This window comes from Sorex fumeus, unplaced genomic scaffold (genome assembly GCF_029834395.1).
Source record: "Sorex fumeus unplaced genomic scaffold, SorFum_2.1 ptg000041l, whole genome shotgun sequence".
Taxonomy (NCBI): Eukaryota; Metazoa; Chordata; class Mammalia; order Eulipotyphla; family Soricidae; genus Sorex; species Sorex fumeus.
Genome location: NW_026606098.1, coordinates 4,674,230 through 4,812,506, shown reverse-complemented (window position 1 = coordinate 4,812,506; position 138,277 = coordinate 4,674,230). Strand labels below are relative to the sequence as shown.

Genomic DNA, 138,277 nt, shown 5'->3' with positions numbered 1-138,277 from the left:
GCAGGTCTGCAGCCTGGCTCCCCCACACGCTGACCCGTGAAAGGGCTGTCCACACATGCCCAGACAGGAAGCCGCTTGCTGTGGGAGCCGGCCGCCCCCAACCATGGCGAGCCGGAGCCCACCTACCGTGGCATGGCCAGGCCCCCTACCATGGCGTGTAGCAGCCTCGCATGGCTGCGGAGCTGAGGGTCCACCTGCTGCAGCTCGGCGAAGCTCATCTTCACCAGGAAGGTCACGTTGTACCAGGATGTGCCCGGGGCCTCCTGCATAGCTGCCCAAAGCATGGCCACTGAGGGAGGGGGCAGGAGCCGTGGGGGGCCTCCAGCCCGGCTCTCAGTCCTCAGATAATGTCCAGCCCCTCACTCTGAGGGAGGCTCTGGACCCCACCCTCCTCTGCACACTAGGTCCGACACCCCTGCATCTAGTGGGCTCCCAGGACATACTCCCTACCTGGAGGCTTGGGGGCCACACAGCCTGGGCCACCAGGCAAGGGGCAGCACTTCCAAAGCCCAGGACAGTCCATGTCCAGGCTGCAGGACAGGGCGGCCTCACCGCGCCCCACCATGGGACAGACCCCGGGTCTCGAGGCGAACTCCAGGGAGCGGTTCAGAGCTGGAGCAGAGAGGGGGCCGAGGGGGCCGAGGGGGCCAGGGAGGGGTGGGAAGGGGGCAGTGAGGGCCGAGGAGGGAGTCAGGAGGGGGTGGGGAGGGGTGAGGAAGTGTGGGAGTGGGGAGGGGAAATGCGGGAGGGGTAGAACAGGCAGGGGTGGGGAGGGGCGGCCGTCACTGGTTTTGAAAGCAGAACTGCATGTGTGCTGGCTCCCTCAGCCGGGGACCCCTTTCTGACCTGGGGGTGCTGATGGGTCCACAGTTTAACAGCCACTCCCAGCCGGACATCAAGAGGCCAGTTGCCTTCACCATCACGTGGCCTGACCACTATGGGCCCAACCCCCTGGCTGAGGACAGTCCTACTGGACCCAGAGTGTCCCCTTCCCTGGGCCTGTGGAGCCCAGGCGGGCACACCCCTCACTGTCCTGAGCACTGTTGGGCCTGGGGCGTGGGAGAGCAGCGTGTGCATGGCCGGGTGCGTGGGTAGATCATGCTGTGGCCACAGGCCTGAGTGGACACAGGGGTCCCTGGAGTGTCCGCAGGACAGCGCATCCCAGAGGAGGCTGAGCTCGGGCCCCAGGCATGGCGGGGGAGGGACTGCCAAGGAGAAGCTTCCAGGAGGTTCCAGGGCATCTGGTCTGGCATTCCCAGCCCCTGGTGAGCCATGGGAGTGTGGGAGAGGTGGGCAGGGGCACCCTCGTCCCGGGACAGGGAGGCCTCAGGACAACAGCTGGGCAGGACAGTGACCTGTGACCCCAGAAAGGCTTTCTGGGAGCCGGGATGCTTGGGGGTGGGAGGCAAGAACAGAGCAGGTTTCTAGAATTGCAAGGTGGGGGTCTCTAAGGTCACAGGGTGGGGTCTCTAGGGTCACGGGGTGGGGAGTTCTCATGACACTTCCAGGCCCCGGAGTCCCCCCAAAGGCAGGCCGGGGCACCCTCAGATCTGCCCTAGGCCCCAGGAACAGTCTCAGTGGAGAGCTGCCACTGCAGAAAGATCTGGAAGCTCAGGTAGGAGAGGGTCCAGCATGCCGCTCCAGGGACCATGGGGTACCTGCCCACCCCCTGTCCGCTCACGCAGGACACAGGGCAGCCGGGAGCCGAGGGGGTGCCCAGCCCCCCCCGCCCACTCACGCAGGACGCAGTACAGGCCGAGCTGCTCGAAGCCCTCGCAGCAGCCGGTCACGTGCCTGGCCTCGGGGATGCCCACAGCCCGGTACTGGGTGCTGTAGACAGTCTTGGGGCAGCGCCTCCAGGGGATCCAGCCGCCGCAGGGGGTGAGGGTCAGGCGGGGTGTCCGCACAGCCTCCACCTGCGGCACGCGCCGGGTCTGGCTATAGTTGCAGAGTTGGAAGCCCAGCAGGGACAGGCCTGTCTCTGGCGGGGGAGAGTGGGCGAGAGCTGGAGGTCGCACGCCCGTGATGCACGTGTGTCCACATGCACACACGCGTGGCTCCTACACGTGTCCACACACAGAGGCATGAACATGCATGTTCATCTGTGTATGCTCCATGCTCACTAGGGCACACATGCCCGTACACATGTCTTTACACGTGTGCACATGCATGTGCGTGTTCCTACACACGTCTCAGGGCACAAGAGGAAGGAGCAGCGTCTGACCCCCCCACCCAAGACTCACGGATGGACACAGATGTTGGTCCCAGATGTCCCTGGGGGGCTGCCTGGAGGATGGACCTCGGAATCACCCCCCCACTGACCCCCTGGGCCCCTGGGGTCCACTCCATCATGTCCCCCCGCCCCAGCAGGCACCCAGTCTCCAGACTCCCGGGCCTCACGGTGGCGGGATTGGAAGTGAGGCCACAACACAGGGACCCGAAGAGATGAGGTCAGCTGGGGGTGGGGGGCAGTCCCAGAGGCCTGAGGCCTGATGGAGGAGAAACGGACTCAGATGCGCCCGCGGGGGCATACCAGTGGCCCCAGGGTGGCCACAGAGAGGGTGAAAGAGGATCGGGGTCCTCTGGACCCAGCCCTGACACCACTCCCCCTCCCGGCCTTCGGGCAGAGCCGCTTGCCCACAGGTCTGTGGGGGGAGCAGCACCAGTGGGTTTGGGAGTGACCCGCCCTGGCACGGCTCTGGCACCATCAGATGGTCACCTGGGCCCAGCTGCCGCAGAATGGGTGCCCAGGGTCTTTTCCCAGGCCCTCCTCTCCCAGGGCAGAGGGACGCCTAGGGCAGCCTCAGTGAGAGCATGCTGAGGGTCCCGCCCAGTGAGGCATAGGACAGCCAGGGCGCCCCACAGCTCTGCCCCTACAGCTGCCTCGGCCTCGCCCCCGGTCAGTCTCGAGAGATGCTAGGGGGGAAGGGGTCCCACCACCACCTGAGAGCCCGCATCCGAAGGCAGCACCCAGACCTGCGCCAGCAGCAGCATCCAGGGCCCCACCACAGCCCTGCGGGCCGGAACCCGCCTCGGAGCCCAGGGACCCCTCACCTGTGAAGCCACTGGCCCGGCTTGAGCCCAGGGCACAGAGCAGCAGGAGGAGCCCACAAGCCCCGAGCATGGTGGGTGCAGGCAGAGATGCGAAGTGGCCGGGAGCTGGCCTTGGGTCCCTTATAGGACCGGCCAGGGCGTCCCCTCCCCGGCGGACTCTCTCGGGGTGCCCCCTCGCTGCCCCTTCTCTCTCTGGCAGGAGGACCGGTGTCTTTGAGGGCACAGGGGTCCCCAGCGGCCCCTTCCCTAGCCCCATCTCAGGTGACATGCTCTCGGCTTCAGACCCCAATCTCATGCCCCACTGGGCAGCAGATCCTGTTCCCTTATCTCTGGGCACTTTCAGGTAGAGAGACCGACAAAGTGGCCCCCGGCCCCGTGGGGACAGGCCCATGAAAGGCCAGGCTGTGTCCGGGCCCGCCGCACTGGGACTGTCTCAGGACCTGCATGGGGGAAGCAGTGAGGGAGCCTTGGGGGGGGGCAGGGGGACCCCAGGACAGGCTCCCGGCCCTCCCTCCCCCAGCACTGCAGGGAGCTCCTAGCCCGGCCAGCCCTGCGGGTCCCCGGCTCATGTTTGGCCGTTGCACCTTTGGAAACCTAGTGTGGCCCTTTTTTGTTTGGCCGTTTTGGGGTGGGGGCTCCCCAGGGCCCAGGAGGCCCGGCGCACCCACCTCCCCCCCCAGTGACTTTCAGCTAGCCAGCAACCGCAGCTCAAAGCAACAGAGGATCAGATGCTGCAGGGTCCCCCGTAGGGCTGGGGTCGGGGCCGGGGCGGGGGGGGCACCCTAATCCCTCTGCCCTCTCCCGCCCCCCCCCCAGCACATTGATCCCCGTGGCCCCACATGAGGCGGCAGCAGCAGTCTAGGAAACTGGGGTTTAGGGTGGGGTCTCTGTCTCGGCCTGGCCAGGGCACGGGGCGGGGGGGAGGGGGAATGGAAGGGAGCCAGAGGCTGGGGGGTGGACAGGGGAGAGCAGGTGGATTTGATGTCCACTTTTCTGCGGCCGCGGGAAGGTGACCGTCCATCGCAGAACCAAGGCTTGGCTGCAGTGGCCTTGCTCGGCCGCACACCCTTGCGGGAGGCTCCTGGTTGTCCCCTGGTGGCACCTTCACACCAGGAAAACCATCTCAGCTGAGAACCCCCAAGGCGCCTGCTGGAGGCTGGCTGTTGTATCATGAATGGTCACTGCTAGGAGGCAGTGAGGCGTGAGCCAGGACCGTGATCCATTTAACCCTTCACAGGCCCTCAGCTTCGCTCCCCCTCTTCCCACCAGCCTGGGAAGCAGCTCTCTCGCTCTCAGTGTAGAGTCAGAAGGTCTTGGGCCCAGGGCTAGCACGGAGACACAGCACTACCCTTCTCTCTGCCCACCTGCTCAGGCTCCGACCTGAGTGCACCAGGCCCAGAGTCCCACAGTCAGGGCAGGACCTGGAGACAGGGCAGTCCCGGGAGAGTCGGACACTGGCCTGATACCTGCTCTCCTCTGCCACTCACCACGCGGGCTGTGGGACCAGGGTCAGGCCTCCTGCCCTGTGCCTCCCTCTCCCCCGCATTAAAGCAAGACGAGCAGTGCGGGAAGCCGAGGTCAGTGAGATCTTTAGTCAGACTCAGATTCACACACTCACACTCACTCACACTGACACACACTCACACACTCACCCTCACACATACTCACCCTCACTCACACATTCATCCTCACTCACATTCACACACTTACCCTCACTCACACTCACACTCACACACTCACACTCATACAACTCACCCTCACGTACTCACCCTCACTCACACTCACACATTCACTCCACACTTACACTTACTCACCCTCACACATGCACACTCACCCTCACACTCACAATCTCACAACTCACCCTCACTCACTCACACTCACACACTCACACTCACACATTCACACTCACCCTCACATACTCACCCTCACTCACACTCACATACTCACACACTCACCCTCACACTCACACACTCACTCCACACTTATACTTACTCACCCTCACACATACACACACTCACACTCTCACACACTCACCCTCACTTACATTCACATTCACACACACACCCATATACTCATACTCACATACATATTCACATACAATGTTCACACACTCACTGATTCACAGTGAGATCTTCACTCTCATACACAATCACACATTCAGTGACATCTTCACATACACATTGAGATCTACACACACACTCATACACACTGACACTCAGTGAGATCTATACTCACACACACCCTGACACACTCACAATGAGATCTATACTCACACTCACACACTCGTACTCACGCACTCAGTGAGATCTACACTCACACTCGTGGTCAGTGAGACATTCTCCAGTGTGTGCTCACGTGTGTTGTGTGTGCAAACACATCAGCTATTTCAGCTATTGCTCCCCTCTGCATACCTGCAAGCGCATTCTTTTGTGTGCACATGCATGTGCCCGCCATGGACATTCACAGACACACGAGTGTGCAGGGGCAGTACCCAGGGCTCCGTGGGCACACACCCATGTCCCAGCCTCCAGGGTCAGGCTCTGCTGTGAGCATGTCCAGGGGTGCAGGGCAGCCGGAGGGGTGGGGTCCTGTTCCCCGCTTCCCCCAGCATGGCTCGCCCTGGTCTCTCACACCCCTGCCTTCCAAGGGGAATTCTCCTCAGAGCTCCGTCCTGGGCCCCCTGGAGAGTGCCGGGTGCAGCCTGGCGGGCCCAGGACGGTGGCTGCGGGCGCCTAGGTACAGCCAGGAGCTCAGAGGGGTTCCTGGGTCTCTGTCTGCACCATGGGGCTCCCTAGGAGGAGGGAGCCCACCCTTTGCCCGGGGGTGGGGTTTAGGGGGGCCCAGGACTCAGGCTGCAGCAGCTCCTTCCCCAGAAGGCACCTGATGGGCCGGGAGAAGCCATCCCTAGGGAGACAGGGAGCAGAATTGTCTGTGCTGAAACAATCCTGATTTTAAGCCTTTAAATTGATCTCCTGCACCGACAACCCCCCAGGCTGTGACAGGGCACACTGGGCTGGGCTGCACCCCCTCAGGGTGATGAGTCAGAGGTCTCCTGGGGGCTGGAACGGGCTGCTCACAGTGGTGCCTGCTCTGGGGATGGCCCTGAGATGCTCCCACTTGAGTCCCCTCCCTGCTGAGTGACGCCTCTGCTCCTCCCACAGGCTGGACATGTGGGTCACATGCTGGAAGAGATGGTAGGAAAAAACGAGCATCGCAGGAAACCTTCAGGTGCCTCTGCTGCTCTGGGGTGGCCCCCAGCCCCAGCGTCTGCGGGGACGCTCACCTGGTGGTCTGGACCAACACAGGCCGCTCAGAGTCAGAGGCCTCTTTTGGGGGCGGGGCGGGCGTCCTATTTCTAGTCTGTTTCTAGTTTTTTGTTTGTTTGTTTTTGAAGACTAAGATACATCAGTGGCTGGGTAGTGCAGTGGTAAGGCACTGGAGCCAGCCTGGGTTGGAGCCGGGCGAGGAGTGAAACAGAATGCTTCTGGGCCGGGCCCCAAAACCAAACTGCAGGGATACATCACTGGAATTTATGAAGCAGAAACGCCTATCCTGTGACTCGCCTTCATCCTCCCCGCGTGTGGACTCTGACCGTTCCAGGGAGACATTCCCCATGCAGCCGTGATGCTAGAGAACCAGCCTCAGAAAGGTTCCCCCAAACTCAGCCTGACGGACACTCTGTGGGATGGTTTGGGGGCCACAATGGGCGGTGCTTGGGCTACTCTCAGCTCTGTGCTCCTGGGTGATCCCTGGCAGTGCTTGGGGGACCTCAGGGGGCTGGGGGGACTCCAGTCCTCCTGCACAGCCCACTGAGCCCCGTCTCTGCCCTCCCACCCCAAGGACAGACGTCACACCTGGACACAGCAGCTCCAGCCGGTCACTGGGCAGGTGGCACGGACATCACAGCCCCGTGTCCAGGGGGCCCGGGAAGACGTGCCCCCTCGCCCACGCCATGGTCAGCCCAGTTCCAGCAGAGCCTGAGTCTGTCAGCGATCACAGAGTCAAGGGGATGGCGGGGACCTGCGCAGAGAGCAGGACAGTGGACCCTGGCCCATGTCCACGCGCACTCCCTGCCCAGGCTCCAGAGAAGGGAGAGTGGAGGAGCCAGCAGGGTCCCAGCCTGGCCCGGGCAGCGCAGGAGGGCACGGAAGGGTAGGGATGCCCCCTGCCACCTGCTCTGACCCGAAGCCAGCTGGGCTCTGCCCATTCTCTGCCCTGGTTAGAGGCTCCAGGTCGGCCGCGGCTATGGGGTACTCCGAGGAACAGCAGCCTGGCGCCCGGCATTCTCCGTTCCAGACCCGGGATGCAGGAGAGACCAGCTGGGCAGGCCCAGCCGGAGTGACGTGCACAGCTGGGAAACGGGGCGGGGGAAGTCGGGTGTGGGCACCACCCTGGGGACTCCTGCTTCTAGAAAACCGGCCTCTGCCGGTCTACCCACCGCCGCTGGGCCCCACTGCCCTATGGCACAGTTGAGCTTGTGGTGTTGTGCAGTGACTCGATCGCATCTGAAATGTTGGTAGAGTGTCGGTGTTGGAACGGTTGGGGAAGCCAGTTCCAGGGGCGCCTGGTCATCAGCCACTGGACCGATGAACGTGTGAACTCCGACCCAGAGCACGGTGCCCTGTTCCCTGCTGGGGGTCCCCAGGGTGGTCCCTACATGTGTCCCCCTCCAGGCCACAGGGAGTGGCCAGCTCTCGAAAGAGCCGGGGCAGGGCAGAGAGGGGCTGTCCACTCCATGCAGTGCAGGATGCAGTGTGGACGCGGGACGTGACCGCCACGCCCGATCATCCCAGGAGGAGTCTGGGTGAGCCTCGTGGCCCAGACTGAGGGTCCCAGAGCAGTGCCAAGTCCCATCCCAGCACCAAGCAGGGACTCCAGGGCAGCTCTAGGCGGGGGCACCCCACCTGAGCCGGAGGGGTGGGATCAGCCTTAGAAGATGCTCAGGGGGGCTGCAAGGGGTAGCCAGGCCTGTGTTCATGCCACAGAGCAGCACCTCTGTTGGGGAAGGGCCTGCCCAGGACAGCTGGAGCCTCGGGTCGGGGGTGGGGGCGCCCAAATCTCAGGACAGGGTGCACCTCAGGCCTGAGGATAGGGGTGAGGCGGCCCTGCCAGGCAGCCCCCGACTTCATCCAGGTGGCTCAGCCCAGATCCAGGCTGGCCGGGCTTGGGTAAGAGTCACCCCTGGCCGGAATTGGGAAAGCCGGCAGCTGGCTGGGTGCGGGGGAGCCGGGGACAACAGGCCCAGGCCTGCCTTTGTGGGCCGGCAGCCTGCCCAGGGCCAGCGCATGCCGTGTCCCATCCCCCACCATGGCTGAGGCTCAGGGTCAGGCCCTGGGGCCTCGCGTGCATGAGACCCTAGACCCAACCCAGGGCCAGCACAGCCCCCACACACCTGTCCACTGCACCCCACCTGGCTGCCACCCAGAACTGTGCCCTGGGCTGGCCCTTTGCTTTCCCAGCATCGTCTCCACAACCCACAGCAGACAAGGGGCGCAGGAGCCCACCCTGTCTACGGCTGAGCTCGCTGTGTGAGGTTTCACCCAACCCTGTGCTCCTAAGTTCCCACGCAGCCTTGGCCAGCCTCTTCTAGACCGACTGTTATTCAGGCAACACTGACTTATTGCATTATCACAGGGTCAGAGCTAAGGCAAACGCCGGGGTTCCTATCAGCTGGCCTCAAGACAGAAAAACATTGTCCTCGTGGCAGAACAGTCTGAGGGGAAACACCCCACACAACAACTTCACAGAGCTGAGATGGCCACGAGACACTAGGCTGTGGCCAGTGCAGCAAAGTGGCTTCTGGAGCGTCAGCAACCACGGGGACATCCACATTCCAGGAAATAGGGAGAAAGCAGCAGAGGGAGGTGAGGTGAAGGTGTGACTGTGAGGACGACCTCCCAGGATTGCTTCCGCGTGCCATGCCAGTGGAGGACCCCGACAGCAGGGGTATGAGGGCGGCTCAGAGTAAGGTCACCTTGGCCAGCCCAGTATCGGATATGAGCAACTGACACAGGCACAGTCTGCGAGCACATGTGTGTTTATAGACATGTGCAGATACACATCTTTAAGATCAGTCTTCCTAGGCATGAGCAACAGGACAGCAGAAACTTGCATCACACACAGCCAACCAGGTCAGAGTCCCCAATTCCTGCCAGGAGTCAGCCCTGAGCACAGAGTCAGGAGTCATCCCTGAGCACAGAGCTGAGAGTGAGCCCCGAGCACAGAGCCAGGAGCCAGCCCTGAACACAGAGTCGGGAGTCAACCCTGAGTACCATCGGGGTTTCCCAAGGCTGGAAATGGGGCCCAGTGGCCGGCACAAGTCCCTCAGGCCAAGTCCCTGGGTGTGAGCTCAGGTGCCACAAACAACAAGGAGCTGGCAGAAGGTGGGAGGGGGACTCTAAGTGGACAAACTCTGGGCACATGAATATACCCAGGGTGTGAATGGATGTGGCTCACTGCCTGCAGTTTCTATCTTCGTTGTCTATGCACCAACATCTCATTATAATGAAAGAGAAATCGAGAAGTTCTACATGGAGCTAGAGAAGTTCTATAAAGAAGACCACACCTTCTACAAGATCATTGTGGTTGATTTTAATGCCAAGATAGGACCGAGAAGATCAGCTGAAGAACTTCACATCGGGACCCATGGCCTAGAATGGAACGAACAGGGTGAGAGACTGTCTGAGTTCATCATGTCGACCAAGACCATTCATGGTAACTCACAGTTCCAGAAGGCAGAATCTAAACGATGGACATGGGAGTCTTCCGGTGGACGATTCCACAACAAAATAGACCACATCATATTAAATCGACGGTTTTGCCTGACTGATGTCGCTGTTGTCCCAAAATTTCGAACGGGATCGGACCACCGTCTCCTTCGTGCAAAATTCTACTTCACAGAGCGGGGAGAAAGGGCTGCAAAGTTCAAAAAGAGAACTCCCAGAATGACCACCAACTGGGAACTCTTTGGTACTATTGCGGCAACATGGGAAGATGCCATTGTTGACAACATTGACGAGGAATACGATCGACTGGTTCAGCACCTCCATGAATGTGCGAGGAACGCCAAGAGAGAGATAGCCACAAAAAATCGCCTATCTTCGAAAACTCTTGAGCTAATTCGCCAGCGTGGTTTGGCGCATGCCTCAGGCAACCGCAAGCTAACGTCCGAGCTTGCAAAGCAGTGCAGAGATGCGATCAAGGAAGACCTCAAAGAGAGAAGAGCAGAAGTACTGGTAGATGCGGCAGAAGCCGGGAAAAGTATTCGTAACACCCGCCTGTCCTTTGCCAACTACAAGACCAAGATGACTGCCCTCCGACGTCCTGATGGATCCATCACATCCTCCAGAATGGCAATGGAGAAGATTATCCATGACTTCTACTCAAATCTCTTCGATAGCCATGTCCACTTGCCGACATACCAAATTCCACAGGATGGATATGTCGTTCCCAATGTCCTCCCTTCCGAAATCCGACACGCCATTTTGTTGGTAAAGAAACAAACAGCACCCGGCCCAGACAAGGTCAGACCTGAACACCTGAAGAACCTGCCGTCAGTACTCATCAATACACTGGCTTGGCTCTTCACTCGCTACCTGTCTGAATGCAAGGTTCTGTTCCAATGGAAAACCAGCAGGACCGTACTACTGTTCAAGAAGGGAGACATCCATGACATTGGCAACTATCGCCCAATCTGCCTATTGTCTGTCATCTACAAGTTGTTCACTTGAGTCATCCTAAATAGGATTGGCAGAACACTAGATGAAGGACAACCATGCGAGCAAGCCGGGTTCCGCAAAGGATTCAGCACCATTGACCATATCCACACGATAACCAAGCTCAGTGAGGTTTCTAGGGAGTTCAAGATGCCGCTCTGTTTAATGTTCATTGATTTAAAGAAGGCCTTTGATTCTGTTGAGACGGAAGCAGTCATTGAAGCCCTAGCCAATCAGGGCATTCAAGCCCGATACATCAGGATCCTCCGTAGCTGTATTGCGGATTCATTACCAGGATCTCACCATTCTACAAAGAAATGGGAAGGAATGGGAGTGAAGATAGATGGTCGGCAACTACACCACCTCCGCTTTGCTGATGACATTGTTTTAATAACACCAAACATCAGCCAAGCGACACAAATGCTGAACGACTTTGACCGTGAGTGTGGAAAGGTAGGACTACAGCTGAATCTTACAAAGACAATGTTTATGAGAAACAGCTTCGTTCCTGACGCCCCATTCGCTCTCAACGGAACGACCATCTCTGAATGCAACAGCTATGTGTACCTAGGTCGAGAAGTCAACATGACAAATGACCTGGCACCCGAGCTGCGCAGGAGGAAGAGAGCGGCTTGGAACGCTTTCAAGAATGTCAAAGAAATAGCTAAGAGGACGAAGAACCTCCGGCTCCAGGCACATCTCTTTGATTCCACTGTTCTTGCTGCATTAACATATGCCTCAGAGACCTGGGCCCTACGCAAACAAGATGAGAACGCTATTCAGGTCTCCCAAAGAAGAATAGAAAGAGCTATGCTTGGAATATCACGTTTCACTCAAATGAGAGAAAGAATCCGGAGTTCTGACATCCGTCGACGATCAAGAATCAGGGACGCTGTCTCATTTGCCAAGGTGTCGAAAATCAGATGGGCTGGTCACGTAATGAGATTTAAAGATGACTGCTGGACTAGAGCTGTTACCGACTGGATTCCACGGGATGTCAAAAGACCGCGTGGTCGCCCACCTACCAGATGGTCAGACTTCTTCATCAAGATGATGAACGATCGGTTTGAGGCCCTTCATGTTCCCGGAGCGAACATATGCCATTGGGCTACACTAGCACGCGACAGGGACAAATGGAGACGTTACTGGCGCCCACTAGAGCAAATCGACGACTAATGGGAAGTTAAGTGATTAAGTGAATGGATACATGTATGTGTGTGCACATACGTGTACACAGCTAAGTGTAGGCATAAATGCACAAGCAAGTCTGCATGTGGTACATGAATGTTCCCACATGCGTGTGTGCATGTGTATATGTATGCATGCGTGTGTACACACACATGAACGCACTATGTCCCAGCAGAGAGACTCCTTCCATGATCTGCCGGTAACTGTCACTGACTGTTGCACTGTGTGGGCATGGGCCCTCTCTCCCTAGCCCCCTACGCCCAGCACGCTGCACGCCAGCTTCCCAGGCCATGTCCTGGCCCCATGGACCCACTCCCGTCTTGCCGTCACCAACCCTTCTTGGGGTCACAGGCTCACCTCTCCAGCTGCAGCTTCTGTCCATGGCAACCTCGGGCACCCCAGCCTCTTCTCCACATTGAGGGCATCTCGGCCTCCCCTGCTTCTCCCCCAACAGTAAGGACTGATCCTGCCACAGTGTCCAGCTAGTAGCCACCACAGAGCAGAGAAGACCCTGAGGCCTTCCCCTACCACAGGCCTCCAGGCTGCTCATGGTGCCAGCTCAGTTCCACATGACCAGGAGGTGCCAGGGTGGCACCGGTGCCTGCGTCTTCAGCGGGTGCTCGGACAGGCCTTCACACCCAAGATCCACCCCTGGGGCAGCAGCATGGGGGTCCTCAGCAGCCTCCCCACTCACCTGAACCTCTGGAGGAGCCCCCAGGCAGGGTGGCAGGACCCCCTTCATCTGAAAAGAGGTCCCCACATGTTTGTGGGGGAGTAGTCTGGTGCCCCATCTCCAAAAAAAGAATCCCCAGAGCAGCACCTCCTGACCTGACCCAGCAGCACTCTGGGAATAGGGAATTGCAGGAGGAGGAGAACGGGGCGGCGGGAGAAGGGGAGCGTGAAGGGGATCCGGAGGACCCTGGTCTGCAGAACCAGCACGGCAGCCCTGGGGCACAGGTGCTGGCTGGGACAAGGCCACTCCTGTCCCTGGCTGCCCTGGAAACACCACCCAGGGCCAGACACGTGGTTGCTGGATATGAGCCTGTGGGTCCTCCCCAGCACCCTGTGCACAGAGAGTGGACAGATCCTGTGCCTTGTGTCCCGCCCAGCCTGCGTGCAGGGGCTTCCTGCACACTCTGGTTCCCAGTGCAGGCCGGGGTGGACGAGGCCCGGGAATGGCTTGTGCATGAGCACTGGTGCCAGGGCCAAGACCCACAGGGGGGTGGGTCAGCTTGGCACCCTACGACACACAGGCACCCTGGGTCCACTGCCGGGTCACCCATACCCTCCCTACACCAGCTCCGGTACATGGAGAAAGGTCAAGCAGGGCTCTGGGCAGCGCCTCCTGACCTGACCCAGTACAGACTGCTCTGGCCCTAGGAAAGATCAGAAGGTGGGAGGACCAGGAGGACAGGTGCGTGGCCAGTACCGCCCACAGCCAGGCATCTTGCACTCCCAGAGCTGGACCTGGTGCTCCTTGGGTCAGTCATGCTCTCTGGTCAGCCATGCCCTCTGGTCAGACGTGCCCTAACCTCTCAGCCGTGTACTCTGGTCATCTGTGCCCTCTGGTCATCTGTGGCCTGACCCCTCAGCCGTGCCCTCTGTCCAGCCATGCCCTGACCTCTTAGCTATGCCCCCTGGTCAACTATGCCCTCTGGTTAGCTGTGCCCTGACTTCTCAGCTGTGCCCTCTGGTCAGCAGGGCCCTCTGGTCAGCTGTGCCTTGACCTCTCAGCTGTGCCCTCTGGTCTGCCAAGCCCTCTGGTCAGCTGTGCCCTGACCCCTCAACTGTGCTCTCTGGTCAGATGTGCCCTCTGGTCATCTGTGCCCTGACCCCTCAGCCATGCCATCTGGCCAGCCATGCCCTGACCTCTCAGCTGTGCCCCCTGGTCAGCCATGCCCTCTGGCCAGCCATGCCCTGACCTCTCAGCTGTGCCCTCTGGTCAGCTGAGCCCTCTGGCCAGCTGTGCGCTGATCTCTCAGCTGTGCAGTTATTCCCCTGGCGCAGACGAGGGAGCAGGTCCAGGTGGACAGAAGCAAACCCCCGGCATGCCCCAGGCCGCCCACCAGCTGCAGTGCCACACCCTCTCCCTGCTGCTGGCTGCCCACAGCAGGCCCATAGCACCCACTTTCCTCACTTGTCAGACGTGTCCCTCACAGATAGCCTTCCAAGGAACGGCTCCTTCCAAGGTGGACCTGCAGCGTCGACCAGAGGTCTCACTCTTCACTCTCTACATAGCCCCACGATCACACCGGGTCCTCCAGGACTGTTCCTGCCTCTGGAAAGATCCCCGACAGAGTGAGCCTCTCCACAGAGCCAGCACACGACTCCCTAAGAGCTGCTCTCAGGAAAATGGGCATCCACGCTTGGTCCCTGTAGTCCTACCTATCCGGCCCTCAGCAGCTGTTGGCAGTGCAGGGGCCCATCCCTGCCATCTGAGTAGCTGCCTGCCGGCACGTCTCCAGTGATGCCACAGGACACCCTGAGAGTTCTCCAGCGGTGACACACCAGCACCACATACTGCCAACAGGCTCCCACTCACTGTGTCCTCAGCCAGGGGACTTAGCTCCAGAGGCAAGGTCCTGAGACCGCCACCTCTCCGCTCCCAGGGCCGCTCTCCTGGCCATCTCTCAGGAATGGCCTGTTTTTTATCGAGCACAGAGTGGGAAGGAGTTCTCTGGCCTCTCCTGTTCTTGCTCCGCGCCTGCACGGAGCATACTCCCTGTCAGCCACACACTGCTCTGGGATGCTGCGGGCACAGCTGAGTGGACAACGTGCAGATGGCAGAGGCTGATTCTTGGACCCCAGGTCACTCCATCAAGAAGGTGAAGCCCTGGGGCTGGAGAGATAGCACAGTGGGTAGGGTGTTTACCTTACACGCGGCCGACCCTTTTTCCATTCCCAGCATCCCATATGGTCCCCTGAGCACCACCAGAAGTAACTTCTGAGTGCAGAACCAGGAGTAACCCCTGTGCATCTGTGCATTGCTGGGTGTGACCCAAAAAGCCAAAAAAAAAAAAAAGGTGAAGCCCACAGCCCTGGGACTGCAGGTCCCCACCCACCCCAGTCACTCAGCATGGTGGTGAGGGACCCCGCCTCCCCAATCTGCCTGTGTGTAACTGCATCTGGGGGGCTCTGAGCCTGCCCTCCATGCCAGGTGCACTTAGGGAAAGTGATGGCCAGATCAGAACAGTTTCTCTGGTGGCTGTGGGGGACACACTTACTTACTCGGGCTTGGAGGGGCGGGCGTGGATTCTCAGGACAGAAACCTGCGTTTCAGCGGGCAGTTTGCATACAGCCATATGGAGGCATCTGTGCTCTCGAAGCATGTGTGGGGCTGAGCAAGGGACCAAGTGTGCTTCCGGCCCCTTCCGTTGCGGTGGTGCTGGGCCCAGGGGGCTGCTGTAAAAGACGGGGATCCCCTTCTCTTTGTGCGGAACTCAACTCAGAGAGAAGGAGCATGGCAGGCGCAGTGTTGAAAAGCAAGGCCACGGTATGCAAGGCCAGAGTCATGGTGCCCCCCACGGGTCCTCTGGGATGAGATGAGTGCATGGCAGGCAGCACTCAGGAGGACTCCTGTTTCCCACTCCCCTTCCTGCAGCCCGGGCCAGATACTCAGGTTCTGTCTGGTCCATCCTGTCGTTCCCCTGACAGCTCCTGGGGATATTCTCCACAGGCCCAACTGGGATCTTCAAGATGCATGTGCCCCCACAGGGAAGCCCTCTGCCCCCCCCCCCAGGCCTCAGAGGGAGCTGCTGGGTGCTGTGCCATGCCCACCCCTCTTCCATTTCTAAGTGTGAGGCCCTGGCAACACGTGCCAGGCTGGGAAGCAAGCACAGAGGAATGGGGCCTCTATTTTTAGCAGCAGACACTCCGTGAATGTCACGGAACCAGACAGCGCACCGAATCGATTGAGTCACATTCGGGGGGGGGGAGCGGAGGGGTGGGGGTTCCGAGCGGAAAGAACAGATGAAGTCATCTGACCCAGTTCTGGCGAGCGCGCAGACTCCGCGCTCCCCACAGTGATGCCCCTCCTGCTCTCCAGCCTTCTGCTCAGTGGGAGACACCCAGGGGGGGCATCTCAGCGGGAGGGCAGAGACACGCCACAGAGGACAGCGGCAAGCACACCCCTAGACGGGACGGGAATGTGTGGCTCTGACTGCTGGTTTCAGTCGGTGACTCACGTCCTGGACCAGTGTCAGCTTCTCCCTCACGAGACGAACAAGCATGCAGGGAAGGCTCCGGGAAGCAAAGAGGGAAGGGGAGGGGTGAGGCCAACGCGAGGAACTCTTCTGGCCCTGTCCTGGGTCAGGCCGGCTCAGCTCAGAGAGCTTCAGACAGACCCACCTGATGAGGACCAGGCAAAGCAGCTGGGGTCCCGCAGCGGCCGCAGAGCTGGGCTGAGAACAAGCGTGGGGGTAGCGTGTACAGGATTGGCACACAGCCCACCCAGCTTCACTCCCCGGCATCCCAGACAGTGCCCTGAGCACCACCAGGAGTGATTCCTGAGTGCGGCAGAGCCGGGGATGGCCCTGAGAACTGCCAAGTGTCAGAAACAAAAACCACTCTGGGGTGACCTCCCCACATTCTGGGGCCACATGTAAAGCCACAGTGCCATGAGAGAGCACCTGAACCCCAGCTGCCGAGGCCCGAGACCATTTCAGAGCCAGCACCGCCCCCTCTCCCCACCCCCTCACCCTCCGCCCCATGTCTGGTTCACGGAGCTGCTGAGCTCAGCCCACAAGTCCTGACTCGCCCAGCTGTGCGCCTGGCCCAACTGGGAACCAGAGCCAGGGTGCAGGGATCTTGATTTCTCCCCGCAGTGCCCCATGCTGAGCTGTGCCGCTAACCAGTACTGTGATGCTGATGGGACATGGGTCAAGAGAGGGGGTCAGTGGGGGTATGGGAGTCAGAGGGGTGAGAGAGAAGGGCTCAGAAGGGGTAAGTGGGGTCAGAGGGGGCGAGAAGGAGATCAGGTGGCATGTGGAGGTCAGAGGGGGTGAGAGGGTAATGTCTGGGGTAGGGATCACCCCTTGTCTCACACCTCTGACCCCCTCACTCATCAGGCACAGGAGACACCCAGAAGCTCTACTTCTGCCCCTCTCCACTCCCCAAACTGGGACCAGAAGCACTGCACACTGTATTTTTGGGGTCGGGGGCTCCCTATCACCAGGGCTATACCTGGTGCCGGGCCTGAACCCCCAGGCAGAGGCGTATGTGGCCGACCCATGAGGCTGGTAACAGGTGTCTACAGAGCGAAGGCTGGGTCTAGGATGCGGGATGCCCCAGGGTGTGGGCAGCTGAGTACCAACAGGCTAAGCCTGACATCTGGGCACTGGTAGCCCATCCACAGGTGGGAGGGGCCCCACAGACCTTCACCCTGAGAGGGGGGGTGGGGACTGACAAGTGTCAGCAGAATCAAATGGGGGGCATGACCCAGGGGATCCCCGGGCAGGACCCCACGTGTCTGTGGGCGGACGGGAGCTCCACAGATGCTGGCATGTGGCATATGAGCACATAGAACCTTAGCGCTCCTGGGCCCCCAGAGCCAAGGAGAGCCTGACACCTTCTGCTTCATGTTTGTCTTTATATTCAGCGGGGGAAGAAATCATTTCATTTATGACGCCTTGTGTGGGACCAGAGAGAGAGGACAGGGGTTAAGGTGTTGGCCTTGCATGCATCTGACCCGTGTTCCATCCCTGGTACCACACAGTGTGCCCTGAGCACAGAGTCAGGCATGATCTCTGAGCATGGCTGGGTGTGGCCAGACCTCTCCCCGCGCCCCCACCACGCACACAATTATCAGGCGAAAGGGATCATTATTGGAAAAAGCTTAAGAAGCCCCACTATAGACAGAGGGTGTCATTGCTGGTTCCAGCATGATAAAAGTCAAGGTTCGGAAGGATGACTTGACTACCTTTCGTGTCTTAAAAATGTTACTTAGACCAGTGGTTTTCAGCCTTTCTACACCTGTGGGCCAGCACCTGTCTAGCACATGGTCCACAACCATAACCAAGGCGGGAGATGTATAGTTTCAGTTTCAGTCTTTCTACAGCTGTGGGCCAGCACCTGTCCCTGGAGCAGGGGTGATACTGCATAGACCAAGCACAGGTGGGCAGGAAGGGGCCAGCCTGGAGGCGCAGGTGGAAGCAGCAGCCAGGCAAGTGGTGCATTAACAGCAGGCAAAGGCAGCCTGACTTTGGTCAGGGCAGGGGTGCCCATTTCTGGTTCAGACCACTGGGAGGGGTGGGTCACGAGAGGCTGAGGTGCCCATGGTGGATCCAAGGAAGAAGGCGCTGAGAGAGGCCAGATCAAGAGAGTAAGGTGGCACAGCCAAGTAGGTGTGAAGATGCTGAGGGGGTGGAACTGGAATGGAAAGTTCCTGCTGACCTGAGCAGACAGGGCCATGCAAATGGAAATGACCCCTGTTCCCACACACATCCCAAGGGAGCTTCACCCAGACAAACAGGAGCTGGAAGAAGAGGTCAGATTGTGGGGGTGGGGGGTGCTTTCTCACTTGTGAATGGGGGTAAGTATGAGCTGCCTCGCTCAGCCTTTTCACAGGTCACCCCTCAATGGCTTGGCCATAGCTGCCTTCTTCAAAGCAGGCAGCTCTGCTCTGCTCCATTCAGTTCAAAATAGAAAGATGCTTTTCAAAGGCTTTATATCGCTGCCCTTAACTCGGGGCACTCGTGTCCACATTTTTTTAACGGTCAGCGGACACATCCATTTCACATTGAGTCCTCTCAAATTAGGACTTTCTCGAAACAAAGAAAAGGATGATAAGAGCTGTTAATTTTGGAGTAAGGCTTGTTGTCTTTAACAAGCCCTAGTGGAGGCAAGACGATCTCCTACACACACACCTCCAACAGGCAGTGCGCTTTGCCTTTGAAAACCCACCTTGGGGCCGCAGGGATAGTACAGTAAGCCGGACGCTTGACTTGCACGCCGTGGGCGCAGGTTCGATCCCCGCAGTCCTTCCAGGAGTGATCTCTGCGGCAGAGCCAGTAGCAAGCCCTGTGCGCCGCGGGCCGTGCCCCTGCGCCCATCCTCTCCTCACAGAAAGAACGTCTGGAGCCTGGGCGTCTGGAGCCTCCGCGCTAAGCGCTCCCTGGCCCAGGCTTCGGGTTCTCTGGTTCCAGCGGAGCCTCCCGCCGCGGTAACGGGCATTTCCCACACGCCAATCCCCTGAGGTGACGGAGCGCCAGGCGGCTTTCCCGCTCGGTGGAAAGGCGACATTCGTGCAAGAAACCTACGCCAGGGTCTCAGGGAGGGACGCGCGGGGCTGCCGGGGCTCCCAGGAACAGCCGAGGGCTGGGGGATGCCAGCGTCGGGGTACGGGGTCACTAGGGCGCGGGGGCCGGCGGGGACAAGCAGGGGCTTGGGACCCGCGAGCGGTGCACGCGGGGCTGACGGGGCGGGCGCGGGGCGACGGCTGACAGGACGCGAGACTGACGAGGCGCGGGGCTGACGGGTCGCGGGGCAGGTGCGAGGCTGACGAGACGCTCGGGGAGGGCGCGGGGCGGGCGCGGGGCTGACGAGACGCTCGGGAGGGCGCGGGGCGGGCGCGGGGCTGACGAGACGCGGGGCGGGCGCGGGGCTGACAGGACGCGGACTGACGGGACGCGAGGCTGACCGGGCGCGGGGCGGGAGCGAGGCTGACGGGGTGCGGGGCTGACAGAACGTGGACTGACGGGACGCGGGGCGGGCCGGGGACCGACTGGGCGGCAGCAGGCGGCTCACAGCCGGTGCGGACGCGAGGCGGAAGCGCCCGCCTGGCCCCGCCCCGGCCCCGCCCCCAGCGGCGCGCGCCGCCCTCGGCCCGCCCCCCGGCTCCCGGCGGCCAATCCCCGCGCGGCGCACGTGACGAGCGCTGCCTGCGATGACCTCATCCCTGGTGTGGGATGACGTCAAATTCAAGATGGATGGAATCACAGCGGCAGCGGCGGCTGCGGCGCGCGCGAGCCGAGTGTGAGCCGAGCGGGGCCCGGCGTCCGCTTCGGGGCTGAAGGCCGGTGAGTAACTGTCACGCCCCTCGCCCTCGGGGATCCGTGGGGCCCCGGGCTGGGCCGCGGCCGCCCCGCCAAACGCGGCCTTTCCTGACGTAACTCTGAGGTGATTTCTCGCCGCTTTTTTCTCGCCACCCGCGGGGCTGCGGGCGCCGGGCGCGTCTGCGCGTGCGCGGGGACCCGGCACGCGCCGCGCATGCCCCGCGCGCCCACGTCGCCGATTGTGCCTTCACACTGCGCATGCTCCGTGCCCGCACTGGGCCTCGCCTCGCGCACGGCGCATGCGCGCTGCCCTCACTGGGCTTCCCTGGCCGCGGCCGGGTCCCCCACGGGGGGCTACCCCGGCCGGCAGCGCCCGGGGAGCGGCTGCGCGGGCCCCCGACGCCCGGACCCCGAGCACGCCATGACCCTCTCCCCGCCCCCCGAGAGCCGGGACGGGCGGGGGGGCCCCGCCGCGGGAAGCCCCCGGCCCCAGCCTGCGGCCCGGGAGCCCCCTCGGGCCGGACCCCCCCTTGCCACGTCGGGTTCGGGCCCCGCCCCCGGGGGCTCCCGCCAGGGGTCCCGCTCCCGCCCGGCCCGCCCCCCTGCAGGCCCGGGATTGCAGCGTAGTCCCGTGATTGTCCAGGGTGGCCCTGAGTCACCGCGCAGACCCCCGCAGGACGCCGAGGGGCCGGCCGGGAGATAGACCGCCCGTGGGCCAGTGCTGGCGCCCCCGCCCCCGCCCAGAGAGTTGCCAGTGCGTGCCCAGAGCCCCAAGATAGCGCTGTTCAAAGCAGGGAAGTGGAAATGGGGCCGGGGATTCCGAGGAGTCACCTTACGTTTAATTCGGTTTTTTTGGCCTCCAGCACAATTTGTCATGTGGATGGTTTATTCATGAGGAAATGAGAGTGGGGATGGCCAGAACCCCGTCCCTGGGGTGTTTGGGCCTGGAGACCCAGGGCCGGGTTGGGAGGCTGTTGGAGCTGCCCTAGAGGGGAGTCTGGGGGGCGGGGATCCATAGCAATTTCAAAGCTGGGTTTGACGAGACGGTGGGAGGGGAGGTGTCTGCTTTGGGGTAGGGGACAGGGCGCGGCTGGCCTCCTGAGGGAAGTGGTCAGGGGGTACCACAAAGACCCAAGTCACCAGCACAGGGCTCAGCAGGCAGACGTTGGCATCTGCTGTAATCACCAGAGCCACGGAAGCCTCCAAAAGGAAAGCTGCCCGCGCTGGGCTGCGCCCCCCGTCCGGGCTTCAGCGACTCCAGCCCTGGGTGAGGGTGTGTGGAGCGCCAGGGAGACATGCACGACGGCGGGTTCCTAGCAGTGCCCATCCAAGCTGCAGGCGAGTGACGTTTACACAGAAGCCTTCACCAGTCGCCAGTCCAAAGGAGGAGGGGAGAGAGCACAGATGGTGGAGTCAGAACGGGGCCGACTCCCGTGTCCGCAGAGTGTGGACCTAGCCAGGAAGTGGCAGGCACACCAGAAACCCCGTGGAAGCGGGCAGCAGAGGGCCAGCTTTGTGCAGGGAACCCAGTCACAGCGCCTAATCTCCACTCTGTCAGGAACCGGGTGGTAGGCTGCAGAGAAGTCAGCGTGGGTACCGCAGGAGTTCTGCCTGCCAGGGACCCCGTGCATCCCTGTGCTCACTGCTTGGTGGAGAACAGGGCCCTCCCTGTTTGCGCCTACATTGTCAGGCATAGATGTGCAACAGCCACGCTCGGGGACTCCTCATGGTTCTGGAACCTAGAGTCTAGGCAGAGACTTCCCAGCTGGTGTGCCGATGGGCCCTGCTCCCGTGTCCTCCGCAGCCACACTGCTGGTGTCTACCCCGGCCTCCCCACAAGGGCACAGGGTCAGCTTAGGTCAGGAGCCACCTCAAAACCTTGCGTCACTTTCATTATTTCTTCAGGGGCCTCATCTCCAAACCGTTTCTCTTCTCGGGTGCTGGGGCCCTGGGCAGTGTGGGGTTTCGGGGGCAGGGGTCCTGTCTAGCCCTTGATGGGCTCAGCAGAGGAGTTAGAACTGGAGGCCGTGATGGTTCGGCTTGGGCTGTGTTGGGGGCAGGGGGCCTGGGTCCTTGCAGATCAGGTCTAGGAAAATCAAAGGGTGCAATGGGGTCCCTGAGAAAAGGCGCCTGGGGCTGCCAAGAGGAGGGCAGATCTGCTGAGCTGAGAGTCCCTTGGAGCCGACAGCCATTGCTTTTATAGTTTTATCTCATCTTCCCGTCAGGCTGGGGTTTCATCTCGGCTTTCCCACCCTGTGTCCCTGCCCTGCTCTCGGCCCGAGCAACCCACCTGCCACCATGCCCTGTGGTTCCTGTCGCACAGTCCCGCTTCTCAGCTGTCCATGTCTTTGTTTTTCACCTGCTGGAGCTCACTGCATCATGGAGGCCTTGTTGGGCCTGTGTCAGCCACCCCTTGGTTGCAGTTCTTGGGGACCTGCAGTGGAAGCTGTGCATCCATGATGTGCTTCACGCGTGTTTAGCGAGCTGCCTGTGTGTACCGCCCTGTGTGTGCTGCTCTGTGTATGCTTCCTTGCATATACCGCCCTGAGTGTGCCACCCTGTGTGTGCTGCTCTGCATGTACCGCCCTGCATGTCCTGCCCTGCGTGTGCCACCCTTTGTTGCTGCTCTGCGTGTGCCACCTTGTGTGTGCAACTCTGCGTGTGCCACCTTGTGTGTGCAACTCTGCGTGTGCCACCCTGTGTGTGCCACTCTGCGTGTACTGCTCAGTACATTCTGCCCTGTGTGTTCCCCCCTGAGTGTGCTGTTTGGTACATCTTGCCCTGCGCATGCTTCCTGGCCTGTGCTCTGGGCATGCTTACGTTGCTCTAGGCCCTTCAGCTGTAGGCACAGCCCTGCTGGCTCTCTGGAACTGGAAAGGGAAGGTCTTGTAAAGCTCGAGTCGCATTGAGGCCTAAGGTGCTGCTGGGGCGCGGGCACTCGGGGAACAGGACCACAGTGAGGCCTGAGGTCAACAGTGGCCCTGCACGTCTAGCCTCCGTGCTCTTCCCGGACATGCCCCGCACTCTGTGTTTGCCCCACCCTCATCGGGGCCATGCTGCTCCCTGGACTGCCGGCAGCTGAAGGGAGCCTGGGGCCCTGGGCACTGTCCCTGCAGCAGCTCTGGCCTGTGCAGATGGAGCCCTTATTGAGGGAGCGGGCGAGCTTTGAAATCTGAGCGGTGATGGCTGCTGGATACCGCATTGTCACCCCGGGCTCTGTGATAAGGTCGTGCCCAGCTTCCTGTCACCATATCACAGATCAGGAGAGGGGACTGGCTCAGGGGCAGGCCTGCTCCCCCCTTCGCTGCCCTGTGCTGCCTTCTCTGCCCAGTGGCATGGTTTGGACTGGCCCAGTTGACCATGGAGGCCCAGAGGCTTGCACGGCCTGAGGTTGATCTCTGGGTGTTCTGCCGTGATGAGGCAGTTGCCTGTGGTCCTAAGGGCCCTAGCCCAGGATGATCCAAGCCTCTGGTGCCCGCCTGCCTTTGAGACTTGATTGCTTCCTCCTTACCTGCTTCCTCAGCCCTTGCCCGGCTCCTGGGTGTCCTCAGCTGCCCTGTGCCCTGCACCTTCTGCTTCCATCCCCCTGAATGCCGGGGTTCCGGTGCTGCTGCTGCCCCATCTGCATGCCCTAAAAAGTCTGAAGTCCCTGCAGCAGTGATCTGATGTTGCCACAGGAATACTTTGAGGCTGGGGGCGGGGGGCACCTCCAAGTGTTGGGGTGCAGGCTCTGCTTCCCGGGGGCCCTGAGCACCACCAAAAGCAGTTCCTGGGCAACAGGCAAGCTCTGGGTGTGGCCCAAACACCAAAAAAGGAAAAGAAGACAGCATTGAATCAGTTTCTTCTGAGACATGGCTTCCCCACCCCTCTGAGCATTTATGGTCTGAGATAATTTTCTGGAGTCTGGCTGCAGAGGGCTTTGTGGTAGAGCAGAGGATGGGCCGGGGCAGGCCTCCTGCAGCGCTCGGCCCTGGGACCTGCGGGCGGGCGCTTCTGAAAAGCACCCAGTGGGAGGGCAGAGTGGAGCCTGAGGGTGCTGTGAGGGCCACATGAGCGCCGATGGCCCACATCCCACTCACCTCCCTCCCACGTGGTGGGTGTCTGTCTCCCTGGGCGTGCGTGTGTGTGTGTGCGCGCGCGCGCGCACACGTGCTCCTGGAGAAGCAGCCGCCAGCCAGCCACCGGGCCTACGGGAGCCTGTGGGACAGGAAGAGAGGAAGGAAGTAGGGTCTGCCTCACCATGCAGGAGGCGTCCTGTGCACCAGGAGCTCCTGCTCGTGGCGGCTCTTATGCCATGTGAGCATCCTCTGTGTGTGTGTGTAAGGGGGCCAGTCCTCATGATAACGGTGGAGAATCCCCCACAGAGGCCGAGTGCGCTTCACAGAGTCACAACCCAGCAGCGGCCTGGCCAGAGCTCGGGAGGGATGTAGGGGCGGAAGCCTTTGCCTGCAGCTGCAGTGTGAATCTCACACCGTCTCTCTTGACCTTTCAGAAAACAAAATGAACTAGAAGCGCCGAGGCAGGATCTGCGAGAGCCGTATGCGAGGACCCACGTGGTGAGCCGCCGCCCCGCTTCAGAGTCTGGGTGTCCTGGGGTTGCCTCCAGCTTATCCTGTCAGCCCTCCCGGGCCGGGCTCCCGCGGCACACCCACGGAGACCAGGGGTGGCCGGGGCTGGGCACGGCAGGGGGCAGCAAGTGGGACGACGCATGCTTGTCTAGTGTGCTCTTCCCTGCTCCACCTCCCGCTGCCAGAGGTTCCGAGGCATCAGAGCGAACTGAGGCATGAGAAGTTGGCACGCCCGGTGGGCAGCTGCCCCCTTCCCCCTCCCGCTTGCCTGATCTCGTGCCAGACAGCCCTGGCGATGTTGGCCTTTACCTGTGCTCGTGACATGACAGTTGATCTGGTCACTCAGGCAGCTGGGCTCAAACTCCGCGTTTGGAAAGAGGGTCGTGGGCAGCTGGTCCTGAGAAGGGGCCGTTTGCAAACACTGGTAACTGGGTTGGTTGGAGGGGTAGGAGTGAGACCCTCCCCCACACACGGGTGAGGAGCGTGGCTGTAGTTGTGTCTCTGGCTGCCAGGGGGAGGGCGGCATGTACGCCCCTTAGGGGCCAGAGCGTCCTTGTCCGCTCCCCTCATGTGCCAACCCAGCATGGCGCCTGCTTGTCTCTGTGCTGGGACACGCGGCTTCTGGCCTGGGAAGTGCCCTTCGCCCCTCCTCCTGCCTCCTGCCCCCAGAAGCCCTCCAGCCTTCCCTGACCTTCCTCCCTGCTGGCTCCGGGCCTCACCTGGTGCTGAGCCCACTGGAGCGTGCTTGCAGTGTCTGCTGACAGTCCCACGCACGGGCCCGTGCTGGGCAGAGGACACCGGGCGCCTGTAGCAATGCTGGAGTGAGCCACGGTGACCCAGACCCTGGCGCTGCACAGAGCTCACCTGAGATTACCCGGCTCCGGTCTGTACCACAGGGGCTGGCGGGTCTGGAGTGGGCGGTCTCAGCTCTGCTCTTTCCTGTCTGCAGTCTTGAGCGAGCACGCAGCTCCTGCCTCGGTTTCCTCTGTGCATGAGGGTGCTGCAGTTGCCAGCCAGTGGCCACCAAGGCTCACAGCAGACTTGGGGCTTCTGCCGTGGGGGTCAGGCTTGTGGGTACTCAGTGGAGGGTCAGCGTCGTCACCAGCTGAAATCCCAGCGGGGTCTCAGCACAGAGTGCCAGGGTCGCTGGCCAGGCCACATGTACAGACTCTTGCCCCGAACGTGAGAGCTGAGGTTCCCGGACTCACAGCGACTTAGAGCAGAAGGAGACATTGGCAGCTTGGGGCCAGCGGTTGCTCCTGTGGGCGCAGGGCACGACCCAGTGCTCCAGGGCCAAAGGCCTCGCTGGCTTGTCCCCACTGGGCCCTCGGCCCATGTCTGTGGTTTCTTCCCTCGTGTCCGTCCTAGTTTGGGTTCCCCAAGAGCCAGCCCTGAAACAGGATCAGGTACAGACATGTACTTGGGAAATGTCCCAGGAAGTATGAGAAATGGTGGGAGAAGTGGGAGGTGTGGTGGGGGTGCACACAGTGTCACTAATGTGTGGTGCCTGCCCGCAGGGGGCGTCCGAGCCGAGGCCCCAAAACACTTCCCCATTCTACTTCGTCTTCTGAGAGGACGCCGGGAGGTGGGGGCATCCTCTGCTCCCGCTGTCCCTGCCGCCACGGTGATGCTGCTGAACATGCGGCGCTGGGTGACTGCTCGTGGCTTTACACAGGGCCATGACCCCGTGAACCCTTAGGACGGTGTGTAGGACTGTTCACTCGGGGTTGGGAAGTTTTAAGTTTTGCTTTGAAATGAATGTATGCTTTCCTGTCGGTTGACACTCGATTTATACCCAGTTCACAGGCATATGTGCCCTGGTCCCACAGGATATTCTCCATGGGAAGGGGCCCACGTGGGGAAGCCTGAACCCCTGCTCTCGGGGGTTCTGTCCAGTTCCCTGTTCCTCATCCACGGCCACCCCCCCACCCGTCTCCGGCACCCCAGCAGTGACCTGGGAATGACCTGGCCACGCCCAGCTTCCCCCCTCCTCCTCCCTTCCCGACTCTTGTCCATGGTCCCTTCTAGCTGCCAAGCCAGGCAATGAGTGTCTGACGGTGACGCCGGCCACTGCCTTGACTTGATCTGGGGACTCCCCACCCCCCCGTCCCTCGTGCTCGGACTGTGACGGGGAACTCTCCTGGGCTCCCCATACCGTCCTGCATGGCCCCTTCCTCCTCCAGCCTGCTCTGCATGGGAAGTGCCTGGTTCCGTTTGTCCCTGCAGAGTGGTCTTGTGTTCCACCGGGAAGGCTGAGCAGCTGGCCCTCATGCTGTCCGTGCTGCCCCTGGGACGGCTGCCCCACTCCCTCCTCTCCCCATCCGAAGAGACCGTGATTCCCATAGACGGCATAGTAGGGCCAAGGCAGTATGGACATCGCCCAGCAAGAAGGAAAAGGGCCTTGATCAAGCCGTCCAGCGGGGTGCTGGGAGAGCGGCAGGACAGGGCACAGCGGCTGAGTCACTCGCTCCCTCTTCGGAAGAACCTGGACACTGGCTGGCCAGGTGGAAAAGAAACTGGGCAGGGCACCAGCCGCCAGCCCTCAGAAGGGGCCCCACACTCCAACGGCCTTTATGAACTGGCTGTGGGGCATAGCCCTGCAGGTGCTTGCTCCCTGCCTGGCCTGCTCGCTGCCCCCAGCCTGGGCTCTAGATCCTGGACACGTCACCCTCAGTCGCCGGCTGTCCTCTGACTTGGGCTGACTCTGGAGAGTGTGTGCCTGTGTGTCCGTGGCCTGAGCGAGGGCAGCATCCGGCCAGCAGAGGGCAGGGGCACCACCCAGTCCCACCTGCTCTTGGCCACCAGGTCTTATCTGCCCTCTGACCAGATGGAAACTGGGAGCCATTGCATTTGGGCCACCTTCACACAGACCCAGGAGTGGTGGCGTTTGGTCTAGGCCTCTGTGGCAACGTGCTTGGAGGAGGAAACTCTCCGAGAGCTGGCAGTGTGTCCACGGGAGCAAGAGAGCCTTGCTCCAGCCTGGGGAGCACGATTGGCCACGCGAGGGCTGAGCTGCTCCAGCGGCCTTTCTTTTCCCGCTTCTCCCAGTTCCCACGGCTACAGGGGCCTGTGGGGGGGGGGGGTGTCTTTCCCGGAGTCAGTCCGTTTCCCTTCAGAATAGACTGGGGGGCTCCGAGTAGCCTCTCAGTGAATGAGGGTTCTGTCCAAGTGACCTGGCTCATGGCCATGTGGAGTGGACAAGGGACCCGCTGCACAAGTGTGGTGGTATGGCGTGGACAAGGGTTCCACGGTGCAGTGTGGGGTATGGCATGGACAGAGGGTCGGGGGCATAGTGTGGTGGTGTGGCATGGACAGGGGGTCTGGCACTGTGGGGGGTGGTGTGGACAAGGGGTCCATGGCACAGTGTGGGGGGTGGCGTGGGCAAGGGGTCTGGCACAATGTGGTGGTATGACCTGGATGAGGGACCCGTGGCACGAACCTTTGCATTTAGCACTGCTCCCAGTGCACCTGCTTCCTGGAGGGAGGGGATGGTGCCGGGTCTGTGGTCTTTGGTTCCTCAAATTCCTCCCTCTTGGGCAGAGGTGACCCCCAGCCCGGGAGACTTGCTGGTTATGTGTGATGGGCGGGGGTGGCCTGCCGGGAGGGGCTTCCCCTCGCTCGCCCACCCCGCCTCAGCCCTGCCTCTTGTCTTCCAGCGCCCGCCATGGAGGGCCTGCTGCACTACATCAACCCCGCGCACGCCATCTCGCTGCTGAGCGCACTCAACGAGGAGCGCCTCAAGGGCCAGCTGTGCGACGTGCTGCTCATCGTGGGCGACCAGAAGTTCCGCGCGCACAAGAACGTGCTGGCCGCCAGCAGCGAGTACTTCCAGAGCCTCTTCGCCAGCAAGGAGAGCGCGGCCCAGAGCGTGTTCCAGCTGGACTTCTGCGAGCCCGACACCTTCGACCACGTACTCAACTACATGTACTCGTCGTCGCTGTTCGTGGAGCGGGGCGGGCTGGCGGCCGTGCAGGAGCTGGGCTACAGCCTGGGCATCTCCTTCCTCACCAACATCGTCTCCCGGACCCCACAGGCGCCCTTCCCGCTTTGCCCCGGCAGGAGGGCGGCGGCACTGGCGGACGATGAGGACAGTGGTGCCCAGAAGAGAAGCGTCATTGTGTGTCAGGGCAGGAGCGAAGCCCCCAGCCACGCGGCTAGTCCGAGCGCGTCTGAGCTGGGCCCCGGCCACCGGCCCTCCCCTAGCGCGGCGGCCAAGCTCAGCAGCGGGCCACCCCAGGGCCCGGCACCCGGGGACCCGTCGCGCGCCGTGGTCTCACCCGAGCGCCCCTCCGCGGCCTACCCCAAGGCCCTGGAGCACATGGGCACTGCGGAGGAGTCCGGTAGGGGCAGCCCCCTGAGACGGGCCCCGGCCGGGCCCGACAGAGAGGGGGCCGGGCCTGAGAAGCCGGGGGCCGTCGGGCCTCTCCCCAAAGGCCGAGCCCTGGAGCTGGCCCTGAGGAGGCCGCGCCCACCCGTGCCACCCCTGCGGAGCGCGTCCGAGACGCCCTACCTGCTGACGGAGACGGGCCGGGGCGGTGGCTCGGCCGAGGACCGGAACCTGCTGTACTACTCTAAGCTGGGGCTGGTGATCCCGTCCCCGGGCGCTGCCACCCCCGGAAGCCAGAGCATCGACCGGAGCGGCCCGCTGGTCAAGAGCTTGCTCCGGCGCTCCCTGTCCATGGACAGCCAGGTGCCCGTCTACTCGCCCGCCATCGACCTGAAGCCTTCCTCGGGTGTGCCTGCTGCCCTGGGGGACACGGCGGCCACCATGCGGTGCGGCCCGGTGCACAAGGCCGCCTTCCCGGAGTGCGCCGAGATCACGGGTGTGAACGCACGGGCCCCGACCCCCCAACCGCACCGCCTCCGCTCCTTCAGTGCCTCCCAGTCCACCGAGAGGGAGGCCCCGCCGGCCTCTGAGGTGCCCATCAAGACGGAGCCCCGCAGCCCGCTCTCGGACCCTTCCGACATCATCCGGGTCACCGTGGGTGATGTGGCGGCAGCCGGCTCCAGAGACCTCGCCCTGAAGACAGAGGACGACCCCAAGGCCATGAGCAGGCTGCCCGCCAAGAGGAGGTTCCAGGCTGACCGCCGGCTGCCGCTGAAGAAGCTGCGGGCAGACGGCCACGGCTCCCCCGCGTCCGCGGAGCCCGCGGAGGGGGCCGCCAGCCCGCCTCTCCTCGACGCCAACTTTGCAGAGCCCCATTCGCCTCGAGATGCCTTTGGTGAGTTGGCGGGAGCGAGGCCCAGCAGAAAGTTTAAGTGCAAACACTGCCTTAAGATCTTTAGATCCACCGCCGGCCTTCACCGGCACACTAACATGTACCATAATCCGGAGAAGCCGTACGCCTGTGACATCTGTCACAAGCGCTTCCACACCAACTTCAAAGTGTGGACCCACTGTCAGACCCAACACGGCATAGTGAAGAACCCGTCTCCGGCCGCTAGCTCACATGCCGTCCTGGACGAGCGGTTCCAGAGAAAGCTGATTGACATAGTGAGAGAGCGAGAGATTAAGAAGGCCCTGGTCCTCAAGCTGAGGCGCGCCCGGCCGGGGCCCCAGGGCCAGAGCAGCTCCCCCACGCCCGCCATCAAGAGGCCCCTGCGGCCGCGGGCCAGAGGAGCATACGTGTGCCCGCACTGTGGAAAAGCCTACCGCTTCCTCTCGCAGTTCAAACAGCACATAAAAATGCACCCGGGCGAGAAGCCCCCCGGCGCCGGGCGCGGGGTCCCGGCCCGGGAGGAGGCGGCGCGGCCCGGCGCGGTAGGCGGCGAGCAGGTTTACGCGTGCCGCCTCTGTAATGCTGCGCTCTCTTCTCTCCTAGAGCAAGGCCCCCACGAGCGCCTGTGCCGGAACGCCGCCGTGTGCCCCTACTGCAGCCTTAGGTTCTTCTCGCCCGAGCTCAGGCGCGAGCACGAGGGCCAGTGCGAGCACAGGAAGCTGACGTGCCTGGAGTGCATGCGAACCTTCAAGTCGGCCTTCAGCATCTGGCGGCACCAGGTAGAGGTGCACAACCAGAACTCCATGGCGCCGCCCGACAGCCTGGACCACAACGGCGAGGCCGCCGCTCCCGCCACCGCCACCACCGCCGCCGCCGCCACCACCACCACCACCACCATGGCGGCGGCGGGTCCCCCGCGGCCACCCGGCCCACCCAACCATGCCACTGCCGCCGCTGCCAAGGATGACCCGGTTTTCAGCGACTCCTCGGAGCACGTCAACTTCGACTCGGAGGACTCCTGCCTGCCCGAGGACCTCAGCCTCTCCAGGCCACTCAGGGTCCAGGTGAAGGAGGAGCCGGCCGAGGAGGTGGAGGACGAGGCGGTGCCCGCGCCACCCACGGCGGCCCCCGAGGCCCCCAAGGACTCGGGCGCAGGCAGCAGGGAGCCGGGCCTGTGGCCCTGTGAGAAGTGTGGCAAGACCTTCCCGGCGCCCAAGCAGCTGGAGCGGCACCAGGAGCTGCTGTGCTCAGTGAAGCCCTTCATCTGCCACGTGTGCAGCAAGGCCTTCCGCACCAACTTCCGCCTCTGGAGCCATTTCCAGTCGCACATGGCTCAGGCCGCCGACGACCCCGCCGCACCCAAGGACCCCGACACCTGCCCCGGGCCCACCAGCTCACCCTCACCCCCACCTCTGCCCCCGCCCCCGCCGCTCCCCAAGATCCAGCCCCTGGAGCCTGACAGCCCCACAGGCTTGCCCGATACCCCGGCCCCTGCCCCCGGCGCCACCGCCGCCGAGAAACTGTTTGTGCCCCAGGAGTCCGACACACTCTTCTACCACGCCCCGCCACTGTCCGCCATCACCTTCAAGAGACAGTTCATGTGCAAGTTGTGCCACCGCACCTTCAAGACGGCCTTCAGCCTCTGGAGCCACGAGCAGACCCACAACTGAGGCCGCCCGCTGCTTCCTGGGGTGGGGGACGGGGCACCGTGGACACTCCTGTCTGTGGTTCAGGGAATAACTGGGCAAGTATTTCTTCTTGGGTTCTCTCAGATACTGACCGGTAAGATCTCAGCCATGTTCTCAAGTCCAGAATGCATCAGGAGTAAGCGGGGTCATTGCAGGACTGAGTTAGATCTTAGAATCTCTAGCAATAAGAAAAAAAAAAAAAAGAAACCTCAACTTGAAAATGTTATCCTGACACTTGATAAAAAAAAAAATCAAATATTGGGTATTTTGTGGTCACGTAGAACTTTTTTTGTTATACGAGAATTGTGAGGAATTTAAATCAGCAATAGGTTTTTATAAAATAACAGAGACTTGCTCTTGGGTCGTTTACTGTAATTACTGGAGAAAATTTGGGAAATGTAAATCCCCTGATTTCCAGAGGCCCTCAGGGGAGATGGGGGGGCTTGCCATGTTCAGTGGGTGCTGCCGCAGGTCTCGCCCTGGGCACCAAGGGTCTCTGCCCACCTGGGGGTGTCCTCCCAGCAGGGCCTGCACTTATAATTCCCGCACTCCACGCCCGACTCCAGCCGCCCTGAGCCATGACTCTAGCCCCGTGGCCCCCTCCCCACGCTTTCTAGAAGAACAGGCCAGGTGCAGGCATCCAGCCGTCTGGAGACCTGTGTTCTGTTCTGTCTCGGGGAGGGTTGGCCCTGGGAGAAACCCCCCAGGTTCTGCTCGCTGTTCCCTGTTCTGTTTGGGCCTGGGGGTCTGTGCGCTGGGACTGTTTCATACCAGTTGTGACCAAAGCCTCTGGGCAGTAGCAATCTGAAGCTCCTGGGGGTTTCAGAGGGAGACTGTCGGTGGGGCAGCATGAGATGTGTCAGGGTGGGAATATCCTTTCTAGGAGCCATGCCATAGGACAGCGGGGAGGGGCTTGCGGTGTACACGACTGACCCGGGTGCCGTCGCCAGCACCCCACATTGTCACCCCGAGCCCCGCCAGGAGTGACCCCTGAGTACGGCCAGGTGTGAGGGCCCCCACCCGCCACTAACCCTCCCTAGGTCCTGATAGGATGGAAGGCTCTGAGGTGAGGGTCCACAGGGCCTGGCCACTGACGGTGACTACTGGCCTTGGTGTCCTCTGGCACCGGAAGTCTTCCGGGGGGAGGGGGTGAATTTAATGGAGAAAGGGAAAGCAACACAGTTGCCAGTCACTGCTGGTGTCTATTTCCAGGAAGAAATCTATGCATCTGAGCGACAGACAGGCCTGTGCAGTTGTGCACAGTGTGTGCAGTTGGCATTGGTGCCACCTTTACTCCCCTGGCCCCGGGCCCGCCCCGGCTCCACGCCTGTCCCCCGTAGGGCCTCAGGAGTTCCGGGAAATTCAGCATCCCAAGACTTGAAACTTTAGGCTACATTTCTGAGGATTTTTTCTAATAATGTACATCCGTAAAAACTATTTTTGATCTAAATAGAAGCTCTGCTTACCTGTTAGATTTTTAAAAAAAACTTCCAGTTGTTTTTTGTCCTTCGTTCACTTTTTCGTGTAGGCAAGGAACAGAAGATTTCAAATAAAACTTTTGAACCAAAAACATTTATAACACAGTTGTTTTTTCTATTACTTTTTTATACTGTACCTTAAAAGCATTAGACTGAAAGTTTATTTTGGTGGTCAGACAATTAAAATATGCTTCCACTCGTGTAACTATTTTAAACGTAAGAGGTAAAATAATGGAAGACGTCAATGGCTTTACTCGGTAAACTTTTTTAAGGAGAGTTGATCTCGGCCAGCAGACGCCTGGTGTAAATTGGAGCTGGCCTTTCATTGTTGCAGCCCCAGTTACTAAAGATATTCTTGTAAATGTTTTTTCTGATTGTAATTAATTTTTGGAGATGTAGAAAGCTTATTCCCGTGTAAGTATTCAGGATGCCTGCTTTTTTTATGCATTTGTGGAAAGAATGTAAGATGTTTTAATATATTCTTTGTTCATCTGAGCTTGTTATTGAATCGTGTCCTTTCTGGGTGCCTGTGGGAGTGTCAGCCCCATAAGTCCCTGGGGTTTTAATCAAAAGAAGCAGTCGATGGAGATACAAAATATTGTTTGATGTGGTAATAACATTTTGAGATAATCCACGGTTCACTTTGAAAACACGTGGTTTCCGTTCCTGCTCACGTGCTCCCTGAGCACTGCAGGAGGTGGCCCCAAGCCCCAAGAATAAATAGGGTTATACATCGGCATTTTATCAGCAGTTACAAATAGGAGTTCTGGCCCACTGGGGTCCGTGGTCAGTGGGGTGGGGTTGGGGTGGGGGGGGTTGTCCTTGGTGTCAGGAGGGAGAGGCCGGAGGGAGCTTGAGCTTTCCTCAGGTCCTGTCCTGCTGCCATTCACTCAGGAGCAGCCCTCCCTGCCCTGGGGCCGGAGGTCAGGAGAATGGGCGTGGTGGGGGAGGCCCCTTTCCCAGGACACACCCGCCCCGCACCCAGCCCCGCATCCCACAGTCCTGCCCTAGCCGGGCGCACCCCAACCAGAGGTGTGACCCCAGGAAGCTGTGTCCTGTCCACTAGCAGCGCCCATGGGGGCCATGTACAAACAGGAGCCTCTGGGCCAGGGGCACCCTCGGCGGACCCCCAGCTCCTGGCTTTGTGGAGGGGGACTTGACACCTGGCTGTCTGCAGCTAGGGCTGTGAGCCTGGAGCTCGGCAGTGAGGGGGTGTCCCTGGACCTCCGAGAATGGGACCCCTCCAAGCATCTCCTGCCCAAGCTGGCCCCCTGCCCGCCCATTCCTGCTCCCACTCGTTATTTTTTTCTCCTTTTAAGTTTTTCAGAAGCAGCTGCCAACATCCCTGTAGCAACTCTGCCCTTTGAAGAGGGAGCCCAGAACCTGGGGCCAGCCAGGGTGTGTGTGTGGTGGGGGGGGGGGGGGGTGGAGCTGGGGAGGGGCCGGATAAGGACCCCACGATTCCCCAGGGTGAGCTCAGTCTCTGAGTAACAAGCAGCAGAAGGTGTGCTCTCCAGCATCTGAGGATCCCCACATGCACGGGTCTAGGGGTTCCAAGGGGCAATTTCAGACCATGTCGAATGTCTTTAAAATGTTGGAGGCTTAGGGCTTGAGTGATAGCACAGCGGGTAGGGCGTTTGCCTTGCATGCAGCCAACCCAGGTTCCATTCCCAGCATCCCATAGGGTCCCCTGAGCACCGCCAAGAGTATTTCCTGAGTGCAGAGCCAGGAATGACCCCTGTGCATAGCCAGGAATGACCAAAACAAACAAACAAACAATTTTAATATTACTAAAAGTCATAGAGGGTGTCAATATTTAGCATCTGCAATGTTACTCTAGAACTCAAACACTCCCAGACTTAGGGGGTAGTTAGGGGTCCCACGCAACCCCTCCCCGAAGTCTCCTGGGATAAAGAGATGTCCCGTCTGTGACCCTGGCCCATGGGCACATGAGGGGCGCTGAGCATCGGGGCTGGGGTGGGGAGAAGCTTCTAGGCAACTCCCCTCAGTGTCACAGCTGTCATCCAAGCACTATTCATCCTTTTTCTCCCCATGTGAGATGTGCCAAGACGGCAGGCTCAGAAGATGGGACAGATTTCTTGGGGCCAGTCACTCCAGTCAAGAGTGAGGCCAAGGGGGTGGGAAGCAGACCTGCATCCCAGGGGCCAGGCTTGCCATGAGATAGAGATTCTACTCTGCTGGGACTTCTGAGGAGTTTAATCCTAAATGAAATCCAACAATGACTCGATTCTGCCGCCGAGGCCTGTGACAGAATCCGCTCTGTTCCTAAACCGCATTGCCCCTGCCTAACAAGTAAGCATTATCCCGTGCTCCCTTTGAAGCAGTCTCGGATTAGTCTGGAATGATGGCCTTCTGAAAATCAGTGGTGACCACATGTGACCTGGTGGAAAGTCTGCGTGGAACCGAAGGTGACCCCAGAGCCTGGAGTTCAGCCATCTGAAGACAGTGAAATGCTTTGGTTCCCAAGTGGGCCGAAGGGGAGGGGCAGTGCTGGGCCGTGACCCTTCTTTCGACTGCCCCTTGTCCCTGGGAGCCGGGAGACAGAGGGACTGAAAGAAAGGCCCGGCACCACCTTCTAGAGCTGAATCCACGAGAAGAGCCGAGGGCAGAGCAGACCAGTACTTTCCAGGCTCTGTCGGTGTCATCTGGAAGGAGCCTGGCGGGGGTACGGATGGCAGAGTCATTTGTGCAAAGGAAACGCCGGGATCTCAGATGATGGCTGGGTGTGCACACATGCGCACATGTGTGAACATGCGTGTGGAGACATGCACACACGCACGCACACACATGCACACTCCAGCCTCCCTCCTGACAGTCCCCTTGCCCAGCAGATGTGGACAGTGCAAAGGCCCCCCCCCCACCCACGCGCCTGCCCCTCCAGCCCACTCCCCACTCGGCAGCACCCCCTTACCTTCCCTCCTCCCCAGTCCCTCAGCTGAGATGGGCAGTACCAGCCCCTGCGCCCCCACCATGTTCAGGGGGCCAGGAGGGGCACCCCCATTTCTCCGGCTGAAGAGCAGGGTTCACACGGCTGAGAGCTGTGGGGAACAGCAAGACAGGTCCGTGGCACTGCTGTACCCCGCATCCCTCCTGGAAATGGCTCTTCCTCTGTCCCGTCTCCTCCAAGCCTGGCAGGACCAGGGGCTGCCCCCCAAGCCCCTGCTTGCCTGGGCATGATTTCTGGGTCATCCAGAAGCTCGAGGACTGGCAGCTTTGCCCATCCCAGTGCCTTGATAACATGCATGAACGAACAATGAAATCATTTCAGTACAGACATAATGCAGATCTCCAGCCTCCCTTGCAGCCCCACCAGCAGGGTGCCGCAGAGATGCCCAAGGCCAAGCCCCTCCTGCAGCTGCCCCTGAGGTGAGCCAAGTCCCTCCCAGATCAGGCACCTCGGAGGGTCCCAACTTGCTTTCCAAGGGGCCAACAGCACGGCCAGAATGGGGAGGCACAGGCCCCACTCCATCTGCCCCACCCCATCTCCTGGCTTTCAGACTGGGGGAAGGGGCCACTCCTGGCTCCTGCTTGCGGGGGGGGGGGGGGGGCTCTATGTTCTGGGCGTCAGACCTGCAGACACTTGTCCACCCTTCTTCCTCTCATGGGCTGACTCCTCCACCCGGAGTCGGGGGCACTCTGGCCTCTCCTCGTGTGGCCGGGCTGAGGCTCCCATTCCTCTGGGGCCCCAGAACTTTGTGGCGTCCCCCCTCGGGCATCTCCCGTGGCCTTGCAGAAGGAATGGCTCGCGGGGTGCCCCCCACTGAGGGGGACCCCGGGCAGGTTCTGACCAGGTGCCCCCATCCCCCACAGAGCCCAGCTGACTCTCCACCCATCCACTGGGGAGGGACTCCGGGAGCACTGGGAAGCCGGTGGGTCCCAAGCCCTCGCGGACAGGTGTGGGCTGCTCCGAGCCAGGACACTCGGGAGAGTTTACCGTGCCAGAGCTTCCCCATTGCCCTGGCACGGGGTCTCAGTCCCAGGGGGCATCCATGGAGGCAAAATGCTGCCCCCACCCAGCATCTGGGACCAGAGCTGGCAGGCAGGGGCCAGGCAGGTGTCTCAGGACAGGGCCTGAGATGGAGGCGCGTGGGACAGAGGAATGTGTGAATGAGTTAGTGAGTGAATGAACTGACACACACGTGGGTGAGAGTCCATGAATGAGTGAGAACGTCTGTGAGAGATACGGGGATGCATGTGAATAGGTGAGGGGGGGAGGGATGAGCATGGGCTAGTGAATGAGGGAATACTGCAGACATCTTCCTGCCGGTTCTGGCCACAAGAGCCAAGCCAGGGGCTCTGCTGGGTCTGACTCAGTTGCCCCCTCCCCACGGACCACCACCTTTAGGTCTAGTTCCCTCCAGGCTTCCCTCCTCTTCTGTGTCCTGTACTGGCCTGGGAGGGTCACAGCCCCTCAGCAGGTGTGGGGACTCAGTGGTCACTCCGTCAGGACGGGCAAGCAGGGGAGAGCTGGGGCGGACAGTGCTGGCCCTGGGCGGTGGTGCATTCTGGCTTCAGGCCCACAGCGCCATGTGCCGTCGGCCTCTCCCTGCTGCTGGCCCCCGCACCGTCCTCCAGAGTCCCTGCCCTGAGCCTCGTGTGTGTCAGGCTCTGTGCCCTTTGGTGGCCAGGAACCGTGGCACTGGACAGCGTCTGCTCTGTCCCTCAGGCTCTTGAGGGCATTTGAGTCCCTCCCCTCGACTCCTCACTGTCCACGGGTCCCAGCGTGCTGTGGGAGAGTGGGCCCCGTCCCACCCATTCGCCCCTGCCCTCTCTGGGTGTGGACACGGCCAGGGGCTCAGCCATGTCCAAGCAGCCCCACCCTCGGGCTGGGAGCCTCCTGTGAGTCTCACTGGCCTCGGCGTGGAAGCCCGGGTGGAAATGTCCCCAGGGGTCCTTCTTGATGTCGCGGCCACACACCTGGACGGAACACATGGTGTGGCCGACCCTCCCGCCAGCTGGACTTGCGCCTAGCCAGACTCACAGTGCCCAACCTCCAGGCTGTCCCGAAGGTGACGGAGCGGGAAAGAGGCTAGACACCCAACACTGTCGGGGTGACGTGGCAGGAAGAGCCAATGGGGGAGCGAGAAACCTCAAGTCAGTGGCCTGAGAAGAGCAGCCACAGGCCTCCGTCGAGGGTGGGCGCCTGGGAGGCCAGTCTCCCCTCAAGGCTGGACTCTTCCTGCGGAGACCACAGGGACCCTGGCTCCGAAGACCCCGCTATCACCGTGGAGTCAGTCGATGCTCGTGCTCGGGCCTCGGCCTGTTCTGATGGCCGTGAGCCCCTCCTGCCGCGAGGAGCCATCTCTGATCCACGCGGATTTGGCAGGAAATGCCCTCGTGGTGGCTGCGGCGGGCGTGGGGCTCGGGCTCTGCCTTGCAGACATTTCCTATGTGATGGTTCGGGAATGCTGCATCGTGGAAGGCCACCGAGGGCAACGTTTGCTTTGGATGCTTCTGGGACGGGAGTGGGGGGTGCATCTTCTCTGTCCAGTGTCCCTCCCAGTGACCCTTGCCGCAGCTACCCACACCTGGGCATTGGTGGTGGAGGAGGGGACTGGGAGGTATGCCGGGCAGAAGCCCCGCCCCCCGGCACACACGCATGCGCACGCACACACATGCGCACGGACACGTGCACGCACACGCACTGGACACCCCGCTGGCAGCTGGACACTCGGGCACCGCCCCATGTTCTCTCGGACTCCACACAGATTCCTCCATCCATACTGGAGTTCCCAGTGGGCGGGGCCACTCCAGCGGACACCCAGCTCCCCCGCCCCCTGCCTGCAGCCATACTGTGTTGGGGTCAGACTTGGCACCTTGCAAAGTCTCCAAAGCCCCATTTAGGTCTATCTGGGTCAAACCCTCCGGCCAGGAGTCTGTCCATCCCATCGGCGCTCTGGCGCTGTTCCTGGCTGTGCTCAGGAGCGCTCCCTGGTGGTGATCAGGGGTCAGGCACGGTATAGGGATGAAGCCTGGCTTGACTGCATGCAGGCCAGTGCCTCCATCCGCCCTGGCCCTCCAGCCCTACACAAGGCTCTCCCAGACAGCAGCTCGGCCTAGGGGGTGGGAGGGCACCTGCCTAACGTGTGCCCCGCATGGGTTCAATCCCGGCACTCCACCTGGCCCTCTGACCCTGCCAGGAGTGATCCTCGAGCATTCCCAGGTGTGGCCCCAAAACAAAACCAAACAAGACTGAAGCTCGACCTGCTCTGAGACCCTGGCCGCATGCCCAGCCGTGCGGGGGTGGCACCACCTCAGAGCACCCTCCCCACCTCCTGGTCACAGAGGTAGCACCCCAAAACATTCCATATGTGGGTGATCAGGAACGCATTCACCCACACACTCTCATACACACTGACTCACATTCAGTCACACACACACACACATACACACACTCATACACCCACACACTCTCACATACACTAGGCACACACTCACACACACTCTCATACAGATACACTCACACATACCAGTTGCACACAAACACACACACCAAGCACACACATGCACATACACTCATGCACATACACCCACACACTCACATACACTAGGCACACACTCTCACACACACACTCATACACATACATTCACCCATACCAGTTACACACATACACTCATACCAAGCACACACACTCATGCACATACTCTCACACACATACACCCACACACTCATATACTCTAGGCACACACACACTCTCATACACATACGCTCATACATACCAGTTATACACATACACTCACACACACCAAGCACACTCACACACATACACTCACACACTCACATACACGAGGCACACACTTTCACACACACACTCATGCACATACACCCACACACTCTCACATACTCTAGGCACACACACTCTCATATACACTCACAAACTCTCACATACACTAGGCACACACTCTCACACACACACACTCATGCACATACACTCACACATATACACCCACACACTCTCACATACTCTAGGCGCACACACACACAACTCTCATACACATAGGCTCACACATACCAGTTACACACATATGCTCACACACACCAAGCACACACACATACACTCACACACACACATACACACACACTTTCACACTTACACATAAACTCACATATATACACTCATACTATACGTGCACTCTCTCAGACTCACACCCACACATGCACCACTTACACTGACACACACACATATACATACACTCATTCACATACACTTTTATATATACACTCACACATACACTCACAAATATATACTCACACACATTCACACAGACACTCATACACACACATACACACACACGCAGACACTCGCTTACACTCACACAAACACACACACCTCGGGCCCTTCTCTCTGGGAACTGTCATCCCATTATCATCTGGGAAGTGTCAGGTGAGTGTCTGCCTCACCTCTGTGACCCTTGAACTTGGGCCACCCTGGAGAGGGTGGGTGGGGCAGGAGTGACAGGTGCGCCCCATGCCCGAGGGGGAGCTGCAGAATGAAGTCAAGTAGGGTAGAGCACGGGAGCACTGGCCATGGCGACATAGGAGCACCACTACAGTCCGAGGGAGGTGCCATCCTGGCCGAGTACTGGCCCCCGGCCCCTCTGGCTCCTGAGTCAGTGCTCACGCTCTGTGACTCACCCCAGAGCCCAGCTGACCCTGCACGGCCACATGCCTCTGCCTCACGCCCTGGGCTCCGGGCGCCAGTAATGGCCTGCCAGCCTCCCCGCCGTCCCCGTCCCCGCAGACAGCGCCCAGCAGGCCTTTCTGTGTGTCTGGCTCTGGGCCAAATCGGCCCAGTGGGAGGGAAGCCAGGACATGAGGGGAGCCGAGAGCTTCGGAGGGTGGTCCCTGTCCACTCCAGGCCGCTCCAGCTGCGCTGGGACCCCAGCCTGGCAGGTGTACCCTCTGTCCCGGCTGAGTCAGCCTCCGTCGCTGCACTGACCCAGGGCCCTGCAGGTTCTGCTGAGTGGGGGCAGCGGCCCCGCCCGTGGACACAACTCTCTTCCAGGAGTGCGTTTCAGTGCTGTGTGTGTGTGTGTGTCAGGTGAGTGTATGGTATGTGTGTGTAGTGTGAGGTGTGTGAGTGTGTTTGTGTGGGCTGTGGTGTGTGAATGTGTGGTATATGTATTGTGTGAGTGTGTGATGTGTGTGGTGTGTGGGTATGTTGTGTGTAGTATGTGAGTGAGTTGTGTGTGTTGTGTGGGATATGTGCTGTGTGGGGTGTGTGAGTGTGCTGTGTGTGTGCTGTATGTGTGCTCTGTGTATGGTATATATGTGGTGTGTGTGAGTGTGTGTTCTGTGTGGTGTGTGCCTTGTGTGTGTTGCGTGTGTTACATCTGTGTGGTCTGTGGGTGTGTGGCCTGGGGGATATGAGTGTGCCTTGTGTGTGTGTGATATGTGTGGTGGTGTGTGAGGTGTGTTAGTGTGTGAGTGTGTGTGATGTGTGTGGTGTTGTGTCAGGTATGTGTGAGTGTGTGTGTGATGTGTGGTGTGTGAGGTGTTAGTGTGTGTTTGTGTGTTGTGTGTGGTGTGTGAGGTATGTTAGTGTGTGTGATGTGTGTGGTGTGTGTGAGGTGAGTTAGTGTGTGTGAGTGTGCGTGATGTATGTGGTGTGTGTGAAGTGTGTTAGTGTGTGTGTGTATGATGTGCATGGTGTGTGAGGTGTGTGAGTGTGTGTGATGTGTGGTGTGTGTGAGGTGTGTGTGTGATGTGTATGGTATGTGTGAAGTGTATGTGTGTGATGTGTGTGGTGTATGAGGTGTGTGTGAGTGTGTGTGTGATGTGTGTGGTGCATTGAGGTGTGTGTGTATGATATGTGTGGTAGTATGTGAGGTGCATTAGTGTGTGTGAGTATGTGTGATGTGCGTGGCGTGTGTGTGATGTGTGGTGTGTGAGGTGTGTGAGTGATGTGTGTGAGATGTGTGTGGTGTGTGTGAGGTGTTAGTGTGTGTTTGTGTGTGGTGTGTGTGAGGTGTGCAAGTGTGTGGTGTGTGGGTGCAGTGGGAGTGTGTGTCTTCCCTGGCCCCTCTGTGCATCTTCTCATGCTGCTCCCAGCAACCGGGGATGCCAGTGACGGCTGAGTGGGGACAGCGGGCGCCTGTGGAGAGACCCAGCTGAGTGTTTTCATTCACAAGCTGGTCCCGCCTCGGGTGCATGTTGCCAAAACCCCAGGGCTTGGGCAATGCGTCACGTGGAGGCTTCCCCGGCACCTGGCGGCCCGAGGCGGGGCCCATCTGGGTCACATTCCTCCAGCCGCCTGGCATGGCCGCAGCTTCCAGGCACCACGTCACCGGGCTGGCCCTGCCCGCTCGGCTCATGGCTGCGTCACCGGGAGTCCAGGGCACAGCCTGGCAGGAAGGGCAGCTCCCCGATGCCCTTCTCTGGTGCCCGGCCTCCTGGACCTGCAATTTGGGAACAAAGCTTGGTCCCTGCTGGCCACAGCCCACTCAGTCCCCCACAGTGCCAGGACTTGCCCTGAGCACAGAACCCCAAGTAAGCTGCAGCATCCTGGACGTGGCCCTAGGACAAACAGGAAAGAGAAAGTGGGGCCCTTGGTCCCCAGCTTACGCCTCTCTCCTTTCCCTAGAATTTGCTGGTTTCCTTAGAATAGATTGGGGCCCCGAGAGGGAACTCAGCAGGCAGGGTGCTTGCCCCGAACACAGCCAACTGGGTTCAATCCCCAGCATGTCGCATGATCCCCTGAGCCCTGCAGGAGTGGTCCCCGAGCACAGAACCAGGAGTCAGGCCTGGGCACTGCTATAATAATAAAATTAAAGAAATGAAATGGATGTTAAGAATATAGATGTGGGGCTGGAGTGATAGCACAGCGGGGAGGGCGTTTGCCTCGCACGCGGCCGACCCGGATTCCATTCCCAGCATCCTATGTGGTCCCCCGAGCACCACCAGGAGTGATTTCTGAGTGCAGAGCCAGGAGTAACCCCTGAGCATCGCCAGGTGTGACCCCCCAAAAAAAGAACATAGATGCGGGGTCTGCCACTTGTCCACTGTGGGCTTGGGAAACGACAGGAGGGACACGAGGGTGTGGGTCCACCCCTGCGGAGCCCCCTGCTTCAGTCCCGCACCCAACGGAGGCACAGAAGTCCCTATTTCAGCCGTGAAGGCAGGCGTGAGACCTCCGGAGCGGTGGCCGCCTGGCCTGACACCCGGCTCTGGCGTGCTGACTTCTGACGGGGCTCCGGGCTCCCTGCGCCACCCCAGCAGGCAAGACAGGAAACAGAGCATCACGTGGGCACCCCAGATTGTGGAAATGACTAAGCCCCGGTGAACGGGGCCAGGGAGACTGGGTCAAATGTCCCCAGAGCCCCCTGCTCAAGGCCCCAGACCTACGGGGCATTCCGATGAGGGATTTCTTGAGCGTCGTCCCCTGGTGCCTCTGGAGAGGACCCCTGCCGGGAACACCCTCACCCCCACCCCACGGGCCCAGGGCCCAGCACAGGGCCATCCCCGCCCCTCCTCCTCTTCCTCTCCACCCTCTTCATCTGTCACCTGGCACCACCATCACCGTCAGCTCACCCTCACTGCCTTCTCATCCTCCATCACTCTCGTCGTCATCATTGGTCCTGCGTTAGCATCCCTGCCCCACCGTCTTCTTCACCTTCCCATCCTTGGTCGTCATCATCACTACTTCTTTTTCCAATCTGCATTGAGGTGCCACAATTCGCGGTTACTTTAATGAAAGCTCCGTGTTCTTTCCTGCTTGCACCCCGGAGGACGGGCCCCCTCTCCCCACTGTGTCCCGGATGCTACCACCCGCACCAGTGCCCGGCTCTCAGCTCTGCCTCAGCTCTGCCTCTCCTGTGCTCTTGGGATCCTCTCTCTCTCTCTCTCTCTCTCTCTCTCTCTATATATATATATATATATATATATATATAGTTTTAAATGGTGTTTATTTGTTTTGTTTTGGTTTTGTTTTTGCTTTTTGGGTTACACCCAGCGATGCTCAGGGGTTACTCCTGGCTCTGCACTCAGGTATTACTCCTGGCGGTGCTTGGGGGACCATATGGGATGCCAGGGATCGAACCCAGGTCAGCCGTGAGCAAGGCAAACGCCCTACCTGCTGTGCTATTGCTCCAGCCCAAATGATGGTATTTTTTTTAATTCAGAAAAACCTTATTTATTTTTCTTTCCTTTTCCTGTGTTTGAGTTTTTTCCCCCTATTTCTGCTTGTGATTCATGATTCATTTCAGTTTTCAAAGAGTTGTGGTCTGTGAGGATAGTAGGATAGTAGATACAGTTTCTATCTTCGATTTTTGTCTGGTGTGTTTGTTTGTTTGGGTTTTTTTTCTTTTTTGCTTTTTGGGTCATACCTGGTGATGCTCAGGGGTTATTCCTGGCTCTACACTCAGGAATTACTCTTGGTGGTGCTTGGGGGACCACATGGGATGCTGGGAATTGAATGCAGGTTGGCCGCGTGCAAGGCAAACACCCTACCCACTGTGCTAATGCTCCAGCCCACAGTTTCTATCTTCTTGATTTTATGGGGACGAGTTTTGAAACCCAGCCTGTGTCTTGGCGAATGTTCGAGAAGCTTTTGAGAAGAGCATGTCCTCAGCCCCTTAGGGCCTGCCGTATATCTGCTCACCGGCTCCAGAGTCCCTCCCCTGAGGCCAGTACTTCTGGCTGTTTTGCCTGGTTGCTCTGTCCAGCATGGATCTGAGTGTCAGCGTCTCTGGCTACTGCGTGGCTGTCTGTCTGTCCTTCCAGTCTATGAGCCATGGTCTGGAATATTTGGCTGGTCCCTCCTGGGTGCAGATATGTTTAGGAATGTGACTTCCTCCTCAAAAACAGACCCCTTGATCACCGAGAAAGACCCATCCCTATTCCTCACAGCCTTTTTTTTTATACTTTTGTGTTTTACTTGATTTTTTTTTCAAATTTTATTTATTTCTTTATGTTTTGGCTTTGGGGCAACACCCAGGGGTGCTAGGGGTTACTCCTGGTTCTGTACTCAGGAATCATTCCTGACAGGCTTGAGGGACCATGTGGGACACTGGGAGTCATACCTGAGTTGGCTGGGTGCCAGACCTAACCCCTGTGCTATCACTCGCGCCCCTGTCCTCTTGTATCAAGCTTTATTTAAACACCAATTTGGGGCTGGAGTGATAGTACAGTGGTATTTGCCTGTATTTGTAGGGCATTTGCCTTGCATGCAACCAAACTGGGTTCAATTCTCAGCATCCCCTATGGTCCCCCAAGCACCAGCAGGAGTGATTCCTTAACGCATGAGCCAGGAAGAAGCCCTGAGCATCGCTGGATGTGACCCAAAAAGGAAAAGAAAAAAAAAGATTTACCAAGTTGTTCAAAATAGTCATTTTAGCTTTTTAATATTCCAGCCCCAACCCCACCACCAGTGTGACCTTGGTCCACCAGTTGCGCAGGCGCACCCGTCCGCCCCCTTAGCTGCACAAAGTGATTTACTTCCCATTGCTTATTCCAACTGAGGTCTCACAGCTGTGCTGCTCAGTCGCTGTCCAAGGGGTCGCTGTGGCTCGGTGCCAGCTGTTTTCCCATCGTTGTTTGCGCCTGTTGCAGAATGAGCTCCTGCCTAGCTCCTATCTTGCTGCCTGTGCCCCTCCCAGGCTGGCGACCCTGGGAGCCGAGTCCCTGCTGCCGCAGCGTAACCAGTGGCATCTTTGAGGCGACTGTCTGCGGACGAGACTGTCTCCAGCCTGTCTCTGAGCCTGGGGGGGGCACCATTGCTCAGGGCATCTAAGAGGGGCAGCTGGCTCCCACTCTCCGCCACCTGCCGCTCTTGTCCATCCTTCCACCGTCACATCTGTCCTGCTGCTCTGTTCTCCTCATCAGTGAGTCCCAGCCCCTGCGCTGGCTGAGATGAGGGAGTTTCTTTAAAGAGCAGGGCAAGTTACTGGCTGTCACTTCGCAGGTGTGTGTGCTTGCCAGTTTGCCTGTCCTCTAAAGAAGCTCCTTTAATGCTTCTTGTGAGCTCGGTGTCAAGACTCTGAGACCTCAAATATCGTCACTATCCATGACAACAACAGCACCTTCGTCTTCATCTTCTTCATCATTCCTCTCATCAGAATCTTCTTCAGCATCTTCATCTGCATCATCCCCACCCACCCCACCCTCATCATCATCACCCGAGTGGCTGCAAGGGAGGAAAAGCCTCTACCCTGAGAAACCATTTAGAAATTTCTTACCCCTCTCCTTTCTCCTGAATTTAAAATAATAAATGGGACCTTTAATACAATTTGACATAACTTTAAAATCATATCCCAAGTTTAGGGGCGGGAGTGATAGTACAATGGGGAGGCCAACCTGGGTTTCATCCTTGGCTTCGCGTGTGCTCCCCAATCCCTGCCAGGAGTGAGCCCTGAGCACAGAGCCAGGAGTGAGCCCTGAGCACAGAGTCAGGAGTGAGCCCTGAGCACAGAACTGGGAGTGAGCCCCGAGCACAGAGCCAGGAGTGAGCCCTGAGCACGGAGTCAGGAGTGAGCCCTGAGCACAGAGCCAGGAGTGAGCCCCAAGTACAGAACTGGGAGTGAGCCCCGAGCGCAGAGCTGGGAGTGAGCCCCGAGCACAGAGCCGGGAGTCATCCCTTAGCACAGAACCAGGAGTGAGCCCTGAGCACAGAGCCGGGAGTGAGCCCCAAGGGCAGAGCTGGGAGTCAGTCCTGAGCACAGAATCGGGATTGAGCCCTGAGCACAGAGTCGAGAGTCAGCTCTGAGCACTGAGCCAGGAGTGAGTCCTGAGCACAGAGCCAGGAGCAAGCCCTGAGCTTACTAGGTGTGGGCCCAAAAACCAACCCCAAATCCCCAATCTTAGGTCAAGTGTTTTAAACCCCTACTGCTTGACCCAGAGGTTCTGAATCATTTCTGCCCTGGGTATTTGTGACTCTGTGTTTGGCCCTGGAACACAGTGACACGGGGTGTATTGATTAGGCCCTAAATGTAGAATGTCATGCCCGGACTTCCAGGGCCAGGCTGGGGAAGCTGTCAGCTGACTTCCTGTCTGGAAGCTGGGTGGGGAGGCACGCAGACTTCCAGCGGGCAGGTGGAGGAGATGCAGCTGGAAACTCGCGTCCACACAGGAGTGAAAAGGGCTGAGGAAACCTTCTCTAAATCAAAAAGGGAACAAAGGCACCTTTGTGCTCGACCCCTCACTGCCAGTTAGTTCCTGGAGAACGTTTCTCCTCGGAGGAACTTGGAAAAGAGTTTCGTTTGATTCCTCCCTGTGCTGTGGGACCCACCTGGTCCAAGGTTCACAGCCATGCCCTCTGGAATATTCCATGCAGGTGGCTGCCTCTGGTGGGCCCTAGGACGCACTGGCTGGCCCCTGGGGAAATTTGGTGGACACCGTGTATGGACAAAATGCTGGTCTTGGGGCTGGAGTGATAGCACAGCGGGGGGGGGAGAGGGGCATTTGCCTTGCATGCGGCTGACCTGGGTTCAATTCCCAGCATCCCATATGGTCCCCTGAGCACCACCAGGAGTAATTCTTGAGTGCAGAGCCAGGAGGAACCCCTGAACATTGCTGGGTGTGACCCAAAAAGAATAAAAAGGGCCGGAGTGATAGTACAGTGGGTAGGGCGTTTGCCTTGCGCGTGACCCACCAGAGTTCAATCCACGGCATCCCATATGGTCCCCCCAAGCACTGCCAGGAGTAATTCCTGAGCGCAGAGCCAGGAGTAACCCCTGAGCATCACTGGGTGTGACCCAAAAAGGAAAAATAACCTAAATAAATAAATAAATAAAAATTTAAAAGTGGTCTTTCCGTTTGCTGGGTGTCCTATGCCTGCCACATGTTTGATGAACAGGACCACGTGAGGGTCACAGAGTCAAGGCGATTGTGGGTTTTTTCTTCACGGTGCCCCTAGGCCACAGCTCAGCCCATGCCTTGCTCGGCCTGCAAGCCTGGGCTGTAGCTTTTTGCCCCTCCACGGGCTTCTTTCTCGGGCGTAATTCAATATCCCTGTGTTTACATGTCTGTGTTCAGTTTGTGACACGTCTCTAAGGGACCCTGTGGGGACAGCAGGCCTGGGGGCCCCGCCCCATCCCACAGGAGGGAGACTGGTTCTACCAGTCCCACGGGGACCAGAGAGGGGTGTCCCGGGTCCCCAGCAGGCCGAGCCTGGCACATGCTCACACGTGCCTCCTTCGCGCCCCGGGTATGTGGTTTGCCCAGTCCGTCTGGCATCGATCTGGCTCTGGGTCAGAGGATAATGACCTGTTTCCTCCAGAGAACAGATGCCAGAGACAAGGGGTGACACCCCAGCTTTACAGGGGCGCAAGCTGGAGGAGAGCAGAAACCCACCCCAGGCATCGTCTCCACTTTGGAAATACCCCTAAGGCTTGTCCTCCTGCCCCCCGCTCCCTGGGGCCCCCAGACCTCACCTCCCCGCCAGCTTCCTGCTCCACCTGGCTCGGCTCCAAATGCTTTCCTCCTTCTCAGAACAAACCAGGGCCCTGGAGTATGACCCCCTTACACCTCCTGCTGTCCCTGGCCCTCACCTCCTGGCCCCCAGCAGGAAGGACTGTCGTGGTGAGGCCCGTTTCCTGTCTCACTCAGCTCCTCCCTCTGTACGACCCTCAAGAGCCCCGATCTGTCACCTTCCAGCTGGCCACTGCTGTCCTCCTCTCTTCCGGCCCCCAGGACTGGGAAATTCCACTTTCTCACGTGACCTGGGAGCTGCCCCCTGGTCCCTGGGTTTCTGTGACTCGGGCAGGTACTCTCGGGCAGTGCCTGCCTTACACTCTCTCACACCCTCGAACCTCGAACCTGGGGGCTGCTGTGCGTACCTCAGACACCCTCCCACCCACCTCACTCTGTCTTAGGAGCAGCCGTCTCCCCGGAGGGGTCCAGGGCATCGCATCGCATAACAGGTGTCCTCATGGGGCCAGAGGGATGGGATGTTGGGGACGGCACTCACCTTGCATGCAGCCAACCCAGGTTTGATCCCCAGCCTCCCTTATGGCCCCCTGAGCACTGTCAGGAGTGATTCCTGTGTGCAGAGCCAGGCGGAAGTCCTGAGCATCATAGAGTGTGGCTCAAAAACAAACAAACAAAAAAAATAGCTGTCGGCAGAGAAACACATCTGGCCTGTGGGCCAGGGCCAGACTCTAATCTCCATCTCCCATCTGCCCAGCCTCCCAGTCAGCAGGTTCGAGGCTTCTCTTCCCCAGCCCCACAGCAGGGAGGGGTGGGAGGAAGTAGGGCAGACCCCCGCCACCTGTAGCCAGTGCTCCCCTGACACCCCTGCAGACCCACAGAACTCATGAGTGAGCGGAGCGGGAGAGCTGAGCCCTAGACCCTCCAGCCACCATGGACATGTGAGGCTTGGGGTTCAGAGTGTGCCCAGGCGGAGGGGCAGGGGCAGCACACGGACAGACAGATGTGTGCATATGCACTCAACACATACATACCACACATGTATACACACCCCCCACCCTGATCCACACAGACACATACATATTCACACACCACACAGACACCCCCATGTACACACACCACCACACAACCCATCCACACATATACACCACACGTATAAACAGACACGTACATGTACACACCCATACATAGGCACACTCCACACATACAGACACACACAACCCATCTACACATATACATACCACACTTGTATACACTATACACACCCCATGGAAACACACAGATACACACCGCAAATATATATGCACACTCTTACACCACACATGTGCACACACACAGTACACATGCACATACACACAGGCACACATATACATGGATATGCATGTACACATGTATGCATGTACACAACCACACATGCATAGATGTACATGTATACATTCACACATACATATGGGTACACATGCATACACATACACACGCACACCAGGGCTCACATATAGCAGCCACAGTAAGAGTTGTTTAGTGACCCCTCCCACTCACACACACTGGTGAGCTGGGCAATGGGGTAGGCTCTGGGTACTCGGGGGCTTCTCGGGACTTTCCAGGGAGTGAAATCCAGACAGGCCGGCTGTCCGGCAGGCAGCAAACTGAGACACCCTTCAGGGACACAGCTCGGGTCCGTGTGTGCACGCCACCTCGCACCCGTAGCCACACACACGGAGCCTGCGCAGACCCTTGCACACGCCCTGCACGCGCGCGCACGCACACACCCACACAGGTGTGCACATATGCAGGCGGGCTCCCCCTACACCCAAACGCGCAGCCGAGTCCGCCAGCCTCACACAAGCCCTGAAGCCCTGGGGTCGGGGTGACTAACTGGAAAGTCCCGCGAGCGCGCGTCGCGTCGCCACGCCTTAGGGCCTGTCCGCGGAGCCGGAGCCGCCGGGCCGCGCGCGCACGTGGCGGGGCCGCAGGCGAAGGGGTGGCGGGGCCTTTAAGGGGCGTGGCCGGAGCGCGCGGTCCCGCCCTCTCCCCGCCCCCCGCGCTCCCAGGCCCCGCCCCGCCCCGCCCGCCCCGCGCGGCGCCGGCCTCCTCTGGCCACTGCGGGGCCGCGGGCGGGACGCCCCGGGGCGGCGCGCGGAGGAGGAAACGCGGCGGGGCCGTGGCCCCGGCCCTGCTCAGACGCCCGAGTCGGCCGCGCCGCGCGCCGCGTCCGCAGTGGCCAGGTGTGCGGGTGGCGGGCGGTGCCGGCCACCCCCGCGCCCCCCGCCAGCCCATGTCCTGAGCACGCCCGGCGGGCCGCGGGCTATGCGCCGGCACCATGTCCCTTCTGGGCGCGTGGCTTGTGGAGGTGCAGTGGCCGCTCCTGGTGTCGCTCTTCGTGGTGGCGCTGGGCACCGTGGGCCTGTACCTGGCGCAGTGGGCGCTGGCCAGGGAGCCACGGCCGGCCCCGCGGCTCACGGCTGAGCGCGCAGAGGGGCCGCGCCCCGAGCCCGACGCGCTGCTCGCCTGGATCCTGACGCTGGACAGCTGGCGCAGGCAGTGGCAGGCGGCCTGGGTGAGCGCCCTGAACCAGGAGGCCCGGAGGAAAGGGGTGAGTGCGGGGTGCTGCGGGCCGGGCTGGGCGCGGGCTGAACCCTCCCCGCACGTGAACCGCCCTTGGCAGTTAGTTGCAGGAAGGTCCGGCTCCTGGGTGGGACCCGACTTTGTGGTAGTTTAGTTCCCCAGGCGCGGGGGTGGCCGGGCTTCCATCCCAGGGACTTGTCAGAGGCACTTGGACCCGCCCTCTCTGGAGCCCCAGTGGACCCAGGTCCCCAGTGGACAGAGCACTGTCTGCCTGCCTTGTGAGGCAACCCCAGCCCCTCTGGGTGCCTACTAGACCCCCAGTGCGCTTCCCTCAGCATCCCCAGAATCCCTGTGCCCTCCCCACGCGGGAGCTGTGGGATGTCAACATTCCTTCGGATGAGAAGACTGAGGCTGGTGGAGTTGAGTCACGCACTCTGGGTCGCTCAGCCTGTGGGTTGCAGAGAGTTGCGGAACTCAGCTGCACCCACTTGCCTGGACCCCCAAGCCCCTGGCCTCCTGGCCACAGGCAGGCTCTTCCCTCTGGCCAGTGACCCAGGTGCTGTCATTTCTCTCTGAAGACATCTCAGTGCGATCACAAGCTCCAGCAGCAACTGGTCCCACTCACCATCTTCTGCCCGGACCTCAGGCATTCACGGTCCTGTGAGTGTTGCCCATAGGACACCCTGTGCACCCTAGCTTTGGACCCATCAGCTTCCAAACTAACACACATCAAAGCCTCATGGACACAGTCCAGGGGATGGGCAGAAGCTCCTGTCCCAACGGCCCGTGCCAGGCCCTTCACATCACAGCCTCCATGTGGACGGGCAGGACAAGGGTCAGGTGCTTGCCTCACACCAGCTGGTCCTGCTCTCATCCCTGGCACCACATATGGGTCACAGAGCCAGGGGTGACCCCTGAGCACAGAACCATGAGTAAGCCCTGAGTACTGCTGTGTTATGGCCAATCACTTGCGAGCCATTGGCATTCATGCCTCAACCCTGGCCTCCAGCTCCAGAGAGGAAACACAGGAGTTCAGGCATTTGCCTGGCACGAAGCTGACCCTCACTCGATACTTGCCACTGCATGATCCCCTTAAACGTTGTCTGGAGTAGCCCTCCCACCCCCCAAAAAGGAAAGGCTCTGTCCCCCGGGCATTCTGGTCTAAACTGTGGAAGGGGCCCCACCCCATCTCTGTGGGAGCCCCAAGTGTGTGGGAACCAGCCCAGCTGTGTTTTCTCATAAAGCTGCTGTATTGACCACCACTGTCCAGCACTGGGTACTGGCCTTGAGTCCAGAGCAGGCTGCCGGCAATGGGGCAGTCCTGCTCCGAGTGAGGGGAACCAGCAGTGGGTGCATGTCTGTGGGGTCTCCCCCTCTATCCCTGGACTCCCGCGTCCAACACTGCTCTGCACACATTGGGACGACTGACCTGGGCTCTGAGGCCCCAGCCCAGGCCGCTGGGGCTGGCTGCTGTGTCCCTGTCCCTGGTGGTACCAGCTGCAATATTGGATGCCCAGTGTGCTAGGGAGGAAGGAGGAGGTATCCCACCCTGCTATGGGCTCTGGCCGCTCAGGTGAAGCTGGGAATGCCACTGGAAGACCCAGGGGCTTCAGAGAAGTCCCTGGACACCCACCTGGGGCTCGGAGGGTTTTGCTCTGGGGCAGAAGGGACCTGGGGATTATTGGCATGTGTGGTTGGCCCTGTGCTGTGGGGATACAGGCATTTGCCCGGACCCCTGCTGGGATGTGCCTTCCCCACCCCTGCCAGGACACGCCTACTACGTCTAGTTCAGAGGTCTCAGCTGTACTCAGTGCAGTGTGGTGGCTAGTTCTGTGGACGCCACCAGTTGGGCTGCCCAGCTCGCCCTGGGCACATAAACTGGCCTGGGTCAGCTCCCAGCGGGAGGGTTTGCAGACAGATCGCATCTGGGGTTCCCGCTCTGCCCCTCTGCTTGCCCTGCCCGTGTCCCAGTGTGCCACTGACGATCTTCCCGTGATGGCCCCACAGCCTCCTCTGCCTCCCCTAGCTCGAAGCCTGCTAATCCCTGATTAGGGTTGATCCGCGCCCAGAGACCAGCGGCTTAGAGGCCCCCACCCCCGGTCCTGTTTCTCTCCACCTGGCTTGGGGGGGGTGAGTGGGGGTGACCACCTCTCCCTGGTCACAGGTTGGGGGGCTGGGTGCCCTGGGCGAGCTCACACATCGAGGCACCTGCAGTGCAGGGAGGGTGCTGCGCCCAGCCTCTTGCTTCAGGGCAGGAGGTCCCTGAACTCTTGCTGTGTGACCCCAGCCCTTGGGGGGGTGGCGGAAGCTCTGGCCCAGCTTAACCTTGACCTTGACCCCAGGTTGTCCCCACAGGAAGTGTATTTCACTTGGAGACCCAAATATTTCCTCTGGAAAGTGTGTGCTGTGGACAGGTTCCCCGTCATGGGTCCTGAGGACGGGCGTGCAGCCCCCACATCCTGAGCAGAGTGAGCGTGTGGACACTGGTCGTCATGCCCTGTGTCCTTTAGGATGAGGCAGGACAGGGACCTGGAGGGGTTGGGCTGTGTTACGCTCCCCCCAGCCCTGGAGGCATTTCGTGCCCCCACAGCTGAGAGTCACCGTGAGAAGCCACAAGGCACACGTCCGCCCCTAAGCCCCCCACCACAGTCCCCTCCCCCTCTCGTCCTAGTCCCTGAGAGCCCGGAACTGGCCTGGTCACTGATCTAGCTGCTTAAGCCGGGGAACGGTCGCCTGTTCTAGCCAGTTGGGCTCAGGTTCCTGCTTTGTTCCCTGGTGTTCACACTAACATCGGCAGCCTGGTGATGGTCCCCGCCCCACAGAGCCGCCCGGGAGGTTCTGGGGTCACTGTCCCACTGTCTCTCCAGCCCTGGAGCCAGCCGGCTTGTCCACCGACCACCCCCACTCCTGGGCTGGACAGTGCCCTCCAACAGGCTGGCACTGTATGGATTCTGCGTGGCTCGGGGGCTGAGCTTGTCAGGAAGCTGGCCACCCAGACTGGCAGTGCCCACCCTTGGGGATGGCCAGGGCCATTGGTGTCTGTTGTCTGGGGCCCGGGGTTTCCTGCGGACCAGTGTCCTCAGTCGCATGACCAAGACAGGGCTCATGTGTGGTCTGGGGAGAAAAAAAGCAGAGATGCTGTTTTCTGGGAGCGGAGAAGCTGTTATTAATAGTGCTGTGACGCGCAGGACAAACCGCGGCACGCTCTGGGCTGCCCGTGGACTCGCCAGAGCCTCAGCACCCTGGCCCAGGCGGTGGCCACAGTCACAGGCAGCTGGCGGGAATGGGGCGGCAGCCCTGGGCCAGGCCCTGGATCTGTCCCGCACAGAGACCCGGCATCTTCTCTCGCTCAGACTCCAGGTTCCTTCCTGGGCTGGGCCTTCTCAGCTGTCTCCGCTCCAACCTAACCTTTCTCCTTATTCCACATCTGGAAACTTCGCAGGCTTAGCTCATGGGTCCCTGGCCCTCCCCCCGCAAAGACGCTGTCCTCACCCGCCCCTCCGTCAGCCCCACCCAAGCCGGCTCTCCCTCGTTCCTGCATCTACTCGGGGCTTCATTCATGCGCCCCTCTGCCCCCCACCATCATGAGCTGGCCCAAGCCCCGGTGTCTGCAGAAGGCCGGCCCCTGGGGCCAGGACAGCTCTGTCGCCAGAGGGGAAGACACCGCAGCGATGTCCATTGTGCTGCCCAGACCCAGGCCTTCCCCACTTGGGAACCTGCCAAACTCGAGCAGAACAAGCTGTGGAACATGCCTTGTTTTGGCCTCGTCACGAAGCAACAGCGTTAAAGAGAATGCTGATGACTGCACATTGTCACTCTGCCGCCCAGAACAAATGCAGTGGTGTCTCAGCCGCCTCCCTCAAGACTGGAACGCTGGGGGGGGGGGGGGGGGATGTGGAAGGAAGAGTGGGTGTAGTGTTAAGGTCAACTCAGATGCAGCCAAAGCTAACTTCCACTCCCGCCCGCGGGGAAGGGGCTGGGAAGGGCTGGGACTGTGGGCGGCCAGGCAGCTTGGCTGGCTGGAGGTCACATTCCAGCTGTGCCTTACTAGCTGTGTGACCTGGGGCCAGGTCTGACCTCTCTGTGCTTTATCTGTAGAAGGGAATAAATAACTCAGAGTTCAACCGGGAGAACAGAATCCACCGGGAGTGAGATAAGCTTTTAGCAAACCCTCTGTCAAAGCCAGGCTTTCCCTCTGAGGAAGTGCCCTTCATGGTTTTTATTTATTGCCAGTTTCAGAATTACAACAACAACAAAAAAGTTGTAAAATAATTGTACAAATAATTGCAAGTTTCTCCCCTTATATTCTGTACCTAACCTTACTTAACCAAAGCTCTGGGATCATAACCATGGAATTAGTATCATTATAATGTTACTATAGTTTTTTTATGAGAGCATTATTAACATTGTCACAATATAATACATTAGCATAGATTAAAAATTTTTCTGTAATTTATGTTCCCTATGGTAACTATTATAATAGCACAGAAAATTAGCAGTTTGCTGTGATTCCTAATACAGCTATAGTAACATTGTCACAGTAGAGGAAGTTAATAGATACATTGTTATTGTAATACAGAGTAGGAAATAATAGTAACACTGACAATAGGGGAAATTAACCTAGTGCTAGTATAATTCATAGTTGAGTGACATTAACACTAGCAACAGGGAAGCTGGAATAGACATTGTCACTCATTCACCTGGAGTGATTGCAGAAGCTCTAGGAGATTTCAGAGATGCAGTACTATCTTGCATACTAGAGCAGAAGGACATTGTAACAGCATCAGAAGTTCTTGCAGATACAATTTTACTATAATTCAAGCACCATTATTAACACTTAACAGCATAGGAAATTATAGCCTGCATGGCTGTGAATCAGGATGGAGCAGTGTAAACATTGTAACAATGCAGAATGCCATATGGATACAGTGTTAGTGTCGCCTGTGGTGAGTAATGCTAACATTGTCACAATGTAGCAGGTCAGGAGGGGCGCTGTTACTGTGATTCACCGGAATGCGCTGCTCTGGGCAACAGGCAGGAAATTGACATTGGCTGGAGTGTCTGACATTGGACCCGCAACTTCACAGGTTCCCACCCGCATCCTTTCATTGTTCCTGAGGCTAGCCAGGGGCTCACAGGCTCTGCACAGCCTCTCCCGCCATCAGGAAGTTTTCCTGTCTTGCCTAGTTCCTTATCACCTTGATAACACTGGAGTGCAGGGGGTTAGTTTGCCAAATGTCCCTCAGTTTGGTGTCATTGCACAGTTGGCTGAGGTCACCCATCATGGAGCCTGTGGGTGGCTGTGGCTCAGAGTCCATCTGCAGTGCTCCTGGATGCTCAGCTTGGCTTGCAGCCCTTGGTCGGTGTTTTCAGGGTCTCTCACTTATCTCACTGTGCTTACACAGAGCCACGGGGGATGCTTCGAAACCATTCATGTCTAACTTTGATTCACTGATTTTCACACCTCACTGATTTTTTTTTACATGTTTATCCAGTCTGCAACAGTTATTTCTGGGGTGTTTGCTTAAAAATGGTTTGTTTCCGATTGTCTGTTTACTTGGAGTTCTGCAAGAACTGTTGTTTCTCCCCCATCTGTTTATTTACAGCAATATGTAAATCACACACATGGGCTTGCACGTGTGTGCATGCATGAGTGCATGTCATAGAGACATGTTAGGCTTTATGTAACTCGTGCTGCTTACAGTTAGCAGCGTATCACTGGCAGCTGGGGTCTCATGGCTCCTGAACCCCTTCGGTACACGGCAATGGTTGGTGCTTGTACATGCTCTGACATAGGCAGGGGCACTCCCGCATTTCTTGTCTGTTTCTTCTCTCCCCATCTGCTTCTCGTGAGCAGACCATCCGTACATCTCGGTCTGCCCTGGTACACACTCCAGCTTCTCACCAGGCTCCCTGGGGCCCTGAGGAGAAGCACATCCAGGACCCAGTGTGGCTGACGCTCCATCGGGCTTTGCCTGAGTGTGTTTGGTCGAATCTACTTCCTGCCCCTTTCGACAGTTCTCACTCACGCTCTGTGTTGGGCCCCCTGGTTCGCATTTTGTGTGTTGTGGTTTGCGCCCTGGTGCCTCCCACGTCATGACTGAAGACCTCGCCCCTCTGTGCAGTGATGCAGCACCCTCCTTGGCCATGGACTCAGTTGCCCCAGCGGCTGGGAGTCCATCCTGGGGCACTTGTGTGGGTGGTGGCCTCTGAAGACCCTCGCGGCAGTGCTCCAGGCTGTCCCTACATGCCGGCTGTGCTCCCGGGAGTGCTGTCTTGCTTTTGTCTCACTCCAGGCTGACCCTGTCACTTCCCAGTTCTGGGGGTCGGACTCTGGCTATGTGGTCAGCTCACAGGTCCTCCAGAAACCCAGACAGCGCGTCAGAAAGGGTGTCTCAAGCGTGACTCGCTGGCGGCTTTCCTTTGAGGGACTCCTCCGGCCATGACATTGCATAGCAGAATCTCGTCAGAGTTCCACTCCACAGGGTACCGCCATGTCAGGGCATCGGGGTGTGGCACAGCCATGCATCTTTCGGCCCACACAGAGCAGGTATTGTGCTGGGCACTGGCCTAGCACCTGGGTCCCTTCCAGCCCATGGGCCGGTCTGCTGCCTGGCACCAGGCTCTGTGCTATCTCATCCCCTCTGCCAAGGCACCAAGCAAAGTCCTGGTGAAGCCAGCCTCTCACATGAGTGCTGGCTGTGGCTCTGATGGACGCCCTCATCTTTCCAGTGGAGCTCATGCGTTCACACCCTGACGACGTTGGGGAGGGGGTGAGGTCGATGTTGCTGAAACGGGGTGAGGTCAGCAATGACCCCGCCAAAGCTTGCCTGGTGCCTTGGAGACTTCATCATCAGGAATTCCTAAGAACCGGCCTCTCGCTGACCTCACAGCTCGCTTCCTGGGAAGAGTCCTCAGCCTGGCTCCTTCCCGCTCGGGGCCCTTGGAGCAGCCTACCTAGGGCGGGCTCTGAAGTCTCAGCACTGTGGGGAGGGGGGGGGGGATGAGGGGCTGCAGATGTGTGTTCCCGGACCACCCTGCAGAGTGCCCCTGACCATGATGGGCTGCACCTGAGATTTGATTGCGTGTCTTGCACATGGACCCAACCAGACATGAGTTGACTTGGCTGCAAGGAGATTGTGGTTGTTGATTATCAGGGAGGTTTGCAGAGTTGGAGGCGGAGGAGAACCCAGAAGTTTGAGGGTGGCGGGGGCAGTAGCCAGTTTCTCCAGAGAGCCCAAAGCAGGAGTCCTGACTTGTGTTTTTGGGCACAGCCACCGAGCTGCCCTCTGTCCCCCGCCCCCACTGCACACACACACACACACACACACACACACACACACACACACACACACAGCCACACAGCCTCATATTCCTAGGAGAGGAAGGTAGGTCCTAGACCATGTCACGGTGGAGGCTGAGGAGGCGACAAGGGGACACGCTGTGTGGGAACTGGGGGGGCCATGGACTAGCCGGCCCTGCAGCTCTCCAGCAACTGGCCCCCCGCACACCAGGACCCCACTCTGTGCCTGGTTGGGTTCCCGGCCCCCTGCTCCCCTGCTCCTCCACCCCCTGAGCTGGGCCATTGCCCCATGTACGCTCGGGGAATACTGGGCTTCTAAGATAGGAAGTGGCAGGCCAGCAGTCGTGTTGTATGACCTAACCCCTGACACCTCCTCCTTTCCAGGGCCCCCTGGATCTCACCTTCCAGGAGGACTCCCAGAAGCAGCTGTTGGAGCTGGCAGTACAGCGAGTTGCCAGCACGACCAGGTCGGCACAGGAGAAGGTGAGTTGGGCTAGGTGGGGACACTATGTGAGAGCTGATGTACAGGCACGGACACACATGTCCCCTGGGCTCGGGGGAAGGACCTGGAGCAGCACAGCCAGCATGCCTTGTGGATGAGGGCACAGGGCTGAGGGGAGGAGCACTCCCAGAGGACTCCCAGAGCACTCCCCAGAACACTCCTTTGGAGCACTCCCCGGAGCACTCCCTGGAGCACTTCCAGAGGACTCTCAGAGCACTCCTGGAGCACCTCCCAGAGGACTCCCCAGAATACTCCTTTGGAGCACTCCCTGGAGCACTCCCAGAGCACTCCCCAGAACACTCCTTTGGAGCACTCCCTGAAGCACTCCTGGAGTGCTCCCCAGAGGACTCCCTGGAGTACTCCCTGGACCACTTTCCAGAGGACTCCCCAGAACACCCCCAGAGCACTGCCTGGAGCACTCCCAGCCCTCAGTGCAGGACAGCCTTCCTGCCTGTCCACATGATCCAGTCCTATCTGAACTGATGGCTGGTGATATCAGGGCCGGGTGCTAGGCCTGGGGGCTGGAGAGTGACTGCAAGCTCAGGGTTTCCTTGCGGCTGAAGAGAAGTCTCATGGAGGCCATGGAAATGGGGCTCACATGGTTGGATTTGGCGAGGGATTAGGCCCCAGGGAGCACAGGCTCAGGAGTCCTGTAGCCCTGCGCCACCCCAGCCCTGGGGGGTGGTCTCTGCTCCACCTCCAGCTCTGCATCATTGCACTCTGGGGTCACCCAAAGGTGTGGCCCGAGGGACATGGCCCTGTGGTCAAGCATGTGCAAGCGTGTGTGCATGTGAGTATGTGTACGTGAGTGTGAATGTCTGTGCATGTGCGTATGTACGTGAGTGCATGTAACTATGTAAATATGCACGTGTGCATGCACACGTGGATATATACGTCAGTGCACATGTATAAGTGCATGTATACAAGCAGGCATATTTGTGTTTGTAAATGTAGGTGTGTACATATGTGTACGTGTGTGCCGTGTACATGAGTGTGCTTGCATGTCCATGTATGTGTGCACGAGTAGATGTGTCTGCCTTCCGGCCCACACCAAGGCTACAGGTCCCCTCAGGAGGATCTGTGTTCCCCAAGCCTGTGTCTTCTGCTGCTCGAACCCGCCTCCATGCTATCCTCCTTCCCCCTGCCCTGGGGAGTTTGCTCCCACACATGTGCCCATGAAGGGGCTGGCCTGGGTGTCAGCCCTGCCAGGCAGCTCTTCTTTGCGCAGGCAAGCCCTGGAGGGGGGGGTAGAGGGGGGAGCCCCGGTGGCTGCGCTCGCCCTCACTGAGCCGAGGAAGGTGCCTTCACTCAGGTCCCTGCGTGAGTTTGGACGCAGCATTGGTCTGGAATGTTTGTGTCCTCGGCATGAGCTGGAGGGGTCCCAGAAATGCGGGTGCTGCTGTTCTGGGGGTCACTCGCCGCTAGTGAGGCCCCAGAGGTTCTGGGGAAGCAGGAGAGAGGGGGAAGGAAGTGGCGCCGGCCGGAGGGGACATGGGCTTCCTAGAGGGCAGCACCCAGAGCCCACATCTCAAGTGGACACGGGGTCATCCCAGGATGGGGGGCACCCACTTGCCTTTGCAGAGTCGGACTCAACCTGCCTCTCAAACAGTCCCGGACCTAGTGCAGCTGAGCGTCTCGCGAGGGTACTGTCGGGCTGAGCGTCTTGTGAGGATGCTGTCGGGTGGAGCATCTCAAGAGAGTGCCGTTGGGCTGAGCGTCTCATGAGGGTGCTGTTGGACTGAGCGTCTCTCGAGAATGTCGTAGGGCAGAGCATCTCGCAAGAGTGCTGTCGGGCTGAGCGTCTGGCGAGGGTGCTGTCAGGGACCAGCTTACGTGGCCCCTGTGGCCTCTCCCCGGCCTTCTGTCCCTCAGGAGCTTCTCAGGAGGGCCCAATGTCTCTGGCCTGTGCCAGCACCTGCTAGAGCCTGTGCCCTTGAAGGGGCCCCGCGTACTGCTTTCTGGTGACTTCCGGCTGCCAGCAGGGGCGTCTTTAGTCCCAGCTCGGGACTTCCTCCATCCTGAGCACTCCACCATCCCCTCCTGGATGATGCATCACACTGATGCCATCCCCACCGCAGGCAGTGGCCAGGGGAGCCAGGAGGGTGGCCAGGGTCTGTGCATGAACCACAAGAAGACGCTCCGGCAGCGTTGGACTGGAGCTGTCCCTAGTGACCAGCTGTTTCCAGGGAGCTCCTCACTCCTCTCTTGCCCATTGTGCAGAGGGGGGAAACTGAGGCAGAGCGGCCAGCCACTTAGCCAAGGCCTCTGGCGAGAGCTCTTAGCTGCAGAGGCTGTGACGGAACCCGCTTTGGCTCCTGGCAACCAGCCCCCATTGCTGCGCACGGGTGCGGGTAGTCAGTGTCACTGTGGGAGCGAGAAGGGTCTGGTGTTCTTGGGGTTAATGCTGAGGGCTGCCTGGAGGAGGTGCCACCATAGAGTCTCTCCAAGGGAAGCTAGAGCTCTGTGCCTATGTGATGGGCGGGCTGGTCTCCACAGAGGAAACATTCATATAAAAGTAGCAGTTGATGAAAACTGCCGGTGCCAGAGTGTTGGTTCTGGGAAGGCCAGAACCCCGAGTGTCCATGACACCCAAGGAGCCACACGCCGGGCGCCCGCACGCAGCAGGGGAGGGTGCTCGAGTGCGGATGGCATGGGGAGGGCTGTGTCGTCCGACTCAGGGGACTTCTGGGGGCTCGTCCTGTTCTCTGCAGCCCCCGGCAGCGCTGCGTAGGTACAGGCAAAGGCTGTGAGGCTGCGAGTCTGCACAGCCCCAGTTTGTCCCGGGCAGAAACTGGGGGATTGTTTGTTTTTCTTTTCCTTTTGGTTTTTAGGCCGCACCCTGTGGTGCTTAGGGCTTCCTCCTCTGCACTCAGGGATTACTCCTGGTGGGCTTGGGGTACAGTACGGGGTGCTGAGGATGAAGCCAGGTTGGCCACTGGCAAGGCAAACACCTTCCCCCACTGCACTATCACTCAGATCCCCTTTTGGGCCCCCTAATTTTTTTTTTTAAACCTTGGCATGGCTTGCAATTCCAAGCACCGCACAGACCTGATGTTTCTGTAGAAAATGTACCAGGCTGTGGAGTTGTTTGGCACCATGTCTTTCCGAGCACAGGCCATGCCCGGGACTGGCATTTGCTTACTTTTTTCTCCACTATATTTTGCGATGCCAGGAATGAAACCCGGGGCCTGGCACAGGGCTCGGTGAGTGCTCGGACACCAAGTGCCTCCCTGGCCTCTGGTCATTCACCACAACAAGGCAGCCCCCGCGACGGACATTCTTTTTTTTTTTTTCTTTTTGGGTCACACCTGGCTATGCTCAGGGGTTACTCTTGGCTCTGCACTCAGGAATTACTCCTGGCGGTGCTCAGGGACCACATGGGATGCCGGGAATCAAACCCGGGTCGGCCGCGTGCAAGGCAGAAATGCCCTACCCACTGTGCTATCACTCCAGCCCCATGATAGACATTCTTGGCTGTGGACAGTGCTCCCGGATGTGTTGTTTTCCGTGGACTCTGCCCCGGAGTCGACTCGTGTTTGATGTAGGATCTGCACATCCCGGAGAACGTTTGTGGGTGACACCAGCCTGGACTTATCAAAGGGGAGCACTGAGGGGGGAGGGAGGGTCTCCTCGACCTCAGCTTAGGGCTGTGTGACTTCATAACTGAAATACAGACTGCGTGTTAACACACAGCCCCGTGGACACACTGTCCAGGCTGGGCCCCGGGGCCTTGGGGGACATGGGGATGAAATTTGTGGCCATTCTCAGAGTGGGGGAGGAACTGGAGCCCTGGCAGCCCCAGGTGACTTGGATCAAGGTGCGTGGATGGAGCTTACTGAAGGTTTACTGCCGAGGACTCTGGGTGGGCCGCTCCAGTGAAACCTGGGGTAGCCAGGCTTCACATTTGGGGGCTCCGAGTCTCGATCCAAGTTTCCAGGTCAGACCTATGTCTGTGAGTCCCCGGCCGAGCCTGAGGCGGGAGATGGAGAGAATGCTAGCAAAGAGAGAGGATGCAAGAGCAGAGGGGAGAATGCATGAGCAGAGAGGTGGGGGGTTCGATCTCCCCTGAGTGCAGGAAAGACACAAATGGATCAAGGGTCAAATCCGGGGCTGGAGAGATAGGATGGCATCGAGGCGCAGCCTGGCGGGAAGCTGAGCCTGGCTTGATCCCAGCCAGCTCGTTCCTCAGGCACCGCCAGGACTCAGCAAGCACAGAGCCGGCAACAACCCTGAGCACTGCTGGCTGTGGCCCCCAAACCAAACAGATACGGTTGGTGGGATGGAGAGAAAATGCAGCAGCTAGGACACTTGCTTACATGCAGCCAACCTGGGTTCAGTCCCCAGATTCCTGCATGGTCACCGAGCACTACCTCTGGGGTCCCACTGTCCCCAGGCTTGACAGCTCTGCGCGTCCTGCTTGCTTCCTCGTTGACTGGCTGCTGACTGGCCGCCGACCCCCAGCCAGGATCACTGCTTCCTGGGAGTGAGGTCGTGAGAGCCTCAGGCCCAGCTGGATGCAAAGGGTCCGGCGGTTTCTTGCTTGGATTCAGGCACAAGGAACCCATCCATATTGTCAAATTCCAGTTCACTTCCTGTAGAAGGTTCCAGAGAACTAAAAAAAGCAAAGAGGTCAGACTCAGAGCTCTTTGTTTGTTTTTGTTTTGTTTTGTTTGGGGGGGCCACACCCGGCGGTGCTCAGGCCTCACTCCCGGCTCTGTGCTCAAGATCCCTCCTGGTGGGGCTCGGGGGACCATGTGGGTGCCGGGATCGAACCCAGGCGAGCTGGTGCCAGGCCAGGCCCTCCCCGCCGCTCCGTCTGGCCTCACGCTGCAGAGCCCGGCCCGGGGACGGTTTCCTGCCCTGTCGTGCTGTCTCAGAGCCAAGCTCCTCCTCCAGCACCCAAAACGCTCCTCCAAAAGGGACTGTTTACAGAGCATTTATTTTTAAAACAAGTCAACGGCATTTCTCAGGCAAACATTTTTATGTTCCGACCTTTTGTGACCCCTGGCACTGCGGTGGCAGGGGCGGGCCGAGAGAGGCCACACCTTCGCCTTCTCCAGCCTCTGACTATGCTCCAACCTCTGCCAAGCTCAGTGCTCAGGGTAACTCCTGCCTCTGTGCTCAGGGGTCCCTCCGGGTAGTGCCGGGGGACGTGATGGGGTCCAGTGCATGCCGGCCATCTCTGCCCCCCCCCCACGCCCCCGCACTGTGCTTGTTTGGCCTTGTGGGGGCCTCAGTGGAGCATGTTTCAGGGTTTGCTGATTTTTGTGATTTTGTTTGTTTCCTGGGTGTTGTTATGTGATCAAGCTAGCCACTCCAAGGTGTGGTGTGTGCTGGGGGCTCACACATCAGTCGTGTGCTCACAACGGCTGCACTTGCCCAGGGGCCGCACTTCTGCACACACAGCTGCATCTCTCCAGGGGTTATGTTCACGAAGGACCTCATCCCCTTAGGTGGTGCTTACACACCCTTGCTCTGGTGCTGTGCGTATGTGTGCATGTGTGTGTGTGTGCGTGCATGTGTATACGTGTCTGTGCGTGTGTGTATGTGTGCATGCGCATGCATGGGTGTGCCTGTAGGTGTGCCTGTGTGTGCACATGTGTGTGCATGTTTTTTGCATGTGTGCATGTGTGTGCTTGTGTGCCTGTGTGCACATGTGTGCGCACGTGCATGCGTGTGTGTACATGTGCTTGCCTACATGTGTGTGCATGTGCGCGTGTGTGTACGTGTGTGTGCACACATGTGTGTGTGTGCACATATGTGTGTGTATAAATCCTGTTCACCAGGCCATCAACAGCAGAGCTTCCAGTTTCACTCTGGTGCCCATGGGACACTGGAGATCGGACGTGCTCTTGGCCCTGGGCTGTCTCCAAGGCCCATGTGGGTGTCACCTTGTGACCCTGTAACATTTTATATGCTTGGAAAACCGTGAGATGTTAAGCATGCTCTGGTAGACGTACATTCTCATGTTCTGGCACGAGAACAGGGTGGGTCCCACCACCGGGTGAGTCTACAGCTCATTTTCTCCTGAAGGCTCTTTAGGGGACTGTAGGTATCTAGTCTGAGCCCTGAGACCTGGGGAAGCAGAAGGTTGAACTGCAGGGCTTCGAGCAGAGCAGCCCAGCCCACGTGTGCCTGGCTGTGGGGAGCACGGGCTGTGCCCCCAGGACTGGCCTGCGCCCACGCGTCCTCCCACAGCTGCCCCCTTCCGCCTCCTCCAGGTGCTGTCCTGCCTTGTGGTCGGGAAGACCCTTCAGTTTGCGGTCAGCGTGGCACCAGCCCCGCCGGACTCTGGGCCGCGGCTGTATAGTGTGCAGCTCTGCCCGCTCCATCTGAAGGTACGGGGCCCCAGGTGCCCGGGCACGGCCAGCGGAGGTGCTGGGTGGGCTGAGGGCTGCTCCTGAGTGTGGGTGGTCTCATCAAGGGTCTCCGGCATTGTCGCTGTGTATCTCAGGATGTGGAAAGAGGGAGCTGCTGTGGCAGATGCCCCCTACACACACACACACACACACACACACACACACACTCATACATGCAAGTGTGTCTCCACAGGCAGGGGAGTCTAACAGCAGGGGTCAGGGTCGGGCATGGACTTGGCGGGGATAGGCCCCTGGTCAGGCAGGGAGGGCACCAGCCTTAAATGAGGCTGACCTGGATTTGATCCTGGTACCATCTGATGCCCTGAGCCTGACCAACACTAGTCCCTGAGCACAGAGCCAGGAGTTAGCCTGAGCACCTCTGGTTATGACTGGCTGGGCGTGCGGGGGGAGAATCCCTGTTAGAGGTTCAGAAGCTTGACTTCGTTCTATCCGTGTATACGGGAAAATGTCTCAGTTACACGACTAGGTCACAACTGGGCTATGTGGTTGTTTCTGTACCAGGCAGAGTCTCACATATTCCGTGTACTGTACACACGTGTGCAGACCATGTCTGCACCAGGCAGAGTCTCATGTGCTCTGCGTGCTGTGCGCATGTGTGCAGACCATATTCACAAGGACAGCCACCACAGACATGTTCCTGAATCTCCTACGTGCCTGAATCTCAGCCCCCTGAGGACATTGTTAACAAACTGGGCTTCTGGGTCCCCTTCCAGGGGGGCGGGGGGTGCCCACGGTACAGCTGGCCTGGAAACAGCTCCTCTGTGTGTGACGTGTGGCTCCCTGTGGCTGTCAGGGGAGGGGACACGGGGGTCTCAGCTCAGGGAGGGGGCAATGCCTTGCTTCTTTGTAAATTCCTATGGATGAACCACACTTCCAGTGACTCTTCTGAGAGCTGCCCGCCCCTGTCATGTACTGCCAGGCCAAGGGGTGCCCCCACATCTGCAATTCTCTGCCTGATGCCAGGGCGAACCTGGGGGAGCCTTGGAGGGCCAGTCCCGGACTCACATGCCAAGCATGCTCCAGCCCTGAGCGCCTCCCCCCAGGCCCAGTACTCACTCTGTGAACACTGACCAGTGGCCAGGAGTGGCCGCCCAGCAGAGTGTCCATGCTGGCTGAGGGCTACACTGTTGGAGAACCCCCCCCCCCCCATTCTGGGCAACATTGCCCCATGCAGTTTCAGGACTGCTGTGCCCACAGCGGGGGCCTCCTCCTCGGGGAGCAGATACAACCCGTGGCCGTCCCGATCTGTGTCCAAGTCCAACCTGCACAGCCCACGAGGGCACAAGGGGTCTTCAATGCCCACTCAGTCCATGCGTGACCAGGCCTGACACCCAGGCCTGATCAGACCGCAGGGGCCTCCAGCACCCAGCACCCAGTCACACAGAGGGAGGTGCTGGGGGGTTGCGGCACCCATGAGGGTACAGGGGGAGGGCACGGGATGAGGGGGCCTCCTTTCCACTCAGAAAGAACACTGGGTGCTGAGTGGCTAATAAGTGAGCCCATACATACTAGCCACATGTGTGTACATGTATGCACACACGCATGCATATGAACATATACATGGACACATGCACACAGCTATGTGCCCATGTACACATTACATGTGCACACTTTTGCACAGTCACATACCTACATGTATGCATATACATGTACACGCATATTCATGGGCATGTGTACACACCCCACACACACTTATTTCTGCATATATGCACACACATGTGTACACATAGCCTGTGCGCCCACACACCTACCGACCCACACACATGCATGTGCGTGCACACCCCCTTCACATGTGTACACATGCCCGTCAGGGCTGGACTTCCTGCAGTAATGTTCGTTTCTTCAACCAGCTGGAGCTGCACCTGAAGGAGAAGCAGGAGGATATCGGGGTCCACTGGTCCTTTGTCTGCGCCCCAGAGCTGGCCATCAGCGTGCAGCCCGTGACCCTGGAGGTGAGTCATGAGTCTGGTGGTTCCTCCTTTCCTGGAGAAGGCATGCGGGGGGGCACCCGAGGCCGGCCCCTCTGGGCAGGTGTCTCCCAAGGTGATCTTCCTTTCTCATAGCCCAACTTGGCCCACAGGGCCTTTGTGGCCGGGGGGCCAGGGCCAGGGCAGGTTGTGTGGCACCATGGGTCTGTTCCCTGGAACATTCCAGATCCCTGACAGCCCTGCTCTGCCTCTCCGAGCCTGCTGCAGCCCACTGCACCCACACTGCTCGTCTAGCCACGGGGACTTCCCTCAGGAGGGCCACTTACTAACTGCCACGGGTCGCTTCAGGGCCAGAAAGACAGGCCAGCACAGTCAGTCGGGAACTCTCCTTGCACATGGCCAACCTGGGATCAGTCCCCTGAGCCCCGTCAGAACAGGCACAGAGCCAGGGGTCAGCACAGTGGGGAGGGCACCTGCCTGGGTTCTGGCCCACACCTCGCATGGTTCCTCTCCAAGCACTGCCCGGAGAGATGTCTGAGTGCAGAGCCCAGAGTGACCCCTGAGCACTCCTGGGTGAGGCCCCAAAATAAACAAACAAACAAAACTTACAAAAAAAAAAAAGTTAGCCTTGAGCACAGCTGGGTGTGGCCCCAAGCCAAACAAAAAGTCATCTCAGTTTTTTTTTTCTTTTTGGGTCACACCTGGCAAAGCGCAGGGGTTACTCCTGGTTCTGCACTCAGGAATTACCCCTGGCAGTGCTCAGGGGACCATATGGGATGCTGGGAATCGAACCCGGGTCGGCCGCGTGCAAGGCAAACTCCCTACCCACTGTGCTATCGCTCCAGCCCCAGCATCTCATTTTTCAAGGCCTCTTCGCACAGGTGATTTCACAGTGACTAAGTCTGAGTGAAGAGCCATTCCTCTAGCTTGGACACACACATGCACATGCACAAGTACACATTCACGCCCACACACGCGCTCACACACACACATCTATGCATACACATGAATGCACATATACACGCACTCACGCACATGCATGCTTACGCACACACACACACACACGCACACGCTGTGGGTTTTCTCTCACCTCTGGCTTGTCCAGCTGACAAACACTTAGCTGCATGTCCAGGCTGACCGCACTGTTGCGTGTCCAGCTGGTCCTGCTCATGGCTGTGTGACCGGGTCCCCACCCCCACCGACAGGCCACTGTTCAGGCAAAGTTCATGAACCATCGATTGGGCAGACCCAGGGCATGAGCAGCTGGTCCTGGTTCTGGGTTCAGGTAACCCAGATCGCAGGCTGGGGCCTGTGTCACATGACCATCCGGCTCCGGGGTCCAGCCCGTCCATGCAGAGTGTCAGGGCTGCTTCTGATCTGCTTCCAGCATCTGTCGGCTGTTCCTGGCCACCTGCATCCCTCACACGTCAGCTGCCGCTTCTGTTTCTGTCCCTCCCGGCGTCCTCCGCATGAGCCCCCTCGTGCCCTCCTCAAGCGTGCTCTGCATCCCTCCCCCCATGCCCCTTGCTGTCTCCCCTGAGAAGCAGTTCTGGGGATGCCTGTGGACCTATGACAGAGCTGGGGCCGCCCCGTCCCGGGCCCCAGGTGTCGAAGGTTGGAGGGGCCTGGCAGGGAGCAGCCCAGACCCAGCCTGCATCTCTTGAGGGGGGTAGCTCTGGTTTGGACAGACACACAGAACTGGGTGGCCCTTCTCCCTAACACATGTAAGTGGAACCGGGGGTCGGGTCCTGGGCCCTGCTTGCCAGGCAGGTGATTGGTTTAAATTACATTTTCTTATGAATTGTTTATTCGAGGGCCATCCCGACTGGGGCTCAGGGGCTGGACAGCCTGGCAGAGCCTCTGTGGTGCCAGGGACTGAACTGCGGTCGCCACGTACACGGCCAGTGCCTTAACCTCTGTGCCATCAGTGCCAAGACCAGATTTTACTGATGGGGTACTTGTTTTTTTATTGGGTTTTTTTTTTTTTTTTTGCTTTTTGGGTCACACCCGGCGATGCTCAGGGGTTACTTCTGGCTCTGCACTCAGGAATTATTCCTGACAGTGCTTGGGGGACCATATGGGATGCTGGGAATCGAACCCGGGTCAGTCACGTGCAAGGCAAACGCCCTCCCCGCTGTGCTATCGCTCCAGCCCTATTACTGGTTTTTATTTTGAGCTCATACCCAGCTGCGCTTAGGCTGCTTCTGGTTCTGTGCCCAGAAGTGACCTGTGGTGGTGTTTGGGCACCGTATATGGTCTGCCACGTTCCGCGTAAGCACCATGAACCCCCGACTGGCTGCAGCTCCTCTGCTTAGTTTTGGGGAGACGGCTTGGGTCTACCCTCAGTGGTGCTTTGAGGGCTCTTCTTGGTTTTATATTCAGAAGTTACTCATGGAGTCCAGTAGGGAGGGCACTTGCCTCCCACGTGGTTGACCCAGGTTTGATCCCCAGCATCCCATAGGGTCCCGTCCCCCATCCCCATTGGGATTAACCTCTGAGCATCACTGCTTGTGACCCCAAAACTAAAAAAAGAAAAAAAGAAAAAAGAAAGAAAAAAACAGAAGTGACCCCTGGCTGTGCTGAGACTGTATGAATGGGGGTCAGACCGGAGCGGGTGCCTGACCCCCAAACTGTCTTTCCGAGCAACATCAGGGGTCTTGCCCTGAACCAGCCCCGGCTCTGGCCTTCATGTCTTCATTCTCTTTCTCTCTCTCTTTTTTTTTTCTTGTGTTTTCATGAACTTCAGTATTTTAAATTTTTTAAAATGTCTAGTGTTTGGTGCTAGAGAGATAGCACAGCAGGTAGGGCGTTTGCCTTGCACGCTGCCAACCCAGGTTCAATTCCCAGCATCCCAGATGGTCCCCCGAGCGCCACCAGGAGTAATTCCTGAGTGCAGAGCCAGGAGTCAGCCCAGAGCACATCGAGATAAAGCCCTTTCCCCCATCACCCCAACACCAATGTGTGTGTGTGTGTGTGTGTGTGTGTGTGTATGCGTGTGTGAGTGTGTCTCCCTCCGGTGTCACGTGATAAAGAAAAACATGTATCTGGTGTTTAGGAGAGCAGTGTGGGGGAGGGGGGTGCTGGCCTGCTGGCGATCTGATGCTCTGCCACCTTAAGCAGCAGGACCACGTGACAGTTTCACCACACCCCTCCCTGGCCCTGGGGTCTGCAGTGGACTCTCAGTACATGCGACCTTCTGCCCCTTGTGTTCTCCTGCAGGCAGGTGCCAGCCACACCGAGGCCGTGTCCACACAGCTCAGGGACCTTCTGAGGCAGCTGGTCAGTGCCGCCTCCCCATCCCTGGTTCTGAGCGCCAAGCCCGTGGACGCCAGGGAAGTCCAGGTATGCCTGCCCACTGGGCCTGCCTCCGCCTGCCCCCCCTGCCCTGCCCCCACCTGTCCTGCCCTCGCTGCCCCCCCCTTTGTGAATAGCCCCAGGGTGAGGGATGGGTGGAACTTGAAAGGGCCAGGAACCCAGATCCGGGCTGGATGGGGGCAGTGCTGCCCAGCAGCCATCTTGAGCTCCCCCTTTGGGGTACAGCAACCTGGGGAACTGGTCAGCAGGAGGGTGTCCCAGAGTCCCTCCCCCCCAAATGCCCACGCCCCTCCTCTTGGAGGTTCAAGACTGTGGCAACGCACATATCCCTGAACCCCGAGGAGGGGCCCTGAGCACAGAGACAGGAGGGGCTTGAGCACAGACAGGAGGGGCCCCCAGCACAGAGACAGTAGTGAGCCCCGAGCACAGAGACAGGAGCGAGACCCGAGCACAGAGCCGGGAGTGAACCCCGAGTGCAGAGCTGGTAGTGAGCCCCGAGCGCAGAGCCGGTAGTGAGCCCCGAGCACTGCCTGGGGAGGCCCCACAGCAGAATGACAGAGACTCCCAGGCAGGGCGAGGCGAGGGTGTTGGGTAGGGTGCCCCCTCGAGCCGCTGTCTCCCCGCCCTGCAGAGTCGGCGGCCACCCCCACCTTCCGCGTCGCAGGAGTCCTGCCCGCCCAAGCCGCCCCGCGCCCACGAGCTCAAACTGCAGGTGAAGAACATCTGCGCCTCGTTGCTGTCCGCGCCTGCGCCAGGTGGGGCCCAGCCCAGCTTGCAGTCCCCGACGAGACTGCAGGAATTTGAGGGGGGGGGGGTACCCGCAGCAACCCTGCTCACGGTCTCCCGCTTCTGACCAGCCTCTGCCTGGGATGGGAGCACAGCGGCAGTGCCCAGGTCTCGGGGGGAGGGGGGGGCGGGGAGGTCCGAGGAGCAGCTCAGAGTGAGCTGCCGGGCGGCCCCCTCTTGTACCCACTTCTCCCCTCGAGGGCCCCTGGTGGCCCAGCAGCTGTGGCTCTGGGCTGTGAGCACTGGGCTGTGAGCAGTGAGGGCCGGGTCTGCAGGAAGCACACAGGTGCCCCCTGCCCATGTCTGCCGGTGGGTCCCCCAGTCTGAGTGTCCCACACGCAGTGACCCCGAGCACGGGTGGCAGAGCCCGGGAAAGGCCTTCAGACCAAGACGGGGATGTGGGTAGGACTCAGAGCCCTCCCCAATGCTCAGCAGCCAGCCAGAGCCATGGCGGGGCGTGTGTGTGTGTGTGTGTGTGTGTGTGTGTGTGTGTGTGTGGAGGGGCATGGTCTTGAAGCTGTGACAAAGCCCCTGAAGGGTGCTGGTGCCTGTGTCAGGGCAGGGGGAGGCACAGGTGCAGGAACAGCTGGAGGAGCAAGTGCCCGGGCATAGCAGGGGGTACACCTTAGCCCTAGAGGAGGAGGGGGAGACCGTGGGGAGGGGGAATGACCTGGGGGTGGGGATGTAATGGGGGGAGGGGCGAAACCCGGAGGAAAGGGAGAGACCCAGGGGCCTGGGGGAGACCCCAGGAGAATGTGAGGTTCCAGCACCCAGGTCCCCAGGCCCACCCCTGTCCTTTGCTTCCAGGCAGCCCCAGCCCTCGCTGCATCCTGCAGCTCGACGACCCGTCCCAGAAGTTCTCCAGCACCCTCGCCGCCAACAGCAGAGGCCTCACCTGGGAAGAAGAACTCACCTTGTGGGTACAGGGGTCCCACCGTCATGGGCAGGGGTGCACCATGACCTCGCCCATTAGGGACCACCTGCGGGGAGGCCCCTACCTGAGCTCAGTGGGATCCCTGCCTGGTGTGTGGCATGGGGACCGGGTCCTCTCTGCCACCTCCCTGTCCCTGAGCCTGCGTGCCAGGGAAGCCACCGCTGCGGGCAGAGCAGCAGGGCATGGGGGGCAGTGCCCCTGTCTGCCTGAGAGTGGGCCAAGGGGAGTCTTGGGGGGCATGGATGAGGAGGTGACACGGTGACAGCAGACCAGAGACGCTCACGGCTCACACCTGGTGGGACGACTGGTCTCAGGGAAACCTGCTGGGGACGGGGGGCAGAGGAGCGAATAATGTTCCATGTACAGACCCTGGGAGGTGCTCCAGAGACTGAGTCCCTGGTCCTGACGTCAAACATCTTAATTAGAGCAAGATCTCTGAGTGCTTCTTTAGGGGACAGATCAGGGCCAGGGAGACAGGTAGCACAAGAGCTAAGGTGCCTGCCTTACATGTGACCACTACTGCTTCATCCTGACACCCCGTACAGTCCCCTGAGAAACCGGGAAGTGATCCCTGAGCACTGAGTCAGGACTTAGCCCCGAGCATTGCCAGGCGTGGCCCAAAGCTCTTCCCCAAAGGAAGATGAATCACTCTAGGTCATACATTCCAGACACAGGCCTTCTTAAATGAGATAAGGGTGCCCACTGTTTTGTCATACACGTGGTGGTTCAGGGGGCTGGAGCGATAGCACAGTGGGGTGGGCACTTGCCTTGCACGCAACTGACCTGGGTTCGATCCCTGGCATCCCATAGGGTCCCTGAGCACTGCCAGGAGTAATTCCTGAGTGCAGAATCAGGAGTAACCCCTGAGCATCGCTGGGTGTGACCCAAAGAGCAAAACAAACAAGTGGTAGCCAGTGCAACTCCATATGAAAAAGAAAGGATGGGAAAGTAGGACTCGTCATGGCCTGGAGGTCTTAGAAGCTTAGAGAGAATCAGAGAGTTACAGTAATGATGGAAATAAGGAATAGAGAAGCCAATCAAATTAAGTGAGGAGACAAGTTTCAGAATTCAGTTGTTTCCTGGTACTTAAATAAGAAGACAACGGAATGGAAGAAAGTGCTCGGGGCGGGGACGGGGACGGGGGTAGGAAGAGCTTTGTGAGCAAAGTAATGACAGCAGATGGGCACTTCTTAGGAAACTGGCACCAGTTCTGAATTCAAGACTCGCAGGTGAGAAGTGTAGAGAAACTTGTGATGAGACGTCAGAGATGATGCAGTGCGTGAGCTTAAGCTAGAGGTTGTTTCCCGCCTCACGGATGGGGCGAGGGAGAGAGGAAAGGCTGCCGAGCTGCTGTGTGTCGGGACCCCATTCTGGGAGAGAAATCTCTCTTACCCTATCACTGCCCTATCGTGGTATCCGTGCAGTGATAGGCCCCGAGATATTTGGCAGGTCTTATGCCAAACAGTTTTTGCAAAAAGGGTATGGCCACTGAGTGACACTTTAAAAAGAAATTTTTGTGTGCCACTATTATTGAAAACAAAACAAAAATCACAATTGTGAACTATGACCTCGGGGCTGCTTGCTTAGGCACCAGCTACAGAAGCCCCTGCCCCCCAGCCTCACCCCCAGCCATCTAGGATGCTACCAGGTGCCCCTTAGAAAGAGAGGGCAGGGCTGGAGTAATAGCGCAGCGGGTAGGGCATTTGCCTTGCATGCAACCCTGGTTCCATCCTCAGCATTCCATATGGTCCCCTGAGCACCACCAGGCGTAATTCCTGAGTGCAGAGCCAGGATTAATTCCTGAGCATTGCTGGGTGTGACCTAAAAGCCAAAAAAAAAAAAAAAAAAAAAAAGAAGAAGAAGAAGAAGAGTCTCGCTACTGGCACAGAGACATGCATGTCTCTTAGTGGACACAGCTTGTAACAGAGATAGAGCTCAGCTCACTGGCGTTTCGCTTTTTTTTTTACATCACTATAAGCTGCCCTCCTTAATCCAGGAACTACTCACCAGGGGAAGTTCATTTCACTAGTGAAACAGCAAAATCCAGTGTTTCTGTCTGCACAGCCCCATGCCAAGTTCTCAGTGACCTCACATGGCTTGAGGCCATGGGAGTTGATTCACGAACACAACATCTTTTCAGCATCTCCCAGAAAGTTCTGTTGAGTAGTTTCTGGGAGACACGGCTGAAGAGATGTGCAGGGCAGGTGTCGGCAGGTGTGGAGTTTGGGGTTATAAATCTGCTTCCTTAGCCCTGGTGATTTGTGTTTATTTCCCATAGTGAGTTGAACGCCAAGTCGAAGGAGTTGCACCTCCAGATTTCAGAGGATGGGAGATCCTCAGAAGGTGGGTGTCCGGTGGGGGGCAGGTACCTGGGTCAGCCGGGGAGGTGGGTGGGCAGGGTCAGGCCCTGATGAGTGCCCTCACCCTCATCCTTCCTGGATCTTCGCTACCGAGTATTGAGGTGAAAGTCCACCCCCTTATTTACAAAGCCGAACATTCTGGGAAAGTTTATTTAACTGGTGCTCTGGATAGTTTGCTTTAAAAACAAATAACCTACAGCTCTTCCAACAATTCTGGACTTGAAGAAGCTGTCCTCAACCCTCTCCCCACAGTCAGCCTATTTTTAAAGGGAAATCAGCCGTGGTAAATCCATTAACAAAATTGGCCCTCATCACTGTTACGTCACACTGGGGGTATGAGGCCCATTCCTGCTTGGTGCCCCCGGCCCCATCACCGGGACCTGCTGCCCCCCTGCTCTGCCCTGTCGCCTGGTCAGCCCCGCGTCCCTGGCATCCAGCCGGCTTTTTCTTGTCAGCGACCGAGGGTCTAGGTCCAAGGAAGCGGCAGTTTGGCCGGAAGCTGCATGGGGACCATGGGGACGTGCGCGTGTGTGACGGCAGCTGAGGGCTTCGATTTTTAAACCCCCTGAGTCCTGATCCGTCAGGACGGGGCCCTTGCGCGTCTCTCCAGCACTGAGGCCAGCGGGCTTACAAGAAGGCCAGTGTCTGGCTAAGCAGAGTAGGGAGTCTGAGTCTGGGTTCCAGGGGTTGTAGGCTGGGCTGGGAGAAGCAGAAGCTCCAGGAGAGATACTGGTGTCCCAGAGAGAGACGCTCCAGGTACCAGCGCCCAGCATTGTGGGGCCAGTGTGCCAGCCTTCCTTAATTCCTGTGTCCTCGCCTGCGCTCTTACCCGCCCACTGTCCCCCAGGCTGGCGCTGGCCACACCCAGCACACAGACACACCACACAGAATGTGCACACGTACAACACAGACACATAGCACATGGTAAGCAAGCACACAACCCAGATGCAGGCACACAAAACTGCAGATAGCATGCGTGTGTGAACATAACACCCCAGCACGTGCAGACTGCAGCACGCATGCAGGCACTGAACACGTGTGCACTTGACACACGCCTGTTACATGCACACAACATAGTATACAGTACGTGCCCCCAGGACACCCCCGCAGGCTCTCCCACACACTGGTCTTCCTGATGGGGGGTGGGCGAGTGTTCCCAGGATGAGGCTTCTCCCTTCGGGCACAGTCCCCGCTGTCCTCCGGGCCACCCACCCTGCCCCCACCTCCCAGCTCCCCCTCTGTCTCCTGGCGCTGTTTGTTCACCGATTCGACATTGCCGAGGAATGGGGCAGGTCCAGTTTTCCACGCGTGGGCCGGTACAGTCCTGTGTCCTGTCTTGCAGCACTGTTGGTGGCCACCACCGTCCCCCTGGACTTATTCAAGAAACAGCCTTCAGGGCCCCAGAGCTTCCCACTGACCTCCCTGGATGGTGCCGTGCTGGGTTCCGTCTCCGCGGAGGTAGGCCATGTCCACCAGCTGGGGGAGGAGGGATGTGTCCTCCCTTGCGTCCCTCGGGGTGACCCTGGCGGCCGCAGAGGGCTCCCCGCAGAGGGCTCCCTGCTGAGCGCGGTTGGGCCTGGTTCCGGGTGGCCTCAGCCCTGGGAAGCATTTCCCGGGCCCTTCCCATGGGATAGGCCCAGCCCTGGGCTGCCCGCAAGCGTTCCCGCGCGAGCTGGGACAGGGGAACGGGCAGTGGGTGTCCACTCACCTGATGACAGAGATGGACAGTCAGGGCTAGCGCAAAGGAGGGGGCAGGGCTTGCTGGGGTGGGCGGAGCAGAGGTGGGTAGAGCTGTGGGTGGGCAGTGCAGGGTGGGGACGGGGCCTGGAGGGCAGGGGATGGGCGGAGCCTGTGGGCAGGTGTGGGGTTCCGGTGGGCAGGGGGCGGGATCCTAGTGGGCAGGGAGGGGCCCTGGTGGGTGGGGGGGCGGGGGCTTTGTGGGCAGGGTGGGGGCGGGGGGATGGGCAGAGTAGGGGCGGGCCGGTGGGCATGGTGGGGGCAGGGCTTGGTGGACGGGGGAGGGGCCCTTGAGGACAGGGGGCGGGGCTTGGTGGGCAGGGTGGGGGCGGGGCTTGGTGGGCAGGGTGGAGTGGTCGGGCAGGGCCTGACGTGGCCTGGGTGGACTTGTCCAGGGAACTCAGCCCCTGACTTCTCCGCAGTTTTCTTATGTAGAACCCGGCGAGGCCAAAACCTGGACCTTCCCCGTGCCGGTCCCGGCCACTACGGTGGAGAAGGACCGCATGGTGATGCCCTGCGGCACCGTGGTCACCACAGTCACCGCCGTGAAGACCAAGCCTCGCTTTGAAACCGGCCGTGCGTCCCCGCCCAGCTCGGGTGAGATGTGTGCCAGGCTGCCGGGGATTCGCCAAGCCCCCCAGCCTGAGCAGCTGAACTCGGCTAGCAGACAGCGTCTGTCTCCTGCCCCCTGCCCCTGTGCCCACAGATGAGCCCAGGGTGCCAGAGTCCCAGGGGCCGGACCATAGGGAGCTGGGGGAGGTCACGCCCAGCGCTGTCCAGGTCTCAGGGCTGTCAGGGCTAGGGCAGGGCTCTCTCCGACCACCTGAAATTAAAACCCTTAAAATCAGTAAAAGTCAGCTTCCAGCCAGACCTGGTCCATTTCAAGGAGGGGTGACAGGGACCGGGGCTCTGAGGCGGGAGGGCCAGGCTCACCACCCTCCCTCTGTCCCCCAGCCTCGCCCCTGAGGACACCCGTCAGGGTCAGGGTGATCGAGAAGGACATCTCCGTGCAGGCCGTGGCAGGCCCCCGTGCACCGGTCAGCAAGACGCTGTCCTCCTCAGACACAGGTGCGAAGCTTCCTGACCCCAGCCCTGCCCCAGTGTGGGGGTCTGAGTGCTTTAAGCATGCCCCCTGCGCTGTGGCCCATCTTCAGGGTCACCGCAGCAGTGGTGACGGCTGTGGGGCTCAGTGGGAGGAGCCTGGGACGTGCCTCAGACCCCAGCCTCCTGTCCCCTGGTACCGCCCCTTGCCAAGGCCTTAGGGGTCCCTGGGGTCCGGAAGCTGCTGACTCTCCCCTCCCCCCTACCCCCCAGAGCTGCTGGCACTGAGTGGCTCAGACCCTGTGGCAGAAGCGGCCATCCGGCAGCTCAGCGAGGCCTCTCGGCTGAAGCTCAGGTCCCCACACAAGAAAAGTACCATCATCATCTCGGGGGTCTCCAAGGTACGGTTGTGCCCCTCCCAGCAGCAGCGCCCCCCTCCCCGGACTGGCCCGAGCATCCGGAGAGTTCCCATAAGCCTGGGCTCAGGCTGGTCCCTCCCACGCGGGGCAGAAGCTACTCCTCACTCCCTGGCTGGGGCACCCTCTTTCCTCCTAGCCCCCGGAGGTGCACCCAGGCAGGAGACGGGGGGTGGGGCCGGGTGAGGAGGAGACAGGGGGTGGCAGGGGAAGGTGAAAGGTGGGTTTGTGCTTGTGGGGCCCCCGAAAGGTAGGCTGGGGGTGTCCAGAGATCATGCCGCGAACCCGCCCCTCCCCTCCACTGCTGGAATTAGCCCAGAATGATCATGGGAAGTCCCAGGACCCAGCTGGGCAGGAAGTGGCGCTTCCCTGGGTGCACTTACTGTGTCCAGCAGCCCAGGGCACTGACGGGATAGGGCAGGAATGAGTTTCCTTAGGTTTTGGGGATGTGCAGAAGCTACACGGGGCCTCCCTGAACCCCCTCCCAACCCTCTGCCATTCTCCCAGGGTTGTGTGTATCCTAGCATTCCCCACTCCAGCCGTGCGGACACAAACACACCACACACACATACACACACATACACACACACACACACCACATGCACACACCACACACGCTCTTTCTCTCTCCCTCTCACCCTCTCCCTCTCTCTCTCCCTCTCTCCTCTCTCCTTCTCTCCCTCCCTCTCTCCCTCTCTCCCTCTATCTCTCCCTCTCTCTCCCTCTCTCACTTTCCCTCTCTTTCCCTCTCTCCTTCTCTCCCTCCCTCTCTCCAACTCCCTCCCTCCCTCTCTCTCTCCATTTTCTTCTATCTCTCCCTCTCCCTCTATCTCTCCCCCTCCCTCTCTCCCTCCCTCCCTCTCTCTCTCCCTCTCCCTCTCTCCCTCTATCTCTCTCTCTCTCCCTCTCCCCCTCTCCCTCTATCTCTCCCTCTCCCTTTCTCTCCCTCTCTCTTCCCCTCTCCCTCCCTCCTCTCTGTCTCTGTCTCTGTCTCTGTCTCTGTCTCTCTCTCTCTCTCTCTCCCACTCTCTGTCTCCTTCCCCTTCTCCCTCTCTCTCCCTCTCCCATCATAGCTCCTGCCACCAGCTCCCTCTGCTCCCGCTTGAGTCCCCAGCTGGGAAAGCACTCATGTCCCTTGCCAGGTGCCCCCTCGGTCCCGCTGGGTGGGTGTGGGCCTCGGGGGACAGGAAACTTCTGTTGCCCTCAGAGCAGATGTGAAGAGTACACAGAGGCTCGGCTGCCCCCTGTCCCATGCCCGCATGCTGTCCCCGCACCCGGGGCGTGCCCACTCCCTGCCCATCTCCCCTGCCCACGGCCAGACCAGGTGGGGCGGAGGGGCCAAACGCTGCTCCCGCTCCCCCCGGCAGCCTGCCGGCATCGCCCACCCTGACTGCTGCCAGGCCTTGCCCTGCAGGACCCCCCCTCACTGTCCACTCTCCCCCAGACCTCTCTATCTCAGGACAGCGAGGCCACCCTCATGCTGGAGTATGCCGCGTCCATGGACGGCGCCCGCCAGGAGTCCGGCCCGGTCCTCCCGGGGGCCACCACCACCCAGGACTCACCTGAGGGAGCCACCCTGGTCCCAGCCCCGCCGTCACCCGCCATCTGAACCCTCTGAGGCCACCATTACCGAGCTCGACTCCCGGCACCCCGAGAAGGACCTTCCAGCAGCAGCGTGGGATGGCCGGGCCCCCCTGGATTCCGAGAGGGACCGGATCTCTGAGAGCTCTCTGAGTGTCTCCGAGCCAGACGCCCCCAAGAAGCATAAAGGTACCACCCAACCCTTACAGCACTGGGCTCCTGGGCCTTCAGCCATGGGTGCCTGTCCATGGCAGAACCTTCCAGAACACAGTGGGCAGCCCCCAGGAGCCCCTGCAGAGCGTCTCTTTGGGGGAGGCATCACGGTTTGACCCCTAGTGACCCCCAGCCCTCACCTCACGGCCCTCCTGGCTGAACATCACTCTGGTGGGCCCCGAGCCCCCAGCACTGCTGGGAGACCCCAAACAACGAAGGCCACTGCAGGGACCTAGCGCAGGGACACAGCGTCAGGGACACGGGGGTCGCTCAAACCATGCTCCAGGCTGTGGGCAGGGGCTCCCCAGGAGCCACCCACACCCCACGGTGCAGGCTACTGGCGCGGGCTCTCAGACCCTGCCCCCGAGCGTATGGACGGTAGGGCCCTGGGCGGGGGGGGGGGGGGGGGGGAGGGCAGGGCTGCTCAGAGGCCACTGCCCAGCCACTTGGCTCTGGCCGCGACCAGGCTCCAGCGGGGACTCTGGCACCCAGTGACACTGGCTGGCTGGCACCATCAGGCTTCCCGGCCACAACTGACCCAGAACTGATCCGGGTCGGGAGAGCAGCAGGCGTGGTCCCATGGCCAGCCTCAAAACCCCCGTAATGTCTGCGCCTTCCCCCCCCCCCCAAGCCGTGTCTCATCCGTCTTGTCTCTTGTCTCCCCCTTGGAGGGCTGAGGAGGAGGCTCAGAGGCCAGACTGCAAATTAGAGAAGACAGAAGGGAGGAGGCCGGGGGTTGGCCCACCCCTGAGGGGTGTGCCCTGGCCCGCCCTGGCTGGGGGAGTGTCTGACTGAGCCCAGTGTTTGGGGGGGGCACTGCCCTGCCCCCTCCCAGTGCTCCTCCCCGGGGCCCCCCAGCTCCTGCAGTGGCAGGATCCTGCAGGCTGTCCCTGCTTGAGGCCTCCTGGAGCCTCTGCCCTGCCTGCGTAGGGCCAGTGTGGTTCCACTACTCCCAGCCCAGCAGGATGGGATGTGGGGGAGAGTGGCCGCCACACTTAAGGGGAGGGAGGGACAGTCCAGGAGGAAAGGCACTGCATTTGAATGTGGCCAACCCAGCCTCAATCCCCGGCACTGCTGAAGGCCCCTGAGCCTTCCAGGACTGATCCCTGAGCACAAAGCCAGGAGTCAGCCTTCAGCACAGAGCCGGAAGTCATCCCTGAGCACAGAGCCGGGAGTGAACCCTGAGCACAGAGCCAGGAATGAGCCCTGAGCACAGAGCCATGAGTCAGCCCTGAGCATAGAGCCGGGAGTGAGCCCTGAGCACAGTGCCAGGAATGAGCCCTGAGCACAAAGCCGGGAGTCTGCCCTGAGCACAGAGCCAGGAGTCCGCCCTGAGCACAGAGCCAGGAATGAGCCCTGAGCACAGAGCCAGGAGTCAGCCCTGAGCACAGAGCCAGGAGTCTGCCCTGAGCACAGGGCCGGGAGTCTGCCCTGAGCACAGGGCTGGGAGTCAGCCCTGAGCACAGCCAGCCATGGCCTTGAACAGAAGCAGAGTCAGAGCCGTCAGTGTCTTGTGGGAGCAGGGGGTGCCCGGCCCTGTGGCTCTGCCGTGTGGCGAGGTTCTGGCCGTGCTGAGTGCCCGGCTAGGGTCAGCCTCAGAAGGGGCTTGATGAACACAAGGCCCCGGGAGGGAGACGCCAAGCCCCGAGAACCCTGCTGGGGACACGTCAGAACAAAGACCCTCTGTCTGCTGCCACCCGAGGAAGCATGGGATGGGCGAGGCATGGGGAAGGGCAGCCTGTGGGCGCACTGTATGGCAATGTGTGGGTGTGCCCGTGTGATGCACACATGCGGTCACGTGCTGGCCTCTGTGCCTGTGTGTTGCGTGTGAATGCATGTGGATGCTGTGCACACACATGTGTGCTGCGTGTGGCCGTCCTGGTCCAAGCTCTCACCAGCCTCCTTCTTACCTGTCTCCGCTCTCTGCCTCCCTCCTCCGGCACTCGCTTCCTTTACTAAGAGGATCGCTATGCCAACCAGAATTAACTGCCTGCACAGTAAGTTATTTTTGTCTTCTATGTCTCACAAACCCTAATGCTGCCTTCCGCTCGGAGATGCACGGTACCCCTCAGCAGGGAGCCAGGTGCTTTTCTCCCGCGTCCTACTGAGTCACCTTCCCGGCTCCCCAGGTGCCCTAGCTGGGGTTGGCCACCCCCCTCCCCCCAGCACCCGCCTTCCTGTCTCCCTGAGCGTCTGGGTGGGCTGAGCCACCATCTGAGGAGGCTGCCTGAGTATGGCTCTCTCTCTCTTTCCCTCTCTCTCTCCCTCTCCCTCTTTCTCCCTCCCTCTCTCTCCCTTTCCCTCCCCCCTCTCCCTCTCCCTCTCTCCCTTTCTCTCTCCCTCTCTCTCTTTCCATCTTTCTCTCCCTCTCTCTCCTTCTCTCTCTCCCTCTCTCCCTCTTTCCGTCTTTCCCTCCATCTTCCTCTCTCCCTCTCTCCCTTTCTACCTCTCCCTCTCTCTCCCTCTCTCTCCCTCTCCCCCTTTTTCTCTCCCCCTCTCTCTCTCTTTCTTTCTCTCTTTCCCTCTTTTCTCCCTCTCTCTCCCTCTCTCCCTCTTTCCGTCTTTCCCTCCATCTTCCTCTCTCCCTCTCTCTCCCTTTCTACCTCTCCCTCTCTCTCCCTCTCCCCCTTTTTCTCTCCCCCTCTCTCTCTCTTCCTTTCTCTCTTTCCCTCTTTTCTCCCTCTCTCTCTCTCTCTCCCTCTCTCACACTCTCCCTCTCTCCCCCACAGGGCTGCTGGCACCTGCGGGGCCGGTGATGGCAGGAATGAGTTCAGCACGCTTGCAGCTTTCTGTCTGTCTTCGCATCCCTCTCTATCTGCTCATTCTTCCTGCTGCTCTTCCAGCCTTGCTGGAACCCAGAGCGAGTCTCTTCCCTCCCTGCTCCCATCTCAGTGCCTGGTGGTCTCAGAGCATTGGCCGGTCTCCTGGGACTGGCTGCAGGCGCCCTCAGAGCATGCTGCTCTGAGCATGTCAGCCCAGATAGACTCGGTCTCACCGGAGGCCCAGGAATGGCTGAGAAATGAGGGCTGTGTGGGCCGGGATGGCTGGGCTGTCCCTCTGGGCCCAGACCCTGGGCTGACCATGCCGCTGGGACTTGGACAGCCCCTCCTGCCAGGCCCTGGAGGAAGGCGGGGGTGGACTGCAGTCACGTCCACCCCACACCCTGACCACGTCCCAGGGGCTCACAGAGGGACTGTTTCCCCCCGCTGGAGACCGGGAAGGCCAGTTCCGAGCTGGGACATGACTGGGCTTCATGGGGGCCCCTGATACACAGAGGCCTTCATCCTCTGCCCTGGCCTCTGCCCCTTGCACCTGGCGTCCACCCATACACGTGTCCATTTCCCCTGCACCAGCTCCAGGCCTGACCCCTTGCCCACTGGTAAGACCCTCTCTGAGGTCACATTCTGTGCCACTGGGGGATCAGACTATGACCTAGGTGTCGGGAGGGACCTCACGGCCCCTCCATGACCCTGCCCCCACTCGGACCTGGTGCCTGGGCTCGCGGGGGGGGGCTAGCGGCTGCCCCCTCCCTGCCATGAACGCTGGGCTGGGGGGACACTGGGGCCACTGGCCAGGTCAACCTCTTGGATTCTCCGCTTCTCCCACGTCCGCTGCTGAGTGGGGGTGCCTTGGCCACCAGGCTTTTCGGGGTCGGTGGGGCTGGCCTGCAGCAGGGGGTTGGGAAGGATGTGTGTGGCCGCAGAGATGGGGGTCAGGGCAGGAACAGCAGAGACAGGCCCTCGGCCTCCTATTCCTTCCCCGTGGGGACCCCAGCACCCCGCAGACAGCGTCCTCCTGAGTGCTTGTCTGGGTCCAGCAGGCCACCGCTGTCCCTCCCTACTGGGCACTGCCCCCTGGCCCACCTGGACCCGTAGCTTGATTTCTGGGCTTCCTGCAGGGCCCTGGTGCGGAAGGGCGCGCGTGTGTGTGGGGGGGGGGGGGGTGTTACCATCCTGGGGTGGTCAGGCAGTCTGGCCACACCTGGGCCACGTCAGCTGTGAAGTGCAGAACAATGCCCAGTGTCCACTGCCTTTCCCCTCTGCCGTCCACGGGTGGGTGAAGCTCCTGCAGCAGGTGCATCCCCGAGGGCTCCCTGTCGCCTCCCCCAGGGGGCTGGCCTGGCCCGAATCCACGGGGTGGCAGTTGCTGGGTGCAACCTTTGCCCCCCCCCGGCCCTGCCTGTGATGGGGTGGTCAGGCCGAGAAGAGCTTCCCCCTGGGATGGACACTCGTGGGCTCGGCTTGTCTGTGTGCCATGGCTGCCATGGTTCTCAGTCTGTTGTGTTCACCCCCAGGACCAGCCCCTCTAAGGAGGTCGGCCCGCTGCCATTTGGACAGCTCGGAGGTCAGCTGAGACAGGGCTGGCAGGATGACCCAGTGTAGCGCACTGGCCTTGCCTGCTGCCAACCCCGACCCATCCCAGCACCGCCGAGCATTCCCCCCCCCCAGCCCCGTCCTGAGCACAGAGCCAGGAGTCATCCCTGAGCACTGCTGGGAGTGGCCCCAAGCATAGAGAGCTGTCACAGGCTGGTCCAGGCCCTGTCCCTCTGTCCATCTGTCTCTCGGCCCCGGGCTACCCTTCTCTTCCCCCTGTGGCCCTGACCCATGCTTGTCCTTGCAGGAGGAATCTTCCGGAAAAGCGCCAAGCTGTTATTCCGCCGGCGGCACGCACACCGGGAGCCAGGTATGAGCCAGTCCCACCACGACCTGGCGTCCCTGCAGCCCGAGGGCACTCGCAGGCGGGGGGCCACCCTGGGCCGCCTCCTCAACAGGAAGCTTCTGTCCCGGCACAAGAGCAAGAGCACCGTGAACGGAGGCTCGGCAGAGCCCTGCGCCTAGCGCCCACCCCGCACCCCTCATACCCGTTCCCGTGGGCAGTGGCTCCTGCAGTGCCCACGGCCACCGAGTTTCACAGGAGAGTCCGCCTGAACTGGAGAACATTCTAGCGAGGGTCGGGGACCAGTGGCCGGGCGGCGACTTGGCCTCGAGGGATATTGTCGTTGGGGGTCCACGCTGGGCCCTCATGAAGAGGCGGCTTCCTCTCTGCCATCACTGTGAGCCACATACTGTGCTGGGGCGTCCTCTTCTGGGGTGGGGGCCGGGTGCCCCACGGACGCCCCAAGCCTTTGACACTGCAGCAGCTTCTGCACACACCACGCAGCACTTTGCTGGGGCCCCTCCCCAGGATCCTACGCCTCTCGGCGGCGGCGTGGGCCCTTGGGACCCCCACAGGGCAGCCTGTGCCCCGCTGGGCTTCCCCGGCCCCCAGGGAGCTGCCTTGGAGATAGGGAGGCCAGGCGGGAGGACGTGATGGAAGACATCTGTCTTGTTCCCCCCCCCCCCCCCGCACCCCTGCTCGGAGCTACAGTGAATGAGACCTATCCCATCTGGGGATTCGGGGGTCCAGGGGACAGTGAGAAAGGGGTTCTCAGTGCACACTACGACTACGACCGCGGGGGACAGTGTTCACTTGGAATGGGCTGGCAGTCACTGAGGGTCTTCAGAGCTGGTGTGGACCCTGGACTGTGGTTGCAGATGTGAGACCCGATGACTCCCCGCCCAGCTGCCACCTCACTCTCCTGGTTGACCCTTGAGCAGATAATTCAGGGGCCCGGAGCCACTGTGAGCAAGAACATTTGTAAAACCTGAGTAGCAAAGTTTCTTTCTGGGCGGGGTGCAGCTCAGTGGTAGTTTTTCCTTTGCATGCATGGAGCCCTGGGTTTGATCCCCAGCACCCCTCCGCCCATCCCCCAAACCACATTTAAAGGCACATTCAAAACCTCTTAGGTGTCCTGGGAGTGCCCCAGTGATTCTGAAAATGACTCTAACCCCTCACCCCCATACATACAGTTCTAAGAAATTATTTCCCTATTTTAATCATGGAAAACCAGCGCCTGGGCTTCCGAGCTAGAGCCCAAGGCTGTCCCGGCCGCTCACAGGTGAGGGGACACCCAGCCCTGGAGTGTCGGGGACACAGAGAGACTTGGCTGACTTGTGGGAAAGTTTCAGCTTCAGGGGCTCCCCGATCCTGCTGACCCCTGGGCAGCCCGTCCTCGTGAGACGCTATCTGCCAGGGCTCTGCTCTCCCTCCTGGAGGCACCGGAATCCCCATGTCCTGGCAGTGAAGCGGTGAGACGGGCTTTGGGTGCACAGGGAGCACCTGCCTCAGGCCCAGGGTGCTGGTGCGGGAAGACCCACGTGCCTGACGGTCAGCATCCCCGAGGTCAGCCCTCTGTTCAGACCCTTCGCCCCTGGCCCAGCCCCGCCACTCTCTTGCCGAGGGCCTTCCCATTCCTTGGGAGCGCCACTGTGTGTGGCGGGGGGTTGACACCAGGCCTCTAGGGAGGGATGAGATGCAGTTCTCAGTGTGTGTGTGTGTGTGTGTGTGTGCGCGCGCGCGCGCGCGCGTGCAACGCACACAAGTATGTGTGTGAGCGTGCATGCACCCGACTGTGCGTGTGTATTTTCAAGTAGCAATAAGCATGTAGGATCTCACTATGATGGTGAAAACCTGCCGTGAAGAACACGGCTTAGACCGAGCACTTTAGATCTAGTCTCAAGGTGAAGTTCTAAACTAGCCCCGTCCCTGCCCGTGAACACCAACCTCAACAGGCCCCCAGGATGCCCGGCTGCCAGCCAATCCCAGAGCAGCTCTGCTGGCGCCTCCCCAGGGCCGCCCTGGAGACCTCAGAATGCTCACGCTGAGAGGGAGCCATATGCTGGCAGCTCCCGGCCAGGCCCGAGGGGCATGGGTCTCCGGTTGGAAGTGCAAAGCTTCCGCTGCCAGGCGGGCCCGGGGGTGCCAGTTCCTCTCCACAGCTCCCCTGCCCGCCCCCACGCAATCACCAAAGCTCCGGCTCAGGGACGCGGCGCCTACGAACCCGCAAACTCAGGTTCCTGCCCTGCCAGGCATCAAGGAGGCCTCAGAAAGCCAGGCCGTCGGTGCAGGGGCTGCGGGCAGGGTGGGCATTGCGGGACCGACACTGATTGTATTCGCCTTCCTGCCCAGCCGGTCCCCGCGGGGGCCTCTGCGGCAGGGCTGCATGGAATAAAGGTGCCCGTGAACACCAGAGGCTGGGCTGCTTCGTTTCTGCTGCCGACTCGGGCATCGTGAGACCCCTCTGCCGCCTTGCTGTCTTGGGCTCCTGTGCCGCAGGGCTGTTCGAGAAAGCTCACTTCTCAGGCGGAGGAGGTAGGGGGAGTGTGCCAGCCAGGCACCAAGTGGCTTGGGTGCCCCCTTAGTGGGGCAGCACCAGGGGACCCAGCCCTGGTACCATCCCTGTGCCCCACCTGGCCTTGGGAGGGTGGCAGCAGAAGCCACAGACTCCGGGGGGTGGGTCCACAGCCTGCAGGGCTTGGGCATGGACCACGCTTGTCTAGTGGATAGAGGACGCGGTGGGTGGGCAGTGATGGGTCTGCACGCATTGTCTGCCCCACACCTGCACATGGGGATACCGGGCCCATCTCCTGCATCACTGCTGGGCACAGAGGGACAGGCAGCTGGGTCACCCGGAGCCCAGTCTGCTTTGCACTGCAGGAATGTTCTAGTAGATCAAGTCTAAGCCCCCGGCCATGATGCGTGGCCTTGTTGGCAGGGTGAGCTGGGCTTAACATGCTGGGCACTGCTGGGCATGAGAGCCAGGAGGGGGTAGAGAGGACAGCCTCCCCTGCACTGACCCCTACTCAGTGCTCCCTGCTACAGGTAAAGGTAAAGGTAAAGACCAAAGTGAAGGAGGCGCTGGGCAAGACCGCAGGCAGGGGCTGGCTTTGCACATGGCTGACCGGGTTTGATCCCCAGCATCCTGGAGGGTCCTCTGAGCCCTGCCACGAGGGAACCCTCCGTGAGCACAGTCAGTAGTCAGCCTTGAGCACCTATGGATGTGGGAGAGAAAGAGAGAGGGAGAGAGAGGAAAAGAGGGAGAGGGGGAGAGGAGAGGGAAAGAGAAGGAGAGAAGGAAAGGGAGAGAGGAGAGGGAGAGGAAAAGGAGAGAAAGGGAGAGAGGGAGGGAGGGAGAGAGGGAGGGAGAGGGAGAGTGAGAAACTGGGGAGGGGGGTGTCCCATTCTATTACACAGACTCACAGACTCCACCTGGCTCATGCCTGAAGGGCCTAGCCCCACACACAGCTGACAAAGTGCTTTTATAGGTGGGCACAGGTCACACGTTTCTAGGGAAACGTTTTTCACTGAACATACACAATGGTTGCCAACGTAAGGTAAAGGTAAAGGTAAAGGCCCTCCCGTTGATCGTCGATTTGCTCGAGTGGGCCCAGTAACGTCTCTGTTGGAGACTTTGTTGTTACTGTGTCTGGCATATCGAATACTCTCGGTAGCTTGCCGGGCTCTCCGAGAGGGGCGGAGGAATCGAACTCGGGTCGGCCATGTTGGCCGCTTGTAAGGCGAACGCCCTACCGCTGTGCTATCGCTCCAGCGTGGCTCTGATATACTCAATCACTGCTACCAGCAGAGGTTAGATGACTCATATGAAGTTCCGTGTGGACATTTCCGAATTATCTTCCGTGACCCGGGGCCTGGTCCTGACCCTGGGGCAGGGTCTTTGCCTTGCATGAGGCTAACCGGGGTTCGAATCCCAAGGTACCTAAGCCTGCCAGGAGCGATCCCTGAGCACAGAGCCAGGAGTCAGCCCTGGGCACAGTCGGGTGTGGGCCCCTGAAGAAACCGTTTCTAGGATCTCAGGTCTGTTCTGAGAGCAGCCCCAGCCGCTGGGGCTGTTTGCACATCAGGACGTGTAGGGGAAAATGGTGTCTGTTGGCCTCCTGCCCAGCTTCCAGCTCTACCAGCGACCTATTAGTTCTTTGGGTTAAAAAAAAAAAAAAACACAAACCCAAAACCCCTATTTGTGTCACATGAGACAGTGCTCAGAGAACAGCTCATCCTGGGCTGAGGCGATAGCACAGTGGGGAGGGCATTTGCCTTGCACGTGACTGACCCGGTTCGATTCCCAGCATCCCACATGGTTCCTGAACACCACCAGGAGTAATTCCTAAGTGCAAAGCCAGGAGTAACCCCTGTGCAACTGCTGGGTGTGACTCAAAAGGCAAAAAAAAAAAAAAAAAAGAACAGCTCATCCTGGTGCCCAGAGCTCACGCTGCACATCCCACCTGTCCCCCAAGCCCACCAGCAGGATTCCTGAGTTCAGAGCCAGGAGTGAGCTCTGAGCATTGCTGGGCATGACACAAAACCAAAGCAAACAGGTCCCTGAATCCTTTTTGGTTAGGAGTGAGAAGCGAAGCGGGGGGGGGGGGGGGGGGGGGGGGGGAGGCGGGGGGGAGGGAGAATTATGAGGAGTCTCCCTTTCCCTTCACCCGCTAGCCAGTAACCAGGGTGTTGTCTGTGTGAAGGACACCCTCACAGCTGCGGGTCCTCCCGCTGCAGAAACTCCCCAGCCCATGGAAACTGGCTGTAGACTCCGTTCCTTCGCGAGGGAGAACTCTGGAGTCAGGGTAACGCTCCACTAACCCCAGCCGAACCTCTTCAGGTTGGGTGAATTGGAAGAAGTGGCACTCAGCAGTGAGCAGGACGCCTGCACAGATTTGTCTGCTGCTTCTGCATGTTGGGTGTGTGTGTGTGGGGGGGGGGGGGCAGTGAGGGAGGGGGCTGTTCTCAACCACTCTGCCCTGGATACCTATTAACCCCAGTCTTAACAGAAGCTTGTACCCCAACACTGGGCTGTGAAACATTCTCAGTCTCACTTTTGCCAAGTTGGGTACTTCTAAGCCAGTGTGGGGGTGCCTGGGAGGTGGGGTGCACTGCGGCAAACGCCAGGGCAGAGAGAGGGCGTGTGTGGAGCACCCCTCAGGTGCTGCCGCTCACCCAAGTGGCCAAAGGGAGGAGGCACCAGTTGAAAGTCCACCAGCAAGGGAGACACAGGTGGCATCCAAAGTCACAAAAACCATCTCTGACACAGAAATTGTCGTGTGAGTCGTGTGTGTGCATGTGTGTGGCGTGTGGTCACACTCCCCGAAGTGCTCAGAAACCCTCAGTCGGTGCCAAGGTCTGGCGCTGGGGAGGGAGCCCGTCCCGATCAGCCCAGGTGTCTCTACCCGTCCCCTGTCTGCTTCCTGCGCGGTGACTCCAAGTCTGCTCAGAAAGGCCGGCTTCACTGCCCGGCCCGGACCTGAGTCTTGTGGACTCAGGTGGCTCCGAAGAGCGGTTGTGGTCATTCCCTGTGTTCTGTCCGACTTCACTGGGCGGAGGACCGGGCAGCGCCTTCCCCTCAAGCAGAGAAGCCAGGACAGAGGGGACACAGGGCCCTGGCAGCTCCCTGTGGCCTGAGGCACCTGACCTGGAGGTGGGCAGGGGTGGGAGCAAGGCCAGGGGGGGTCTCAGTGGCCTTACCCGGGGCCAGTAGCCTGCAGGGCCGAGTTCAGTTGGGAAGCCCCCACCGGCCCCTCTGCTCTCGCTCGGGGGGCGGGGGAGCTCAGCGCTCGGTGCCCGTTGGCAGGGTGGGCCGGGTTGAGCACGCTGGCACGAGGACCGGGAGGCCCAGGGCAGCGGGCCCCCAGCTGCAGGGCAACTGGGGTTGGGGCCCAGCGCCCTGTGCACCCGGGCTGGACCCGTCCTGTGCACCCGGGCTGGACCCGCTCGGTCCAGCTCCACCGGGCCCCGCGGCCCCCGCCCGCTGCGCCCCGCGCCGTCAGCCGGCGCCAGGGCCCCCAGCACACGCCGCCCGCCTGCCCGCGCCCCGGGAACTACAACTCCCAGCACGCCCCGCGGCCGCCCCCCGGCTTCCGGTGCTGCGCAGTTTCCGGAGCGGATCGCAACCCGGAGTCGGGATCCGAGCCCGCTGTGCACATTCCAGGGGCAGGTAAGGGCCGGCGCCCCCCGCGCCCCCGCCGCGCGCGCGCCCCCCGGCCCGGCCCGGCCGTCGCCGCCCGGTCCTCGGCGCCGCGCCGCCCGCGCCCGCGCCGCCCGCTCCGGCCGCCAGGCCGCCTGTTCTTTGTCGCAGTCGGGCCGCGGGCGCGGCGGGCGGGCGGACCCAAAACCCGGCAGGATTCCCGGAGCGCGCGGGATCGGCCGCGGGGACCCCGCCTCGGCCCGCCGCCCCAGCCCGCGGGGGCCCCCCGCCCGCCCCGCCGCGCCGCGCCCCCGCCCGCCCCCGCCTGCGGGGGTTCCCGTCGCCGGGGGTCCCGCGCGCCCAGGCCCGGCCGCGCCGCGCGCGCGGGGACGCGGGGGCCAGTGGCCGCGGCGCGCACGGGCAGGTGCACGCGGGCCGCGGGCTGGTCCGGGCCGGGTGTCCGCCCCGCCCGGGGCCGCGCGTCGCCCGCCCCCACCCCCGGGGCCGCGGCCGGCACGTGGCCGGGACCCCGCGCGGGGCTCCACGTGCCCGGCGCCCCGGAGGTCGCGCGTCGAGACGGCCCGATGCGGAGAGGCCCGCTCGGTCCGGGCCCGCGCCCCGATTCCTGCGGGCGCCGTCTCCCGGGGGCCCACGCCGGAGGCCTCGGGCCTAGGCGCCTCCCCAGCACGGGGTCGTGGGGCCCAGTCTGGACACTCCCGCTATCAGGTCTTCGCACTGGCAGCGTTGGATGGAGGGAGCGCGCCCCCCCCCCCCCCCCCCGTTGGCGGGAACCGCGCCGCTCTAAGCGGTCCCTCGTTGCAAGCGGGGGTCTCCCTAGCCCGCCTCCCCCCGGCCCGGTAACCAGGGCCCAGCACATGACCAGAGGCCACGGATGGGGGCCACCGTCCCAGGGAACATTCCTTCCCCCCCCCAAGAACATTCTAGTTTCTGCATGGCTGACTGCCTTGGCAAGGCACAGACCCATCTGGGACCCTCAGGGAGTGGTGAGGACCTAGTGCCTCTGCTGGACAAGGAACAGACAGACAGTCAGGCAGACGGGCGAGTTGCTCCCGTCAGAAGTGACCTGCTGAGTTCTGTATTCCCTGTCCCCGCTGGTCTGAGCTGTAGCCTCCCTGACCCCTCATTTCTGTTTGATGTGTGGGTGACCCCGTCCAGCCCCCTCCCCCCCCCCGTGCCCCGCCCCCAAACATGTGCTGGTCCAGACACATGGGGCCTCCTTTCAGGGGAGGGCATGGGCCTGTAATGCTGGAGTGGGGGGTCACTGTGGACAGAGGGCAAGGTCCAAGCCCGGTGTGCCCTCACCACTGGGGCAGGGTGGGGGTGTATGACAGGACCCCTACAGAGCTGGGGGTGTACAACAGGACCCCTACAGAGCCAGGGGTATCCCAGGACCCTTACAGAAGTGGGTTGTGTCCCAGGACCCCTACAGAGCCGGGGTATGTCCCAGGATCCCTACAGAGTGGGGGTATACGACAGGACCCCTACAGAGTGGGAGTGTATCCCAGGACCCCTACAGAGTGGGGGGTGTATGACAGGACCCCTATAGAGTGGGAGTATACAACAGGACCCCTACAGAGCCGGGGGTGTGTCCCAGGACCCCTCCAGAGTGGGGGTGTATCTCAGGACCCCTACAGAGCCGGGGTGTGTCCCAGGATCCCTACAGAGTGGGGGTATACGACAGGACCCCTACAGAGTGGGAGTGTATCCCAGGACCCCTACAGAGTGGAGGTGTATGACAGGACCCCTATAGAGTGGGGGTATACAACGGGACCCCTACAGAGCTGGGGGTGTGTCCCAGGACCCCTCCAGAGTGGGGGTGTATCTCAGGACCCCTCCAGAGCTGGGGTGTATCCCAGGACCCCTACAGATGGGGGTGTGTCTCAGGACCCCTACAGATGGGGGTGTGTCCTAGGACCCTAGGCCCCACAGGAGCCCCCCACAAGGCAGGATGCAGGCTCAGAGCTCAGTGCATGGAAATGAGAGTCCTGAGCCCCCCCCCCCCCCAGCATCTTCAAACAGCCCCTCTGGGCTGGGGGTGTTGCCCTGGCTGGAACCACCTTTCCTGAGTCTTCCCACCAAATTTCCCCCTTCAGCCAGTGCCTCTCTTCTTCCTGCCGTCCGGGGCAGCTGTCGACCTAAGAGTGTGGATCCCTGTGCAGTGGTGTGAGCCTGAGGAGGGGTCTTGGGGTCCCCGTCTCCCGTCCCATCAGCAGGCTCTGCTTGTCGGCCTTGGAGGCGGACCCTAGTACGGGGGTGTGATCCCAAGGAGGAGTCTCGGGGTCCCCCTGCCCCATCTGCTGACTGAGGAGGGAGGTTCCCCTGCTCGCTCTGGGAAACAGACCCCAAAAAGTTGGCTGCCTGGCTCGGGTGGGGCCAAGGGCCCCCAGTTAACCCTGTCCCATGCTGGGGGCCTTTTTGCCCCCACAGACACTGGATTTGCCAGGGCACAGTGAGGATCAGCCTGAGGTTCTGCTCTGCTGAGTTCTTGCTGGTGCGGGAGAAGATGGGCCCTGCTCCTCAGGATGGTCAATCACGGGCCGCCCAGGGCAGGCGCAGCACTGGGCCCAGTGGGGTCAGCACCCCATCAGATGAAAAGGCTTGGGGGACCTGCTGGTGGGGGGACACTGAGTCTGTCCTGAGGCAGGGCAGGGGGCACCGAGGGTTGCACCCACCATGGACAGGAAGGTGTGCAGGAGCCCCAGGGCTGGTTTACAGGGACTGGCCAGAGCCATGCGGGTCTGCATGAGGAGACAGACAGGCCTCCTCAGAAGGGATACGGCAGGATGCGCGTGCGTGTGACTGGCTGAACCTGTCTATGTGCCAGTGTGTGAGAGTGAGAGAAAGTGAGTGTGGGTGTGTGAGTGTATGAGGTACACGGGAGGGTATGTGAGAGTGTATGTGAGTAGAATGGGGTGTGTATGTGTGTGTGTGTGTGTGTGTGTGTGTGTGTTTGAGAGAGTGTGTTTATTTTTTTTCATAGTTTTATTTATTTTTCTTTATTTATTTATTGAATCACTGTGGGAAAAGTTACTAAGCTTTTAGGTTTAAGTCTCGGTCATACAATGATCAAACACCTCTCCCTTCACCAGTACTCATTTTTCACCACCAAGAACCCCAATATACCCCCCTCCTACCCCTCCCAATGCCTGTGTGGCAGATGATTTCCACTTAACTCTTCTCTACATTGATTACATTCATTGTTTCGACAAAAGATGCACCATTATTGTTTAGAATTTCCCCCCCAACAATCAGAATTGCTGAAAAGGCATTGTGAAATACTTTGTTTTCTATAGCTGGTTATGAGAATCATATAATGATATTGGATTTCTGCAAAGAGCCAGATATTTACGAGATTGGTTTCTGTGCATCTGGTGTTATGGCTGTGCCAGAGAGCCACTCATGGGGGGCAACTCGTGACCTCAGTTGGGCATGAAGGATGAGCCGGTACCGCCCCCCTTCCCATGAAACTGCAGTTGCCCCGTCACCGCCAGGCTTTCCAATAAGCTCTGAGGAGGCGGCCACCTTGCTGTGGGCGGGGGGAGGGGGGAGGTGGAAGGGAGCAACACCCTTTCCCTCCCAGGGAGGCATGGCACCGGAGTTTAACGCATGGTCCATTCACTTTTCTGCTGCAAGCTGCTGGGCTCTGGACTAAGTCCTTTTGCCTCTGGAGCCATGGCCGTGCTGGAGAGCCGCTTATGGGGGGCAACTCATGACCTCGGTAGGGCGTGAAGGATAAGCTGGTACCGCCCCCCTTCCCATGAGACTGCAGTTGCCCCGTCACTGCCAGCTCGTACCTGGCTTTCCAATAAGCTCTGAGATGGCAGCCACCTTGTATGCTTTCCAGATGCATTTCTGCCAAAAGCCGCTGGGTTTTGAGATTTGTTTCTGAGTCTCTGGGATCATGGCCATTAATCAGCTTGATCAGGAGTCAGAGAGGCCATTTGTAGGCGGCCATTCAGGGTCTCACAGGGATGGGGAGGAAAGGGCCAGTTCCACCCCCATCTGGTGAGGCTCTGCCTGTCTCGTTACTGCAGGCCCAAACCTGACTGTTCAGCCTCTGGAGGATGGTGGTCACTGGGCTGCCAAGGGGAACAGGCCAAGGCATGAAACCTATTTTCACCTGGAGTGGCCCAGCCCCAGTAACCTACTGCAGGAACCGAACGCATTTCTGCCAAAAGCCTTTGGGTTCCGACATTCATTTCTGAATCTCTGGGATCATGGCCGTTAAGCAGTTCGATCAGGAACCAGAGAGGCCATGCCTCCAATTATATAGCTGAACTGGAGGTGGTTTTTGGGTGTGTCTCAAACCTGACTTTTGGCTGTTTACTTTCTTGGTAAACTTTGCCCCAAGTTTTTGGGGTCTGACTAAAGGCACAGCAGCAATTTTGGGTTATCTGAAAGTCTAACGGTGTCATCAGGCTGCTGATATACTTGCTTCACAGGTACAGATTGACCTGCTGGCGGCACTGTACCCCCGAGAGTGTGTTTAGTGTGAGTGACAGTGTGTGTCAGAGTTGGAGAATGAGTGGGTGTGTGAGGCAGAAGCGTGTGAGTGTGTGTGAGGGTGTGCAGCCTCCTGCAAACACCTTTCTCCTTTGCTTATTATTCGCCACACCAAGCGGTTGCTGGGACTGACTCCTAGCTCCGCACTCAGGGATCACCCCGGTGCTGCTCGGGGCCCCTGTTTAGGGCTGGGGATTGGAACCCAGGACTGCTGTGTACAAGGCAAGAGCCTCTCTTGGTTCACTCGCCTTTGGCCCCTCCTTTGCGTTTTCTTTGCAAGTGTCCTGGAGGTGGCGGGTCGCTGAGCACAGCTCTGTCCTCGAGGTTACAGCTCTGCTGGGAGCGTTTGCCCGGCCTGCGTGGATGACCCGGGTTCCGTCCCCGCACACAAACCAGTCATCACGGTCTTTCCCGTCCCTCCCGCAGAGAGCAAGACGCCGTGGTGGGGACCGAGCCACCGAGCCCCTTTGCATGGCCAGCGGAAGGTCGTGGCTGCCGGAGAAGACTGCTGGCAGCCCCCTGGACTGCTGTGACTGGGGGACAGGGCGGCCGTCCACAGCCTCTGCCCCCTGGGGTGGAAGCCAGCACCTGAGGTACCTGCATGCCCACAGTCACAGCAGCTGCAACATGGGTGCCACCCTCCTGTCCCCCAGCCCCCGGGAGGAGGCACGGGCATGTGGTACAGTGGCTCTCAGCTTCAGGGTTCCGCCTGGGCACACCATCACCTGCCACACCCCTTTCCCATGGCTGGGTCTGCCCTCCACCAGGATGTTCTCCAGATTGCCTCCTGTGGAGGGAGGGTGTGTGTGTCTGTGTGTCTGTGTGTCTGTGTGTCTATGTGTCTATGTGTCTGTCTGTGCCAGCTGGGGAGGAGTGATTGTTCAGTGCCAGGCTCAGGGTGCCCCTGGGGCTCTTAGTACCACGGCTTGCCTTGCTCTGGGGGGTGGTTCCCTGGGTGAGCCTCAGCTTGTGACCCAGGCCGGGAAGGAGGGTTTTGTAAGAAGCCACATTGTCGTGCGTGATGTGAAAGGTGTGTCAGAGCTTCCAGGAGTTCTGGAAGCAAACCAGGCCCCAGCCCAGCCCTTGGCCACCCCACTGCATGCCGCTTTCGCCAGCACCCTGACCCCCGCTGCAGGGGCCCTGCTGGGCCTTGTCTGCCCTGGTGGCCTTAAAAGCTCACCAGTGCCCACACTCGCTCTGTCCCTGCCCGCAGGTGTCCGCCATGGCCGAGGAAGGCAGCGAGGAGATCCTGTTTGTCTGTAAGTGTGTTTCTGGGGGAGGGGGCCCGGCCTGTCTGGGAAGAGTCCAACCTCTCTTCTTCAGATTTCAGAAGCCGTTTCTTTCTCGGTAAATCCTAGAAGTATGATTTACCTCTGGAGAAGTAGCCCGTGGTCGGGTGGGGTATGGACTGAAAAGGATCCCTTTCCCCAGTTGTCCCGGCACAGGGCACAGGGAGGGGGGTATGGGTTCATGAAGGTGATCCCAGCTCTCAGAGAAGCGGGCTGGCTTAGAACCTGGGGGGTTGAGCATGGCTCGGGTGGGCTGCGTGACGCTCCTCCTGATGCCCGGGCCACACCCCGTCACAGCCTTCATCCTTGGGGGCCACTGCTGCCCCCCTCCCTCCCGCCTCCCCCACCAGGCTCATGGCCACAGATGGCCTCTGGACCATGGCCAGGTGACGCAGGATGTTGGTTTGCAGGGTGTGAGGACTGCAGCCAATACCACGACTCCGAATGTCCCGAGCTGGGCCCTGTGGTCATGGTCAAGGACTCCTTTGTGCTCAGCAGAGCCAGGTGAGTGGACCCCATGGACCCGTACCCAGGCCCACCCACTGGGCCGGTGTCCACCCAGGCAAGAGCCTGGCCACCATCAAGACGCACCAAGGGAGGGGGAGGGCAGCCAGCTGGGGAGACACGTGACGGCGCTGGACATTTAGAACCTCTGTGGCTGCCACCTGGGTATCCAGGGGCCCAGGACAGCAGGGCCTTCATGGGGATGTCCCACACTGGTCCAGCAACCAGGCTACCCCCACTCCTGACGGGTGTCAGGCCACAGCATGCGCCCTGGGTGCATGCTCCCCAGGTCTGGGTTGACAGACATCTGAGGGGGTGCTGGTGGGCCAGGGCGGGGGGCCTCACTCACATGCTGATGCAGGGGTGGGCAGAGCTTATGGAAGTGGGCAGCTGGGCTGTGATGGCCCTGGGTCCCGCTGCACGGCCACTTTTGACCCTGACCTGAGCAGCCCAGCCAGCAGCCCCTGTCCTGCGTCCTGCTCAGGCAGGGGTGGGGGAGGCCTAGAAGCTGGGGGCGGGGGGAGCTGAAGGAGGCTGCACCTGGCAGACTTCAGGGCTGACTCCTGCCTCTGTGCTCAGAGCTGACTCCTGCCTCTGTGCTCAGGGCTCACTCCCGGCTTTCTGCTCAGGGCTGACTCTTGGCTCTGTGCTCAGGGCTGGCTCCTATCTCTGTACTCAGGGCTCACTCCCAGCTCTGTGCTCAGGGCTAATTCCTGCCTCCGTGCTCAGGGTTCTCTCCTGTTGGGGCTCAGGGCACCATATGCTGTTGTGAGGTTTGAATTACGGTGTGACTGTCGGCCTTGTGTCAGACCAGGGCCTTCCCCCGGCCCGATCATCTCAGGTTAAGAGCCCTGACCTTAGAGGGACTCCTCCTGCCCCTCCCACCTGTCTGCCCATTCTCCTGTGACCGCCTCATGCTGACAGACAGGAGTGTTTTCCCTGGGGACCTGCTCAGCTGTTCTGGGTTGCCTCCTGGAGCCCTTTCTGGCACCCTGTAACCCACAGAAACCAAGTTGTGCAGGTGGGCCCAGGATGGGACGGGGCGCTCTCTGGCGGGTGCTACCTCTCTCCTCCAGCACAGCCCTTGGCCTCACTGAGACCACGCAGTGCCCCAGCCGGAGTCCCTGAGGCCTCTCCCTTCCCGCAGGCCCTGCTCTCTGTGTCACCTGCCCTGTCACCCCAGCAGTGGGACCCGCGTGTCTGTGGCTCAGACAGGGCTGTGTGGGCTGGCCTGGCCCTCAGGTCCTCAGGGCCCGCCGAGGGCCTCATCTGTCCTGCTGACCTCTCTAGGTCATCCCTTCCCTCCAATCTGGAGATCCGGCGACTGGAGGACGGGGCAGAAGGCGTGTTTGCCGTGACACAGCTGGTGAAGAGGACGCAGTTCGGTCCCTTTGAGTCCAGGAGAGTTGCCAAGTGGGAGAAGGAGTCTGCATTCCCGCTGAAGGTAAAGACCCTGCTCCGCCAGACTGTGCACCCTGGAGTGCAGAGCCCTGTTTAGTGTGTTCCCCCAAGCCCCGCCCCGATGGGTTTCAGCCCAGCCCCTGGTGGGTTTCAGCCCCGCCCCTGATGGGTTTAAGCCCCGCCCCTGTGGGTTTTTAGCCCTGCCCCCTGATGTGGTTTCAGCCCCACCCCTGATGGGTTTCAGCCCCGCCTTGTGATGGTTTCAGCCCCGCCCCCTGATGGTTTCAGCCCCCCATGGGTTTCAGCCCCGCCCCCTGAATGGTTTTAACCCCACCTCTGATGGTTTCGGAAGGGACAACGAGAACCATGCATCCAGCCGGGTGGGAAAGGAGCTCCTCTGGGAGATGGGGGCTGTGGAAGGCCCCTGCCAGCTGCCTGAGAGGCGGGACAGGGCCCGCCTTGGGCGCGTGGCCCCCTTTTCTCCGGGAAGCCGGGCGTGGATGGGGGCAGGGAAGGAGGCGGCGTGCGGGGGAGAGTGGAAGCCTCCCACTCCCGTGCTCAGGTTCCTGGACGTACCCTAAGATGCCCATCTGGGGGGCTTCTCTGCGCAGTCTCACCCTGTACCTGCCCCTCAGCTCCCTGCTTCCAGGGTCTCTGTGCTCCAGGGCTCGACCCCCGGGGAAAGCAGGGTGGGTGGGGGCTCGGCGTGGGCATCGGGGCGCCCTGTCCCTGCCATCCCCGCTGGGTGGGCCTCAGGGACCCGGCCTACGCCCTGCAGGTGTTCCAGAAGGACGGGCACCCCGTATGCTTCGATACGTCCAACGAGGACGACTGCAACTGGATGATGCTAGTGCGGCCAGCGGCAGGCGCCGAGCACCAGAACCTCACGGCCTACCAGCGCGGCTCCGACGTTTACTTCACCACACTGCGGGACATCCCACCGGGCACCGAGCTGCGCGTGTGGTATGCCGCCTTCTATGCCAAGAAGATGGACAAGCCCACGCTGAAGCAGGCCTGTGCCAGCGCCCCAGGTACGCACGGTGCCACCCCTCTGCCCGGGGCGTGGTCAGGGCCGCCCCCCACTGCCCCGTGGGGCCCCGCCCCTGCTGCCCTGGCCCTCTGCTGACCTGGGGAACCTCATGGTGTTCCTCAGAGTACAGATGTCCTGCAGAGGTGGACCGTCCGTTTGGCTGTGGGCAGCCCCTTTCAGGGGTCCTGAGTGTCTGCTGGAGGCTTGCTCAGGCTGGGGCTGGGGCCTCGCTCCCCCCACCCCCTATCAGACCAGCCCTTGCCTCTGTGCAGTCCCGGGTCTCGGCCGACAGACGGGTGGTGGGGTTGGGGGCAGGGGATCCATGTGGGTTCCACCGGGCCTGTGGACCCCTGAGGACCTGACGCCTCAGGCATGTAGCCACTGTAGGCCTTTACCACCTCTCCCTTTCGCCCCCACAGCTGCAGGCACCCCCGAGAACAGTGCCCCCACGGACTCGGAGCCCAGCCACTGGGGGTGCAAAGTGTGTGCGGCGGTCTTCACGGAGCTGCAGCTTCTGAATGGTGAGGGGCACTGCGGGGGAGGGGGGACCACCGCCTCCCACCCAGGCCAGCACACGTGGCCCCTGCCAGCTCCACTCTGAACAGCCTGGCCAGGTGCCGAGCTTCCGTCCCCAGGCAGAGGCCAGCCCTGCCCCGCCCCCCAGCCCTGCTCTCAGCTGCCCACAGGGCTGTCCAGAGAGGGCATGGTGGCCAGTCCCGGGCCTCCTGGAGCAGGCATTCTTAGGCACGAGGCCCCAGTGCCCTGCTCCAAGCCTTTTCCTCCCCCTCCCCCGGGCCCCCATCCCACTGTGATGGTCAGTAGGGTTTGAATGTCACCGATGTCCTGTCTCCAGCTGTAGCAGTGCTGCTTTTTGCAGGGACGTTTTAAGGCACTGTGACTTTCTTTCTTTCTTTCTTCCTTCCTTCCTTCCTTCCTTCCTTTCTTTCTTTCTTTCTTTCTTTCTTTTTGCTTTTTGGGTCACACCTGGCAATGCATAGGGGTTCCTTCTGGCTCTGCACTCAGGAGTTACTCCTGGAGGTGCTCAGGGGATCATATGGGACGCTGGGAATCGAACCCGTGTTGGCCGCTTGCAAGGCAAACGCCCTACCTGCTGTGCTATCGCTCCAGCCCGGGCACTGTGACTTTAAACGTGTGGTGGGACAATTCTGGTCAGGGATTGCTGTTGTCCCCCACCCCCACCCCCTGACCTCTGCTCCCCGCCACAGTGCCAGCACCGGCCCCTCCACTCCCAGCTGAAGTTGGTCTGTCTGGGTCTAGCTTGTGGGCCATTGTCCACCCTCGAGAGCAGTAGAGGTGGTCACTCTTCACTCTATATTTTTTGTTTGTTTTGGGGACACTCCTGGCGAGCTTGGGGGACCATATGGGGTGCTGGGGATTGAGCCAGGGCCAGCGTGTGCAAGGCAAACGCTTCTCCCTGCTGTCCTACCCTGGCTCCCTGAGTCCCGTGGCTGTGCAGGTACAGGGTTCGTGCGGCAGTGCTGGGCTTGCGTGTGTGGCCAGTGCCGGGAGCCGTCTCAGGCGTGTGTGGCCGGGCCCCTGCTGCCCCAAACCTTGCTCCCTCCTGGTGCTGTGGCCATTGCTAGGCCCTTCCTGGGGCAGGGGCCACCAGGGTCCTGCTCTGCCCTCCCCATGCCCCCCGCACAGGCATCCCGGAGGAGCTACCGAGCAGCATCTCTCCCGAAAAAATTGCTGTGGACGTTTTTCTTTTTCTTTGTGACTTGCCTGGACTCTCAGACATGCAGGGCGGGTCCCTGAACCTGTGGGCAGGGCCAGCACCCCGGGCCCAGTGTGCAGCCTCCGCCTGCATGCCCCCGCGCCCCACTGGGCCAGGCTGGTCACAGGCCCCACAACCTGGTTAGAGTGGATGGCCAGCAGGGCTCTGGCCTGTGTCTCTGCTCTCCTGGGGAGTTTCACAGGCCGTTTGTTGACCACTGAGGGACTCTGCCCCGAGTCGTCCGCTCTGAGTCTCCGTGGTCTGTGCAGCTGTGTGTTCACCACGGGAAGTTCGAAAAATACAGATCCGCTCAGTCGGGGGCCATCATGGAGCCAGGAATCCCCGGCCTGTGCCAGGCACCAAGGCCCCAGCCCCGCCCGCTGCAGCCCCTGGTCCTTCCTGCGTGCTGGAGCCAGAGCCCTCGTGTTCTCTGCAGCCGGAGGATGGCCCCTCACTGCCTGTGTCCTTGCCGTGTTCCCTGCAGAGCATTTGTTGGGTCACTTGGAACAAGCCAAGACTGTGCCTCCGGCCAGCCAGCACACAGCCTCCGCAGAGAAAGGGCCTGAGGGCCCCCCCGGGGAGCCGCCCCCTGCTCCCAAGGGCACTGGGAGCCCCAAGGAGCAGAAGAAGAAGCCTCGAAGGGGGAGAAAACCCAAAGGCTCAAAACCTGAGCAGCCGCTGGTCATCGTGGAAGGCAAGGGGCCTGCAGGTGGGCCGGGGAGGGGCGCAGGTGGGCAGGGAGGGCTGCAGGTGGTTCCCCTGAGGGAGGAACCGGTAGCTGGGGCTGTGCCTGGCAGTGTGGGTGTGCTATGGGAGCCCAGCTGGGTCATCTCTGCCTGGCAGGAGCTTCCTTGGTGGCATCAGTGTGACCCTGGGCCAGACAGTGCCCCCCCTTGGGGGCTCGGGTGCCCGAGAGTTCTGAGAGCCCCCAAGCGCCACCCTCATGTGCCCACACTGGCCTTCTGCGGCCTGAGCTGCTATCCCCTCGGCTGGCCACCTGCCTGGGCTGTGGTCCCTCCCTGCCCTGGTGACAGCACGTCCTCCTCCCCCCCCCCCCACCCCGCCACAGAGCAAGTGGCCGAGATCGTAACTGAGGTGCCCCCAGACGAGCCGGTGCCCGCCGCGCCCGACGAGCGGATCATGGAGCTGGTGTTGGGGAAGCTGACCACCACCACCACCACCGGTGACCCCAGCCCCGGGCCAAAGTAAGTGGAGCCTGCACCATCCTGGGGACAGAGCGCATAGAGTGAGGCCTGCGGAGGGAGACTAGAATGTTCTGAAGCAGGAGTTTAACTGAGAATACTTGGAGACAAAATCGTCTCATGGGGTCAAATGCACTTGACATAGAATTCACCACTTCCTCCTCGCAAGTACTGTCAGGGAGCCAGCCTCTCCAGCCATTTCTAGAACTTTCCATCTCAACAGAACACCTGTGCCCATTACAAACAGAATACCTGCAGTCTCGGCCCCACCACCCACTTCCTTTCTTTATGGGAACATAGAGTGTCCCTGGGCACCCACCACCCACTTCCTGTCTCTGTGATGATGCAGAGTGTCTCTGGGCACCCACCACCCACTTCCTGTCTCTGTGATGATGTAGGGTGTCCCTGGGCACCCACCACCCACTTTCTGCCCCCTGTGTGGGTAGTGTTTTGTGCCTGTGGGCTCCTGGCAGGCGTGGACCTGTTACTGTCTCTCAAGCCTTGTACCTGCTATCTTGGGGTCACCATGATGTGGTGCTTCTGTGGCCCTCTTCCTTCCGTGGCCAACGAATGTTTGGCGAGGCCGGGGCCTGCTCTGTCCCCCTCCACCCTCTCTGGGACCCTGGGGCCTCCAGCTTTCCAGCTCAGACCCTGGGATTGGAACTTCTTGGGTGCAAGCACCCTTCTGTTTTACTTTCTTTTCGAGAATGAAGCAGAGACGAATGACAGTGAATCTGTTGTGCTGGCTGCCCGTCCCTGAGGGCCCTTTCTGGGGTGACCTGCCACTATCCAAGGCAGACTCAGGATCGTCAGGACACGCTCCTGAGTGAGCCCCACTCTCCCTCCTGCGGGATGAGGAGGAGGGCAAAATTGGGATCAGTCAGTCGAGGACCCTATGGGGGCGGCAGAGACAGGGCGGCTCGGCCTACCCTGGGCTCTGCACCTGGAGCACTGGATTGAGAGACCTTGCCACGGCTGGTGTGGGCTTGGGGATGCTGAGAGCGCCCCTTCTGTCTGCGTCCTTCCAAGGGGATGGCAGCCTGGGGTGTCCCCGCCCGACCCGGCTCCCCACGTGATCGCCAGGTTCCCCCATCATCCCGGCGGGCCCATCGCCCTCAAGAGGAGCCTGATCCTGTCGAGCCGCCACGGCATCCGGAGGAAGCTGGTGCGGCAGCTGGGCGAGCACCGGCGCGTCTACCAGTGCAGCCTCTGCAGCAAGACCTTCCAGAACAGCAGCAACCTCAGCCGCCACGTGCGCTCCCACGGTGAGTCCCACGGGTGATCCCGGGGAGCCCCACTGGCCCACACGGCCCTGCAGCGCCCCAAGACCCCCTCCCCCCCATGCCTGTGGCCCCCAGGGGACAAGCTGTTCAAGTGCGAGGAGTGCGCCAAGCTGTTCAGCCGCAAGGAGAGCCTGAAGCAGCACGTGTCCTACAAGCACAGCCGGAACGAGGTGGGCGGTGCTGGCCTCCGTGGCAGGGGGCACCTCGGACATGGTGTGCATCTGGGGCCTGGCGGGAGGGGTGGCTCCTCCCGGCCTCCGCTGAGAGAAGAGGAGCAGACATGCCCTGTGGAAGCTTCTAGAGGGACAGTGGGCTGTGGCCGCACGTGGCTCACGCATGGCCTTGCGCAGGTGGATAGCGAGTACCGGTACCGCTGCGGCACCTGTGAGAAGGCCTTCCGCATGGAGAGTGCGCTCGAGTTCCACAACTGCCGCACCGGTGAGCTCCCAGCCTGCCCTGCCCTGCCCTGCCCTGCCCTGCTCGGGTCCTCCCAAGTGCCCCCTGGGGGCAGCTCTGGCGCCTGCAGCGTGGCCTGCTCCTCACAGTGCTCCTCCTGGGGCCCCCTGGGGGCAGCCGCTCCCCAGCGTTGGCTTGCAGGTGTGACGTGGCCCCTGTCTGGGCCCTCTCCGCCTGCTCCCCCTGCCCCTTCCCGTGACACGGTCAGCCAAGGTGACCACCGGAGCAGGCGGGGACCCAAACGGGCGCCCCTCCCTGAGAAACCAGCGGGCCGGCCCAGGTCTGGGAACTGGTGTCCTTCCTCGGCCCCTCTGAGCAGGGCTGGGGCAGGCGGAGGTGTCTGGTGCAGTGGGGCTGCAAGAGGCCGCTGGACCAGCCTGTGTGCGGGCAGCTGCTGCTCCCCACCCTGGCTCAGCCACAGCAGGCTCAGGATCTGCAGCATGGATGGAGGACAGCGTGGAGGCAGCCCTCCTGCCTCGCAGACCTTGAATGGGCACTCTGGGACTTGCCAGCTGCCCGGGGCTCCCATGGGGGGCGGGGGCTGGGGGTGCCCTGTCTGCAGCTGGCCAGCCCTGCTCAGCCTCCAGACCACTGAGGGGGTCCTGTCTTCCCATAGTCCCCAGGCTCGCACCCCTGCCTGCCCGGTCCCGGTGTTGCTTGTCTGTCTTTGGTTGCTATGGCTCCCGGAAGCGCCAGGACCTCCGGGGCAGCAGGACACGGAGGACAGGGTAGTCCCCTGGTGTGACAGCTGGCCCTCAGCAGTCTGCTCCAGCCCTACTAGCACAGGAATCACCTGTATGAGTCACCTGCACCTGGCCAGCAGAGGGAGCACCTGTGTGCATCGCCTGCTTCTGGCCAGCAGGGGGCACCCTCGCACCTGTACTTGCTCAGAAGGGACACACCTCCCAAGGGGGCGTCCATCTCCCAAGTGGTACCCTGTGTCAAGTGCTAGGCTGACAGGGAGGTGTTTGCGGGTGGCCATGGCCATGGGGGCCTGACTGAGCCTCTTCCCTCCACTCTCTTCCTCTCTCCCTTCCCCCCTTCCCTTCTCCTCTCTCCTCCTCTCCCCTCCCCCTCCTCCCCATCCCTCTCTGCTCCTGTGCTCCAGACGACAAGACGTTCCAGTGTGAGCTGTGTTTCCGGTTCTTCTCCACCAACAGCAACCTGTCCAAGCACAGGAAGAAGCACGGCGACAAGAAGTTTGCGTGCGAGGTGTGCAGCAAGCTCTTCTACCGCAGGGACGTCTTGCTGGACCACAAGCGGCGCCACCTGGAAGGTGGGCAGGAGGCGCCCGTCCTGCGCGTTTACGGGGGCCTGGGCCGCGGGGCGCCCTGGCTCCTCGGGTCGGGGGTGGTCTGGGCTTTGAGATGGGTCCCTGGCAGCCTGAGGTGGGACGTTCTGGGGACGCTGTGGGATGGCTCTGAGTGGAGCCCCTAGCTCCTCTGGCTGCTCCCTGCGAACGCAGACCACAGGTTTGTGCCACAGGCTCGTGGCTCCGGCTGTCGAGTGAAGGAAAGGAGGGGTGGGCCTTGGGGGTCAGTTCTGGTGGGTAGAGGGTGTGTAGGGAGCTGGTAGTCAGGCCCAGGCCTTAGGGGACTCCCTGGGGGCAAGCGGGGCCTTCCTGCCCTTCCGGGGTTCTCCACACCACGGACCTTAGGTTAGGGGGGCAGCCACAGGTGGGCACAGACGGCACAAAAGGCTCTTCCTGGCACCGGTCCCCCAACCCCCAGCCCCTTGGGTGCTCCCGAGAAATGCAGCAGCTCCCCTCGGCAGGTGTGCGTCGGGTGAAGCGTGAGGACCTGGAGCCCAGCGGTGAGAGCCTGGTGCGCTACCGGAAGGAGCCCTCGGGCTGCCCTGTGTGCGGCAAGGTATGGCCCCCAGGAAAGGCGCATGTGTGCAGCCCGAAGCCCGCAGCCCGCAGCCCTGCTCGCGGCGCTCCTGTGGGGGTCAGACAGCCGGGCCTCTCCCTGACACATGAGCCCACAGCGCCTGCTCGAGCCATGTCACTCACTGTGGTGGGCAGCCTGGGGCGTGGGGTGCCTCTGCGTGCCCGTGCTGGGGGCTTCATGCCTGGTGCTGGGAGGCGTGGGATGCCCCCTTCATGCCTGCTGCCCGCAGGTGTTCTCCTGCCGCAGCAACATGAACAAACACCTGCTCACGCACGGGGACAAGAAGTACACCTGCGAGATCTGCGGCCGCAAGTTCTTCCGCGTGGACGTGCTCCGGGACCACATCCACGTGCACTTCAAGGTCTGCGCCTGCCTGGGGCGTGGGCACTGCCTGCTGCCACCTGGGGGGCTTACTGGGCAAGTCCCCTTGCATGTACCTGCCCGCTCCGGGTGCCCCGGGAGCTGAGGGCCGGAGGGAAGAAGAAGCCCTGGCAGGGCCCCACAGAAGGAGGGTCTGGAGCGCAGTGACCGCAAGGAGGGGGTGACTGTAGGGAGGGGGTGACCATTAGATATGGGGCCCGGGGGAGCCATCTCGGGGGCCATGGTGCGTCTGCAGCAGGCCCTGCCCATGCGGCCCCGGCCTTAGCCCCTGCCCGGCCCTGCCCGCAGGACATCGCGCTCATGGACGATCACCAGCGGGAGGAGTTCATCGGCAAGATCGGCATCTCCTCGGAGGAGAACGGTGACGACTCGGACGGCAGCGCCGACTCAGAGCCGCACAAGTACAGCTGCAAGAGGTGCCAGGTAGGCGGGCCGCCCTGGCCAGCCGGGGCGGGGCTCGGGGCGCCCCTCCCGCCCCCAGCGGCCGCCCCCGCCCCGACACCAGCACCGAGGTGCCTGTCACGCAGCTCACCTTCGGCCGGGGGAAGGAGTACCTCAAGCACATCATGGACGTGCACAAGGAGAAGGGCTACGGCTGCAGCATCTGCCACCGTCGCTTCGCGCTCAAGGCCACCTACCACGCGCACATGGTCATCCACCGGGAGAACCTGCCTGACCCCAACGTGCAGAAGTGAGGCGAGGCGGAGGTGGCTGGGGGGCGGGCCTCTGGGGTGGGGCTTCCTGGGTATAGCTGAGGTGGGTGGGGCGCTGGGGGTGGGGCCTCTGGGGTGGAGCTGGGGGCGGGGCTCTGGGGGCAGGTCCTGGGGGGGGGTTCTCAACAGTGTCAGCCCTGCCCCTCACCCTTAACTGAGGCGCTTCTTTTTTTTTCTGGGGCCCAGGGCCTTGGCGTCTTGGCCCCAGCCCTCCTCCCTACTGCCTGGCTCTGCCTGACACCCCCTCAGTTGTTGGGGGCCCCAGTCTGGGACTGCCCACCCTGACCCGAGTCCCTTGCAGGTACATCCACCCCTGTGAGATCTGTGGGCGCATCTTCAATAGCATCGGGAACTTGGAGCGGCACAAGCTCATCCACACGGGTGGGTCCCTGCAGAGTGCCGCCGGGCATGCCGGGCTGTCACTGGATGTCTCTGGGCTATCCCCAACTGTCTCTGGGCTGTCCCCAGCTGTTTCTGGGCTGTCTCTGGCTGTTTCTGGGCTATCTCTGGACTGTCTGGGCTGTCTCTGGCCTATCTCTGGGCTTTTTCTGGACTGTCTATGGACAGTCTCTGGACTATCTCTGAACTGTCTCTGGGCTGTCTCTGGACTATCTCTGAACTGTCTCTGGACTATCTCTGGACTATCTCTGAACTATCTCTGGGCTGTCTCTGGACTATCTCTGAACTGTCTCTGGACTATCTCTGAACTATCTCTGGGCTGTCTCTGGATTGTCTCTGGATTGTCTCTGGCCTGTTTCTGGGCTGTTTCTGGACTGTCTCTGGGCTGTTTCTGGACTGACTATGGGCAGTCTCTGGACTATCTCTGGGCTGTCTCTCGGCTTTGTCTGGGCTGTCTCTCGGCTTTGTCTGGGCTTCTCTGGGCTGTCTCTGGATGTCCCCAGGCTGTCATGGTGTGGTGGGCCCAGGGCCCCACGTGCCCTACCCCAGCCTGGAAAGGCCCTGGAGGCGACCCCAGAGCCCAGGGGTGTTGGGGCTCCCAGCGCCCCGTGACGGCAGGGGCTGAGCCTGGTGCTTGCAGGGGTGAAGAGCCACGCGTGCGAGCAGTGCGGCAAGTCGTTCGCCAGGAAGGACATGCTGAAGGAGCACATGCGTGTGCACGACGACCTCCGCGAGTACCTGTGCGCGGAGTGCGGGAAAGGTACGGGCCCCTGGGCGCCGGCCCCCACGCCCAGCCGCTTCCTGCTTGCAGGATGTTCTAGCAGCTTCCGTGCCAGCCTCCGCTTCGGCTCTGCTGGTTCTGCACAGCTGCCCGCAGTCCTGGGCAGGTCGGGCGGGGGTGTTCGGAGGCCCCTGCAGCTGGGCCTGAGCCTGCCAAGGGCTATACAGCTATGCCCCATCGTCCCTGCTGTTCCCTTTCCCCGTCCAAGTACTCAGATGAGATGGGGCGCGTTCAGGGTGGTGTGGCCCCAGACGACGTTCCCTGCCCAGGAACCCAGTGTCAGCACCTGTCCCTGCTGAGTCCCTGGCTGTCCTGGCTGCCGTGTGGCCACCCCATGCTGGTCTCAGGCAGGGCTGTGCAGCTGTTCCTTGTAGACCACCAGACTCGCCGGCCCTTACCCCAGTTTAACCTGTGCAGGGACCTGGCCACTCAGGGATTCCTGCCTGGGCATCTCCCACCACCCTGGAAGACCCATCCTGCAGACCGCCCTCACAGGCCCTTTGATTCAGGAGCAGAACCAGTACCCCTCCTCTTTTCCAAGTCTCCCCTAGAAACGGTCTTCCAGGGCCAGCCCACAGTAAGGAGGCCCGGCAGCAGGGGTCACTGTGCCCGAAACACCTGGCACCTGGGGAGACCGCTGCCCCTACCCCGCCCCGACCCTCGGGCCTCAGAGATAGGCACGGGAAGTCAGGCTTTGAGAAATACCGGGTTTCCCCAGAGCAGGTCATCAGCGTGCTGCAGGTGGCATCGCCTCCCGCAAGGGAGAGGGTGCCCGGTGGACTAGTGGGGAGGATCGAAGGGCGGATGCTCACGTGTCCTGTGGCCAGGTAGCCTTTTCCTCCAGGAAAGCTGCCCGGTGCATGGGCTGGGCTGGAAAGTGAGGATGGCCTCTTGGCCCCTCGGTCCGCCTGCTGGGAGGGTAGCTGGCAGGCCTGCAGACTTGGGCTGTGCAAGCTGGGTGCAGTGGGAGGCCTGTGGCTAAGTCCCCGAGCCTGGGAAGGGCGCCATGCCTGGAGAGTGGACCTGTGCCGGCGCCAGCCAGCGGGGCGGGAGGAAAACCAGGAGACCACAGGGCCACTGCCCACCCAGTTTCCCCCGAAGGCCCAGGCCGGGGACAGGGCCAGGGCCTGATGCGCGGGTTCCGCAGGCATGAAGACCAAGCACGCGCTGCGCCACCATATGAAGCTGCACAAGGGCATCAAGGAGTACGAGTGCAAGGAGTGCCACCGCAAATTCGCGCAGAAGGTCAACATGCTGAAGCACTACAAGCGGCATACGGGTGAGCCGCTGTGCGGGGCCTGATGGGGCAGGGACGGGGGCGGGACTGGTGGGCGGGGCCTGGGGCAGGCTGGAGGATGAGCCAGATGGGGGCCGTGCCTGGCAGCCGAGCCTGATGGGGTGGGGCTGGTGGGTGGGCCTGCAGGGGCCAGGGGTGATGGGCGTGGCTTAGCAAGAGCAGATGGGGTTGATGGGCGGGGCCGGCACTGGTGGGCGTGGTTGTGGGTGTGGCCAGCCTTTCATTGGGCGTGGTTGTGGGTGTGGCCGCCCTTTCATTGGGCTGGCTGGTAGGCGTGGCCTGGTCGTGTGGGCGAGTCTGGATGATGGGAGGGGCTGGGGTTGTGTGCTTGGGCAGGTGGGACTAGAGGCGTGGCCTGGTCTCAGGGTGTGGTTGGTGTGGGTGGGGCCTTCTTCCGCCCTGCCCTCGGGAGGGGCTGGGAGTCAGAGTGCCAGCATCTGCCCTGCTACCCGGGGCTGCAGAAGCCGCGATCTTTGCGCAGACCCGGAGTGCCATGAGTGCCGGGACGCTGCCCATGGCTAACTTGCAACCTACCCTTGTCCTCCTCCCTGTTTCCACTCCATCTGGTGTTACTCGGCCCACGTAGGGACCAGCACACAGTCCGCCTGCCCTCCAGCTCTGCCCCCCACCCCATGGGCCAAGCTCCCACGTGGTTCCATGTGACCCAGTGCAGGCCTGGGTGGGTAGGGAGGGTCACTGGGTGTATACTCCCCAGGCTCCCCAGCTCTGCACTCCCGGACGTGGCCATCGGAATCCGAGGGGCCCCGGGGTGCAGCGGCCTGCGTGGCCCAGAACTTGGGACCCTGCGGTCACCCCCGGCTCTGGGCAAGACCCCTATGTCTCAGGCTTCTTGGTGTGGTGCTCCTGAGGAGGTGGGACGACCCCCTCGAGACTGGGCAAGCCCAGGGCCTGTGTGTGCAGCTCTGGAAACAAACAGAAGCAAGCTCAGTGGACACCTGAACGCACTCTATGTGCCTTGGGGGACCCTGGTTATCTGGACACAGCTCTCCGGGACCAGGAGGTGGACTTGGGCATTCTGGGAAGCCCAAGGCCTGTCCCCACGGCACGACCTAGTGATGACCGGGCCCCTGTCCCACCCGCAGGGATCAAGGACTTCATGTGTGAACTGTGCGGGAAGACGTTCAGCGAGAGGAGCACCATGGAGACGCACAAACTCATCCACACGGGTGAGCCTTTGCTGCGGGATACGGGGAGGCCACTCCCAGGTCCCTGCGTCCCTGGGCTGGCCTGACGTCTCCCTGTCTTCCTCTCCCCCCCACCCATCCCGGCAGTGGGCAAGCAGTGGACGTGTTCCGTGTGTGACAAGAAGTACGTGACCGAGTACATGCTGCAGAAGCACGTGCAGCTGACGCACGACAAGGTGGAGGCCCAGAGCTGCCAGCTGTGTGGGACCAAAGTGTCCACGCGCGCCTCCATGAGCCGCCACATGCGGCGCAAGCACCCCGAGGTGAGGCTCGCCTCGTGCTTGCCCCGCCCACTGCACCCTGAGGTGAGGGCCTGACTTGCCTCCTGCACCTGGGAGTGGCCCTCAAGTGGAGAACACCTGCGCCACCTGCCCCAGGGAAAGGGGACTCGCCCCTATCACCAACGGGGTCACTGCATGGCGTCCGGGAGTGACCGGGAGGGAGGGAGGCACAGAGGCACGCACCCCTCATCTAGGGCATGCAGTGACCCAGGTGCTTTAGACCGAGGCTGGCTGGGGACAGGTGAAAGGTGCTGCCTACACCTGGGGTGTGTCTGGGTAGGAACGCAGGGGGCAAGAGCAGGCAGGGGACCCTGCGGGCCACGGCCCAAATGGCTCCTTCGGGCTCCCTCACGCCCCCCCCCCATACCACGCCAGCACGGATTGCGGGGTCCCATTTTGCTGTGTTTTCTTACTGGAAGGAAGCACCCCGGAGACCCAGGGGCCAGAGCAGAGCCCCATAGCTGCTGGCCTCAGAGAACTTTGGGGAGTCCTGGAGCAGGGGGGCAGCAGGAAAGCTGGGGTCCAATCAGCCCTGACGGTAAGGAGGGGCTGCTCCACCCCAGCGCGCTGCTCTGCCGCAGGTGCTGGCCGTGAGGATCGACGACCTGGACCAGCTCCCGGAGACCACCACCATCGACGCCTCCTCCATCGGCATCGCACAGGTGAGCCGGCCAGCTGCTCTGCTGGCACAGCCTCTTCCTCCCAGCACCCCGATGGACTGCTCTCACCCATCCCTAGGACCGCTCTCACCCGTCTCTAGGGCCACGTGTCAATGCCCAGATGGTGGACTGGCCATGGCCGACTCCATCCTTTGTGCTGGGTAGTGATCTGGGAGGCTGCTGCACCCCCCAGATGCAGAGGGCATGCCGGCCCCCCCCCCCCCCCCGAAAGAGAGGCTGTTGGAGGTCTAAAGGCCTTCTGGAGGTCAAGCTCCTCCCTGTCTCTGGGGCCTCTGGGGTTTGTCTTCAGGCTCAATCCCCCGATCAGACCAGGCCCACCCATGTGACGTTCATTCCACTAATTTGGTTGGGATTTGAAGCCCCTCTTAAACACACCTTCCTGGGGCTGGAGAGACAGCGGGTAGGGCATTCACCTTGCACACAGCTTCCCGGCACCATTTAAGATTCCCTGAGCCACTCCTGCGTGCAGAGCCAGGAGTAAGTCCCGTGGCCTCAGACAACAGAAGAGAATAAACAAAAATAAGTGAGACAGGCTGTCACAGGTGGCTGATGAGGTGGGGAGCGAGGGAGGAAGCCTGAAGGAAAGTCTCTTCCCCAGTGCTGGCGTCAGCTCTGAGCACCTGCTAAACGGCACGACGCTCAGCCCCCGCCCAGAGAGCCGAGTCCTTGGGAGCCCTGGACTCAGGCTGGGCTGCAACTGGCCCCTACAGGGAGGGGCAGGCCGCTCCCACCCCCTTTCCTTCCGTTCCTCGCAGGAGAAGAATTTCAGGAGGAGGTGCAGTAAAACATTTACTTAAGAGTTACGTGAGGAGAGAGAGAGAATACTTGTTCTGGAGAGAGATGGGTTTCTCCGGAGCAGGAGGAGGCTAAGTAGGAGGGTCCCAGGCTGTCCTGGCCTGGGGTGCGCACGTGGGGAACAGTGTGGGTGCCATCGTGGGAAGCCTTGCACTCTGGGGGTCCTGTCTGATTTTCATCATGACCTTTCGAGTCTCCTTTCTGGAGGGTCCACCCTTCTCTGGGGGTGCCTCCGTTTCTCCAAAGAACTCAAGATTCGTAGCCTTGGAAATTCAAGAGTTGAGGCCTTTGGGCTACTTTCAAGGCTGGATAATTTTTTTTTTTTTTTGGGCTTTTGGGCCACAAAAAAACATTATTCAGGGTTCCTCCTGGATCTGCCCTCAGGAATCATTACTGGTGAGCTCAGTACCATCTGGGATGCTGGGATCGAACCCAGGTCAGCTGCGTGCTGTACTGTGGCTCTGGCCCCGGGGCTGGGTCACTTTTTAGATCTTATTTCCCAGAGCTCATGCCCAGCCCCAGGCTGGAGCGATAGCACAGCGGGTAGGGCATTTGCCTTGCACGCAGCCAACATGGCTGACCTGAGTTCAATTCCTCCGCCCCTCTTGGAGAGCCCGGCAAGCTCCCTAGAGTATCTCACCCGCAAGCTACCCATTACGTATTTGATATGCCAAACACAATAACAACAAAGTCTCACGATTGAGACATTATTGGGCCCGCTCGAGCAAATCGATGAACAATGGGAGGACAGTGACAGTGACATGCCCAGCCCCAGCCCTTTGCCTGAGCACATGCCTCCCCCAGAGCTTCTGGCCTGGGTTTGGCCACACACATGTAACAGATGGTTTCCTGGAAGCTTTGGAGAAGTCAGATGCAGGGAGCAAAGTCACTTTTGATGTCTCAGGAGTATGGGGCGGGGGGTGGCGTGTTGGGCCGCCGTGGCCCCTGTCTGCATTCCAGCTGTCTCCTGGGCCCCTCGCCTGGTCTTCCCTCTGTAAAGGGCTTTGTTACCTTTGTCAGTGTTTGTTCCTGTCAAGAGTGTCAGTGTCACGGTCCCCGTGGCTCGTGGTCCCATCTATCCCATGTTTGGGGATTGCGCTCTGTGCACAGTGCTCATGTGTGGGGCACTTCATGGCCCCGAGAATGCTGTGCTCCCACCTCCATGTCCAAAGCCCAGGGCTGTGCCCCGGGAGGGACTAGTTCTGGCTGGTCACTGTGCTGCTGGCCTGAGGCCAAGTGAGCCAGAGTGAGCCAGCATGCATTGGGTCTGGCCTGGTGGCGAGTGAGTCAGGCCATGCACCATGGACACTCACAAAGACCCCAGCCCAGTCGGGGGTGAGTCGGGCCACGCTCCGTGGACACCCACAGAGACAGCCCAGCCGGGGGTGAGTCAGGCACTTGCTGTGGACACTCTAGACCTCAGCCCAATCGGGAAAATCAGGCCATGTGCCGTGGATTCTTAGAGACTACATCCCAGCCAGGGTGAGCCAGCCACTTACCACGGACACTCAGAGATCACAACCCACTCTGGAAGTGTCAGGTCACATGCCGTGGACAGACTCCAGCCCAGTCGGGGGTGAGTCAGGCCACGTGCTGTGGATGCTCACAAAGACCCTAGCCCAGGCTAGACTGAGTCAGACATGTGCCGTGGACACTCAGAGGTCCCTGCAGATGGCCACGTGGTCGTGGGGGGGCAAACCCCTTTTGATCCTGGTTGTTTCCGCAGAGAAGGCCACACTGTGGCTGTGGGCCTGCTCCCAGCTGGGCCCAGACCCTCTCGTTCCCCTCCTTGCTCACTGTTTGCTCCGGGTGGGTCTGCGCACAGGGCCGCCCTCCCTGCAGGCAGGGTCCCTGGGCTAGAAACGGGGCTGTTGGGGCAGGTTCCGGAGGCTACAGGCCTCTTGGTCTCTGGGCGCAGGTGGTCAGAGGCTGCGTGAGCCAGAAGGCCCAGCACCCTGCTGCTCTGGCCAGGCTCATCATGGTAGCCGGAAGTGGGCTGGATGTGGAGGGCATCCAGCAGCATCATCTCCTTTGGATGGGTGGCGCTGACCCGCGATGGCCGCACTCCTGTCCCCGCGGCCCCGAGCACATAGGGGCGGTGGGTAGGCGGCGCTGACCCAGTGACCACACTGTCTGCAGCCCGAGCTGAGCACGGAGCCTGAGGAGCCAGCCGAGGGCAAGCAGGCCAAGGCACGGCGCACCCACCGGCGCAAGCAGAAGCCCGAGGAGGAGGCTGCGGCGGCGCCAGGGCCCGAGGACCCGCCCTTCAGCGACTTCTCGGACAAGGAAGCGCCGTTCACAGGCAGCGTTGGGGATGAGACAGACTCAGCCGTGCAGAGCATCCAGCAGGTCAGCAGGGCCCGTGGGCAGAACTCACAGGGGCCTGCGTCTGGGCGGCAGCGGGACCGTGGGCAGTCGTGCCCTGCATGCACGGTCCATGCGTAGTCTCGCCTGTGCCTGCGGAGGGTCCCACAGCTCTTCCCGGACCCTGGGTCTCAAATTGGGGTGCTCCAGACTCATGCCCAGGAGGAACCCAGCTTCTCGGGAGGGGGGGAGGCATGACCTGGGGCCTTCTGCTTCCCCTGGCCTCTGGGGAGATGGGAAGTCCACGCTGGCCAGAGCCGCCTCTCTCTGCGCCTCCGGCTGGCCAAGTCCACAGCTCAGACCTCTGCCCGTAAGTGGACTCCCAGTGGCATGGACAGGCGCCCCCTCCCCGGCTCTTCCCGGGTGGGCAGATGCAGCCCGGCAGGACGCTCATGCCTCCGTCCACCTGCCCCTCTTTCCAGGTGGTGGTCACTCTGGGTGACCCGAGCGTGACCACGCCCTCCAGCTCGGTGGGCCTGACCAACATCACCGTCACGCCCATCACCACGGCCACCGCGGGGACGCAGTTCACCAACCTGCAACCCGTGGCCGTTGGGCACCTGGCGGCCCCCGAGCGGCAGCTGCAGCTGGACAACTCCATCCTGACTGTCACCTTCGACACGGTCAGCGGCGCCGCCATGCTGCACAACCGACAGAACGACGTGCCACTGCACGCGCAGCCCGAGGCCTCCAACCCGCAGTCGGTGGCGCACTTCATCAACCTTACCACGCTGGTCAACTCCATCTCGCCGCTGGGCAGCCAGCTGGCCGAGCAGCACCCGCTGGCCTGGCGCCCCGCGCCGCAGACAGACGTCTTGCCGCCGCCGCCACCGCAGGCGCCCCCGCCGCAGCCCGCCGCACCCCAGGTGCCGGCCGAGCCGCAGCCGCAGATGTACAGCTACTGACACCGGGCATGGGCAGCTAGCGGCCAGTGGGGGTCGGCGGGGCGGCCAGCGGCGTGCAGCGGCACTGGCGTGCGGGGGCAGCCGGTGGGGACGGGGTTTTGAGCCCTGAGGGGTGGATACCAATCCCGAAAACATCCCCTGGTGCCGATGCGCAAACGTGGGCAAACATCCCCCATGCGCAAACGCCCCCACGGGGCCCAAGGATGCCCCGTGGACGTAGCCAAGCGGCCAGCACCTGTCCCAGAAGGCAGGAAGGCCCCTGCCCAGGAAGGGCAGCCGAGGCTGGAGTGGTCACAGAGCAGGCTTGGTGGGGATTTCGGGGTGCGGAGCGGGGACCCAGAGTTTCCCCGGAGCTGACCTGTGGGGGTGGGTCTTGTGTCGGCCGGAACTGAAGCAGCATGCCCCCTCCAGTCTAAGTTGGGTGGGGTTTGCCCCGTGGGCCTGGACGTGCAGAGCCCCAGGCCCCAGCGGCCGTGTGGCCCGGTTCCCAGCATGGTCCACAGACACGGATGACCCTCTGTCCAGGCCGTTTGTGGTGCTGAGCCTTCCCCAGCCCCCTCCCGGAGCCCCCCGGCTGCTGAGCAGGGCGAGGGATCACGTTGTCTTTCTGTCGAACCTTAATTCCGAAGCCGGTCGGTTGCCTTCCAGGCGGACGGTCCTGGCCGCCCGCAGCGGACAGCACGGCTCCCCCGCCCTGGGCTCTGCCTGTGCAAAACGACATCTATGCCTTACTGTGTCCTGGGCCCCGGCTGGCCCTGTGGCACTGGAGAGGTGGTCTCAGAGAAGCAGCGACTGCTGTGATGGGCATGATGCGGGCCAGTGTTTCGGCTGGTCCTGCAGCTGGGAGGGTCTGTCCTGTGCGTTCCTGCCCCCGCCCGGCCATGGAGGCGCATCCCCCACCAGGACCCTCCCCTCTCCCCTCCACCCACCTGCTTTGTTCCTCCACCCCCCCCTCCCCGCCGAGCCAACAGCCAGAGACGTTGAACTTTTTATTTATGATAATTATTTTTTAATGTTATTTATGTATGAAATTGAGTGCTTTATACATAGTCATTTCCCCCCAAAGGAACCGGGGCCAGGGGAGGTCTATTTTCTGAAATAACTGTCTCTAGCCTCCAGATACCCGGGGGCAGGAGCCTGCAGAATCACCCAGAGCATCTAGGTTCCCTGTGATGTTTTCTTCTAAACATCACAGGACGGTTCTTCTGGGTTCTGCGGGTCAGGCAGTTTCGTGCAGGACCCTGAGCGGACCCAGGCCCTCTCCTCCCGCCTCTTCCCTGTGAAAGAAAGGCCTTGGAGATCACAGGTTTATTTTTTTACAGAAGTTGTTTTTGTGCCTAGAGTTAAAGAGTGCTTCAGACATTTGTGAAGGTCCTATTTTGGGTGGTGTGGCCCCAGCTTGGTACCCCCTCCTGGTGATAGAAAAACGACCGGCCACCGTACGGCCTCTTGCAGTCGGAGAACCCAGAGTGAAAATCAATCGTGGCCCTGTTGCGCACTGGACAGACTTGGCCTCGGGGTGTGTCAGAGTCAGGCGGTTGTGTGGTGTCAACTTTGTGTTTGCTCAGTTGAAGCAAAGTCAAAAAGTCCGGCTCAGCCCTAAAGTTGGTGGATGAGAGGTCGGTCCATGCATCGTGCGAGGTTTTCTGGTGGAAACTCCTTCCCCATTCGTGAACCAGTTCTAGGTGCCCACCTGGGCCCTCGGGCCTGGCCACCATGGCCATAAGCTCTGTGAATCCGTCTTTGTTTTATTCTAAATTAATAAATCATGAGAATTTATTCCCAGCCCGTGATTCCATGCGTCTGGTCTGGCTCGGTGCCACTAACAGGAGTACCGCCAAGCTTCACCTGGGGGGGTGTGGGGGGAGGGACTGTCTCTATGCCTGGTGCTACCTTGCTGTGCTCCCAGCAAGCCACTCTGAAGGGTCAGGTGCGGATGCACCCTGCCCTGCCACCGTGTTTCCAGTTTGTGGCAAGAGGTGCATCTTGCAGCTACCCCGCGCAGTGGCAGCATCCATAGCTGCATGAAAAGGTGCCAGACGGCTTGGAGAAGCCAAGTGTGTCCGGGCCGTTGCTTGGCATGAAGCTGAGTGAAAGTCGCGGGGATGTGGGTTTCTCCAGAGCAGGCTGTCTTCTCAGCTGCCTGTCTCAGAGGTTGGCGGACATGGGATGTTTTGCAAGCGGTTCTAATTCCTACTGCCTGCTCCCTCTCTGGAGCCAGAGATGTTCGCATTGTGTGAAATGTTCCCCCAAGAACCTGAGGAGTCAGGACTCAAGTTCAGGGCAACGGGCAGGGCACTTGCCTTGTAGGCGACCAAGTCAGGTTCACCCCCCAGCACCCCATCAGCCCCCCCTGAGCCCCTCCAGGAGTATTCCCCAAGCGAAGGAGTGCATCCTACGCTCTCTTGCAGTTGGAGAAACCAGAGAAAATCAATAGTGGGTGAGGCCCCAAAGCTAAAAGATCCAGGAAGGCTTATCATAGCAGGTGGAGAGACCGAAGTGGGGAAGGTGAGTGTCCAGAGGGAAGGCCTAGTGGACCGTGTTTCTCTGGGGGTGGGGGAGGAGCGGTGAGGCGCTCAGGCCCTTCCTGACCTTAACTGTGGTCCAGATTTTTAGTGCGGGCTGGAAACCAGGTCCTGCCAAGGGCTCATTCATGTGGCAGTGGCCCACCACTTATCTATGGAAGAGTTCTCTTTGCTGATTGGCCCGGAGCTCTCATCGCTGATTGGCTAGAAACCTTCCTCTTCTCTGATTGGCCCGGATTTTTTTCATTGCTGATTGGCTAGGAGCTTTCATCTTCTGATTGGTGAGGAGCTCTCGTCTTTGCTGATTGGCTAACAGTACCCTGCAGCCCAGATCTCGCTGTCCTGGGGTGTCTCAGGGCTTATCCTAATGCCCCCAGGGCAGGGCCTAGCCACTTCTGGCCACCGCCTGGGTGGCCCTCATCACCAGAGGATGAGTCCAGAGGCCGGGGTGCGTGAGGTTGTGGTGGGGGGTGGGGGCCCAGCTGACACTCTCCACCTAAGCGCCTGTTCCTGCCTCCAAGTGGGTCCCACTCTAGCACAGGCGCAGGGCACCCAGGCCACTTCCCTCTCGCAAAATCTGGTGTCTGCTTGGACAGCGTTTCCGGAGTGTCCCTGCCCTGCCAGGCATCTCGCCAGGCTGCGCAGCCCCAGAATTAGCTGCCCTAGGTGACCTGGACAAAGCTGGGGGACATCGGGACATCCCGTGGAGCTGGCCATGTTCCTCCCTGGGCAGACAGCTGTGGCCCCCAGGACCCCCATGTTGGAGAAGGCCCTGAACCAAGGATCCGTTCCTTCAGAGGAAAGTGCCCAGGGTAGGGGTCTCTTAGCTGGGACAAGCCACCTAATTTCCCTGCCCTGTCCAGCGCTCTGCCACAGAAGGGGTGGAAACCCCAGGATATGGCTCTCAGTACATGCCCCTTGGGGGGCACATCCTCCTCCTCAGACCCGGGACAGAACTGGTGGCCAGAAAATGGTGGCATGGCCCCTCACCCCAGCCCCCTGCACATGGAAGAATCAGAATCCAGGGGAGGGGGCACTGCTCTCAGAAGCAGACTGCCTACATTTTAGGGGTGGGCACCAAAAACCGAAGCGGCACACTTTGAGAAGTGGAGAACTCAGTATATAGTCACCAGACCCAACCAGCTCAGGCTCCCAAGAGGGCCCTGAATGAAGGTGAGAGTTGTATTACTTTTTGTGTTTGTGGCTCATTCCCTGTCCTGTGATCCCTTGTCACCACCGCTGGTGACCAGGAGACACAGCCAGAGCATCACAGCAACCCGGCAACTTGGTAACCTGAGCAGAGCAAGGGCTCAGCCCCCACCGCCCCCTGCCCCCCACCCTCCCCATAACACCAGCAGTAGCTTCAGAGTCTGGAGGAAAGGAGATGTGATTGTAAGTGAGGGCATTTCTCCTAGGGGAGTCTTCAAGCACCAGAGGCTGAGGGTCAGCACAGCACATGGCTGCAGACCCTGAGGCTCTGACTGCAGAGACGCAGGAATGAACCGGAAATGATGCCTGTAGGGAGAGGCGGTTAGACGAGGATCTGAGAAGCCAGTGGTTCTGTCTGGAACGACTCATTCTGAATCATGAGACTGTCCCAGCACACCACGGCACAGGCACCTCACACTCTGCACACACCCTACTACACATCACACATCACACGCCACACATGTCACATATACACCACACACCTCCCACGTATTACATATAGCACACTGCACACACCCACACACCATGTACTCTATGCACCCTCACAATACACCCCCACAGACCTTAGACACCTCATACACACATATACACCCCACATGTATACCACAAAGCACATTTCAGACTTCACACATTCTACATATACCACATACCACACACTCCTCACTCCTTATACCATGTATCCACACACTTTGTACACAAAACACAGCCACACACCTCACAGCCCACACAATGCATGTAATCTGCCTCAGACACTTCACTCACCTCACCTCACACATCTATTTTCTCCCACGTGCACAGCACACACAGAGCCGTATCACAGCATCATATGCACGCACGCGTGCACACACACACATACACACACACACACACACACACACACACACACACATGCTCTTGAGCCCTGGCAATCTTCATGTTCCCTGCAGTCCACCTTTGTTTGCCCAGGAAGGTGCGGAGTGTGAAACCCAGATGTGTGTGTAACTCTGAGACTCTCTGGGCAGTGCTCTTCTGAGCACTCTGACCACAGAGCGGGCCTGCTGAATGACCCAGGTGTAGACTCCTCAGGGGAAAGAGCAGGACAGGCTCGGACACCACTGGGCTGTCTGTGCGGGGACCACAGGGCAACACAGAAAAGGTGAACTGGGATCAGGGACAGGAGCTTAGAGTCCTCGCCCTATCCCGGGCCCCCAAACTCACCTGCTCAAATCCTTGCCCCCCCCCCCACCCCGCGACCACGGGGGAGAATGGGTGTGAGCGCTGGAGGAGACTGGGCAGGAGGACTGGGGGGGTGAGGGGTGGGCTGAGTCCGCATAAGAAAGACCCCAGGGTCAGCGCTTCCCCCTCCCCCCCCTCCCCGCAGCCCTATGCCCGGGAGGAGCGCGTGTCGTGGGCAGCCCGCATGTCCAAAGCAGTTACACTTCCGGTGGCTTGGGTGTGGGGGGCGGGTCCCTGGACCTGGGTGCGGGGAGGGCGTGAGACCATCCGGGGGTGCACGCGTCCAGAGCAGTTACGTTTGGGATGGCTCTGCGGGGTCCCGGGACCTGGGTGCTGGGAAGACATGAGTCCGTCCGGGAGCGCGCGCGTGGAGGAAGCCCTGGCGCGATGGGGCGTGCGCTCCCTGGACCAGGGTACCAGGCGACATCCATCCATCCATTCGCGGGGCTAGGACGCCCAGCAGTGCGCCGCGGGCCCGTGTCCTCCTCGCTATCGGAGCCCACTCCCCAGCACCCCCCCGGGCCCCTTATTCACCGGCAGCAGCGCCGGCCCCGGGTGCTGGTGCCGTGCGAGGCCGTGAGAACCAACCGCACCTGCGACAGCTCATAGGCCGCTGACTCAGCGCCCAGCCCCGCGCGTCTGGCGGCCCAGGCCTGGCCCAGCTGCAGTTTTATAGCCCCGAGCGCTGTCTGAGGCGCCCCTTCCCCCCAGCTCCCAGCGTGTCCCCATGCTGTGTGTGTGTGTGTGTGTGTGTGTGTGTGTGTGTGCGCGCGCGCGCGTGGGCACCGCTTCGTGCCCTGCTCGGGTTCAGAGCAGGGAGCGGCAAGGCGAGGTTTGCCCCTTGCCCACGCCCTGCTCCAGGCTCAGCTCCTGCCCCGTGAGGGCCGGGGGCACTGGCTGCCCGCAGCTCCTGACTCTGCAAGCCTTGGAAGCCCTTGAGGTAAGACAAGGCTCATCATGGTGTTTGCTCATCCGGGTTTGCCTCCATACATCACCCTCTGCCCCCCCCACCCCTGTGGGCCACTCCCCAGGGGACAGTGTGAAGGGACAAGCTATGCTAGGCATGGCACCCAGAGCTCCCGCCCGCTGGAAGGCACCCTCACCCACCCTGAGACTTACTTGCCTTTTGTTCTATCCTTGATGACAGGTTCGCTGTGGGCAGCTGGTGAGAACCTTCACGAGGCCTCGCTTTCAGGGGCAGATCAAGGAGGGGGCTGGAGCGGGTGGTCTGCGGGGGTCCTGCTGGCCACCAGGGACCCTGCTTTGTAAATCTGTGGGGGCGAGACTCAGGGGCAGACCGGCCGTGGCCTGCCAGAGGCTCAGAGGTTTCTCTCTAAAATGCAGAATATGGTGCCAGAGCGATAGCACAGGGGTCGTGTATGTGCCTTGCTCATAACCAACCCGGGTTCAATCCCCAGCATCCCATATGGTCCCCCAACCCCGGCCAGGAGTGATTCCTCAGTGCAGAGCCAGGAATGACCCCTGAGCATCACTGGGTGTAGTCCAGGAAACAAAAACAAAAACCAAAGAAAACTCAGAGTCATTTTTAATAATAAAAATGAAACTTTTCAAAATTGGTGCCATCTAGCTAATGCCTTCGTCAGAAAACAGTGCTTATATTTAAAAGTACTGCCAAAAATAAGTCATCCCAAAAATTTCTTTTGGGGGGGGGTGGATGGGCGGAATGTTAGTACAGTGGGGAGGGCACTTGCCTTGCACGCAGCTGACATGGGTTCCGTCCCCAGCATCCTGTATGGTCCCTGACCATCACCAGTAGTAAGTCCTGAGCACAGAGCCAGAAATAACCCCTGCGCATCACAAGGTGTGGCCCAACAAACAAAATTTCTTCTGGGGCGGGATGATAGTACAGTGGGCAGGGTACTCATCTTGCGTGCAGCCGACCCAGGTTTGATGCCCTGCAACCCTTATGGGCATCCTCCAGGAGTGACCCTGAGCTCGGGCAGGTGTCACTCAACACAAAGCAACAGCAACATCTTGCTGCTGGCCCCATGAGCACTTCTCCATCCTTCCTGGGCTGGCAGTGAGTGTGGGGACAGCTCGTGCCCACATCGGGGGCTGTAGGGGTGCAGATCTGGGCACTGGTCTCCGACTGGGGCTCCCACCTGAAGTGCTCTAAGAAATTCCACCCAGAACCTCTAAACCCCGAGCTTCTGACCCAGCGTGTCCCCATAGGTCCTGACTTGGGCGGGGGTGGGGGGGGTGTCGGAGTGGGCTCTGGGTGCTTGCCCTGTCTTCACAGGCCCTAAATGCAGTCGCAGTCAGATAGTTTGCCTGTGCGGGCCCAAAGTGAGGGAGGGCACTTGCTCTAGGGAAAGAGAGAGTGTGGGAGGGGCGAGGGGGGGGGGAACCCCTACAGCCCCGGATGTGGGCACGAGCTGTCCCCACACTCACTGCCAGCCCAGGAAGGATGGAGAAGTGCCCGTGGGGCCAGCGGCAAGATGTTGCTGTTGCTTTGTGTTGAGTGACACCTGCCCGAGCTCAGGGTCACTCCTGGAGGATGCCCATAAAGGTTGCAGGGCATCAAACCTGGGTCGGCTGCATGCAAGATGAGTACCCTGCCCACTGTACTATCATCCCGCCCCAGAAGAAATTTTGTGTGCTGGGCCACACCTTATGGGGTGGGGTGGGCGGCTGCTGTTCGGGTCAATGCGTGGGCTTTTGCTTTCTTTGTTGTGGATTTTGGGTCACACTTTGTTCCCAGCTCAGTGTTCAGGGGTCATTCTTGGCAGTGCTTGGTGGACCAAGGAGTGGTGGGGCTGAACCCGGGGCTCCACCCCCCCGCCAGCTGCCTCACCCCACTGTACCCAGTCTGGACCTCACGGTTGATTCTGAGCCCCTGGTTCCTGGGTTGTTGGAAGGCTGCTTCCCTCCCCCAAAACCTCTCCTGCTCCAGGTGTGGGCATGCACGAGGCCTGGAGCTCTTCCCTGGAGCCCCCAACACCGTATGTAGAATGTGCAGTTCCCTGTGGGGGGAGGGCATGTCTGACTGAAGGCATTCTGGGGGGGCAGTCAGGCTATAGTGCACAGCAGACCCCAGGGCACATGCCCCACCCCCCAGGGTTAGGGCACCGTCCTCAGCAGGGGAGACTGTCAGGATGAAGTTTGGCCAGAACAGATGATGGGGTGCAGGACCCGGCTGTAAGAGGAGAGGAGAGCAGGGTCAGGGTAGCACCCCCAATGGTGGGCTTTGAGGAGAAGCTGCAGGGGAAGGACAAATGCTCTGGGAGCTGGTCTCCAGAAGGGGAGTTCATGGGGGACGTGGGCACTGGTGGCGGGGAGCGAGCACTCTGGCAGGGGTGTGGTGCCAGCCCATAACAGGGAACCTGTCACGAACAGCCATGGATAGCCTTGCTGCGAATACTGGAAACTGTGATGCCTCAAAATAAAAATTTGTCATGTGCCTTTTAGCCATTTGGATTTCTTCTTTGAGGAAGTTTCTGTTCATTTCGTTGCCCCATTTTTTGATGGGGTTGGATGTTTTCTTCCTGTGGAGTTCAACCAGTACCTTGTATATCCTTGATATCAACCTCTTGTCGGATGTGTATTCGGTGAATATCCTTTCCCATTCTGGAGACTAACACCTTAGAGTGGCCGAGATTAGTACCAGGAATTTTGCTCCATGGCTTGGAGGCCAGCCACACATACTAGGGGAAAAGGGAGCTCAGATAGAGAAGGGAGCACCAAATAAAGGGTGTTGGGAGGATCCTCCCAGGATGGGAGAAGCATGCTGAAAGTAGACTCTAGACCAAACATGATTGCCACTCAATGCCTCTTTTGCAAACCACAACACCCAAAAGGAGAGAGAGAACAAAAGGGAATGCCCTGCCACTGAGGCAGGGTGGGATGGGGGAATGGGGGGTGGGAGGGATACTGGGACCCGTGGTGGTGGAAAATGGGCACTGGTGGAGGGATGGGCACTCGATTATTGTATAACTGAAACCCAAGCATGAAAATTTATAAGTCTACAACTGTACCTCACAGTGTTTCACTAATAAAAATAAAAAAATAAAAATTTGGGGAGGATGACATTTGAAAAAAGCCACGAAGCGTTCCCTTGCCCCCCCTCCCCCTGCAGACCACCAGCTGTGGGGGGGGTTGGGAACGCGGGTTCCTTCTCCCAGGATAAATACTGACTTGGCTCACCCCTGCCTTCCGCGCTGCCCGCGGGATTGGAGTGCCTGGAGCTGGTATGTTGGAGAGTCAAGGAAGAGGACAGTCATTAGGTGGCTTTGATCTGTGTCCCCTGTGGCCTGGAGGCCCTGTGAGTGCCCGAGGCAGGCCATGTGCATGCCCAGCTGGGAAGGCAGCCCCAGCCCCTGCCAGCTCCTCCTTGGGAGCCCCTTTCCAGAAGCAGGACTGCCCCATTTTTGTGGAATGCGTCGGTGGCTCACTGACCTCTGATCTGCCACTGTAGCTAAGCGAGTGGGGTTCGCTGAGCTCTGAATCCACAGGGAAAATGGAGAACTGTGGTGCGCTCAGCATTGCCTGTGGGCTAAAGCAATGAATCAGCTGGGGAGGGGGGCCTGTAACCGACCCGAGTTCCGTCCCCTAGGGTCCCCTGAATGCTGCCGGAGTGACTCTGAGCTCAGAGCCAGGAGGAAGTCCTGAGCAAAGCTAGGTACTCAGAGGAAGTTATCCCTGTCTGTGGAAATAACCCTTCTCTGATGCAGTTACATTCTGATGTTTGGGATTTTGTTTGTTTGGGGCCACATTTGGGGTGCTCAGGGCTTCCTCCTGGCTCTGCACTCAGGCATCAATCCTGGCAGTGCTCAGAGGACCATATGGGGTGCCGGGGATAGAACTTGGGTCGGCCGCATGCCAGGTGCCCTCCCCGCTGTAGCATGGCTCAGCCCTCCATTCTGATGAATGACCGGCTCAACACAGGGCATGCTTGCTGTGTCCATCATTTAAAAATTCTGTGGATTAGTGCCCAGGGCAAGGGCAAGGGTCTAACCACCTTCTCCCATGATGCACAGCGGCCCACTGGGTGGGCAGCGACTTCCTGGCATCCAAAAGTCATGACACGGCAAGCGGCTCCCCCCTCATGAGCAGGGCTCAGCGGGGACGCGGGTGACGTATCACCACTGGCTCTAAGGACAAGAGACAGCCAGGAGTCCCGTCTCAGAAATGCCTGTCCTGGTCATGTGTCGCCAACTTTCTTCAAGGCTTTGTGAGAACTGAAGCGTCGGTGTGGGCGGGCCATGCTCTCTTCAAGCGGATTCGGCCTCTGCAGCTGTCTCACACAGGGGGACGGGTCACAGGGTGGCACAGACCTTGTCGGGGGGAACAGGCTCCAGCGGGGCTGGAGGGGGGGACCCTGCGTCTCGGTGCCCCAACCACGTGTGTAGCTGCCAGGGAGAGCGGTGGCAGCAAAGGCAGGAAGGGGAGGGGTGGAAGGTCAGTGCCAAGGGCTGCAGGACATGCACCTACTGTCCCCGGGATTCTGGGCACTGAGGGCTCAGGGGGAGGGAGGCACCCTGCCCGCCCCAACACAGAGCAGGAGTGCCCTGGGGGCGCGAGCTGTGAGCGGGTGTTGGGCTGGTCCCTGGGCCATCCCGAGCCAGAGGCAGTGGTGTGGTTCCCACGCAGAGCGCAGAGGCTGCCCCGGGCGAGTTCCCTTGAGAATCTGGCAGCGCCTGCAGGGTGTGTGTGAGAACGTGAGCCTGGAGAATTCCTCTGCAAACACAGAGCCCCGGGAGGGAGCGAGGCCTTGGCTGGCGCCTGCTGATGGGAGCCCCGATAGGGACCCTGCTGGCAGGACGGGGAGCCTGGGGTGGGCATGACTCATGGGCTGGGGGGCGGGGGTCCCAGCGGGACCTTCAGACACAGGTGCTGCTACTGCAGCGGGGGCAGCAAGGGCCCCTTCGTGCTGGGCTCGCGAGGGCCTGCCCAGACAACTCACTCTGCGCTCTCTCCTCTCCCGGAACCCCGTGGGGCCGCACAGCAGCAGGAAGCGGCTCTTTCAGAGACAGCAAAGCAGAGATGCCCGCACCCGCAGAGACCTGTGGGTCAGAGACAGGGAATGGGGGAGGGTGTACGTGTGAGTGTGTGTGTGTGTGTGTGTGTGTGAGAGTCCGTGTACGAGTACATCTGTGTGTGTGCATGTGAGTGTGTGTATGAGTGTGCATATGTGTGTGCATGTGTGAGTGTGCATGTGTTAATGTGTGCATGTCTGAGATTGTGCATGTATGTGTGAGTGTGTACATGTGTGAATGTGTTTGCGTGTGAGTGCGTGTACATGTGTGTGTGCAGTGTAAGAGTGTGTGTAAATACACGTGAGTGCAGTGCATATATGTGTAAATTCATGTGTGTGGTATGTATATGTGTGTGACATGCTGTGAGTGCAAGTGTGTGAGAATATGTGTCACTGTGTATATGTGTGAGTATGAATACGAGTGAGTGAATATGTGTGTAATGAGCATGTGAATGTGTGAGAGTGTGTATCTGTGAAAGTATTTGAGAGTGTATGTATATGTGTGTGTGAATGTATAAATGTGTGAAGGTGCGTGTATGAATGTATGAGTGTGAGTGTGTGTATGAGTGTGTATGAATGTGTGTATGTGTGTGTGAGTGCACATGAATATGTGTGCACCAGGGATCTTCCAGACACAAAACCAGAGTGTGTGATGTGTGTGTAGCTGAGTGTGTGGTACCTGTATATGTGCATGTGTGTACACATATGTGGTATATTTATGTGCACGCACATGAGGTATTTATGGTCTGTATTGTGTGTATGGTGGACAAGTGTGGTGTGTATATGTGTGTGACATGCTGTGTGTATTTCATATATGCTTGTGTGTAGTGTGTACATGTATGAGGTATACTAGTGTGTACATGTGTGTTTTGTGCATTATATATGCATGTGGTATATATATGTTCTATGTATTAGAGTGCATGCAGGTTTGTGCCTGTATGTGTGGTATGTGTATGGTATGCATATGTGGTTCATGCACTGTGTGTGTGCATACATGTATGATGTGTGTGTGTGTCCACAGGCCTGCAGGCGAGCTGACATAGCCACAGGCGCTGGAGGACCACAAGTCCATTTCTCCTCCTCAGAACCACAGGCTGGGCCGGGAAAGGCGGCAGCAGGAGGAGCCGACCTGTCCCTGCAGGCCTTCAGCTGACTGCTTGAGCCCAGCACCCTGGCAGGCAGTCTGGGGTCCCGGTCGAATTAGCTCTCTGCCCCCCAAAGCAGACCCATTGGCCGGTGCCCACGAGGATTTGGGTTGAGTGGTTTGGGGCAGAACAGGGACCCTTGAAACAAAACCGTTGGTGTCATGGACCAGGCTGCTTCCCGGCCGGGGACCAAGCCTCCAACTGTGTGTGGCGCGTCCCCTCGAAGCAGTTGCAAGTGGCCATCGGCTGAGCTCCGGGAGCCCTGCCCACCCACACACCCAGTCAGTGCCTCCTGGACATCCCGACCTTGTGGGTGCCCAGCTCTGGTCACTCATGTCTCTCCTGGCCCCTGTGCCCTCCCCCTTGTGCACACTTCCCTTTTGTAAGGACACTGGTGTCGGGCGGCTGGGCCCACGCTGGTGGCTGGACCCAGTGAGCCGTGACCCCTGCATATGCCCTCTTACGCAGGCCCCGCCCACAGGCGCGGGAAGGGCCTGGGTGTCTGTTGGGGGACACAGTAGCCACCCCACAGGGGCATCCCAGCTGATCCCCTCCCAGTCACTCCTGGGCAGTCTCATGAACAGGCTGTACCTTGGACTCTCCTCCTCATTCTGTCCTCTGATCCCATAGGACCACCTGCTGCCTCCACCCTCGGATTCTCCTATGGGACCATTTCCTGCCTCCACTCTCAGATCCTCCTATAGGGCCATTTCGTGCCCCCACCCTCGGATCCTCCTATGGGACCATTTCCTGCCCCCACCCTCAGATCCTCCTATGGGGCCATTTCCTGCCCCCATCCTCTGATCCTTCTATAAGACCATTTCCTGCCTCCGCCATAGGATCCTGAAGGACTACTTGCTACCTCCACAATCGGATTCTGCAGGACATCTGCTGCCTCCACCCTCAGATCCTGTAGGACAATCTGCTGCCTCTATCCCCAGCACAGCCTGGCAGCCCCCGTGGCCCGTGCCAGCCCTGAGCGGCCCTGTGCCCGGGCGAGTCTGGGAGTGGCTGCAGGAGGCCCGTCTCTGTGCTGTGTTCCCAGGGGCAGGGGTGCTCCCCCACAGCAGGGCCAGCTCTGGGCACTCTGCCAGCTGTTCCCCGGGGAGCTCGGTGGGCCACCCCGCAGCCTGGGGGACACTAACCAGGAGGAGACATGGCCTCTGGTCTCCCACCTGCTGTGCCCCAGCCCCGTCTCTGCGACTCCTGCACCCCAGCAGGTCAGGGGGCACAGCCCCTGCATGGCCACTGGGGCCAGTCACAGCACAGGTCTGCTCTCTGCAGTGGGACAGAGAGCCAGGCCCTGCCCCAGGGCTCACAGGACCTTCTGTCCTCAGGGCAAGAGCCTCAGCCTGCTGCTTCCCAGACAGGGATGGCGGCTGGCCTCCTCTGGCTGTCCTCCTGGGCCTGCATGAGTCCTGACTGACTCTGGAGAGTTTGGAAATGGCCGTACTGGGGGCAGGGCGGGGGGGAGGGGTTGGAACAACTGGGTGGCGGTAGAAGCCTTGGGTGCAGTTGGTTTGGGGTGCATTGTTTTCTCGTTTGCCTTGTGCGCAGCCGGCCCGGCCGAGCCAGGTTCGATTCCTCCGCCCCTCTCGAAGAGCCCGGCAAGCTACCGAGAGTATCTTGCCCGCATGGCAAAGCCTGGCAAGCTACCCGTGACGTAGTCAATATGCCAAACACAGTAACAAGTCTCACGATGGAGATGTTACTGGGCCCGCTGGAGCAAATTGATAAACAATGGGAGGACTGTGACCGGTTGTTTTCTCCAAGAAAGTTGATGTTCCATTAAGCAGGCACTTGTTTTCGTTTTTACCCCAGGGAGTGTTTTGTTTTGTTTTGTTTTGAAAAGAGGGCGGTTGGCCACATAAATTGTAGGAACTTGTGCTCTAGAATTATATTATTTAAACTTTTTATTTTGAAATTTTCGTATTTGTTATGCCAAACACAGTAACAACTGTCACAATGGAGATGTTACTGGGCCCACTTGAGCAAATCGATGAACAACGGGAGGACAGTGACAGTGACAGTGATTTTGAAATGTTATTGTAGGCAGTGTGATACTGTCAGTGATAGTACTGTAAGGGTTTCATGCACAGAATGTCACCCTTACGCCGAGAGTCCACTTCCCCCCACCTCAAATCACCACTAGGTAAGCTCAGCTGTGTAGACCAGTTCACACACTGTGTTGCTCTGGACCAGTTTGTTATACCCTTACTGAGCTTCTTTATGTCCCATCTGCGAGAGATCATTCTGTCTGTCCCTCTCTCTGACTGACTTCCCTCAGCACCATCCTCCTCAGACCATCCATGTGCTGGCAAACTGCATGACTGCATCTTTTCTTTCTTTTTTCTTAATGTCCCCAGTTTCCCTCCCCTGCCCCCACAGTGCCTATAGCAGGACTTCTCTTTCTCCCTCTCTCTCCTTTTGGACATTGTGCTTTGCAGTACAGACACTGAAAGGGTATCTGGTATATCCTTTTACCTGCTTTCAGCACTCAGCCCATCTTTTCTTATAACTGAGTAGTAGGATTCCTTTGTGTGTATGCACCATGGATTCTTCACCCAGTCTCTGTTCTTGGACTCCCAGGTTGTTTCCAGGCTTCAGTCATTGTGCATAGAGCCACAGTGAATACGGGAGCATTTTTTTTTTTTTTTAGACAAGTGTTAAGCAGCTCTTGGGCTAGATGCCAAGAAGTGGAATTGCTGGGTCATACGGAAGCGTCCGTCTTAGTTTTTTTGAATTATATTGTTCTTCAAAAGGGTTGAACCAGGAGACATTCCTACTGGCAGTGGTCACCTGGTCACCTCTCTGGGAGGCTTATGTTCCTGTGCCAGTGGTTGCCGGGACTCCCCTCTTTCTTTTGGGTCCCTCCCCAAGAGCGACACTGCCATGCGGGGCGAGTGCTGGGCTTGCTGGGGAGCTGCCAGCCTGTTAGCCCAGGAAACTTTGGCACTGATGGAGGCGAACAGTCTACGTGATGGACCTGGGAGGGGGCAGTGTGCAGGGGCCAGAAGCCCAGAAGGGCTCACTGACACGCACCGGTACCCAGCAGGGCCCGGGGAGGGGAAGCCTGGCAGGACCAGCCAGGCCAGATGCAGCGGTCACCTGCTGGGTGGAAACACGGAACCTGCCCCAGCACGTGTGTGACTTCCGGTGTGGGTGTGACCTCCCGGAGGGGCGTGGCCTCCCGGAGAAGGGCGAGAACTTGAAGCCAGCCAGCATTACCCGCATCTGGGAAGACGTCCAGGAGGAGGCGTTATTGAGCAGTCAGGAGTAGGTGAGGGCCACTCTGGGTCAGGGCCCAAGTGCCCTGGGAAGATGAGTGCCCCTGCTTATGGCTAGGCTGTGGGAAGTCAAGGCCAGCGCTGGGCCGGACCTTGGGGTGCGTGGGGGAGCACACTCACCAGCCGGCCCCCCCATAAACACGCGATGACCCAGCCCCGTGCCCGTGAGTTTGCAGCGCAGGAATCTGCCCGGCCTGGCTCCCGCGTGGGGCTGGCGTGGGGCTGATGCGAGTCACACCGGCACTGGGACCCAGGAGGTAGGGGTGGGGGCGGTCACCGAGGGTTTGTAGGTGAGGATGAGGTGACAGAGAGAGATTGGGGGGGGCACTGGCCAGGCTGGAGGGGACAGCATGACCCAGTGGGGAATGACCCATGACCACGAAGTCCAGTGTCCATGAGAGCCAGTGGGGAGTGGGGGCTGGGGCCTGGCTTCTCCAGAAGGGGCAGAGGGGCCTTGGCCTCCTCAGCTGTCTGGCTTCTGAGTCACATGACAATCCTGATGCCCACCCCCTCTCCCCCCAGCCCTGTGAGGGGTCCTGGTCCACAAGGACATCTCAGGCCCCCTCACCCCTGCAGCCTGGGGGCTTCCAGGACTCCTTGACCAGCACCTGCTCTGAGGGCTATGGGGAGCTCCCCAGGGTGGGGCTGTCCTGGGGGGGGACCCCGGGGGTGCAGGCAGCAGCTGGGTGAGGGGATGCAGTGGGCTGCGGAGAGGGACAGGGCAGAAGGGGCAGGAACGTGACCATGAAAGGCTCAAGCAGAGCAACAAGGAGCCTCAGGAGACCCCCCTCTCCAGGCTGGCACATGTGGGCTTGGTGGAGGGTCGGGCAGCTCCCAAGCTGGGGGCTTGTGGGATACATCCCGGCTGCTGGGGGTGGGGGGTTGGGGTGCACCAGGGGTCTCAGGGCTTCCTCCTGACTCAGTGCTCGGGTCACTCCTGGTGGGCTGTGGGGGGTGGAGAGGCCAGTGCTGGGGATGGGAGCCAGGGCCAGCGGCATGGAAGGCAGCAGCAGCACCTTACCCGTGGTACTGTCTCTCCCGCACCTTTCTGACTTATTTATTTATTTATTTATTTTGGGTCACAGCTGGCGATGCACAGCGGTTACTCTTGGCTCTGAACTCAGGAATCACCCTGGCGGTGCTCAGGGGACCCTATGGGATGCTGGGAATCAAACCCGGTTCAGCCGCGTGCAAACGCCCTACCCGCTGTGCTATTGCTCCAGCCCCACCTTTCTGACTTAAAAAAAAAAAAACATAGTAAGAACCCACCCCCCCATAAGAGTTCATCCCTTTCTTCTATAAAGAAGAATAAATAATTGTTAAAAACAAAGCAAAATGAAAAGCCGGAGAGGTAGCACAGCAGATAAGCTGTTTGTCTCACACATAACCACCCCGGGTTCAATCCCAGGCATCCCCTATGACTCCCTGAGCCCACCAGGAGTGATTCCTGAGCACACAGCCAAGAGTGACCCCTGAGCACTGCTTGGCATGACCCGTAAAACCAAAACGGAACAAAACAGAAACAGAGACGGAGGGCTGGAGTGATAGTACAGAGGCTAGGATGCTTGCCCAGCACGTGGCAGACCTGGGATTGATCCCTGGCACCCCATATGGTCTTCTGAGCACCACCAGGAGTAATTCTTTAGTGCAGAGCTGGGAGAAAACCCCAAATATGACCTGGTGTGGCCTAAAAAACAAAAAAGAAAAACCAAAAAATAACAAAGGGTAAGTCCCGAGTAACCTTGAACTCCCTCTCGGTTTCTTTCCTGTAGCCTGGGCAGGGTGGGCTTTCTCCTGTGCACCCTGGGGGGGGGGGGGGCTGCTCCCCCAGCTCGCTCTGGTCCCCTCCCCCGCCAACTCCATCGGCTCCAGCCGGGCGCAGAGACAGCCGCAGACACCGCATAAATATTTGCCCAGCGCAGCGAGCAGATGATGAAATGAATAAAATTGGCATGTTTTATTGCGTGATTGGTGGCCCGTGACTCATCGCTGATGGAGCACTTGGGGAGGTGAGCCTCGAGTTGACGGGCCTCTACGACCGAAGTGCTGGGCTGAGCCCCGGGCTCGGCGCCCGTGCGTCCCCCAAATGCTGCCTGGGAGCGCTCACCGTCGAGTCCTTCCCTCCCGTGGGTGCCACGCGGCGGCGGCTCCCAGCCTGCAGCAAGCCCGCACAGGCGCGGGCCGAGCGGCGGCCGGGAGGGGCAGCGGGCTGTTTACAGAGCGCGAGGCGGGGAGGCCCAGGAGAAGCCCCGAGAAGCGCCGGGGACCCCCTCTCCCTTCCCGGACGGCCCCAAGCGCGGCCCCGACCAAGACTCCGCTCCCGGCGCGCGTCCCTGCGCGCCCGTGAGCGCCTTCCAGCCAGCGGTCCTGGGAGCGGGGACCTCTGACCCAGATGTCGCTCTGGGATCGGAGCTCACCTGCTGGGAATTTCCCCCAGGTGGAGACCCAGCGCTCCTTTTCGCAGAAAAGTGTAAAGAGATAAAAAGCCCGGGGCTCCTGCCGGCTCCACTAGGCTTTAGATCAGCCCCGCGGGTCATTGAATGAAAACAAGCGAATTCCAAAGGGGGAACTTGTGTGCGAAGAAGCCAGAGAAAGGAATCTCAGGCGGTGGGGCAAGGTGGGAAAAGGAGAGAGTTCCCAAAGGTCATATCCTGCGCCACTCCCGGTGCGGACACCGAGGGGCTGGGAAGGAGAGGCCGGGCGTGGGGGGCGCTTGGATAGATCCCTCTTTCCCCAGCGCTGAGCCAGTCCTGAGCACCGCTGGGTGTGACCCAAAATCCAGAAAGGAAAGGGAAAAGGAGGGGGGAAGAAATGGGAGAAGGGAGGAAGGAAGGAAGGAAGGAAGGAAGGAAGAGAGGGAGGAAGAAAGGAAGAGAGGGAGGGAGGGAGAAAGGAAGGGAGAATGGGAGGGAGGTAGGGGAAGGAAGGAAAGAAGGAAGGAAGGAAGAAAGGAAGAAGGAAGGAAGGGAGGGAGGAAGAAAGGAAGGAAGAGAGGGAGGGAGAAAGGAAGGGAGAATGGGAGGGAGGAAGAAGGAGGGAGGAAGGGGAAGGAAGGGAAGAAGGAAGGAAGGAAGGAAGAAAGGAAGGAGGAAGGAAGGAAGGAAGGAAGGAAGGAAGGAAGGAAGAAAGGAAGGAAGGCAGGCAGGCAGGGAGGGAGGGAGGGAGAGAGTGCCGCGAGCGGCGGGCCGGCCCTGCCGGTTCTGGCCCGGTGCCAGCAGCGCTAAGTCCACGCTCTGGCCCAAGGGGAGCGGAGGGGGGTGTGTGGAGTAGGTGGGAGCACGTCGGCGCCCACTCCCCGCGGCTTCTCCTTCCCCCCCCACCCCCACCTGCAGACAGCCGGGCCGGGCCGGGCCGGGCCGGGCGGGGCGGGGCGCGCGGCGGAAGTGGCGTCGGCGGGCGGGGCGCGCACCTGGGCACCTGGGCGGGCGGCGGCGGCGGCAGAGGTGCGCCATGGAGGGCGACGGGAGCCCGTGGGCCCTGGGGCTGCTGCGCACCTTCGACGCGGGCGAGTTCGCTGGCTGGGAGAAGGTGGGCTCGGGCGGCTTCGGGCAGGTGTACAAGGTGCGCCACGTCCACTGGAAGACCTGGCTCGCCATCAAGTGCTCGCCGAGTCTGCACGTCGACGACAGGTCGGTGGCCGGGGACGCGGGAGCCCCGCGCGACGCGGGTCGGGCCCGGGGCACTCGGACGCCGGCCGCACCCCTGTCCGTGCGGGCTCCGGGTGCGCCCCGAGGAAGGCCCGGGCGCGGGGCGGGGCGCGAGCCCTGGGCCGTGTCCGCGCGGCCGGCCGGCTCGAGGGACGCGGGGGCTGGCTTGGCGAGCTCCGGGCGCACGCGGGGGCTCCTGAACCTCGGGAGGGCGGCCGGGGGCATCCACGTGGGCCCGGGGCGTGGGAAAGGGCCTCGAGGTGCAGCCTGGTTCCGGAGGTGGGGGGGGGCGGGGCGGCCAGGTGCCCACGATCGCGCGTCCCCCGAAGGCGCGTCCGGCCCGGCCGGGCCCTGCGCTCGCGCTGCTGCGGTCTGCGCCCGGCTTAGAGAAATTGCTGTGTTGGGGATGTGGGCTTTGTCGGTGAGTTTAGATTGCGCCCGAGCTACTTAGTAATTTAGGCTGGAGCACAAATTGGTGTGAGACGGTAGTTATTTGGGTCGGAAGCACCACCGGCTTGGCCCAGGGAGGCATTCCGGGTGCCGCTGAACCTGGCCGGGCCGGCTTGGGGGTCTCATTACGCCCGGGGTGTCCCGGGGCTGGGTCCCGGCTGCCTTGTTTTTAGGCCCGGCCTCGAGGGAGGAGCCTTGCCTTAACCCGCTTTGCGGCGGCAGTACCGCTGGCCCTCCTTCTCAGAGCGGGCCTGGGGCTGCCCGGTGTCCACCCCAGGGGCGGTGGGCACTGGCTGAGAGGTTGGAAGGTTTACAGCAGCCCGGGTGGGTGTGGGCGGTGGTGTGTAATTCTGTTGTGGGGATTGGGGCAGTGGTAGGAACGTGCTCAAGGAACCTGTGTCGTGTGGGTTGTTGCAGGCAGGGGGTTGCAGTAAGCACCTGCTCTGAAAAGCGTCATCCTGAGGGCCTGGGGACATAGCACAGAAGTGAGGGCACTCCCCTTGTACCGGCAGCACCGCATAGGGTCCCCCGAGACCCCACCAGGAGTGATCCCTGAGCACCCCGGGCATAGCCCAAACAACCGGAAAGAAAACAAGAAGATGGTCTTTACTGACCCTGCCTAGTGAGGGGAGGGGGCCCCAGAGGGCGGAGTGGCCCCCTCCCTGCGTTTCCGTCTCCCCCTACACACAGCCTGGCCTGTGCCGCATGCCGCCCGGGCATGCAGCAGAAAACAGGCGACGGGTACAGGGCCCCTCCGTGACCCAGCACGGCTCCCGGTGGCTCTTGGTTGTAAGCCTGAAGTCAGCTGTGCTTCTCTGAGACTCGGGTTCCACGGGCCCATCATGGAGCCCCACAGCCCCCACCTTCCCCAGGTCCCAGGCTACCGGCCCCCCTGAAGCTTCTCCGCTGCCGGGAGGGGCGCTGTGCTTGTTTTGCTGAAATCCAAGCTCCTGGGAGCGGGGCCAGGGCTGTCCTGAAAGTGAGCCCCTGTGCTGGGCCTCGGCCCTCGAGTGGGTTTGTTGCTGGGGAAGGTTTGCGCTTCCGCTTCTCCTTTGGGGCGGTCCCAGTCAGCACGCATCTGACTCACTGCGGGAATCTGTTATTTCCAGCCTGTGGTGCCCGGGGTCTGGGTGGGCTGCCGAGGAAGGCGTCTTTGTGCCCTGGGGATCAGGGAGGGGGGTGCTCAGGAGGCCCCCAGTGGTGCCCACCCAGAACAGGCGGATGGAGATGTGAACTGTGGGCCCAGCTCAGGTCCCGCAGGAAACATCAGCCCCCGTGACCAACCCAAGAGCTCCCAGAGGGCTGCAGGCTGTGCTTGGTCCCATGAGCCGGCTGGGAGCGCTGGGTGAGTGGCCGGCTCTGGTGGTGGACCCTGGCCTCACCCCACCTCCCTGCTGCTGGCAGTGAGGGATGGGAGGGATCAAGTTCTGGGCTCCCGTGCAGCCCCAGCCCCTCCCTACACCTCCCCGTGGGAATGGCCTGGGGTCCTTCAGTTGGGCCCGTGCCAGGCTGCAGGGGGCCAATGGGGGCCTCCCGGCCCCTCCTCTGTACCACCTCTGTACATAACAGGCTGCCCTGGAACCGCACTGTGTTTTGGGGAGAGGATGGGGTGTCTGGTTTCAGATAGACATTAGGGATTGGTTGGGGGCAGAGAGGTGTCTGCCAGGGTGCTTACAAGGCACAGGTGCTCTCATCAGCCACGGTGGGGGGGGGCGCGTCTGGATGCCCATCTTGGGAGGATGTGTGGCCAGTGGAGTCCAGTGGTGGGCACTGTTTCTCCTCAGGGCAGACGGCGTGCCACAGGGCCTGTCCCCCACCTGGGTGCAGAGGGAGCTCTGAAACAGCGGCGGGCGCGGGCCCAGCTGCAGGCGAGCCCCGGCACATCCTTGGGCTGTCGCTGCAGAGCCTGCAGTCGGACAAGCCCAATTCTTGTCAGTTTTAAAAATAGCAGTGTGGGAACCCCTCGCTGAGCCTGGGAACGTAACTGGAGGCGCACAGAGCGAGCCCGGGTGATTAAAGCCGCTTCCGCTGCCACCGTTCCCAGGTGCTTCCCAGGCGGCCCAAGCCTGCCGGGGCCCGAGAGATGCCTCAGAGATGCCTCGGCCGGGAGGTGCCGGCCTTGCGCACGGCCCTCCCGGTTCTGTCCCCCGCAGCCCCCTTGGGAGTCATCCCTGAGTACAGAGCCAGGAGTGAGCCCTGAGCACAGCCCAATGACACCACCCCCCCACCCCAAAGCAAAAGTAAAAATTAAAGTAAACAAATTAACCCCTGCCAGCTGGGATTTTTGCCCAGGCAGGGCTGGCTGTGCTGGGGCCCTTCTTGTTCCGGAGTCGAGGCGGGCTGTGCTTTGGGGACGGGCGCAGCAGAGCGAGCTCCGTTGTGCTGGTTACTGGTGCCAGGGGTCCCGCGGTGCTGGACTTCATCCCCGGGAGGGCTGCTGGGCGCTGCTCCTGCCGGCTGGAGGGACCCTGGGGACAGATCGCAGCTCTTTCCGGGCTGGAGTGAACTAGCCCTGAGGAGGCACCTTTCTCCACGCCAGCACTGGCCCCCAGCTGCTGAGGTTGCTTAGGGGGGCCCCCAGCACCTGGGGGTTGGGACCATCTCACTCACTCCAGGAAAACCATCAGGACTGAACCTGCAGATCCAACAGACACATGAGCCCCCAGGGGCCTCCTGGACCCTTGGCCCTGGGCAGAGTGGCTGGATGCTCCTCTCTGGGAACCCCAGCAGGGCCTTCCTGGCCCGTGCCCAGCACCCCCAGCTGCTTCCTCAGGGGGAAGATGAGCCTTGACTGGGTCTTTCTGGGGCCAGCAGGGCGCTCAGAGAGGGTGGCTTAAACCCATTACTAGGAAACCAGCTCTTCCTGGGTTGGTGGTGAGGGGTGGGTGTGGGCTCCTTTCTGCAGGTTGGGGGTGCAGGCCTGGCTGGGTGGGGTGATCAGGGTTCAGGATCTTCCGGGGGAGGGGCAGGTGGCCTTGGGGGCCTTTTCCCTCCTCACGGGCCAGTTCCCTGGGGTGGGGGAGGGCTGACTGAGAAATGCGCCTGAGTCCCCAGCTCCCCCTTCAGGGGGCTTGCACGGGACCCCCACACCGTCCCCCACTTTCTGTGTGGGGCAGGGGTGGCCCAGCCCACAGGTGCTCAGCTCTGCCCTGCGCAGGTTAGTCAGGACTGGGCCTGCTGTGCGGGTCTAGGGGCTGGAGGGGGCATTTTTCTGTTTGTTTCATCTGGTTTGTCCCCCCCCCCCCCCCCCGACGGCACTGCAGGCAGAGGAGGGGCCCTTCTACTCGTCTCCCCCAGCACAGCAGTGAGTTGCGTGTAGGGAGGGAAGCTGTCAGCCGTGACGGTCCCCAGTGGGTACGTGCCGCTGTGCCGTATCAGTGCGTTGGGGGGCTCCCTGCACCTTATCAGTGCGTTGGTATGATTCTTTGCACCTTATCAGTTTGTTGAAGGGCTCTCCAGGTCATAGACCCTGGGACACAGTGGGGGGTAATTCTGTGTCTCCTCAGGGAACTGTGTGTATTTTGTGGGGGCTTCTCCTGCAGTACTAA

The 138,277-nt window shown here is 60.5% G+C and overlaps 5 protein-coding genes across 6 annotated transcripts in view; 4 read left to right on the top strand and 1 right to left on the bottom strand.

Moving 5' to 3' along the window:
- Positions 1–3,124, bottom strand: part of UMODL1 (uromodulin like 1) — a 17,711-nt gene extending 14,587 nt beyond the window's left edge. The window contains 4 exon segments of the mRNA XM_056119640.1: positions 150–271; positions 451–612; positions 1,739–1,981; positions 3,055–3,124. Of these exon segments, the coding sequence (XP_055975615.1) occupies positions 150–271; positions 451–612; positions 1,739–1,981; positions 3,055–3,124 (597 nt within the window).
- A 16,748-nt stretch (positions 3,125–19,872) lies between these two features.
- On the top strand, positions 19,873–31,432 carry ZBTB21 (zinc finger and BTB domain containing 21). Of its 2 annotated transcripts, XM_056119218.1 has the most exons (4): positions 19,873–19,972; positions 24,441–24,504; positions 28,173–29,738; positions 30,339–31,432. In XM_056119218.1, exons 3-4 carry the CDS (start codon positions 28,181–28,183, stop codon positions 31,403–31,405), a joined length of 2,625 nt encoding a protein of 874 aa, XP_055975193.1. In that variant the 5' UTR covers positions 19,873–19,972; positions 24,441–24,504; positions 28,173–28,180; the 3' UTR covers positions 31,406–31,432. The 2 variants fall into 2 exon arrangements, with proteins under 2 accessions (XP_055975193.1, XP_055975192.1); XM_056119217.1 differs by having other exon boundaries at positions 28,173–31,432.
- A 19,002-nt stretch (positions 31,433–50,434) lies between these two features.
- C2CD2 (C2 calcium dependent domain containing 2) lies at positions 50,435–84,513 on the top strand. The gene is given in 15 exon segments (XM_056119222.1): positions 50,435–50,879; positions 58,539–58,637; positions 64,878–64,994; positions 66,887–66,988; positions 70,184–70,306; positions 70,911–71,034; positions 71,873–71,981; positions 74,278–74,342; positions 75,702–75,817; positions 76,519–76,693; positions 77,051–77,164; positions 77,411–77,538; positions 78,998–79,159; positions 79,161–79,323; positions 83,968–84,513. Coding segments are annotated over 15 exon segments (2,088 nt in total). The 5' UTR covers positions 50,435–50,606; the 3' UTR covers positions 84,186–84,513.
- Positions 84,514–90,117: 5,604 nt separating this feature from the next.
- Positions 90,118–115,258, top strand: PRDM15 (PR/SET domain 15). The gene is made up of 25 exons (XM_056119324.1): positions 90,118–90,172; positions 95,093–95,259; positions 95,880–95,925; positions 96,366–96,459; positions 97,750–97,903; positions 98,639–98,891; positions 99,310–99,411; positions 101,110–101,334; positions 101,695–101,830; positions 102,911–103,092; positions 103,186–103,280; positions 103,461–103,548; positions 104,675–104,842; positions 105,340–105,434; positions 105,685–105,816; positions 106,125–106,259; positions 106,364–106,527; positions 106,851–106,930; positions 107,589–107,708; positions 108,877–109,008; positions 110,130–110,213; positions 110,319–110,494; positions 111,094–111,174; positions 114,127–114,336; positions 114,774–115,258. Exons 3-25 carry the CDS (start codon positions 95,889–95,891, stop codon positions 115,254–115,256), a joined length of 3,426 nt encoding a protein of 1,141 aa, XP_055975299.1. The 5' UTR covers positions 90,118–90,172; positions 95,093–95,259; positions 95,880–95,888; the 3' UTR covers positions 115,257–115,258.
- Positions 115,259–134,019: 18,761 nt separating this feature from the next.
- Positions 134,020–138,277, top strand: part of RIPK4 (receptor interacting serine/threonine kinase 4) — a 15,791-nt gene continuing 11,533 nt past the window's right edge. The window contains exon 1 of the mRNA XM_056119639.1: positions 134,020–134,261. Within this exon, the coding sequence (XP_055975614.1) occupies positions 134,083–134,261 (179 nt within the window). The 5' untranslated portion in view covers positions 134,020–134,082. The remainder of the gene's footprint in view (positions 134,262–138,277) is intronic.

What these genes read in the sequence shown, in the direction of transcription:
- ZBTB21 (XM_056119217.1), top strand. Translation starts at nt 28,181, where the DNA reads ATGGAGGGCCTGCTGCACTACATCAACCCCGCGCACGCCATCTCGCTG.
- PRDM15 (XM_056119324.1), top strand. Translation starts at nt 95,889, where the DNA reads ATGGCCGAGGAAGGCAGCGAGGAGATCCTGTTTGTCT. An exon ending in CCGCCACGTGCGCTCCCACG is followed by an intron (nt 103,093 to 103,185) that starts GTGAGTCCCACG and finishes TGTGGCCCCCAG; the next exon opens with GGGACAAGCTGTTCAAGTGC. An exon ending in CCTGACCCCAACGTGCAGAA is followed by an intron (nt 106,528 to 106,850) that starts GTGAGGCGAGGC and finishes AGTCCCTTGCAG; the next exon opens with GTACATCCACCCCTGTGAGA.